The sequence below is a fragment of the Arctopsyche grandis genome, chromosome 3, assembly GCF_051622035.1.
Source record: "Arctopsyche grandis isolate Sample6627 chromosome 3, ASM5162203v2, whole genome shotgun sequence".
Classification (NCBI taxonomy): Eukaryota; Metazoa; Arthropoda; class Insecta; order Trichoptera; family Hydropsychidae; genus Arctopsyche; species Arctopsyche grandis.
In genome coordinates, this window is record NC_135357.1 from 7086200 (window position 1) to 7230378 (window position 144179).

The window sequence follows — 144179 nt, forward strand, 5'->3', positions numbered from 1 at the left end:
ATTGATATTAAATTTATTTAATTAATTAATTTTTCCATTGGTGTTTTATATTGTTTGTATGTAGATAGGTAGGTAATTTTTCCCATTTTTTTCATATTAAACAATTAAATATAAATATTAAATTAAATATATTTAAAAGGTATTTGAAAAAAATTCGTCCACGTGCGGATCGAACACAGGACTGACACATTTATTTTCATTTTTTTTATTTAATAACTTGATATACCATACGATGATATTTCATCGGGCACAACATTAGTCTTTTATAATGTGAGAAGAATGTAAAATAAAACAAAGTTTTAAGTTTATTCATGGTTTAATAGTATACTATGATACAATTATCACAGATTCAAATCAAAGAATATATATATTGTATAAATAAAAAAATAAATCTAAGTAAAATTACATTAAAAAACTTACAGCTGATCGAGGTAATAAATTTATAAAAAAAAACGCTTGTCTCTTCATATTATAAGTAATAGTAAATATGTAGTATTATTATAAAATAAGTAAATGTAATATTATGCTAATTTCCTTGTATGGACAAGCAAATTAATATTGCTTATTCTAATAAACAAATTTTAAATCTTAAAATATATTTTATAAATACACTTCCATCGTATTAAAAAATAATTAAATATCAAAAATATCGAAAAATTTTCTACAGATAAAACCAAGATATGTACATATATTGCACAAACCTAATTTTTTAAAATGAGTTCACACTTTTTATTACATTCACACTTTTAATTTATACAATATTTAATTTGGTTTAAGATTGAATAATTTTTGGCATCTTTAATATAATGACTCAACCGTTTTAAAATTTCAATAATTTTTATCGTTTGAATGTCAATAATGAGCAAAATAAATATATACATTAAAATTATAAATCAACTTTTTAGCTCAATCGGTACAATATTTGCATTGCAGTATTGATTAAGCTAAAACTTCATACGTTTATAAAGTCATAATAAGTCTATAAAACTGATTTGAGCAATACTTTCATGAACGATATAAATTTTACATAAAAGTTTCAATTATAAGTACAATTATAATCTTCGATTGTATCAACCAATTAATCACGTCTCACTCTCTGTAATCATAACAGAGAGGAAAATTAAAACTACTCTGCAACCAAATATACACATTCCTTTATAGTCCATATTTTTAAATATTATAACATTATGATATATCAGACGTTAGAGTTTGATTCCAATTTGTTCATCCTAATTATATTATTGGAGGGTTCTAGTGACATTCGTCTAATAATTTCTTCCGGTGGCGGATCAAATTCACTTCCGTCGTCTACAATCTCCACATTACACGTATCATCATCATCAGAAGACTCGATCATGTGATAATTGACACTGCCGAGTATGTCGACAGGTACAGAGCACCTTCGAGGCCCGCAGTAGCTATCCTCCTCGCTCGACTGGTACGACTCGGTGTTCACCTCGCTGAGAGAGCTTCGGGATCTTTCACCGCTGAGCTTGTTCGTGAAATGTTTGATGTTCTCCTGAAATCTATTGCTAAGATTCATGCCCATGTCTTTAATCTTATCAGCGTGAGACTTCAACAACGACGACCTCCTCTCCGACGATGCGTCTATTTGCGTCTCCGGCTCGCTCTCCGAAGTGTTTTTGTCTGAAGAGTTCAAAAATGGAGAATCGCTATCGTTGTGCTCGTTTATTGGTTGTTCGCATGGCGTGTAAACGCTTTGCATTTTAGACTTTTCAATGTCTAGAGACATTTTTCTCAATGATTTCGCATATGCTGAGTTGTCGTCCCACATAATGATGTTTCGTTTAGATTTGTGATGATTGTCTGAACGTTTGCATTTCAGTACTATGGCAACCGCTAATAAAGGCCCTGTTATTATAAATCCAATCCACATCAAAGCCGTTTCTCCTTCAGGTAAAATTTTAAGGTATAATTTGAACAGATTGGCCATTGAATCCGGCAAACTGTACATACGCTAAAAAATCAAATAAAAAACGTAATGTAATAACTTTTTTCATATATTAATGAAGAACTAATGCTTCAAATGTATATTTGATAATTAAATCCCATTACATTTGGAATATAATTATTAAATTGTACTTACAAATTCGAACCATAGTAATGGAAGTACCATATCGGAGAATTCTGCTGCACCGTGTATGTTATTTAAGTTTCCCAAAGCCAAATTTATCTGAAATCTGACCGCCACTTCTAAAGGTAAGCCAGACTTGGGTTGGATCCATATATGAGAACTGTGCAAGTCCTTGTCAGCTTTCATACCCTCAACTCTCTTCCCTACTTTTTCATCAGCGTCGAGAAAATGTGGATAGCTTAAAGCTATCGGAAACCCGTAGTAACAATCAGTCACGTCAATCAAACCATCTGGCAAACAATTACCTTAAAAAACATTATAAAAACAAATAAATACCAAGTTGTATCGATAAAACTTAACAAAATCCATTATTACATTCACATACCTTCTCTACAGAAGCATTTATTTTCCGGATTTCTAAGACCGTTGTCGAGAGCATCTTTATCATATGCATACTTGTAAGCGTATAATCCATCTTTCCACCCTTCATCTATTTTCGACTAAAACAAAGCATTATTTATAAACGGGAATTAAATCAAAACAAATATAAATTACTATTAAATTCACTTACCATTGCTGCCGCTCGGCAGAGTGATTTTCTATAAAACTTTATGGTATCATTAGGTTTTAGATTTCCAGGGAATTTTGATCCATCCGAAGCTTTGTGGATTTGAGCACAGGGAGTATCACCCCATTGAGGAATTGTGCGACTGCCACGCCACGTATCAACGAGACCGGACAATGATTCATTTCCTCCAGAGCCCGTGTAAATTGTCTCAAAATCTCCGTCAAAATCATACATCTATAAAAATGATTAAAATAGTATTAATATATGCTTATATTTTTTGATGGCTATCATTATATTATTATTTTAATTCTTAATATAATTCATATATTTATTCAAAATTATTTACTTTTTAATATATTATTCTAATAAATGTACATATGTATGTCATTAAATATGTTGACTTCATACTAAGCAGGTTATTGAGAAACGACAATATATTATTTCTTTATTTAAAATTGACATCCTATTACAAATTGCTATATTATTATAAAATATTAAATCTATTACTATATTTCCATATGTGCATATATATAAATATTATACGTACATATATCTTCTCTTACTTACATACTTCATTGTTCCAACAATTGTATGAAATCGTAAAAATAAAAACAATCCATAATTAATATATGATGTTATAATTGAAAGTGGAATATTTATATAATCTGGTATAAAACAGCAGAATAGACTAGTGATTAGCATAGGTTCAAATCCCACTGGTTTCTGCTGGCCAGAACCTTGGATTTTTGACTCCAGGTCGATCGTTTCCTATCAGAGTTTGCCAATTTATCTGATTTTCATTGAAGCGGTTCCAAAAAAATGGAAACCTTACCAATTTTTTCGCACAATCTCGAGTTTTCAGCAATCTCGAATTGTATAAAATGCTGCAAATTTACAAATTTCATTGATATGTATTTACTATGTATAATACTAATAATACTTGTATCAAATGTACAATATTTCTGACCAGGAAGATGCATTGGGTTTACCCATTAGGCCTTCCTGGTATAAATTAAAAATGTGCTGGATAATATAAATGGACAGTGCTGGATAATATTGTTACGTACGCCGTGGATTGAGCGAATTGTACTTAGACCAACGGATATCTGTTATCGGTTAACTAAATGCATGCACTTACTTCCAAAGATTATATCTGGACTCTAAGTGCATTTAGGCTAAACAATGACCGTTATTAGTTATTTCTCAGAATCGGTACGGGAAGATCCAATGTCTTGGAAATACATATCCGAATACGTGACTATACAACAGGTAAACAGATTAGGCGTCCTGAGAGATCTACCCTTTATAAGGCGGTACGTAGGCGATATAATTCATTCTGGACTTAGCCGTGACACTGCGTGTAACTCCTGAATCATCAATAAATGCTGTGAAACGACTGTTGGCCTTTTACTTGGATCCTCCACCCACCCCTACGCAACAATATTATATAAACGAACTTTTATATGTAGATATTTTAAAAACCTTTCTAAATTTTCGATTGTATTACACATTATATTAATCACAAACAATTTTCTTCGAATGACACATAACTAATGAGAGAACAGCTTTTTATCAACACTTTTACCTTAATTGCATTTGGAAAATCTATTGATAAGAACAACATAAATGAGTAACCATCGATAACTTGTATTAATAGGGTTGTATTAGAACGATAATAAAATTGAACACAACTGTCATAATTATTAACTACAATCTATACAATTTTCCATTTTGTTTTTCAAACAGCGATGACTATTCAATTTAAACGTGAACAATACATTTATAGATTTATAACAGTGTTTTGTCGACTTTTTTGTTAACATAAATGATTATTATCCCATAATTTCAACGAATGACTGATAAATCGAATTAATTATAGATTTAATAACACCACTAATGCAATCAAATATCTCAAGACTCAAAAAACAACAATACACCGGATAATACGCAATTACCTGATGATTTTCCGTCGCGTTCAGAGTGTCATTTAATATTCGTATTATGATTAACCCACTGAATAGACACATATGTATATGTATATTATTTTTTAATTTATTTTCATATAAATATTATATTATACCAGGAAGGCCTGACAGGAAAAATCCCAATGCGCTTTCCTAGCCAATTACAAACATCGATATACAATTTTTAGAATAATTTTAACAAAGCACTATAGAGACATCTATGTATAAATTCTGATAAACTTACATTTTCAGAGCATTTTTTTTATACCTGTATAAATCGTCAAATATCGAGATGCTGATAAACCTGAAATTTGCGAAAGATATGGACAAATTTGCAGAATTTTTATACGAATCGGCGAAATTTGAGATGATGAAAACTCGAAAATTGCGAGAAATGGGTAAAGGTTACCAATTTGTCGGAACCGTTCCAATGAAAATCAGATAAATTGGCAAACTCTGATGGGAAACGATCGACCTGGAGTCACAAACCAAGGTCTGGCCAGCAGCAACCAGTGGGACTCGAACACGTGACCACTATGTTCGAAAGCATATATGCTAACCACTAGTCCACGCTGTTGATTATAATCTAATATATAATTTAGAAAGAGACTTTGTATGTAAGGTTTGTTGGGAATCGAAAACAAATCAAAAATTTCTATCACGACGATATCGATATCGTTGAATATTATTTTTTTTCGATTCAAATAAATTTAATAAAAAAACAAATGAATGTTTACTATAAGATTGTTTTGCCATGTTTAAAGCTGTTTAAGTTACAAATACCGAGCGAAGCCGGGTAAAAACACTAGTATATTATAATACAAAAGATTTTTTGAAAATTTTAAATCCTTAAATATGATGTGAATGATTCGATGCGGTGCAAACGATCGAAAAGCGCCAGACAGACTGAACCACAGATTAACGACACGTGTACCTTATGCGTGCGCACTGCTCGCACTTACACTAAGCGAAATCTACCCGAAGTCCCGACATACCTACCCTGTATACGTTCTGTGCTTCTGATACTTTAGTTCCAAATTTTTCTTATTAAATTATTAAAAACTCGCCAGAAAGATCCAACTCAATTTTAATAATTACCATTTTAATAATTGCATCTGTGCACATCGAAAATTACTCGTCATCTGATGTGCAATCTACCATTCGTGAAGTCGAGAATTGCGTTTAAAGCAGCCATTCAGTTAATCTGCGGTTCAATCTGTCTGGCGCTTTTCGATCGTTTGCACCAAACCCGAATGATTGTACAAAAAACATGATTTATTGGTTGGAAAATTCGCAACACACTTCGAACTATGGCAATTGAACCCATCCTAGTTTCGGTGTGTATCAATAGTTTGCAATGCCTGCAAAAGGTGAAGGATAACTTCTGCCGTCTATGAAACGAATACGACCGAATATGGAAGGAGAGAAAGGATCCCATTCGAATTTTATCTATCGCATCTAATGCATGGCAATTAAGTGAATACTGACCCTGTCGATCAGGCCGAGTTTTTCGAAATTGATCCAACCGGGCAAGAAACTGTTGCCCAGAGTGACTAGAGATGTGGCATAGCCGAACATGAACTCGCGCGCTGTCATCTTCACTATGGGTTTGTCTCCAGTGGTACCCAGAAGTGTGTTCACGCCGATCCTGAAGAATATGTTCTTGGTGCTGCCGACGTGGGCTATGCTCTGAAAAATGCACAAACGGACATCATTAATTCAATTGTATAGAAAAAGCGTGTGATTTAGATCCGGGTAAATAATCCTGTAGCAAAACACCATATGTCACCAATTGCGTTGAAGATGCACCGTAATTAGAATTTTCCGGCTTCCAAGTTGTTTTGAATGACTTGTTTAACAATTCAACGTATCTTGGCGAATTTTAAATTTGTTGTTAAGGGGCTGGAACCCCAGTGCCTTGTCCATACAAACGTATTAGACTTCTCCCTTCCTCAATTATGGCACTAGATAAATTATTTTTTAATATGCTATGGATATCCACCATAGGCATGGTTCTTTTTTTTTATTAATTGATTTTAAACCGGGACATGTCCCGGTTTATAGATATGTGTCCAATTTTTTTATAGCCCGGGAGCAACGGTCCCGGGCTTCAAAATCTGGAGGCACTAAAATTGTCATCACAGATTTCAATTTTGGATGCAAATTTTAAATTAATACGACAAATTCCCAAATTTTTAAGTGAAATTATAAATGCAATGATATCGTTCTCGCTTTTAATTGAAAATATTAAAAAAAATAGCATTCAGAAGTTATTTTATTTATTGATAGATTTAAAATTTGACAGCAAATTATAAAAAAAATTAAGATGATACTTAGGATTTTTCAGTAGCAACCAAATCAGTTGAAATATCTTTCAGTAAACTTTAAAAAATCAAAAGTTATTTAGGATCTTCACGACTCAAGATTTAAATTCCCAAAATGGCATCTCGACAATTATGGCAGCTCGAACTATTCTATCATATGTTTCTCACTAGTTTGTAATAATAACAAAACCAGCTAAATCTGACTAATTCCAAGAAATGATAAATTTAATCCTCAAAATATTCGTATTTAGTGGGAATTTTTTATTTTATTAGTTTATAAACTTCTATTTTATTATAATTTGGTTTTAAAGATTGAACATACATATATGTATAACGGGTCTACCCCACGGGATCGAATTAGAAATGCATGAAAAACCAAATATTGGAAGGCAAAGATCGAAAATCGAAAGATCTTAAGTCGAAAGATCAAAAAAAAAAAAAGAGTGCATGGTAAACGGTACATACTCACGTACATCCTAACTTAATTTGCACGAGCAGGATACAACAGGAACAAGAGGAACAGGTAATTCCTCCCGTATTAATGTGCGGGCGCAGAATACGGAAGGAAAAGCCTGTTCCTCTTGTTCCTGTTGTATCCTGCTCGCGCAAATTAAGTGAGTATGTACCGTTTACCATGCACCCTTTTTTTTTGATCTTTCGACTTAAGATCTTTCAATTTTCGATCTTTGCCTTCCGGTATTTGGTTTTTCGTGCATTTCTAATTCGATCCCGTTAGGTGCACCCATGTATAACACATATGAATTATGTACATGCAATGGAAAAATCTGGGTTTCCGTCAATTAACAAATCCCAATTATAGGAATTAGACGCTTTATTGGAATTATTGGAATTAGACGGTTTATTATGTTATTATAAAGAAAATCTAAATATCACGATAAAACTATAAAAACCGATGTTTTATTCGAGATATGAAAAAATAATTGCATGCAACACGAAAAAATTAAAACTTTATATGTTGTAACGGAAAACAAAATGGCGACCTGCTTTGTGCCCTGAATTTTATACTTTCAATTCGAGCCCGTTATTTAATTAGGTAATAAGTGCATTGCAGTTTTGTATCTATTTTTTAAAATACGTTTAGTAAACTCACTTTTGCAAAATTGAGTCCATATTTCACTATTTATAAAACTTAATATGCGAAATTTAACAATACGATAGGTATGCGAGTAATGACGATAAAACGACGAGTAAATGTCGATTTAATTTATAATCACATTACGCTCGATTAATGACGAAACAATTTTGCAAAGCATTCACTGATGATTGTGATCGCGGATAATTAAGGAATAATTTACTTTTTGCCGAAAATCTTGATCAATTACATTTGGTTTTGCGGCTTAACGTCTGTTTATACTAGCCATTACAGACCGGCAACAAATACAATTATACAAAGTGCCAAAAAATATAATTACATATATTATATTACATTAATTTTATGACAACAATTTAATTTATTCATTTAAGCTTGACTTATTTGCAAACACAAATTATATTAGCATTGATATTTAACTATTTCAGTTGGATGATCTCATATACATATGTTTTTGTATTTATATATTGGAAAACTTTAAATATTTTTCACAACAACAAATACGTCATATTTTCTTTCAACTTGTCCTTCTATTTATTGCTAATAAAATCAGATAAATTGGCAAACTCTGATAGGAAAAGATCGACTTGCAACCAGTGGCGTAACTACTATGTGGCGGGTGTAAGCAATCCTTACGGACTCACGGAGGATTACCTGACAACTCGTTCACAGATTTTCCGTAAACCGAGAATGCGCTCCAGGCATTTCGTATACGGCCATCTCTTTCTCACCCCGTCTGTTCACCAAGATCTCGTTTACTATGCCATTACGTATGCAGCCATCTCTTTCACAGACCGTCTGTTCGCCGATAACAGACGGTCTGTGAAAGAGATGGCTGCATACGTAATGGCATAGTAAATGAGATCTTGGTGAACAGACGGGGTGAGAAAGAGATGGCCGTATACGTAATGCCTGGAGCGCATCCTCGGTTTACGGAAAATCTGTGAACGAGATGTCGTGTCACCCTCACGGAGATAGGGGGCCATAAATCGACAAAATAACTGTTCAAATTAAGACACGTTTTGCGGGGATGCAGGTAGTGAAAAACTATTTCGGTTTTATTGAACCTAGGAAAATTATTAATATGTCGGAAAAAGATATTCCAGACCATTGTTTGACTCTCAGAAAAAATATCCAGAAATTTTCTCAGATCAATTCGAATCTCAATTTACACATGTACTTCTATTAATAAAGAAAGATCTTTCTGAAACAATAACCATAAGGCAATTTTTAGAATTACTCATTACCAAGTACAGTTGTTTGGACAGTGATTTTTCAGAAGTATGTATATGTATACCACATTCATGTTATTTTTTACTCTTCCGGTAACTGTGGCTAATTTAGAAAGAACATTCAATAAATTAAAAATAATTAAAGATTACAAAATAAATTCGATCGGTCAAACCAGACTCGATGAACTATCTTTGCTTACAATTGAGCACAAAGAAGCAGCCAAAATGGACCTCAAATAAATTAATTCACGATTTTGCATTTCGAACAGTAAGGTTCGAAAGAAGAAATTTTAAAATAGGTGAGTTCAATTAAGAAAATTATATTATGTATCTACATATTAACAATAATTATATTTACGTTAATAATGCGTTGCGAAACCAAAAATTTGGTATTTCGATTTAAAAATTCGAGGGGGGGGGGGGGCTTTTATGATTTTTTGCTTACGGGCCCAAAATTCTTAGTTACGCCACTGCTTGCAACCACAAACATCCAAGTCTGACCAATAGAAACACTTCGAATCATACAGCGTATGATTCTTTTAACTCTTTGAATTTGAACGCTGAAAATTTCACCACCATTTCCAACTAGAATTATAAGCCGGAATAAAATTATAGCTAATCCAAACAAACCCTAGATAACTATCCCTGAGGATTTTAAAGGTGTGTTTGGACTCTCTAATATGTACATACATATATCTAGCAACCATATAAAATAAACAAAACAGGTCTATTAATGAATGTATTTTTCCAAAACTACTTCTATCTTCTTCATTGTTGTTAAAATGTAATGCTCATAATCTAAACGCCAACCCAGAATCTAAAATACTTAAAATTTAGGGATTTCCATCGGGAAATGATGCTATGGTTATAAATTCAAAAATTCCGTTGTAAACCAGTCTTTATAAACATTGACAAACGGATTACACCACCCATGTTCAATGCATTTTTTTTCAATGCTAACTGGAAAGGCTTAGCGGGTAGTATTCTTGTTTACATTGTACATGCTTACAATACAACGCCGATCAGCGTTTTTTAGGCCCATGGACTTGTTGGCAAAACGCCGATCGGCGTTGGTCAGCATTCAAAGGGTTAAATCAAGGTCAAACCTGGGCTCGAACCCGATACCTCTCAGTCGTCAGCATCGGGTTTGGTGCATCCGCTCTAAAATCGCCAGAAAAACGAACGGCAGCTTTAAACGTAATTCTCGTTTTCTCGAATGATAAATTGCACATCAGATGATGAGTAACCTTTCGATGTGCACAGATGCAATTATTAAAATTGAGTTGGATCTTTCCGGTGAGTTTAATAAGGCAAGATTCGGAACTTATCGAATCTTGCCTTATTAAACTCGCCTGAAAGATCCAACTCATTTTTAATAATTACCATTTTAATAATTGCATCTCTGCACATCGAAAGGTTACCCGTCATCTGATGTGCAATCTATCATTCGAGAAGACGAGAATTGCATTTAAAGCAGCCATTGGTTAAGAGGGCTGGACAGCAGCGCCTTGTCCATACAAACGTACTATACTTCTCCCTTCCTTAATTATGGCACTAGAGAAATTATTTTTTAATATGCTATGGATATCCACCATTGGGGTGCATCTATCGTTTTATTTTTTTGATTAATTATTTTTTATAGGAGCTAGGAGCCACCAAACATCTATAAAATCGCCTCTTTTTTACACCCACGAAACGAGCCCAGCGTGCTTATTTAACGGTCGATTTAAAAAAAAATACGCCGATAGATGCACAGAAAGTATCTTTCTCATACCGATGATGAAATTTTTTTAAAAATTGGTCCAGTTTTGGAGGAGAAAATAGTAGAATACGAAACCTCGATTTTGTCAATTTAAAATACGTTTTATCTGGTCGAAGTGCAACTGTCGCATTCACTCAATATTATATTGATATATATTGTCGCATTCGCTCAATATATACATACACTCAATATACATATATATCGAAGAATGGAACGGTAACAAAATTAAGGTTTCGGGTGTACAGCCCTCTTAATCTGTCGTTCAATTTGGCGATTTTAGAGCGGATGCACCGCATCCGTTAGCATCATATACTAACCACTGGGTTATACTATACATCCGATTCTCAATAAAATCTACTATTGATAAATAATACGATCGACAAATTGCGTAACGAATAATGTTGCAAAAAAATAAACGTGCCATTTTAAATATTGTATGCATCAACATTATTAATAAAATCACGTATGCGATATAATCAATTATAATAACGCACACGTCAACATTTCAACACATTTTGACTTTTTTTACCAGCACGAATCGATACTTCTAACCACGGCAACTTAAACCATACACGATATAGCTAAAATCATACCCACAAATCCAACCAATACCAATTTGAAAGATACCAACGAAAACCAAGATGGTATGAAGGATACCACACCTCGTCGAATACATTGCGAAAGTATCCGCGCTTTGACCACAACATACGTACGACACACGAACCTGCACACACCTGAGTTTATGCATACATATTTTGCCGTGCACTTTGATTGCCGGGTTTTTCGCAACCGAAACACCGGTCGACCGGTCTCGCACTTAGAAAAAGACATCTAAATGTTGAATGACCGCATCAGATGTAAATTACCCATATCTTTCGAGATGAGATGGTCCGTGACCCTTTTCGAAATATTCGTCGCGACTCTTAACAGACGGAGTACCATTGTCTCTAGGACGAATAGTGTGTTATTAAACATGAGTACAAGCTCGTGTTATGCAATATGTGACACATACAATGTATGTGAGGCGCATTATGTGTAGAGCTTTAAGTGTTTTTAATGTATGTTTATATACTATTAATTATAATAAATGATCACTGCGTGCTATTTTGCTAATTGATTATATGTGATTCGTATATTGTTGTGGTGATGATGATGATGATGGTGGTGAGGCGCGTTCTCAAAGTTCAATAGTAAAATGATCATGCACTGCATTATCGTGGAAATTTTATTCGTATTCTATGCTTAGATATGCAAATTAAATTATAATAAACAATATATATAGATCAATTCGATTAATTTGTATGAAGCTTTTCCACATAAATACATATAATATTAGCACCCAGCTGTTCTTAGTATTGTACAACATGTACGTATATAATTTCGAAAGAGACTTTGTATGTAAGTATGTAAGTATATAAATATGTAATGTTGGTTGGTAACATCGAAAACAAATCGAAGTTTATATGACGATTCGATATAATTTTTTTTCGATTCAAATTTTAATAGAAAAAAATGAATTTTCGCCGCGTTTAAGCTGTTTATATTGCAAATACTGAGCGAAGCCGGGTAAAGCAGTGAAGCGATGATTAATCAATTTTTATTAAATTTGACCCACTGAATTTGAATATGACAATGATTTTAGTTGTTTTTTTTTCGTTTGTGAGATATGAGCGTTTAAAAAATGCGCAGTTTTTACAGATTTTTGGCCTTTGCAATATTATTTACTGAAATTATATTATTGTGGTGCCAATAGTGAGTATTGGAATCAATAGTCAATTTTTTTTTCTATCGATTTTGATTTTTTTTTAAATACTGTTGCGTAGGGGTGGGTGGAGGATCCAAGTAAAAGGCCAACAGTCGTTTCACAGCATTTATTGATGATTAAGGAGATACACGCACTGTCACTGCTCAGTCCAGAATGACCTGATATCACCTACGTACCGCCTTATAAGGGGTAGATCTCTCAGGACGTCTAATCTGTTTACCTACTGTATAGTCACGTATTCGGATATGTATTCCCACGGTATGAGAAGTGCAATCATTGTTTAGCTTTCATGCACTTAGCTTGTCGTTAATCCTTAAAACCACTTACACCGGTCTCACGGTCTCTCAGGACGCTACCCGGCCTAATCCGATCGCAATTACTCGGCGGCTCTTTTTAGTATACGTAACAATACTTACAATGAATTATTTAGCGATTTTTATAAATGAAACGTCAAGTTTGAAATAAATGAAGTTACAGATGGCTAATCGCTTCGGTATACATTAAAACCCCGATTTGATTTCGATTCCACTTTGTTTTGTAATCTACAATCTTATGTAAGTCTACGAATTTGAAGCAAAGCATATCTGAAATATTTCGCTAGTATATCATGTATGTAATGTTGAATAGTAAAATGTTGTATGTAAATATGTATGTATATATAATATAATGATGTCACAATCGAAATTTGTTTTAATATAATTCAAGGCTTTTATATTACAATATATTGAAAAAAAAAACACTAAAGATAATTGAGGCTAGCACTAAGATTATCAATTTTAATATATTAGAGACGAAAAATATTTTAATTAAGAGCTTAATAATAATTTATTCAAGCCTAAATAATGCATAAAAAACACAAAACCACCTGCATCGACATTGCAAGGTTGAACCCAGGGCTCTGCAGAATGCATAAAATTTACACCACAGCCCTATTTGCTAAAACGTTGCGAAATCTTATATATATATTTTTTTAAATATAATTTGATACATATCGACCACCTACTTTGAGATATCAATTAACGTCATAATTTAAATAGCATTCTATATATCATTTATTTTTTTACCAGGCTTTTTATCAAACTGTACAGCAGCGATCAATAAGTGCACACACTAAGTGTATTACTAATATTAAAAAATTTTTCACAGATAATACAGCCAGTTTATGCTTGTCGTAATTAATGACCTTCGTATATAAAAAGTCTAATGTTCAGCATACATAATAAACAAACAAATGAATATTATATTATATAAATGTAGAAAATGCCAATAAAACATTGCGATGATCTATCGATTACATATTTACATATAAACTTGAAACGCGTAATACGACCTCGTTATAAGCAGCGATGAAAGTGATTCCACCGCAGAATCATAAAGAAAACAAACCCGCGCGAAAGCAAGAGTCTATGAGAATTGTAGAAGATGACGCTTTCGTCATTGGAAAAGTTTGAGGATTTCAACGTAAGTGCAATATGGGAAAGTGGATGCATTTCAATTGGTCAAATTGACCTTCGCAAACTGACCAGAGTGTCGGTGAAAATAAGTGCAAGCTGTGCATCAAGGTGCACAGCCTGGCCTCGTAAATCCTTGATCTTTTTCTACCAATTAAAATTGAATAAAACAAAATTGAAAACCTGTCCATTCAAGATCGAAAGTGTATGTGTGTAGGTCTACGATAGATGCTTGTCGTGCAAATTTTAAATAAACGTGTGAAATTTGAAATTGATGCTCGAGGCTGTCTGTGTACTTGACATCCTAATCCCGTTATCGATTTAAAAATCGGTGAATAATTTTTGGCATTTTAAAGGCTAAATTTCGCATTCCAAGCAAATCATGCGAATTCGCATCCCCAATGGTAAGAATACACTGAAAAGTGCGGTATGGTACATGCTCGTGGTTTCCAGGTGTGATGGGTGTATCTTCATGCCATTGCTTATTTGTACGATCTTATTATTTCGAAAAATTTCTCCTTCATCACCGTTATCGATCATTGTCAAACCTACATATGTCAATAAAATAATGAAATATCACCGAAAACACTCCAGGAGTTGAGGTTTGTGAAGAGACGTGGTGGTACAGATTTGACCTAGATAGTTTTGCATGTGCAAAACTATCTAAAAAAAAAAAACACGTGCCGCCTACTACTCTGTTTCTGCACCTTAACACTCACGCGACGTCACGTTTTGCTTTTGAAAGTATTTTTTAACAATTTACAAAGGTGTATAATGAGTTCAAATATTTTTCTGCAAAAAGATCGGCAAACAAGTCCGTACTAATTTGTCTATCGTAGATGTTGTTAAGCAACGGGTAGTTTGTCTGACGACATAATTTTGTTTACAAAACAATGTGTGTGTACAATCGATCGGGTGATTATATTATTAGTCACTAGTATAAATGCAATATGTAACATGTAAATGCAAAATTCTATTGATAACCGGCTTACCTCGATAAAATAAACGAATTTTTGTTATTAATCCACAAGAATAGTCGAAATATGATTTTTTTAAGTAGAATTTAATTTAATTCTCATATAAAGACAATTTAATATATAATCCATATTAATTCAATTGAGATTCGTGTAAATACGAGTAAATAATGATACGAGTTTTTAGCTCGCAATTTTACCGATTTAAAATTCAGCACACTTCCAATTAACCCTTTTAAACGAAAACAAAAAATAGTATGGCCAGATCACTATCCCAATAAACATGTTTTAATAGAAAATATTCAAGACAAAATAGTATTAACAGTGGGAAAAAATCCCAAGTGAAAATACATACTTTTGATTTGAACTGGACGACTACTTAGAGAGATTTGAAAGCTGAAAAGTACTACAAATGAAACATAAAATCCCCGACTATAGATTCCAATATTCATTTTGAATAGGAAATTGAAGGATTTTGAGACATCGACCGAACAACACCAAGATCTAGAAAAATCGCGGGATTTAAAAAACACATATATCTCCGAATCTCGAGCCAATCAACATTTTTTATTACCAGATTCGAGTTTAATGGGCATAGATCTATAAGAAAAGTCATATCTCGTCTCTGAACCATTTTTGGTGTCGAACAATGCTATCATACTAACGAGAACTAGAGTGCCAAATATTCCATATTCGTGATTTCCATGTCAAAAATTGTCTTTTGGGGATCCGAATGTGACTAATAATCCAATTACCATATCTTATGTATGTACCTATAGGTCCAAATTCCAGCCGGAATTGAAAAATTTATTCGATTTTCACTGCTGGCAAGACCTGGATAATTAAATGTTGATCGAACGTCTCATGCTAGAGACAATTTGCCAATTTATCCAAATTAATTGTTATGACGGTTCCAAAAAAATCGGCATTCCCCTTCCACTCTCATAAATTTGTTAATTGTTTTAAGCATACAAATTCTTAGGTTTTTTAATTAATATCTGTATACCTACATTGAGTATAAATATATATACGTACTAAATTTGAACTGTCAAACTGCATATTGAAAAATATTAATATATTATGCAAGGAAATGCATTGCATTTATGTACATATGCAATTTTTATAATATGTACTACAAAATTATCTATTTCAGAAGCTCCAGTATACACAATGAATAATGTTCACCTTGTGTAAAACGAGCAGTTAAGGATTTTAACGTAGAGCGAAGGCGAACCAGGTGCATATACACACATAATGTTTCCGCGTTGCATATCCACTGCACCAAAGTGCAACAGGCATTATGCAACCCGTACATGTATGACATTACGGTTGCAATTTTTATTGAACTGTCCCACTTTTTTTCTCTTGATTTTTTTCCTGATTTCCCATATGGGTAAAAATCTGTTGATCCATATATTATATCAATGTTGCATAAACCTAATTACGCTCGAGATTCATAACAACGCAACTTTTAATTTTAGTGTCTTTCAAAACGTCTAAATCAAGCATTCTCAAACTGTATCAATATGTTACGGTATGCACAAATGTAATACAAAATACAAAAATTGCATCTTTCGCAAAAAGTTACAATTTGAATATCAAATGTAGATATACAATTTGTGGTTAACAGGGCTGGACACCAGCGCCTTGTCCATACAAACGTATTAGACTTCTCCCTTCCTCAATTATGGCACTAGAGAAATTATTTTTTAATATGCTATGGATATCCACCATTGGGATGCATCTATTGTTTTATTTTTTTGATTAGTTATTTTTTTATAGGAGCTAGGAGCCGCCAAACATCTATAAAATCGCCTCTTAGTCCACGAGTCCAGCGTGCTTATTTAACGGTCGATTTAAAAAAAAATACGCGCATAGTTGCACAAAAAATATCTTTCTCATACCGATGATGAATTTTTTTTTTAAATTGGTCCAGTTTCGCAGGAGAAGATAGGAGAATACAAAACCTCGATTTCGTCGATTTAAAATACGTTTTATTTGGTCGAAGCGCAACTTTCGCATTCATATATTGAGTTATATTGTCGCATTCACTCAATATATACATTGACTCAATATATATATATCGAAGAAAGGAACTGCAACAAAATTAAGGTTTCGGGTGTACAGCCCTCTTAAGGATATTCAAGAAAAAATTTCGAATATCCTTATTGTTTTCGGCGCTTGTTTTCGTTACCCACTTAATCGCCACGTGTTTGTAGACACAGATTCGATTATTTTATTATATGTTTTTAGTGCCAACCCTTGACTACATCTTGAATATATCACAAACTAATGAAAAATATTGACTTTTTTTAATTGCATTAGTATCACAGAATATTTTTAGATGTCTCTGTGAAGAGACTAAAAATAATTTCGAGTCATAGTCTTAGAATGAAGGAGCGCGCACCGGTGCGCTTATGACGATGACGTGGTTAAATTAACATATTGAATACGGATAATATTGTAGCGTATGCGAAAAGGAACCGCCATTTGAATTAGTTTCCAGGCTTAAGTGCAGTCGGCTAACAATGGAGACACCCGAATTGACTTAGTGGTCGGTAACGGCACTCCCACTAGAGTTCTCAAAACTGACAGTGCAAAAGCGTGGGACTGCATGCCGAGACTGTGGGACTGAGTATCTGGTACGTGACTATAACAATAGGTAAACAAACGCGTCGAGGAAGATGCAGTGAGTGACCTGATCTTTATAAGCAGGTACTTAGGCCATATCAAGGCATTCTGGACGGAGCACTGCCTGTGCGTGGATCTCCTCAATCACCCAATAAATGCTGTGAAGCGACTTTGGCATTTTATTTGGATCCTCCACCCATCACTACGCAACAGTATGTAGAACATACTGAAAATTTATATTGCCCGGAAGAAAATCCATTGAATTTTGGAAAAAAAATAATTAATGTATTTGAAATTAGAAACAGATGATTCTTTTTAATAAAAAAAATGGCTATAAAACAATATTTTATTTTTGATAATATTATCTTAATATGTCTACTATTATATTTTTTTAATCAGTCATCGTATCTGGTTAAATTGATATAAGCCCCTTAAACTTAATATTCCGTAACCCATGCGATGATATTTCATCGGGCACAACACTACATAGTTAGTACATATATAATTTAGTGTGTTTCTTGATCTGTAAGGTGTACTCGTCGTATTGGAGCGATCTTTAATGACGAGTGAACATAGATTGATTGAATAAAATAAAAAAAAACAATAGAAAATTTGGCCCACAGAAATCATGTCAACAGCCATCGAAGTATATAATTGATATGATAAGTGTCGATTCTATGGGTCAAGGCTATCGGAAAGAGTCAAAAGCTAGTCTTGTTTTATAACCTTTGATCTCATTCCTTTTTGCTAAAATCGATCCTGTCTTGATCCCTTAAATCTAAATACACTTGTACAAATTGACGGCCATAAGTGAGGTCGACAAGCATGGACATACATACATATTTATACGATCATACGATCAATTTTCGCGAAAGAAGGCTGACGAGAATCTGCTTATACATACATATGTGCTGCACCAACCAGTTTAATTTCACAATTTGACCAATTCCACGCCGGCCCGTTTGACCCATATCGAGATTCCTTTTACGATCGACCGGTCTGTCGTCCTGCGAAACTCGCCATCATTAAGCCTATCGTCGAGGATCACGTTTTGTCGCATTCTCCGTGAATATTATATGATAATGTTGAAACACTATACATACCACCAGCCAAGTGTTAACATAAGACCTCAATGATTATTTATGTCCTTTTGTCACATATTCTTAAAACGGAGACGACGCAATCGATCGTGAAAAATGTTTACTGGACATTAATGCGACATTGCTATTAATTTCACAATTTTTTTGTACACATATGTACACTCATTCAGTTTATTTGATGTTATGCCGAGTCTATTTTGTTGCCATTTATTGGATTTAACTAGTGTTGTGCCCGTTGATATTTTAACGGGTGGTTTTGGAAAGGAATTGATACATGAACCACACCCGAAGCTATTGTCGCTAGCAGTTTTAGCATGCACAACCCTTGCGGCCAATTTACATAGACCGCTTACTCCACTCCCCCCCCCCCATGCTGAACCAACATTCCATCCCCGCACTCTCATCCGGCCGTCCACATTGAGATCGTAACATGTAATATCATTGTATTTGTTTTATCTACTATGTCACCACTATTTGAGATTAATGTACAATAAAATTTATGTACAATTCATAGAAGTCTCGTTAATTTGCGAGTTTTTCAGTGTCTCGTAATTCATCGACTTGTATGTATAATAAAAAAATGCTGCAATGTTTGTAATTGGCCAGGAAGGCGCATTGGGGTTACCTGTAAGGCCTTCCTGGTATAAATATAAAAAAAAAATATACCAGCAGCGTGGACTAGTGGTTAGCATATATGCTTTCGAACGTAGTGGTCACAGGTTCGAGTCCCACTAGTTGCTACTGGCCAGACTTTGGTTTTTGACTCCAGGTCAATCGTTTCCTGTCAGAGTTTGTCAATTTTTTTGATTTTCTTTGAAACGGTTCCAACAATTTGGCAGTCTTTCATTTCTCGCAAAATTTGAGTTTATAGCATCTTGAATTTGCTGATATTCGTATTATCGAATTTGTCGGGCCTTCCTGATATATTTATATTATATAGGTATGTGTATAAAATACCTATGGCCAAAGTTCTGCATATGTACTATAGAGGGTAGCTAGCAAATTTGTCGACGAACCGTTTCAACAATGGAATCAGATAAATTTGCAAGCTTTGATAGCAGACAATCGACCTGGAGCTATATATCCAAGGTCTGACCAGCAGCATTGGGCCCGAGAGTGAACCCATGACCATTCAATTGAACGTATTACACGCTGATCACTGAGATATGTTGCTGGTTAATAATATTGATAATTTAATACTGGGTAAAGCAGTAAATATAATACACAATACAGATATTTCCAGACGACAGATTACATTGCAATTATTAATCTATAAAAAAGTTGATTTTATTGTGTGCGCACAACGCCATAGCTATGTAAATTTATAATATTAAATAAATACATATATATTTATATGCAAAAAAATACAATACGATTCATATATACATGACGCTGTATGAAAAATGTCTAAATTAACTTTACACTTTTATTATAATTTAGCACAAAATTTTTCATTCTCATTACGATTTGTATTGTCATTTTGACCCGATTATAAAAAAAAAAAAACACTTTTCAATGGAAAATTTCAATAAATTGAACGATTTAATTGCAGAAAAATAGATTAACAATAAAAGTCAACTTTGATCGACTTTTAAACGCTTCCAATTAATAATATAAATACAAGAAAACGACTAGGTATGTAAAACTTCTTTAAGATTGACCTCGAATTTGCTCGAAGTCGTTCACGACGAGCTCATCGAGACCTTCGAAGATCATCAAGCCTCCTAGACCGAGTCTATTTTCCATATCGTACAACTAACTATAACACAATCAAATTTTGCTACGGTTAACAAAATCACGTGGTCATCTTCCGTGTCCGCGTCTTTCTTAACTGATTTAATATATGTATGTATATACAAAATTTTCTATAACGGCTAGTCGAGCACCATTGCGGAACCGAATTTTCGGATAACATGTTAAATTACTTAGGTCAGTGTTCCAGTTTGTGTACCATGACACACATGTTATGTTACGGCTTTTATGTAACGTGAATTTTAAGCTGAAAGTGTACATACGTAAAAGCTTGCAAGGGACGATCTTGTTCAGTCAAGTGCTCCGCTTTATCGTTTGTATTTAAGCAATGGTTTAATTTATTGGGATTTCGTTGAAATGTTGCTTCATATTATGAACCATTTCTTTTTTATTTCAACACCAATTACTATTATTTTTTTAGTTTTTATGGTATATATCACATTTTATTTTAAAGAAAATATATTGCAGAAGTTTTCTTGAAATATTTTTTACTGATGAAAGTCTACCAACATAATATTATACAGGAAGTATTTTTCAATCCATTTTTACAAAAGGGAAAGTGATGATGAAAATTCGTCAAATAAACGGTATAGACGAAGTTCAAAAGGTACGCATATGATGGCTGTTTATAATACAATCAATTCATAGTATTTTAACTTTCTTCTTTTGTCTAGTCGAACTTTTTCTTATAACTTTTCGACGATTCGATGATTCCGTGAAATATTTTTCTATGCCTGGAGTAGGTAAACCATCGCTAATCACGCTTTACAGTTGACCTTGAAAGTGTAGCGAATTTTTATTTGTCAAATAACATGTTTTTCTGCATTTCATTACTTCAAATCAATATTAAAATTCTTGCATAGTGTGACTAATATCACGTCTCACCACACCTGTGGATGCATTGAAAAATATGCTATCCAATAATGCTCTCAGTTATTTGTTTGATTTCATCGGAGAATATCAAATACTACTCTTGATTAGAGTTTCATATGTATGTATGTACATATGTACATATATGAAAGTATGATTTATTTTTTTAAATAATATAATAAGTGAAATACTTATTTTGATATTTTTGTCAAAAAGCTTAGGGCTCAGACACACAGATCGGTACACGGCACGTGTTTTTATTTTCTGGATAAAAAATGTGTTTTTTTTTTCACGTGTGAAAAAAACACGCCTGAACTATGGTCTTCAGGCGTGAGAGGGCTTTCGGAGATATTTTATTCATCCGTTTCCGTGTTTTGAAATCAAAAATTCATGTCATTTTTATTAAAATAATACAAATGTTCAAACAACTTCGAAAATATTGTTTTATTCGTAGTCCAATACATAGCAAGTATAAGAAGGCCCATCTTTTCCGCTATGCACTAGCAAAATTAGTTGTTAGCCATTCAATGTGAAATGCATACATAGTTGCACTCGATGTCCTTCTGAGTAAAAATTCATAAACTTTATTGCCTACAACTGTACAAATACCCAAAAAAGCCGAAAACTCGACATTTTTTTCAATCTCTCAGTCGGGCATATTTTTCGATTCAAAACGGACATATTTTTATTCCGGTTTTACTCGATTGAATTTTTAAACTTTATTTTCAATTAAATATATTAAAATAGATTTAGACGGAATTTAAATTTTTTATAACTTTATAACTTGTATGGACTGATTTCGCGTGTCTTTGATGATAACTGTCAAATAAGGTATAAGATTATTAATCCCAAGATACTGAAATACTAGAGTGAATACTAGACCATTATCAGAAATCTTTTTTCAAATATTTTTTTAGTAAATTTGATTCCACTTCATATCAATTGCAATGTACATAGTTACATAGTCATCCCTAAAAATAATTTATAACACACCCATATATACTAACTTGAAAAAACTACATGCCATAAATAATATTCCGTTAGTTACAGATATTACTAACAAACTAACAAGTAGATTCTATGACAGAATCACTAATAACCATACTAACACACTTGTGAAGAGTCTCGGTGATTACAACAAAATATCTATACCCTTCAGGTATAAACACAGATTACCTAAACACAATCTGATTTAGATCATCGTCTTAAGAGAGTCTTTAATTAATATTATGTATTAGATGTCTTATGATCATTTATAAGAATTGTAAACAGATTTTTGAGCTCTTTTTCCTATTATGCTGTACATTAACATTAGAATAATATAATATTATGATTACTAACAAAATTAAATGAAAATTGTAAAATAGAAAATGATCAGTAGATCAGTAGCTAATATAATCGATATAAGATTTATTGCGAACATAATTTAATAATAATAAAAAGCTTTTAAAAATCAAAATCAAATAGTCACACAGTTTAGAAATTAAACCTAGTCGTCGAAGCTTTTATACTTGAAATAATACTAATTAAAAATTGAAAACAAATTTGAATTTGAAAGCAAATATATATTTATCGAATATCCTGTTCTAAAGCTGTAAAATACTTCGAGCTTTGGCAGTGCGTATGCTTTTCGGTGGATAACGGATCCTACTCGAAGTGTCACGTACCCGTGAACAATTAATGGCGGCTCGTATCAATATTGCATCACCATTTTGAAAAATTGCATTAAAGACGTGGCAATTAGTGATAGCAATCAGCCGAAGTGTGTATATGTATGTACATATAATATATGTACGTGGTGCACGATTATATTACGGGTTCACAAGTTGCACAATGCCAAGGCTGATGGTCAGAGCCAAGGTGCTTGCGAAAACATCCGCTTCTATTCTGCACAAAAGGACCGAGTTCAGAAGAAGAAGGTTTTTGCAACGGTGGATACTCTCACGAGTGATCGGAATATTTAGTCGTCCGTTGAACATGCTGTCTGATTGAATAGCTATTGAAAGTGTGCTGTATGAATATACTGTAATGTGTACAGCTCCTAGCTTTGACTATAATTTGTTTAGCTACGGTACAGCTCGGTGTGTTTGACTATTGATCGAGAGGTCCAAAGACCAAATCCTGTTTAATAGCTTTAATAATCTTGACAGTTATTGAGGTGGCTCCATTGAAAAATTGGTACCGAAAAAATCCGTCTTACATACCAATCATAGCATCTTCTTATTTTAGATTTTTTTCTTCTTCAGAATTGTACAAGGAGAAATCAACTTAAATCCAACTATTCATTGTGACATGCTTGAGAGCTTCTTAGTGAAGTCTACGCATTTTTAATATTTTTTAACTTTAAATTTTACAAGCATATGCTTGCGAAGAATTTCTCTCTATACTCGATCAATATTTTAATTCGATACTAGCACAGCACAGACTCATAACTGTACGTATACAGCAGTACGAAAGTATTTGGTACATTCTATATAGACACATAAATATGTTCCGTAATATGTACATACGTGGCGTAGACGTAGCAGCAGTAGCCGACAAAATCCAATAATATTATACATACAGCAGTACATGTCACCCCAACGTATCAAGAAAAACAGTTTTATTTGGCTACAGTGGAAATATTCACGATAATGGTAATGGGCGAGTGCACCCGTACTAATTAAAATGTTGCCGTCTGCATATGGATATTTTCGGAAAAGTCATATTGTGACAATGATGACTCAACGACATGACGCAAGCAATCTTAAGCCGTTTTGTCGCGCTCTGTAATGTATATGTAAGCCGATTTTGCCTTGCACTCGTCCAAAACAAGCATAAATGTGCCGAAAACGAGCAGTGCTGTTTAGTATGAATAGAATAAATATTTTTCGTTCATTGCTGTGCTGGGCTGTAGCCTTGCTGTACTGGATAGTATGAATGGACCTTAATTCGACTCGATTTAATTAGTAGAATCTGTAAATTTTATCTAATTTTTCATATTGTAAATGTTCTACAGCCCATTTTAATAACTAAGAATTTTTTGTATATACATACATACATATGTAATGTACTTAGATTTTCGATGAAAATCGAATCATTTTAATAAACAATGCAATCACGATTTTATTTGTATTTTAAAATTTAATGTAAGAATCATTAAACCATGAAAGGTGATCCTTTAATAGAGAAGAGTATAAGAAAAGTTCATTCGATTGGAAAATCGCTACCAACATATCATGAAAAGTATTAAACATTTTAATACATACATACATACGTAGTATACATATGTACATACATACATACATAGTATGTATGTATATATATTTAAATATTTTAAGACAATGAATTAAATTATAGCAAAATAAAATCTGATGATTTAGCCTCACGTTATTGATGTTGGTAAACATTACATATAAAATATATCTACATATATATTCAATTTTCAATTAATTCAAAACGTCGATATTAATTGAACAAAAAAAATTCACACTTCAACAAATCAGTACATCTATTTTAATGAATGAATGCATTTTAGAAGGCTTTGTAAGTGAACTTTCAAAACACCTTGGATTCGGTCATCAACACCAACAGTCATTGTCCCCTTGAAACATACATATGTACATACATACATATATTAATATTACATTTTTCTGAACTTAAAGCTTCAGGACAATCCGAACTTTATGTGTACTGAATACGTTGTAGATAGGGCTACCAAATATTCGATTATCGAATATCGAATGGAAGCTTTAGATTGATTATAGGATGTTTTAGAAAATTCAAGAAATGAGTCGTTACATTTGAAAGAGGCGGAAGTCCAATTTTCAGTTCCAAAGACACTATTTCTGTTTGACTTAATTCACAAATTTTTATCACTTATTTTAATTCGATTACTGTTTAGAATTTCGGAAAAGAAGAATAAACGTATTACAGGTGACAATTATTATCAAATATTGTTAAACGCAAAAATTCTGATTAATCTTTGCCAGAGATTTCTCGAAATGAAGAAAAGTGGACTTTGCCGCTTTCAATTATAACGACTCATATTATAAAAATATTAAGAGAATCCTAATATGTTACATCAAATACAATTAAATGTGTTGTAGATTGAAAAAGTAATCGAGGACTCAAATTCAGAACCGCTAGTTACAGTACATATGTATTATGTACTACAAACATATATTTAACATCAAGCAAGAACTAACAAAGATGCTGCGAACATCAACAACAAGCTTTTACAAGTAATTGACTATGAAACTATATATTTACATATGTATCTATTGTACTTTATATCCATTTATTAACATGAAAACTATGCGACGCATTATATTATTGATGATAATGTAACCATTTACGTCACAAATTGTCGTCGTGAAAACGATCAAATTAGGACGTTTCAAGGAATAATACATAATTGAATTTATTGCGCATCCTTGGAGTTTTACTGAACGTTGACAGATTTGCAACCGCAACCGCATAATTTCAATATTGTATCATGAATCACTTGATTTACTATTGCAACTTGTGACAAATATGTACATTGTATTTGTTTTCGCATCCTGTATAAAATATTCCACGCGGGAAAAATTGCAAGGATTCACAAGAAGTGTGAATATGGCAATAAAAATGCAAGAAATCAAAGTACAATACATTATTATGTACATACATATGTATAAGATATATTGGAAGCTGGGGTTTTCCGATTGACCTTAATTATTTTATATGTAAGTAATTAGAATGGGCAAAACTCGAGGATTTTCGATGACTCATTGGAAAACTTTATGAAAAAGTTCACCTACAAAGTGTTTTAGTCTAATTAGTTTATTGTTTTAATATAAACATACTTAAATCGATTAATATTTGCACGCAATAGGTAAATAGGGCCCGAAGAAAAAGATCTTCGATCAATGTGTTTTGCCAGTGAGGATGTGAAACTTAGACATTGACCGCCAAGATGCTACACAAAGTCCAATGCACTCAAAGAAGTATGGAACGCTGCATCTTTGGCACAACGAGGAAAGACAAGAAACGGAATACATGGGTGACAAGTGTAGTAGATACAGTTTACAGAGTGAAGAGATTGAAATGGCAGTGGGTGGGTCACGTGGCTTGAAGAATGGATGAAAGGTGAACAGAAGAAGTGCTAGAATGGTACCCAAGAGAATACAAAAAGGTAAAAGGAAGATGGCACGGAAGATGGGTAGACCAAATTAGGAAAATGTGTTTACCGGTTTCGATCCCGCGCTAATCTTCAATACTGCTGGTGAAACTTGAATATGTGTGACTTCATGTCGATTTATATGATTTCATTGTTGAAACGGTTCCTCCATCAAATTGGCAAAAATCATCAAATATCTGAATTTGATTTATGTACAATATGTAAAAAATTTATGTGCAAGTCTAATTACATAGATGTCTCTATGGATTAAATCATTAATTATTTAGTTTTTAATTTCGGGCTCCCGAAATGCAGCGATTTATGTAATAAAAAAATGCTGCAATGTTTGTAATTAATTGTCTAGGAAGGCGCATTGGGGTTTACCTAGGGTTGTCAGATTTCTTGCAAGTCAAACCGGGAAACCACCCAAAAAAAAAATCAGATCTTTGACTTTTCTATAGATATATTTTCAATCGAAGTCATAATATTTAGAATATCTATAATTGATTTTTTTTCCCTTCTATTTTTAATATATGTAAATGAAAAGTGCTACAATTACAATGAAGAAACCAAAAAGAGACTTGACTGAGAAGATTAGTGAAAAAATTTAATAAAATTTTTGGTGCTTTTTTTTCCGCTAAAAAAAGCTTCAAATAGCTTTTAGTGCGTTATATTGTAGGTAATAGTGATAATTTTTGAATGTGAGAATAGATTTTTATATTCAATATTAGCAAAATCTTTTAGTCTTTCTGTTCTGACAGTGACTATTCCGCGTCTGCGTGTGATGAACCATTCCGAGTGTGAGAAAATTATCGATTCAAGATAAATTGATTGATTTCTGATACACATTTTTTGTCTCCCTTCTACACATACATACATAGTTCTCCAGAAAGTATAAGACAGAGACAAATAGTTCATTGTTTAATATTGCTGCAGTGTTTACCAGATATTAATTCTGAGTTAAAAACTTCTATAGGAATTTAAAAAGTAGTGAACCGGGACATTTGGGCGTCCCGAGAGGTTTGTTCGGGACACCGGGACACGGGACAAAATCGGTGACAATCCCGATTAATCGGGACGCCTGACAACCCTAGGTTTACCTCTTAGACCTTCCTGGTATATATCTATGTAAAAATAAAATAAAATAAATTCCGGTACTCACCAGAGTCAGAACCTCAAACATACATTTGTACATATATGTATGTATGTACGTGTATTTAATACTTTGAATTATTCTTTCCCTAGCATAGAACTTGTAATGTTTTATCTTATTTTATTTTTATTTTATTTATTGAAAAATCAACAGACAACAAGATGTAGAAATGCATAAAAACAAAGAGTAAATATGTATATATGTATAATATATATAGCATCTGAGTCCAATTACAGATTTTTACAAAGATAAACAAATGAAAAAGATAAATACAAGATAAACAAATAAAAAGGAAAATAATTAAAGCTATAAAATGACTAAATAGCACATTGCATAACTAAACTAAAGTGTTAAAATATTGGAAAAAGGTTATAAAATAGAATAGAAGAAGAAATGGATCAATCGGTCAAGATTCTCTTGATGTTAGTCCTGAATTGATGTAGGGAAATACCGAACAGATCAACCTCATTCAGCTCCCCGTTAAACATACGATAAACACACTGCAGATAAGAATATTTTTGGGAATTAGTATCGAAAGGATTAAGTGAAAAGAGTGCAACGTGTCTAGAATATCTAACTGGGATCCTGAAATCAACCTTACTCAGTAAATCAGAACAATCAAGGAAACCATTTATGAGCTTAAAGTAGAATGTAGCATCAGTAAGTCGTCGCCTGACAGAAAGATTGTTAAAATATCGGGAACAGTAGAATGGGTATAGGTAGGAAAAAGGTAGCGTAAGGATTTAATAAATTTAAGTTGGACTTTTTCAATACAATTAATATGGGATAAATAAAAATTATATACATATGTACATATCTATCAAATTGAAATATGCTTATTAGCTTTCAAATCACTATCAACTCTGTCTTTCTCCAAGAGTCAACTGATATTCACCCTCCTTAAAAGACTTCTGTCTAACAAAAAAAATATGAATTTCATATATAACTTACCAAATATGCAATGTTGGGCAGCATAACGATATCGTCTTCAGTGTGAGGTGCTGAAATATCTGGCTGCCATTCTAAAGGATGCAGAGGAACTGTACTTAATGTACCGTTCTCGTTGAAAGTCACATTTCCGTGCTCCAGCAGTTCCCTGAAACGTTCGAACCAATTAAAACTTTCCGCTTCGGAAGCTGAAACGGTGAAAAATCAAAACTTACTTGTACACGTAAGGGCCGACTTGTTCCACTTTGATCTTCTCGTCTTTGCCGCTCATGAATTCCTCAGCGTTCGTCACGTTGAAGAGGTAAACCTTCAAGAACAGTTCCACTTCGGGCTTTCGCCACAGTTCGAAAATTTCGCCACCTTCTCCGAATTGTATTTTCTGCAAAACGAAATCGAACATTCGTGTAAACCGATCGATCCAGAATAGCACGGTTCTTTTTGAACTTTTTTTTTTGCTTCATCATATTGTGTACATTACATCGCCATTGACACACTTTCACTAATTCGTTTTTTTTTTAAATTAGCATTTATTATTATTTTTCGGTCGTCGAGATGACATTTAACCTATGTCGCACTATAATAATCGTAAAGTATGAAAAAATTAAATACAAACAGTATTTTCGTCCGCGATATGAGATGTCAAATTAAAATTACGCACGATTGCGCAATATTTGGCGCAATAGAACATTTATTGGTTAATTTGCATGAATATCTTGAAGGGTTCTCGTCAGGTTTTTCCGGTTATCCCACACTGCAATATTCCTTAGCTATATTTATCAAACATAAATAATATATACGTTTTTAATATATTTAAACATATGACTTACGTACATATATGCATAATGGTTTTATTTTTGATGCACACAATCGAAACGATTAGAAGTAATAAAAACGGTTTAGTGATAAAATGAATCATTATTGACTTGAACGATGGTGTTTTGTAGTCGCAAGATTTTGATATATTGTTTTTAAATTCAGAAAATTTCCTTATTTTTATTATTAAACCTAATTTAATATGTAGAAGTAACACAATCTATATTGCATTTTCATATGTATATACATAAAGTTGCATGTAATACTAATTAAACTCATATATAATATGTAATTGTGAAATGTAATGATGTAAATTTTTATGTACATACATATGTAATGCTTATACTATACTCATCAGTTTGCCAAATAGCCCGGCGTTGCTCAGGAAAAATAACCTTCTAAAGGATTGAAGAACTCTTTCCAAAAACAACTACTGTGTAAATGGGAATACCTTGAAATAGTATACCAAATTCGATAGTCGCAAATCATCACTCTTCGCTTCGTATACCAAATTCATCCGCTATAGGAAGAGACTTAAGGCGAAAACACACTGAGTGGGACGTGGTACGTGTTCTTTTTTTACTAACCTCTTATACGTTTCACATGGTTTTCATGTAAGCGGTTATTTTTTATATCCCTTATCTCTTATCCGATCGTTTTCATACTTTGCCATATTGCTCATTTTGGTCATCAATATAAGTTAAGGTATCATCCGCAATTACGATGGTGAAAAAATATCGTATTAGACACGTTTGAAAATACTGCATCGTATTACACGGTGACGTTTATCTGTCACATTCATCATTCACATTGGTAGTTTCATTACTTTTCGCCCTGCCATCTCGCTGTCAAATTTAAATTATTTAAACGCCTATAACTTTTTCTTTTTTCACTATATTTTATAAAATTTGCTTTATAGGTTCTCGTTATCTCTAATATATAAATATGTATAGTTTTATGGAGGCTTGCTGAGCCAACGGTCTTGGGTGTTGCCACACCGGCCTTTATGCAGGGTGGCAGCACCGTTCGGTGAATCTGACAGAATGACGTTTAACCCATAACCTCAAATCAAAACAAACTTCCTAACCAATACATGCTTAATATATGTACACAGATCAAACAGTGATAGTTTTTTTTTTAGTTATTAGTTATCAGCTGATTTATTTTACTAGACTTTTCTATGTTTCACTTCGCTAACGATTCAGTAACATATATTACTACAGTCTTCCGATCGTTTTGAAACGATGCCATTTTGTGCGGTCTGGTCAACGATGGAAATTTAAATCGGTTCTGATAGTTTGATGGAGAAAAATAATCGTGATAGACACGTTTAAAAATGCAAACATTTGGGACATCTTGACGTTAAGCGGTAAGTAACCTTATATGTTTGACTTTCCACCACTCTCTCGTTTTGTCAGATTTTAATTGTTTAAGCGCCTATAACTTTATCTTTTTCACACTACATACATATATATTATAACATTTTAATTATAAGATCTCATATATATTTTTACTTCAATAATAGGTTATATAATGAATGTTAAAATGTTTATATTATAAATCAATATTCGTACAAGGAGCTTACCACGAATATAATTATTTCTATTGATATTAATCAATGTTTTTATTTCGTAATAACATAATTCGATTCATAGAGGTTTTGATGAAGAATACATAAAATATGAAGATCTTGCATTCAGTATATTTTGCGATATAAAATAAAACATAAGTCCTGGTTACGCACTACCCATCACAGTACGGCAAGTGTTGAGATTTATTACGATACAGAATACAATTTTTTTATATTATACATATTTTATATTACACTAGCTGAACCCGGCATGCGTTGCAATGCCATATTAACGCATGCAATTCCCGTTCCCGTTCCCGTTCCCATTTGTCGGAAAAACGCAGGCAGCGAACACATTTGAAATTATTGCGTTGCAATGACACTCGTTCCCGTTTTTCCCGTTTTTTTTTTCACAGTAATCTTACCGGATATGCACACAATAAATCCTGAAAGTTACATCGTAATCGGTTCAGTGGCTTAGGAGCCTATTCGAGACACACACAGACATTAATTTTTATATATGTATATAGATTTTTGACGATATGAATCATCGGCATAAGCTTCATATTATTACAAATTGTTATAAGATCACATTGAGTCAAGAATGCTTCTTCTTTCATTTGAATTACGCAAATCGCAACAATTGTGTAAGAATATAAATAATAATTTAATAAAAAAAAAACGCTAAAATTTACATTTTGTATAATATAACGGACGATTAACTGTTCGCCTTTTAACCTTCGTCAAAGATTGCGCACGATTCGTTTTTTTAAATTTTTTTCTCCAACATTATCAATGAGAATGATTACAAACGGGTTAACGCGCATCGGCAAAGGGACCCAAACAAAATAAATCAACACTCATTCGTCGATAGCGAAAGTGTTAATTGTTTGCACACGAAAATACCCATTGAGAGTTTCGGCAAGAGTAATTAGCAACAATGCGCTGACACATTTACGTCCGGCGAAATGTAAGAAATGCACAATCCATTGCAAGTATGACACATTCACCGCAGTGCGAAAACGATACTAAATATGCAATTCGGAAAATTACGCAAAATTCCGCCGATGACGGATCGCTGTAATGAGACTGATCAATATACTGATAGAACTATTGACCATGATTCAGCAGTATATGTTTATAGTTTCGTGTTATTCGGCCATAATGAGACACTCGGAAGCAGAGATCAAGAAGAAAAAAATGGATTAACTCAAGTCAAATGAAAAAATTTCAAGGTGAGAAAAATTTTTTAACGACAAACATCAAAACGAAAACAACTCTAATGTATGTTTATTTTGAACTGACTTAACATCATTAATAATTAGTTTTATTTTTATGTTGTGAGTCATGTCACCAATTGTGGTGAAATTCGTTCGAGGAAAACATTACGCAGGTATGTATATTAATTTATGTACCATTGAGCTTAAAACGATTGTTAAATAAAATTCAAATACCCATTCTTTTCTCATTTCCATTAAAACTTCTTTTACTTCAGAAAATTGGTCATAAATGTGATAATTTACAATTTTATACAGAGAAAGATTTGAATTTACGATCGGAATTCTTATTATTGAAGTTTTACGAATCATTTTGTATCAATTTACATTTATTTCATCATAAATACTGTTATCAATTATTCCTCGGAAGCGAAGATTAGGTTTTAAGTGAAAATTAGTGTTGCGCCCGTCGATATTTAAACGGGTGGTTTTGGAAAGGAGTTTTATTTTATTTTTATTTTGAAGTGTATTTTCAACTGTAATATATTATATATTCCAACTGGCGTTTTAGGTCATTCATATTCGAATACGATTTAAATAGTAAATTATATATCTACACGCGCGAATACACTTTCAACAATGTGAGCCTGTAATATTACAGTTGCTTTTTTACAACTTTGATGTTTTTACGAATGCTTTAGAATTCAATAATGTGTTAATATCTGTTAGATATTACGAATAAAGGTTTTAAATACCACATTAAGATAATTCTAAGAATGTGTTCAAAACGAAAATGTGACTTTCCAACTCAATTTGCTAGTCGAGTGACGTTTTCACAAAAACCTAACCTCTCCATCCTACCTGGTACCAACTTATAGTTGAACTGTATTTTCAGTTATGACATATTTTGACCAGTTGTCTTTTTATTTACATTAACTTTATGAATATCAGCTGAATAAGATTTCATACATTTTTATTACAAGCTTTTTAATAGTTTCACTTTGTTAGTTAAGTGACATTCTTAACCGGTCGAAATTTAAAAGCTGATTTTAAACCACTTCCACTCTTCCGATCGCGTTGATACTTCACCAACAAACGGAGATCAGCTGTCAATCATTATGCTAGCGGAATCATCAGCGAAATTATTTAAAATGTCATCTAAATCATCCGTAAGATCGATGCGATGACAGCTGGCGTTTCAGCTGAAGTTTTCGCCACCCCCTGACAACTTCAAATATTTCGTAGTTGATCGGTTAGCTATTTTTAATTAACTAATAGATTATCATAGAACTTTCAACGCTATTCTACAGCCTGACTATAAATCACCAAGCCAACTAATTATTGTCGTTACTATTTTGCTCTATTCAACGACACGAACATTATTTTTATATGATAATCAATCTTAGATTAATTATTAAAAGTGACATGTCAAGGCTACTACTAAAATTTACATACATATATACGTACGTCAAAATAAAAAAGAATACGATATTCAATACATCACGCATTATATTTAGATCCTGCTTGTAGAGCTGCAAACATCCATATCCATATGATAATTTAATGAGTTTTTAATTACATTTCCGCATAAAATCAACCATACATTGTACATACATAGGTACATACTCTCAAATCGAATAAGGATTGACTAAATTCACACTCATGTTACATCACATTGACGCAATGTCAATACAGTCACAATGACGGGTGATTATCAACACGCAACATTACTATTTAAATATAAAGGCAAACTATAATGGATAAATGGTATTTAGCGTCGCGTGCTACACGTGTCGTTTACCTCAAAAAGAGTAAAACGAATCGAACAAATAAAAAATACATACATACATACATACATATGTATGTTCTAATACACATGTTATATCATTGACGTGCATCATTTACACTGTACTTTTCCATTTACATGTGTATTTTATAGTGACGAACATAGTTTCCGATGAGCAATTCACTTCCAATTATATGATGATTATAGCGTAACTTAATCATAGTGGAATACTTATGTCTACTATGTTAAAGTACATCTACTATGTATGTATGTATGTAAATAAAGATAAATGCATGTTTGTTTGTCCGCTGATCATATTAGTCCTTTTAACGAGATCGTAGACTGCAATACTTTCTGCAACGCCTTTATATCATATCATACTTCCGCGACCCAAGGTTTTAAGTTATATATTTAATTACATTAATCTTCTAGTATACATATTATATATCTATATGAATTAAAATCATGATCCCGTCGTAAATTCGTTCAATTAATCATCACCTTTTCGTGATTTTAAGTAATATATTTTACATTAATCTTCTAGTATAGTTATATTTGATTCATATAAATATATTCCTCTTAGATTGTCATTTAAGCCGGGACTATAATTTTTATATTATTGAACTTTTTATATATACAAATATATATATATACATATATATATATATATTTTTTAAAGGTTTTTATTTGTTTCACTTGGTTAATTGGATGGAATTCCGAACCGAATTTTGAACCACTTCCACTCTTCCGATCACTTTGTTATTTTACCGACAAAAGGAGCTTAGCTCTCATATAAGTAAGCTCTGATATGAAGCGAGAGAAATTTAATCATTAAAAAATATACCAGAATCATCTGTTAGATCGACGCGATGACAGCTAGCTAACCAAACGCACCTTCCTACCACCCCTGTGCAATTCACGGGCTAAAAAGTTGAACAGTTATAACTAGAGGTAGGACCGGAAGCGTGCTTTTTCCAGGAATCAGGGCGTTTTTGGTCTATTTTCCAGGAAATAGAGCAAACTACAAAGCTAGAGTGCAAATAAAAAAAAGGTTCATCATAAAAATGAACAATGCACGACGAACAATGAACTGGGCAAAGTTGGTCCACTCTTTAGTTATAACCAGGGCAGGCTCAAAGGGGCAGCAGGCTAGACATTTGCCTAGGGGCGCCATTGCCGAGAGGCGGTGCGAAGCGTCCTCGTTTTTTCTCTTTTTTGATTATAAAATTGGTTTTATTTGCACTTATAAAACAGTTAATATTCAACTTAATTTTTCTACACGAAGTAACATTACTGACTATAAAATTTTACAATTTATGAAGAACGCAGGAAGTAAATTGTCAAATATCAACGAGTGACGAATAAAACTTCTCAAACAATAAACTTTCGTCGGTAAAAATGGTCATTTGGAATTGTATTTTAATAAAATACTGCTGAAATGTGACGTTAAACGAAATATTGGAGGTATTGAACATTTAAAATTTGTAATCAATTATATTATCCATTGAAAGATCATTTCTAAATTTAGCTTTATATATTTTTAAATGTTCCTTCTGCAAATTTTAATTTATTCATATTTATTGATATTATACATATATTGAAAATCAAACGTGCCTATTTTGAATACAATTTTGTAATTTTAATTTTATGTTTTTTCTTAACATATTTTTCTTCAACACGTACCTTAAAAATGGTTTTATTAATCAAATAGACTTTGTCTAACAGTCTTTTACACCTTCTAAACATTTTTAATTCAACTTTAGTCCCAGCAACGCCTTGCTATTTATATAAAAAAACTGTAGTAAAAAATAAATGTATTTAATAAAACTGTAGTAATAAAATAATGTACTAAAATATAAATAAAATAAAAAGGCAATTTAAACAATATTTCAACAACAAATGTACAAATATGTGGGATTTCATGATTAATATTTCAATCAAAGAGTTTTCAATGATTGGGGTTTCAATCAAAATTATGATCCCGGCTTAAACTAATGTAATTAAATATATAACTAAGAGGTTTGGGCCGCATGTGATGATATATGTAGGTATGTGATGATTTTAAATCGGCCCAAACCTCTTAGTAATATATTTAATTACATTAGTTTAAGCCGGGATCATAATTTTGATTGAAACCCCAATCATTGAAAACTCTTTGATTGAAATATTAATCATGAAATCCCACATATTTGTACATTTGTTGTTGAAATATTGTTTAAATTGCCTTTTTATTTTATTTATATTTTAGTACATTATTTTATTACTACATTTTTATTAAATACATTTATTTTTTACTACAGTTTTTTTTTACCCGAGTTTTTTTTTATTTTATAATTTTATATATCTTAATATTACATACAAAACTAAAAGGTTAGTATTTAAAAAAGTTTTTTTTACCAGGGTTTTTATTTTAAAATTTTTAGTTTACTAGTTATATAACCGGAATAGAACTTTTAAATCAGCTGATAATTAATAACTAAAAATAAAACTATGATACCTTAACTTATATTGATGACCAAAATGAGCGATATGGCAAAGTATGAAAACGATCGGATAAGAGATAAAGGATATAAAAAATGACCGCTTACACGAAAACCATGTGAAACGTATAGGAGGTTAGTAAAAAAATGTACTTACATAATTAAAAATGTGGTCATAGGGATGTACGAAAAATATGAACAGTCCTGTGAATAAGCTCACTGCTGAGAGGAACACTAAGACGATGAATTCTGCAATTAACAATAAATATAATTAATTAAATTCACAAATTTTAAAAATATTGATAATGATTGTGACCCTTTGATCTGTGTGTTATGTGGAACAAAACCAAATTTCTGAATAATCGACATATTATCGTAGTTTTATACGCACACTCTAATTTAATAATATTCAGTAAAATTATACTGAATTGTATGTAATTATTGATGTTAATTCTGTTGACTTCGTATTTATATATACGTATGTATATTATAGTATTTAATCATTAATTTGTACTTACAGTCGTTTATTTCTATGGAAATTTCCAATTGTAATCCTATGGTGATTTCACAGAATCCATAGAATTGGTCATTTTCTCATACAATGCTTAATGATAACACTTTAATTACACAAATTACTAGCTCTATGTTGTCTCACTAACTACACGTTTGCGTGTCGTACACGTGTTATAGTTTTGTATAGTTAAGATAACATGTAAAAACAACCCTATCACGCCCAGTCTAAACCATCGCGATCCTTCCCAAACCTGCCCCCTGGAGTGTTTTCGGTAATATTTTATACTTGAATTGACATAGGTTTGACGGTGATCGAGAACGGTGATTCCCATATTTGAAGAAATATACGAGAAACTTGTCAAAATAATAAGATCGTACGAAATAACAATGGCATGAAGACACACCTATCACAGCTGAAGGCCAACTTACATAGGCGTGTAGTATGGCACTTTCGAAAGTGTAATTACTAGTATAATTTTAATTAATCAGAATTTTTCTTGACTGTATTGTGTACAACCTTTCTCTCTATGATTGAAACCGTTATTTTAAACCTCTTTGACATATCTTAAATGTCATTGACAACATGTTTAGAGTGGTCATTCATCTACGTTATATACGTCGATGGCTTCACCCTGCGTTTCTACATACATTTTTATTTCAACAGTTTCTTTACATGACATTTTACAACCACATTGACAGAGAAACAACAATGATAGAAACGGGTGAAATATTAACCCTACATTTGCATGCACAAGTGCACTCTGACCGATTCGGCCCGATCGATCCTAAATGGCGACTTCACAGCGGGAATTTTTCAATGCCATCGACGCATTTAGCTTTATATATTTGTGCCTTTACAATCGTATACGTACATAGTAACATCACAGTGCACTGGTAGAGCTATTGGATACCAGTAGATAGGTCATGGGTTTAAGTCCCGGCCAAATATACTGCTGGCGAGGTCTGGTGATTATTAAAAAACACATATTGACCGTCTCCTGTTTGGATTTTCCGATTTTTCTTGCTGAATTGTGGTGGATCCAATAAATCGGTGTATACGAATATGTTATAAATAACACCTTCATAATGAAGTCTTATAAATGGTACCGTCATAATGTATTTTTCGCAAATTTGCTGTTTATTAAAATTTTGTTGATTGTCCATAGATGTCTTCATTTGTATTCCATGTACTGTTGTTATGTTTGAAAAATTGTTAGTACTTATGTATAAAAATCGGCGCACCGACATCTCAGCGCAAACCAACTTAGCGCCGACCTTTCGGCGCAGACAACTCAGCGCAACGACAACTCAGCGAATGACAATTCAGCGCATGGACTATTCAGCGCAAAATCAATTTTTTCAATAAGTTTAAAATGCGTTTTCAAAAATAATTACTGTATTGAAATTGTCGGTCATATCTACATGATAATTTCATAAATGCGAATAAATGTATTTGATACTCTTTGTGCCTTGAAATATTACGCAAGCAGAGTTTCTCAACTAAGGCCGCAAAAATTTATTTTTAAGCAGGGTTTCTAAACCGGGCACAAAGGCATCTTATTGAAAAAATTTGAATCTTATTGAAAAAATTGATTTTGCGCTGAATAGTCGATGCGCTGAATTTTCATCCGCTGAGTTGTCTGCGCCGAAAGATCAGCGCTAAGTTGGTTTGCGCTGATTTGTCGTGCCACCATAAAAATCAATCTAACCATATGTGTCGCCTTGGGGTAGTTCTTATCATGGCACATATGATGTATGATGTATTTATGTAAAAATAAAGTTAATAAAATAAAACACAAAGCCAATTACCTATTCACGGTACCTTTAAGCGCGGACAAAATAACGCTGACACTTCGGCGCGTGACATTTCGGCGCACCGACATTTCAGCGCGGCGTCATTTGAGGCCTCAAAAATTTAAACCGAATAAGAAAAACAAAATTTGTATGCAAAATAAATAAATAAATATTAGAGTATACTACCACTATCCAGGCTAATGATGGAGAGGTTTCGAACGAATAATTCAAACTAAATATTCGGTTTTAGTTCGTTTTAAAATATTTCTAAATCAAACTATTATTTTAATACTTACATCATTTCAGTTTGTAGAGATCTTTCAGCGATTTTTTTTTGTGTCAATTTCATATCGTATGAAAGTAGTTTAAGTAATCAAATATTCTCCAAATGTTGGTGCGCCGAAATATCACGCGCCAAAATGTTGCCGCGCTCAGTTGTACCGCGCCGAGAAGCCGGCGCGATTTTTTCAGCGCCGAAATGACGGGAAACTCTATTCATAAATTAATTCTAAGTATACAACCCTTAAATACAGACATTTGGCTCAAATATTGCATACATAATTATATATTTTCATTCAACATCTTCGCAGCAATCCAAATAGGCCATGATTTGAAACGTTTTTGATCAATGTATGTTATAAAATAGCTAGGTATATACAATTAAATTTAACTGTGCACAATTGAGTTTGAGACTTACGCCCTTTCAGAACGAAATAAGACAAATAGTTATCTTATAACACGCGTGTGAAAACTGCAAGTTGTACTTGAGCGAGGTCGCTTATTGAAAAGTGAAAATTATAATGGTTCACACACACACACACGTACGTAGATTTGAATTGCGTTGACAATAATTATTAACGGTTGGATTACGGCTATTATGTTGCACATATGTACATAAATATACGGTTGTGATACGAAACTCAGTAAGTAGAACCAATGTCGCTTTTTTTTTTTTGCAACAGTGGTCGTCAATCGGTTGCCATTGCAAGACTCTCACAAAAAAATTTTACACAATGAAAAAAAATCGTTTGACAGGTGCGTGTATCAGTTTTTGTTTGTCGGTCATTGTTAACATTGGCCCAAACGCGACGGGTCAAGGTCAAGAGCTCGCGATAAATCTTATCAGGTCGAAAGAAAGCGAAAGGCGCTTGCTTATGCACGGGCCTGTCCGAGGCGATTTGACCAAATTGCATCACATAAACAGCCTCTATGTAGAAATGACGAAAGATTTTCATTGCGGTTGACATTATCTGTTGACTCATGCTCTTGAATTATTATATATAAATATGTACATTGTGTATCTGAATGAGTGAAACGCCCTGCTTAGTGCAATATATCCTTTGTCCTGGCTGGAATGCATAGTTGTACAACCATTTGAAAACGTGCTTTTTTTTTACAATTATTGAAAAGATATTTCAATCAAAACCGTGGCCATCCACATCTATGTAAGTTGGCAACTTGGGAACAGTCACAGTACTTCAAAACAAGTTATTGAGCAATTCGTTATTTTGTTTAAGTATGTAGAAATAACAGTATATATTGAAATCGTATCCTTAAGGCACAGAAACACAGAATCGTACGACACGGCATGCCTAGATAGACTCCAGCTGTGAATGGGCGTGTCTTATGTCATTGTTAATTCGTACGATCTTATTATTTAGACAAGTTTCTCCTACATTTCTTCAAATATGGGAATCAATGTTATCCACCACTGTCAATACAAATAAAATATATCACCGAAAACACACCAGGGGGTGAATTTTGGCCTGGTATAAAACTTTTTTTTAAAATAAAACACGTCCCGCGTAGCACTCTGTGTCTGCGCCCTTAGGGCCGGGCCGCACCGTGCGATTTGCGGACGACTTGGTTGAGTGCGACTTGCGGACGACTTGGTTGAGTGCGACCAAACCAATACATGCAGGTAGATGAGACATGCCACACTCGTCAACTTGTGACGGGTGTGGCATGTCTCATGTCTCAACCCATGACGTTATCTATGTATTTGAGGAATATAAGAAGGTCACAAAACAAAATTCGACATTGAACCGTATAGACAAATTCACACATACCGGCAGCATTATGAAATACTAATATCTATGACCGCATTTTCGATATAAATTAATTTTATTGAATATTTACGATTGTGATTATGAATTTTTATTTTGATGTATTTTTTTTGTCTTTTTGTTTATTGTTATATACTATATTATTTTTATTATTTCATAATTTTTATCATATTATTATCGTTTTGTTATTCTTATTATTTTGATATTTTTATTATACTGTTATTTCTATTTTTTCTTTTTGTTTTCTCTAATTATCTTACTCTATTATCATTTTTGTTTATTTTAAATGTTTAAGCTTTTCTTTTTTTACCTATATGCGAAAATTATTAATGGTTTACTTAAAATAATTATATTTTTTTTACTATCAATCTATGTAACATAATAAACTGTAAATTTTCCAAATAAATAATAAATAAATAAATGTATAGAAGGGGTCGAAAAAAATGGTGGAAGAAAAATCGAAAAAGATTGCGAAAAAAACTGCCACTTGTGGTTGACGGACGCTTACCAAATTTTATAAATAATTTGGTATTAAATTTAAATATCTATATGAAATTTCAGTTGAATAAATAAAAAGGTTTCTTAGAAAAACATAAAAAACCTCAATCCTCTAGAGTAAAAGTACTACTTCCGGCTTAGGAAAAAATACACACACACACACACATTTTTTCTAGATCATGAAAACGTGATTGAATCGAGTTCGAATCAGTCAAAATCTCGAGTTCGAATTTTCGCATGATCACAAAACTTCATCTTTTGTTACTACGTACACAGATAAAGTAAAAATATCTTGTAGCTACTTAAGAAACTAAAAGAACAGTGATCTCTTAGCTAATCTACATGTTGCCACAATTTTTCTGCCGTAGACTTCGTATAATATTTGTAAAGTAAACATTACACAAGTATTATATTCGTTTATTTTACTGCACCAAATATCTCAATTTGGAATACAAAACTTGCTAGCTACGACACAAACATCGTATGCAGCCACCCTACGATAGAGAGATTGACCGACAGATCGCTACATTCAATTACGCAATTAAGCGGTGGTATATTAACTCCTGATACCCTAAATTACACAATTAAAACTACAATTAAGAAGCTTTCGTCTAGGATTGAGTCTAGGATTGTATCAACATGTCTACGGCCTCGATTCATATGTACATATAAGCTTAGAGAGCGATTGATGAAACAAATCAAGGAAGTATTTTAAAACAGTGGACAGTGACATTTGAAATGTACCGTTAGATTTTTTTTTAAATCTGAATTTTTAAAATTACTTATTTATTTATTTGATTCATGGTTGCATAACATAATCGCTAAGGTCAATCAACTTGGAAGTGCGCTCACTGTCATTGGCGTTTTAAATTTGCATAAATTTTGTCAGAAGGTATTTCCACATTCATAGTATGCAAATTTGCTAAAATCTGATCATTTCCTTTTCGAATAAACATCATCCCAATCGTTTATAAATCACGAGCGCGTGCGATCAACCTTGTTATTTCAATATAGAATGAGGAAACACCAAGTAAGGTATACAAGAGTATTCTTATTATTTTTCTATTTATCACCAATTTAAAATACAATATTGGAATTTTGATCTTCCGTAATTTCGATGTATCTATTTATCATAATAAATACAAATTCTCAGTTCAAACAAACAAATTGTAGGCTTAAGTTCAAAACGCAAGTAGTTTTGCAGCTCACATTTTAGACATCATGTATGTCAAATTTACTTTCCATAATCCGATTTTCTATTTTTATTGTGTTATAATGTCAAATGCTAGTTAGTGTTGAATAGATTTTTGCTGTTTTTCAATTGATGCTTGTCAAATTAAATTTTGACACTGTGCACCAAAAACTAAGTGGTAAATATACCTACGCAAAACATGTACAATAAAATAAGTGTCAATTGAACAATTTTATCACATGAAAAAATTTACAGCAACAACTTTCCTCAATACAGAATACAGTAAAAGAATTTCTCTGAACTGAATATTTTTCACTGACCCCTTTTAAAATATGAACAATAATATTTTTATTTTTTTTTTGAAACTTCAGATGTACTTTTACATACATTCATACATATATACACACGTACATATATTACGTATATTATACTGGTGAAAGCCTATAGAAAAAAAATCTTAGATCAACGTGTTTTGTCAGTGATGACGTATGGATGTAAAACTTGGAAATTGAACACCAAAATATAACACGAAGTCCAATGTACTCAAGGAAGTATGGAACGCTATATGTTCGGCACAGCGAGGAGAGAACGGAATACGTAGGTGAGAAGTATGACAAGGATAGTTGATATAGGTGCAAAAGTAAAGGGATTTACCGATAGATGGACGAAAGACTTGCTAAAATCAGTGACGTGCCGTGACTTATAAAACAGGGGACTAGGGATGGATAAAAAAATATTTATAATTCTTTAAGTATAATGATCTGTCTTAAAAGTAGCCTAACTTTCTTAATAACATATTGTTTGTATTCAAAACTTAATCTTCTAAATGATTTACCAAACAATCAATCGAGAAAGCAATATTCCAAGGCCTCTTTATTTGTTTCTGATTTGTTCTGAGGGGACTGTTTCGTGAGCCCGAGTTTCTTGCCAAATTTGTTTTCATGAATTTCTGAAATTTAGTTCAGAATGATGTTTTATAGACACAAATCAGAGTATTCTTATTGAAAGTTAAATTGAAAAAAGTTTTGTCTTCGACGGAACGCCTATACATAAAAATTCGACAGTACCGCGAAGGTAACAGAATTGAGACGGCGAGACCGTGCAAGTGAACGACGAGGCGAACCATACCATCGAAATCCACTACCACAACAATCTGATTTCTGAACTTCGCCAATCCGAGTGAACAATATCAATATGGACAACGATTGATGTATTGTTATTATTTTAAAATTTTGAGTAAAAGATTTTAGTGGAATAGCTTGATAGTTCCTCTAGTCCAATGAGGGCACGCCACTGTATCATATTAAATTTAAAAGGGTCAAAGAAAAGCTGTATGGGAGATGGGTGGAAAAAATTAGAAAGATGAGTGAAATGAGATAGAGAAGAGTTGACCAAAACAGAGACGAATGGACGCGTATTGGAAAGACCATCATCATGATGATACTAATGAAAGTACCCATCTTTGTATGGGCTAAAATTGAAATAAAATGTATACCTAGAATATTAAATATTATATATTTAATATCAATATTATTGTTAAATTTCTATTATATTATTGTTTTGTAGTATTTTATTGTTTTGACCACACTGAGACGACTTATTCACTGTCGGCAATTTGCTCTGACATTTACATATCATGCGATTACGTGACTATATTTCTACACAAATAAGATACTTCCAAATATAATACACTGGTTTTCTGGATAGGCCTTTACAACCACCATTCCATTCATCCGATTCATGATTTTGAAACAGCCAATCATACCATATGGTTTACAATCTCTACCTAATGTTTACATACACACATCAGACACATTGTCCCCGTTGTAAATGTCTTATTTAAGTATGAGAAACATATATACGAAGCAATATATTGACACGAATGAACATTATGAAATTATACAATTATTATTATGCGAATGGTATCATCACGCTATGTTACGTTTTCGCAAAATCCCCAACGTCTTCTAGGTCGGAGCAAGAACGACACATCACCAACGAACCGTATCTCAAGATTAATATTCAATTTAATATTTCAACACTTTTCCTTTGTCGAAACACAAACGAAGAGGAAAAAGTCAGTGAAAATTTTCTTCAAAAAAATGCCCACTCATGAAGATAATATCGTCATTGTGAATTCGAGAAACACTCGCAACGCACTTTGAATACACAAAACCTGATTATTATCATCGGTAGATACGAATCCAAAAGAATGATGATTTAGCTGTACACGTGCCCCATTTCTAGGGTCCAGGCAGCACTTTCAAAGCCTGCTTTGGGTCGTTAATAATTATTAAACTTGGGTTTAATATAATAATAAATATGCTTATGCTTTATGCTATAATAATAAATATGTTAATACATGTCGCATTAGTGCAATTTTGATAATGTTACGCCTGAATGCAAAACAATAAACCAGATTCTATTTTCCATTTATGCAATGACTTACCGAGAAAATTGCTAATTTGGAAATACACATTGCGTGTCATTAGCGATACCATTTTGACAGTAGTAATAATTCCGCATTTCAATCAAAAATCGTATACAAAAAAAGCAGTTTCAAACTTGATAACTGTACAGTTCGTATGTGCTCTATTTCATTAATACGCATATTTAAAGCTAATTGCTACGCCTATTATATATGGTGAAAATATTCCGTTTAGGAATTTCGCAATGCGCTTAAATTATAATGTGTTTGGCCGTATGTTAAATTTTGACATTTTCAGTAAAATTCATTATTTGCAACTTTTTTCTTCAAATCATATTTTGCATAATTGCCAAATTACGTATGTATGAATGTGTGATGAAATCGTATGAAGCTTCCGATTGACACTGATTTTTATGCATTTTTAGCATTGATTGAGAAATCAACCCGTGTTACATCAGACGTTACGACAATGATTTCATTTTAGATGCAATAAGCCTCAGTTTAACATATCTATTCAGTTTGCATAAAAAAAACTATGTTTAAAAATTTTAATATTATAAGCGTACTAAGCGTAGTTTGTATTACAAACTGAGAAAATTATAAGCATAAGATAAATAAATCGTTAGAAAAGTCGGACTTTTAACTCCATATTGTGTCCAAAGGGGTGTCTTTTGGTTTATTGAATTGAAATTTCATATATTATATATAAGTTTAAGCTTAATACCAAGTTATGTATATGTATATATATATATATATATATATATATATATATATATATATATATATATATATATATATATATATATATATATATATATATATATATATATATATATATATATATATATATAAAATTTGGTGAGCATCCGTCAACCTAAAGTAGCAGTTTACTCTTGTTCGATTTTTCTTCCACAATTTTTTTTCGATCCCTTAAATATGTGTACTATTCACTAGAAAATTCAAGTATAGTCCTTTTATCAATGCAGTGAAAATAAAAAAAAATCACTACATTTAATAAACCGGAAGTGGGATTTTTTTCTCTTAGAAAACCCAAAAATGTTGTGACCATACGATTTTTTCCACACACCCGAACGTATCAAACTGAAAATTTATATTTGTATTTTTTATGTACTAACTAAGAGTTGATAAGGTTTTGGTCAGAATTAGTAAACCGGAAGTTGTAATTTTTTTTTAAACGATATTTCATTATTTTATTTTGACCTTTTAACTTATTTTGATCTTCTTGATATTTAATGAGTATAATATTTATAGTGATTTTAAGTAATAAAAAAATTTGAATAAAGTCCGACAACCGGAAGTAGAACTTTTGTCTTGTGTAAGTTTCTCAATTTGTATCGAAAATGCTGACAGCCGGTATGTGTGAACGTGTTATATTCCTCAAATACATACCTATGTAGATAAAGTCGTGGGTTGGTCATATCCCATTTTTTTATAATTATTTCTCAATATGAAAGAAAATTTGATCGATTATGATATTTTTATAATTATTATTTTAATAATTAAATAAAAAATGCAACGTATTCATTAAATAACAAACATATGTACATATGTATGTATACTTATCGTTAATCCCACCTAAGCTTTACAACTGACGTCATCATTGAACGCGGAACGACAAATCTTTCATATTTAACGACAATGTAAAATTGATTTATTTGACTTCCTTGTTATGGATAAAATTTTTCGCATTTCGACATCTTCAACGTAACCGCGCGCGCATACACATAATAATCGGAAAACGCGAAAATTATTCAACACCATTTTGCGGCAACGAGCCTTCGAATTATTAAATAACATTATAAAATCGCAACAAAAATCCAAAACAAATTTACATACTAGTATTACACAATCTGCCGATCGTGATAATAAACAAAAAAATATCAAAAATAATACTCATTACGTGTTTTGTTATACTTACATATATTTTAATATTAATCGCGTTCGTGCCACGAACAACAACGCGTACAACAATAAATTTACAAATTAATTTTATTGGAAATTATACATTAGACACGCTCGTAATAATGACATTAATCGCGGGGACAATTAAAATCCAATTACAGACAGCGGGTCAAACACAACAATTCCGTGTCAGATTATTTCATTCCGCGAACGGTTCGATTGTCACATTCAATTGGCAAAATGCGGTATGATTTGATTAATCTGATTTCGCATTGCACGTGGGAATTTCCGGGTGTAATTAAATGCCGTTGTCATCGAATTACATATACATAAAATTTTTAATGCTTGACTGATTATGGGGCATATATATACGGTGTTTAAGTACATGGTGTTGACTCGTAAAGGACAACTTAAGGTTTCTCAGAATCGTAAGTTGGTCTCTAACTCTTTACACAAAGTTCCATTTAATGTGTTGTTTTGAGATTTTATTTTTATTGGCGTGATTAATTAAAGTTAAAAATGATATCTTGATTTTTTATTCGAATCAAAGTGGTGATTTAAGAGCTACTGAAAGTATTGTAGTATATGCTAAAAGGAGCCGGCGTTATAATTGGTTTTCTAAGAGTTTATCTCCAGGCTGTCGGCTAACATTGGAGTCCCCGAATGGACTTAGTGGTCGGTAACGGTACCAAGCCACTTCCCGCGAGAGTTCTCAGAACTGATTGTATACCGAGACCGTGGGACTGCATATCTAGTACGTGACTATAATAATAGGTAAGCAATCGCGTCGAAGAAGATGCAGTGAGCGAACTGTCCTTTATAAGCAGGTACTAAGACCAAACCAAGGCATTCTGGACGGAGCACTGGCTGTGCGTGGATCTTTGACTTTGAACAGTATGTAAATTCCATTGAATTTTGGAAAAAAATAATTAATGTATTTGAAATGGGAAACAGATGATTCTTTTTAATAAAAAATGGCTATAAAATGAGCAACATACAAACATTTTATGAATATCTTTTTGTATCCAATATACTATATGTATGTATGTACATATACATATATGCACATACACAGATATTGAGAACCTGTAATGTAAAGTCTGGTTGTTAAAGTTTTGGTATTTAAAGTTCCAACGATTGTATAAAATTGTAAAATTAAAAAATAATCAATATAAGCCGTTATATTTGAAAGTGGCATAAGTACACTTTTCTTCATTTTGAGAAATATCTCGCAAAACATTGAATATACATATGTACATACATATATAATATTTTGCGTTTAACAATGTTTAAAATACTGATGGCCTGTAATACGCTTATTCTGCCTTTCCAAGATTCTGGACATATGGAATTAAAAGAATTGATAGCAATTTGTCAAACAGAAATGGTGGTTTTGGAGCTGAAAGTTGGACTTTCACTTATTACTTCCAATATTAGAAGCAACAAATAATGGTTCATAAATTATATGAAACAATATTTTTTTAGATATATTTTTATTAGACGGATTCTGAAATTTTTAAAATACTGTCGACATAGTATTTTCAAATGTAGACGGTAGAAAGCCGCGATTGGATAGCGGGCTGTCATCGCTGCGATCTGACAGTAGATTCCGAAGTAATTTTCAATGATTATGATAATGATAAATTCTTCATTTCAGAGGAATTGGCTTACTTCAATGCTAACCTCCGTATGTCGGTAAAATATCAAAACGATTTAAATAGTGGAAGTGGCCCAATCGTCATATCACAAATTTTTGACGGGCAGGAATGTCACTGAACTAACATTAATAAAAAGCTGAAAAGAGTGAAATTAATAAAAAGCTGTTATGTAAAGAAAGATATTTTAAAAATCATTGGGAAATGAGATTCTCGGCTGAAAAAGCACTACTCTCAACATTTATTCTCAACGTCCATAATTATAACAAAGCAACAAAGTTACACTATACATACATACATATATATTATATTAATGACGCATGGAAGCAAAAATTAAACGCCATAATGCTACAGTTCAGTGCACTGAAAGAAGCATGGAACACTGTATGCTTGGCATAACGGGGAGAGATTGAAAACGGAATATGTGGATGAGAAGTATGACGAGGGTAGCTTAGTGGAGAGAGTACAGATTGAAGACGCAGCTAGAAGAACGGACAATATGGATGATGGATAATGGAAAGATGGGTGAAATAAGTGTTTGAAGGGTACCCGGGAGAATGTGGTTTAAAAAAACATCAACTTCACCCCACAATTACGCATAGGAAACATTGGGTGGAGCTTTACCCATAACTTTTTCAAACAAACATTATTATTATACATTTACATCTTGTTAAAAAATTAAATGCCCATCAAATCTACATAACGAGCTTTGACACATATAAGACAAATGTACAGATAATAAAACGACACAATATACATATGTAAATATGCAAAAAACATACTTATACATATTATATAGGTAATTTATTTACCAACAGTACAATAAACCATTTATAAACAATGCACGTCATTCACGTGCAGCACATCATTCACATGCAGTTGCATTTTAAATACATACATACATACATAAATGCAACAGTTTACTTAAAAACTAATTTATAAAAAAGTATTCGCTTACTTAAAGATAAGCATAAATAAATACCCCAAAATAATCATATATTATATAATAAAAATACCGAGCACATCTCGAGGCACCTGCACATGCACTTTATTTTATTATATCATCACGAAAAACTGGTTTCAATCCGACCGGGATATTACATATACAAGTTTGAAAAAAAAATAAGCACACGCGGGATTTTCCCGAAACTTTTCATGAATATCACTGCGGACATTTAATTAGCATATCAAAACAAAAAAAAAACCAAAAGGAAAAAATGCATGTTCAAGATACTATCTGCATACATCATAACCATATTAAATTCATATGTGCTTTTTATGATATACATAATTTATATATGTAGAGTTTGATGACATGCTCCGTGGGTAGGTTCGATTGACCGTGAAGTTGATGTTGATATATCGGTCTCGTTCGTGAAATACCGTTTGTTTTTGTTTTTATTTTTTTCGTCTCGACATATCGAGGAAATGTGAAAACTCTACCGGTCACATCTCACGTCGAAGTTTGACCAGTTCGTTGTGGATTTTTAAATTTGACCGTGATCGGAAATACGCCGATGACCGACCGGTTCGTTTGAGGTCAACGCCACTTTCGTCTTACAAATTCGACGCCATTCATAACGTAATTATAGCGTAATAAGTCAGTCATAAAAAAAGTTAAACAGTGAAGAGTATCAATTATCGCGTATCAACGTCAAAATACCCAGAGTACTCTACTGTGAATGAATGATTGTCAATGATAATCATATGCGTGCGTAAGCTCGACGCAATACGATGACAATCCATTGACCGACAGATTTTGTGAAATTGAGCTATGAATGCACTTATTGACACCCAGAGCATTTATTGAAATTATATAAAAATTTGTATTTTTTTCATTACGATTTAACGGTGCGTTTAAAAAAAATCTTTGCTCCTTAGAACGAATCACTTGCGCATTAGAATAAAAGAAAAATGCGCGTTTAATAAATATATTTCTGTTAAATAAAAAATATTATACTGAGCAAATATTTTAAACGTAGTATGAAATAAAACAAAATCGATCATTTAACAATTGAAAAGTGCGTAGTTAAAGATATAATATAATATAACTACAACAAATTTGCAGTTTAATTCCCAAATTCTTAACTCGCGAGTTATTAAGATAAAACATCTATGTACATATTAAACAGAGTGGGCCAACTGTGACAGTTGCCGATTCTATATGCGAGATGTTTAGCGCTCAGCGTTAATGCGCATTTCGTTCATTTTAGGTTGCTTTATATTTTTGCTGTTATGAAAATAGCTGCTCAAATGCCTGTATTTGATATTAAAAAGCTGACAATGGTTTTGCAATGGACAAAAAATTACAAAACAATGGATTTGTAATTTTTCAAATGATCAAGTATTTTTTTTGTTTATTTGCTAGAGATTTTTGGGCTTATTGCTTATTTAGTATTTTAAGTGTATTAAATATTATATTTAAGTTTTTTTTATCATCTAATTTTAATTTATTTCTATTGCTGCTTTTTTAATATATACGAAATTAATTTTAAATTGTTCATTTATATTTTCAAATAATATAATATTTTTTTCAATCCACACAAATTTTACGAAATGTTTACGATAAATGCGCATTTAAATTGTCTCCTTTTTATTTTATAAAGAAACGCATTTTACTAAGTGAAATACTATCATTGGATTATAAGAAAAATTGACTTTGTATATACATACATACATACATACATATCCAAAGCTTAAATTTTCAATTCTGAAGCATAAAATTCGTTATACTACATTCATACATATTTATGTACATATATCGTGATATTCAAATTTAGACCGCATACGGTTTTTGAAAGAAGATTCTATAAGACATACATATGTACATATATACGTAATAAAATACATAGTATCCAAATAGGAAAAAACAAAATGCAAACAAATATAATAACGAATACAATGGATTCCGTTTAATTGGGATGCTGGTTAATCTGGCCAGCCGGGAATTTGGGATAAAATGTTTTGGTGTGATTTTGAATGTTCCAATCAAGAGGAATCAATCAATCTGTAAATGAAATTGCATTCATTCTTTTCATACAATCCTACACTAAAAACTTGCTCTTCCTTCATTATATTATATAATTTCATTCTCAGTATAAATTTGTCCATGAACATATAATAATTATGATCAAACTCTATAACTTGTACATTACGTAGGACTATTGCTAGACAAGCTAAACAGTCATAGCAAGAGTCATAGCAATCTAAAAACAATAGACACAGAGGAGAAAGAAACGTAATTTAAACACGTTATTAGGCAGCCAAGAACTAAAATGCATTGGGCTAATTATCCGTTCATCTTAAAAACAGCAAGATTCGAAAAAAAAGCTCAACACGATCTGGCAAAGGAATACAAGAATGATCAAGGTACCCAGCTAGAGGTCAACACCCCAACAAAGAGGATAATTGAGGACAATGTTGAAGAAGACTAAGACCCGCCCTGGGTTATCGAGAAATTTATTATACTACATATAATAATAGTACCACATAATTGACGACCTAGTGGCAATTAATTTAAATTAATAGTATATTTGCATCACATTTATATTATGATATATTTAAAATATAGGTGGCAGCGGTGGGATCACTTTCATTTAAGTATTAATCAATTTTAACAACGCCAACAATTCTTAATACTAGGATATATTTAATTTATTATAATATACATTTGTGTATTTCATTATTTTCAAATAATTTGCTAGCGATATTTAAGCTGGCGATTTTTTTTTGGGTTATTTCTTTCTAAAATTTCTAAAGTTCATGGATTTAGAGAATTGAATTAGCACATACATCTATATATACATATAATATGTACCTATACATATCAAGTAGCAGCAGTATTATGACAAAACAACTATGATTGTTTTGCCATGTTTAAGCTGTTTATATTAAAAATACCGAGCGAAGCCGGGTAAAACCACGAGTAATCTATAAATTTATTTACATATGCACAAGTTTAATACTATAATAGGTGTCACTCAGGATCAATCCGAAAATGTAAATAAAAATAAAAATATCCGAGTACTTACACATGTGAAAAATACCGGTCTCCGTGACGGGCCTGAAATGCCCGAAAACGCAAATATCGGAAGGCAAAGATCGAAAATCGAAAGATTTTAAGTCGAAAGATAAAAAAGGGTGCATGGTAAACGGCACATACTCACGTACATACTCACTTAATTTGCGCGAGCAGGATACAACAGGAACAAGAGGAACAGGCTTTTCCTCCCGTATTAATGTGCGCGCGCAGAATACGGGAGGAAAAGCCTGTTCCCCTTGTTCCTGTTGTATCCTGCTCGCGCAAATTAAGTGAGTATGTACCCTTTTTTATCTTTCGACTTAAGATCTTTCAATTTTCGATCTTTGCCTTCCGATATTTGCGTTTTCGGGCGTTTCACATTCGGGCCCGTGAGGTAGACCCGAAAAATACAATTAAATAAATATTCATTATAAAATAAATCTTTTAACACCTGTTTTCAAGCTTTAAAAATTAATGGCGAAATTTATTTGAAACGCTTCTTATACCTACGATTAAATTTATTTCATAATTTGCAATAATTATTATATTCGTCATTTTTTTCAAAATGATAAAAAAATCACAACATTTGGATAACGTTTTTTAAAAAAATATACAAGTCATCTCTATATAAAAAAATGATCTTAATATAAACAAATTAATTAAAAGCAAAGAGTTTAGTAAATTAATAACAATTTTTGCATATTTTCAACGCATTTTTTTTAATCAATCAAAAAAATACTCACTTCTACTTCTTTTCGCCTGCTTTGAGCCGGAAAATTTGCATTGTTTTTCTAAATTTATGTCATCGGAGTTTTCTTGGTGTGTTCCTGTGTTGACCGCGCTGTAAGTCCTACCGGCCACTCGGTTCCAAACTTGAATCAAATCCTTCATCTTCAATCTCGTGCTTTACTCTCGAACACACAGTCAAATGTCACTCAGAATACAGATTTATGTACACACTAGGAACTACACTGATCACTATCTGAAGGTAATCATCGTTGGTGACACCTGGAAAAAAACAAATCAATCAGTATATACATATAATATGTAGTACAATGTTTCCGAACTGCGCCACCATTTAAGTACTTACTACTTACATAACAATAAAAACTACAAAGTGTAAACATCATTAAAACGATCAATTCGCTAATTCGTATGCTAAGATCAAAGTTCCATTTTGAAAAGTATTGGCAGACACGCAATTGTTTATTATAATTAAAAACATATATACATACAACACTGTATACATATATTGTTTATATTAAAAACAAATTTTATGTAATCATTTATGTTTACGATATGTGTTAATGTATGATGACGATATTTTTATCGGTTGTTAAAAAATATGCGTATTTTAATTAACTATTTGACGTATTCAACGTATACCCTGTCATCATTCTATCGTACATATGTATGTATATAATACGTAAAGTATAATTCAGCCTAGCAACGAAGTTTGCCAATGTTTTTAGGCCAAATTTCGTAATGTATTCCTGAATGAATAAATAAATGCTTGCAACGAAAACGAAAGGAAAATGTAGAAATTTTTCTAAAGCGAATGCATTTGTACATAATGATAAAAAAAAACGTGTGAATACCTAGTCAAAGTGTCACACGTATGATTGATGAATGGATGATGCAACGTATGTATAAGTGGTAAGAATGATTTAAGTACACGTGTCATTTAAATTATCAATCATCTTGAAAATTAATAGCTAAATATATCTATGTATTTAAAATATGAAAAGTGCGAAATTTTATTTACAATACAAATGCGCATTTATATTTTTTCCATTAATACCAAAATAGAAAATTATTCAAATAAAATTCAGCTTAAACATACATACGTATGTACATACATGCACATTGTTTGCACCAAAAATTCATCTACAATACATATTTATAGCGACAGAGTTTTGCACTGGTTTTAATTAAATTAGTTAGAATTATTTATAATGTATATTGAAAACAAACAGCAAAAATTGATAATTTAGTCATTTCATGTTATGCTGTAAAACGATTAATTTCAATTTATTTTAAATGAAATAAAACCATTCAAATAAATTTAATTAAATGTTTACTATTAGATTAGCCATGTTAAAGCGGTTTATATTACAAATACCGAGCGAAGCCGGGTAAAACCATTAGTATCTCATAAAAAAGTAGAGGCCACGAAAAATCATTGTCATATTCGAATTAAGTAAGTCATTAGTAGACACCGGATAGTCACAGTGCTATCCATTGTTCCATTGTTGTAACAAAGGTTCGGCAAACCTTTAACAATGCATTTACAACCTTTGAACAATACGCGGCACTTTCTGGGTCCGGTGACTAGTCATTAGTCTCCGCTCCGGTAATTTTTTTTGTTGCTCAGTGTTATCAACGACATTCCATAACGATGACTAAAGATACATACAATACGGTTCGGTGATTATTCCGCACAAAATGATTTCGCAAAAGTCACAAAAATCTCCATCACGGAACATCTAACACCCGAAAAGTCCATCCATCGAGAGTCACCCACGCGAACTATCATACTAACGAGAACTCGAGTACCAAATATTCCTTATTCGCGATTTTCGTGGCAACGATTGTCGTGTGGGCTGGGAAATAATCCGTTTTCATATAATACATACATATATGTAATATGTAAACTAAAGCTAAACTAAGATCACTTCGAAACATCATAACAAAACATCGCATACAAAAATTTACCCGCTCAAAAATTCCTCTTAAAATAAACACATCATGGGTTTTTTTTTTTTGGTAACAATGTCATCTGGACAATTGAATGTGTCAAAATTCATGCAAACAAAAAGTTTGTCCTGCATTGCTGCACGTAGAGCCCAAACTTTAGCCTTAAGGAAAAATGGCTTGTAATATAATATTTAATCATAATGAAACATAACTGTATCTTAAACAATACATAAATAAAAATGAATTCATGCATTTTTAATCGTCGAATACATGAATGATCCCGACACACAAAAAGAACAACATTCCCCAACCTTGACACGGATCATCCACAATTCATTATATGTACGTACGTATTTTCGAAATCGTCCTGTCAACAATTGCACTACACACTTAACATTCATATACTTCATTTAAATATCGATAATCGATCGAAAAACCGGACATGCGCGTGATAAATCACCTCGAGAAAGCAATTAAAATCAGCAATTTCATCCTGGAATATGTACCACATACGATTATTATAAACCGACCTTGAAAACAGTCGACCGCCTTAAAGTTTCAATAAAGCCCATATTAAAGGATGACCGTGAATATACTATAAATAATAAGAAGCAAAATAGGATCACATCGTAAGGGCCATCCCGTATGCCAAATTAATCACCGCCATTTTGATTGAAATAAGCGTTGACACGTCAAGAGTCTCGATTTTTTTCCAAACCGCAAACATACATATACGTATAATAATTAAGCCATAATTTGTTCTAACTAAGATATTCTCAGAAGGTCAAAGCTTACTATGTATATATATATATGTATTTGGAACCTTCAGCTAATTTACAGTTTTTATGTGCATACAAGTCTTCTTCGAAATATATTCAAATGAACGCTTTTTAAATTTAAGACGAACCTTATATCTACATAGCATGTCTTGAAGGTCTTCAATGGTGCAAACCTTTACTGCATGTTTGCATATTGATTCTCATTTTGGGCTATTCTTTTTTGTCACCAGTTGCATTTTCCACGGTCAGATTTGAAAATGGAAATTTTCGAGGCCGAACCTTTAAACGAGGTATATAATACATACATACATATGTATATTGCTATTGACTTTCAACTTTAAATTTTAAATGGAAATGGACCGATAATAAATTAAACAGGGTGCGTCTGTGCATCGTAGGCGTCTTACTCCAAAAAGGAAAAACAGGATCTACAAAGGCAATAATAATTATTTGCATAAGGAATTTTAAAGGACTTACGAAAAAAAAAGTTTTTTTAAAAGCTTTCCGATTTTTATTTCGAACCAATTATATCGGAGATATATAGAAAAGCGCAACAACATACATACATACATATTACATTGAGCGTGAATAAGCACGCGTGTAATGTAGCATGTAATGCCACACATTGTATCTAATTACAGCGCGTAATTGTATAGCTTGTATCATACACGTCCACCCAAACATATTAAAGGCACAGTCACAGTTATTTTTTTTAAGATAGTTTTGCACATGTAAAAACAACGCTAGCACGCCTATTCTGTGCTATGGCACGCAGGCTAAAAATCCTTGTATTGACATGCATAGATTTGTTAGAGAACGGTGATTGTCATATTTTTAGAAATTTAAGAGAAACTTTTCGTAAAAAAAAACCGTAATGAGATATGATTTTTCAGCACAAGAGGCCAAGAACGCGCCCGTAACATACGATTCAATGTGTTTACGCCTTAAGTTGACGAAAGTAGTTCGCTTATCTTCGTATTTAATAAATTAATTTGATGATTTTTCATTTCGATGCTATATGTACATATGATTATTTTGCAAAACGCGTCAAAGGGGTATTAATGTGCACCAAAAAATCATCGACATTAAATAGTCTTCAATTAAAAATTAATATATAATTATGAATATTGTAAATCGGTCATATTATACACAATAGTCGAACCGATCATTCACGCCCACTCGACCCACGATGACCTATTACATTTCGTTTCAGTTTCGCATTACATTTTGGCCAAGAAATATAACATTGTTCGTGTGTATAGATAGCAGTCGGTAGAAATTGACTTTTATTTTTTGTTAGTTTTGAGTTCGTGTTTCGTATTTCGAAATATTTACATTAATAATATTTTAATATAAAATACGTAAGTTGTAGATATTATTTATTTATTTATGGAATACGGACATATTTTATATAATTTTGAAAGAGACTTTGTAAGTATGTAAATATAAAGTTTTCGTTCGAAACATCGAAAACAAATCGGTTTCTATGACAATTCGATATATTCAAATAAATTCGCCTCCGGCCCCAGGGGCGCCGGGGGCGAAGGCCCTGGGGGCCGCCGGATTCTGGTATAATATATAATACATCTAATATATACGTAATTTTGAAAGAGACTTTGTATCATTGATTGGGAACTTCGTAAACAAAATAGTTTCTATGACTATTCGATATATATATTTTTTTTCGATTCAAATAAATTTAATAAAAAAACAATTGAATATTTACTATTAGATTCGCCATGTTTAAGCTGTTTATATTACAAATACTGAGCGAAGCCGGGTAAAACAACCAGTGATCTATAAAAAAAAACAATGATCAGTGTATCAGTAGCTTCTATTATCATAGACCAAAGTATTTAAAAATAAAAATAAATACGCAAAACTTAGCACAAAAATAGTATTTCTCACCTATTCGTGTATATTATCTAAAGAAGTAAACAAACAAACGTAAACTTTTAAGTATAAACCGACACGTATAATATTTAAATCAAGTCGTGTTCGATATTAAAATTCTATTTTTTTCAAAAATGCCAACTAATTTCAAAACCAGGAAAGGATCTCAAGAACCTATCAAAACATAATATCGATGTGTAACTAACACACCTACATCAGTATTTATGTAGAATGCGAAGGCTGCGTAACGTTTAGTATCACTTAAATTAAGATAGGAAACGCATGATTAATGTCGGCGTGATCACTTGCACCGTGGCACACGTGTAATTATGTATTAAGACGAAGAAGAAGAAAAAAAACCCACATTAACATACCGGCATTAATAATCAATTGAATTTCTTTTTGTACGAGATGTAAAGGCGATTTATTGAACCCGCGACATTGAAGCGATCGCGAGACAGAACGACCTAGAACTTGAGCGGATCGAAAAGGTTGAGCTTCAATACAACCTTAAGGGGACCTTAAGAGTGGAAATGTTGATGAACTTGGAAACGAGGGAAGAAAAATGCCACCGATTCTTGTAAACCTTGTCGACTGTAACTGTAGCGAAAGTTAATATTCAATTACACGTACGTACGTATGTGTATAATTGGCCTATCGCAATGAAACATTATGCCAATTATGCCAGTCATACGCCAATGTCAAGGTCTGTGAAATGATCTGATTTTGAATGGACGGGGCAAGGTATGTATGTACATACTTTCAAATTGTAGGTTTTCAGGTCGTCTCGCTTTCGTGGAAAGTAAGAGCCGTCTTATCCCCCACAAACTGGTTTTAAGATGAAAGGGAAATAAACATATTGATTATCGTCTGCTTTCAAGGTATGGTTTCGATCAATCCCAAATACGTATTTACTGCAATTGGTTTTTGAGCTTTCTTCTCCTACTATGCTGTGCAGTGTACAATAATATTAAAATGGTATTTAAATGGAAAATGACCGGTGGATCAGTAACCATAAGAATAGACCTAAGATGTATTGCAAACGTGTGTAATCATTTTTATGTATTACTAGCTCAACCCGGCATGCGTTGCAGTGCCAGAATAAGGCATGCAATTCCCGTTCCCGTTTCAAGTGATGGTTCAAATGAAATAACGTCTGATCACCGCCGTGTCATCATAAACCAACTGGTAACGTGGTTACCAACGAACACATTTCTTTGACTACACAATGGCGCTTCAAAATTTCGCGTCGGTAAAATCGTAATTATGAATATTATTATTAAGAGGTTTTATCCCGTTTTTTTTTCACAGTAAGCTTCCCGGACATGCATACTGGAAATTCTGAAAGTTCCATCGTAATCGGTTGAGTGGTTTAGGAGCCTATACGAGAAAGACAGACAGAAATTCAATTTTATATATATATATATATATAGATATATGTATGTAGATAATAAAGACATTTAAAAATCAAAATATTAACTCGATACATATGAGCCGTTATATTTGAAGTCCAATTTTCAGTTCCAAAAACTCTACTTCTGTTTAATTTAATTCACAAATTGCTATCACCTTTTTTAATTCGATATAGAATCCAGAATGTTGGAAAAGCAGAATAAACGTATTACAGACATCCAGTATTTTTTAAATATTGCTAAATGCAAAACATTATAATCAATGTTTTGCACAATATTTCTCAAAATGAAGAAAAGTGGACTTTTGCCACTTTAAAATATAACGGCTCATATAATTGCCGCATTTTTTATTTTTTTTCAATGTAAAATTGTTACACATATGTAATAAACATACATATATATCATTACACCTACTTATAAACCTCGTAAATTCAAAATCACACATTTTTTCCAGTGACAAATGATGAATGAAAACTATTTTATCGACCTTCATATTTTACTATTACTTAAATCACAATTTTTCGAGTTATAATTAAAAAAAATCATGCAAAAGTTGATTTGATATATTATAAAAAAAGCACATAGTATTTTAACTTGATCAAAAGTAGGTAACGATATACATACATACATATATACGAGTATTGTTAACAAGTGCATTCAATTTGTATGCAAAATTAACTGATTAAATCATTTATACATAAACATACATATACGAAACCGGCTTAAATTCACATTATAATATAGAAATTCGTATCATTGTCACGTAAAGCCGTCATTTCAGAGAATCGAGGAAAGTACATAAACGAGTGAAAACATCAAATTACCGGATATTTCAAAATGATTTTCAGATCGCTTACTGTTTACCGGAAAATTATTCCAATTAACTTTTGACAGTACATAGTTATAATAAATATAATATTAGGTAATATAAAAATCGAACCTGCCATGAACACATCCAACACTTGGTAGTTGCAACTCGGAACACATTAAACACTTGCATAAATAATCGAAACCAAAAAAACAAACGCGAATACGACAAGTAAGGGTTAATAAAAAATATAGCCTTACAAAACAAAATACGCATTACATATCTTTCCGATGGTTGACAGTTTTCTAGACGATTGTCCGATTTTAATGGATTTTAAATCAATATAAATGTAATAAACTATTAATATTATTCGCGTTTATTACATGTCATATTAATAATACAAATATATGTATGTATGTGTATATATAATTTTTCCAATGCCCATAAAAACTCACCTGTCATACGCAAATGGCGACGTTTGACTGAGAAATATTTATAAACATAACAAAGCATATCTTTGGATATATATTATATACGAAAAATGGGTCATAATTTAACTTTTCAATAAGATTTGCATTCTTTTTTTGTAACAAAATATACCTGCTTATTATTTTAAATGCTTTAATTTGAACAGAGTTTTTGAATCAATATTACGGTCAAGGATCGCTTAGAAATGTTATCTAAAAAAAAAGAAATATTAAATTTAGAATTTGGCATTGCAACGGTTTATAAAATAACTTTCAAGAAAATCTTCACCTTTAAAAGAATATAATCTTGCATATTAGAAGAGATGTATTACAATTCTCTTATCTTTCAACAACAAAAAGTGCATCAAGGTTTCGCTAATGTGCTTTTATTCAACCTTGTGCACTTTAAATCTAAAAAAAAATATTTTTAAGGATCTTAGATCTTACTATTCCAATGTCAGAATATGTAAATATTATATTATATCAACGAATAATAAATATTACAGAAGAAACTCAAATAGGCGATGATCAAATCTTTAGCGGTATTTTATTTAATAAAAAAAAAAACGAAGATTTTCAAGTGTCATTCAAAATTAAGTCGCTTATGATTACATTTATAATATTTGAAGAGCGGAATATTTTTATTTCAATTAATATAAAATGAAATATTCGTTAAATATATTCAGATGATTGTATGAATAATTATATATTTATAAAAACGGACGCGATGTTTGTATATGGATATGTATGTGGCGGACGCGCGAACAAGTGTGGAGATCTATCTAATATATAATTTGGAAAGAGACTTTGTATGTATGTAGTTCGTAGACAAATTCGATTTTTTTTCGATTCATAAAAGCCGATTCGTTTTATTTCGATTGAAAGGATTCAAAGTCCCCGGGGGTAAAGCCCTAGGGGGCAAAGCCCTAAGGGCAAAGGCTCTGGGCGCTGGGGCCGATTTTGGTATACATATAATTTCGAAAGAGTCAGTATATATATTTGTTTGTTCATGACAGTCAATTTAATAAAAAAAAAAAACAAATGGGTATTCAAAAAAATTTACATAAAATAAAACTATTCAAATAAATTTAATAAAATGTTTACTATTAGATTAGTCATGTTTTAGCGGTTTATATTACAAATACCGAGCGAAGCCGGGTAAAACCTCTAGTACATAATAAAATACAATAGAAACATCTAGAAATTTTTTGATACATTATGCATTTTATAAGATGCAACAAATTCGAGATGCTATTATTATATATTTACTTTTCATTTTTATGCATTTCTACGTCGGAACGAGGCACACAACCACGGTCGAGCATGTGACACTAGTTTAAAATAATAATTAATTATTTTGAATTATTATTTAAAAAAAATAAAACATAAATACTAAAAAAAAACATTCATCGCTTTTCAATACATATATACACGTCTCGTAATTTATAATGTGCTTTAAATTAACGAATACATAAATAAATAAGTGCAATAATACATTCCTTGAACTTTCGCAGTTATGATGCAACTTTTTGAATATATTCTACATATCTATATAAGTTAAAGTCGACCTCCTGCAGGTTTGAATTTTTCAAAATCGCGCTCCGTGAATCGATCGGTATTTGTTGTACTATCTTCGAATCGAATTGAAATTGCGAAAGATAGTCCGTTGTGTTGCGCAAATTCAAATGGCAATACGTGCATTTTAATGCGCTTTTATACATAAGCGCGCGCACATAAAATTATTATAATAAAATATTAAAATGAAAATAAAACAGAAATTCAAAAAAAAAAAACTACACCGAATCGTTGCGAAACTGCGACAATGATCGTCTTTGATTGAGAAACGCTTAATTGACAGAACCGAGGTAAACATTAAACTAAACATACACATACGCTATTTGCGATACTTTGGAGATTCTCAATATTTGCAAATATGTACATAAATATAAAACATACATACATATGTATAAATATGTATATACATAATAAATACACACACAAAATAAACTCTCCAAACAAAGTAAAGGTACAAACATACATACATACATAGTTTGAAATGCAACCTTTGTCAAATACTGTTGAAAAAAAAATGCGCGGCATATGAAGCTTTTTTCAAAAATAAAATCGTTTTAACTGTAATTATACATATGTATTTCAGTAAAAATCAACAATGATATTTTCCTCCTCTAAAGGTCCAAACACTCAATTGTACGTCATGGACGTGCTCGTAGTTTCCAACTGGGAAGGGCGTTTCTTCATGTCATTGTTAATTCGCACGATTCTATTATTTCGACAAGTTTTTTTTTACATTTCTTCAAATATAGGAATCACTGTTATCGATCTCTGTTAATACAAGTATAAAAAATCATCGAAAACACTCTAGGGGGTAATTTTGCAATGGTGCAGACTAAGCATGCTAGCATTTTTTTTCCATGTGCAAAACTATCTAAAAGAAACCAATTCCGCTTATGATTATGTGTGTCTATCGTAATATCTTACTACCGCAATAAGCAACTAATAAAATTGACAGTTTTTTTTTTTAAATAAATGGTCGGTAACTTATATATATATGTATGTATATAGAAAAAAATGAAAAGTCTTATTGTTTTAGGTTTTATTTTAACATACAGACAATAGTTTAGAAGACTGTGATCGATAAAATAACTTACTGATCATCTACAATTTATTTGCCCCAATAATATGCCGCCCTTAAGCATTGCCTTTTTTTGACACACATCTACATATTTTCATACGTATTGTAAATGTCGACTCAAAATAAAATTTACTATGAAAGTCTCAAAAGCTTTTAAAATACAAGTGCAATATTAATAATAAGGTGCATAAAAGTTGAAAGTTGTATTTATTTATTACTAGTGTTTTTACCCGGCTTCGCTCGGTATTTGTAATATAAACCGCTTAATCATGGTCAATCTATAGTAAACATTTTGTTAAATTTATTTGAATAGTTTTATTTTATTTAAATTTATTTGAATATTCATTTGCTTTTCTACGAACCAACAACAGTTACAAAGTCTCTTTCGAAATTACATTTATATTAGATATTTAATACAAGATTTATCATAAATGTTCTATATATGTACATTCAAATCGTATTTTCTTTGAATGCACACGATTTTCGTTATTTCTACCAGAAGGATGAGTCATAAATCGTTTCTTAAAACTATTTTCATTTTGTGTACTAATTGTATAGTATTGATTTAACTTACTCCGAACATCTGTGTGTGAAAACTTATCGCGAAATGAGTAATTATACGAATCGACTAATGCAGATAGTAATGTTTGAACATATACACTATCCATTTAGACCAATCAAAAAATTATATTACATATAAACATCAATATTTTGAAGCAACGAAAACTTCCCATTAGCCTTTAGGTTGTTGACAAGTCGCTATCGACTTTCATAATTTAATTGTATAGCTGTTGCGGAATTTCTTGATTATACGATATTTACTTTAACACTAATTTTTGATATTATTATTATTGAATTTGTAGCAGTTTTTTCTCGAATGTTCTACTTTGTTTGATATTGCGCTTTTGCTGTACTTATCTTTTAATAATTTGAATTGCATTCATAATAACAAAATTGTTTTTGTATTAACGCATATATATGTATATATATGCATGAGTTGAAAATATTATTATTACAATGAACTTTCTAATCTTACCAAAATGTGCTCATCTTAAAGTTGTGAAATGCTCCAATTAAAATTTCACTTTGCGCAATATTGTTTACTCGTGTTTTTTACGACAAAAATTACTAAATTTTAGTTCACTGTTATTCTATTATATCGATTATAAAAAAAAAAAAACAAACGAACGAACGCATTTTTTTAGTTAATAATTTTTGAAATGACACGAAACTGAATGTTCGTAATTTTCAAATATAATATTCAATGGAATCAATTAAATGAAAATAGCACCAGACTAGGCAATGATGCAAATTAAATGTCAAATGCTATTATACATATACTAGTTGCCTGTGTGCACATAATTATGCACTCGGTAAGATATCGAAATTCGGATAAACAGAATTAATAATTTAAAATTTAATAAATTTTTTTGAAAACGAAATCTTTTGTTTTTGTCGGCCAATAACGTGAACGAAGTGATGTGCCGCGTATATTTCCATGATATACGATTCCAAGGGGAGAAAGAGAGACGGAGCATGGTGTTAACAGCGAGTACTTCATACATACGCACGCACGCACGCACGCACATATTAGACAATTACATATTATATACGATTATTATTATAACCGTCATTATAAACGACAATTCCAATACACATTATGAAATATGATTATTGTAAAGCAGCATGATATGTACATTTTTTGTATGTGATCATACATTGTACATACATATTTTCAAATTAAATTAATCTTTTTTAATGCTAATTAATCCGGAAGTGAAAAAAATATTTTCTGGGCATTTTTTGTAAGGGGGCCTTATTTAAACGGATGCGGTGCATCCGCTCTAAAATCGCCAGACAAATTGAATGACAGATTAACGGACGGCTGCTTTAAATGCAATTCTCATCTTCTCGAATGATAGATTGCACATCAGATGACGGGTAACCTTTCGATGTGCACAGATGCATTTATTAAAATGGTAATTATTAAAATTGAGTTGGATCTTTCAGGCGAGTTTAATAAGGCAAGATTCGATTCGATTAGATAATTGCATCTGTGCACATCGAAAGGTTACACGTCATCTGATGTGCAATCTATCATTCGAGAAAACGAGAATTACTTTTAAAGCTGCCGTTCTGTTAATCTGGCGATTTTAGAGCGGATGCACCAAACCCTATTTAAACATTTCAAAAAGGAAATTCAACTTTTTTTTATATATATATTTACGACTATGAAGGTAAAAGCATGCACCGCAGGCAAATTATTATTTTCGTAATATCCTAAATATACATATGTACATTTATATTAATCTGATATTATTTAAATATCAGAATCAATACTATGTAAATACTTAAGTTGTGCCGCAGACAATTTTTTAAAGTAAATTTTTTGAATTAAAAAGCTTTTCTTAAATTATATTTTATAAATTTCAATGTGAGATACACAACGAGTGTGGACTATTTTTTTAGAATCGAGTCTCATCAAATGGCACGTGCTCTAGGGATCCCCCCCCCCCCTATCGTCAGCCCTAGGTACGTAAATTTATTTAAAAATAAACATAGAATAAGATAATAATTAAATATTAGTCAAAATTTCTCACAAAAACTATACTTTATCTTTAATAATAACACTTCATATATACATACATACATACATAATGATTATGAATGGACTTAAAGATAAATACTTCCCTCTTCTCAGACTACTAACTTTAAATGCAAATATAATAATCAAGAGAAACAACGTTAAACTATGAATAAATTAAATAGTATTTAATAATTATTTACAACAGTGAAAATTTTATATTAAATTGATTAATTAATTGTTATTTTTTTTTTCAAAATCAACCCTTCAGAAGCTTTATAAAAGTGGATTTTTTAAATAAGATTATTTTTATTAAAATATTCATTTACGTTTATCCGTATATTCAATATATGTATGTATATAGGGACAGCTATCATTAAAAAAAACAATTGAATTAAGTGATAAAAAAAACAAATATTACTTACCATTAAAAATAAATCTGCAAGTGTTTCCCAATTTAATAAATTGTATCACTTGAACTAACGAGGTGTGTAAGGGATGAAAGGGGGTGGGACACCTACACAAATAATCGACCAATCACAACTAGCGCAAGACGGACGTTACTGTACACACGTAGTGTGAATGTATGTGTCGCGTGCGACGGTCAGAGAACGACTGTCCGATATTGGGTGGCTGCAGCTCTTCGGGGCTGCTCTGACGCTCTTCCACCTCTTCATCATCAGCCCGAAGGCAAGGTCGTCAACTACGTACCAGTACGTTGAACGAGCGAACTGATTCACTGTGGGGAACCACCCACCGCTGTGCATAAATCGCGCCCTCAAATCGAGACTAGTATACGACGTATCAAAATACACGTACGCGACACTCGCCCCTATCGACTTGGGGATCGGTCGGGTGTAGGTGGATTTTCGCGCGCGCGCGCGGGCACCCTGCGGTACTACATACTACATTATGCACGTTGAAATAAATGAATGGTTTTAATTCAAAAATTTGACTTTACATTGGCAGAGTGCTTATTTTGACTTTTTTCTTTAAATATTATTATGCTTCGTGTATTGTTAGGTCTGTATTCATACTTGAATAGTAAATATGTATTTGAGCTATATTTCAACATTAACATTAAATATGGTGAAACTATTTATGAATGGTTTTAATTCAAATTTTGATGTTACATTGGCAGAGTGCTTATTTCGACTTTTTTCTTTAAATAATATTATGCTTCATGTATTGTTAGGTCTGTATTCATACTTGCATAGTAAATATGTTTTTGAGCTGTTTTTTAACATTAACATTAAATATGGTGATTATATTTATGCTAACAACATAATAAATATCTATTTTACAAAATAATTTGTTAAATTTTATTTTACATAGATATTAACCAGGAAGACCTGACAGGTAGAACCTAATGCGTCTTCCTAAACATTGCAGCATTTTCATTACTGTACATCCGACTGAACGTTTCATTATAGATAAAAATAATCTCTCTGTTCTTATAATTTAAATTTGTCGTCGGGCTATTAACAAGAGTTGCGTTTTATATAAATCGGTTTGACATGGGAAAGGTTTCCATAAAATAATTTTTGACGAATTTAATCATCATATAAGTAAGCGAACGCCTTAGAGACAATTTCAAGGATAGAAGTATTTACCTCTAAACTTTATTAGACATTTTATTTTTATTTGAGAAGAAAAAATCTTATATTCAAATCTACAGATAAGAATGTTTACTTTGATCAGATGTGTGAACTCATAATAAGAGTATATCTGAACAAGATCAAATTTGCTTAAATCGTCAACTATAAAAAGTCTTTGGTTATATTTATCCAATTATATTACATCACTTTATGTTTAAGTATGTATGCATTGTCCTATTTATTTTATTTTATTTTATTTATTTGGAAAATTTACAGTTTACAGTTTATTAGATTGATAGTAAAAAAAATATAATTATGTTAAGTAAACCATTAATAATTTTCACATATAGGTAAAAAAAGAAAAGCTCAAACATTTAAAATAAGAAACAAAAATGATAATAGAGTAAGATAGTTAAAGAAAACAAAAAAAGAAAAAAAATAGAAATAACAGTATAATAAAAATATCAGAATAATAAGAATAATAATATGATAAAAATTATGAAATAATATAAAAAATATAATATATAACAAAAAACAAAAAGACAAAATAAATACATCAAAATAAAAATTCATAATCATAATCATAAACTTTCATTAAAATTAATCATCGAAAAACAAATTTGCAATAATTACTCTAGCTTGTATAGCATTAATATTAAATAAGTCAAACATAGAAATTGTTAAGATTAGTGTGTTGACGGTGGAGCTTGCACGCCAGATGAATGAGCTTCTTCCATAATTAGAAAAAGTATTAGGTATGTAAAGGAGCTCATTACATCTAGTCATTCTATTTGGTACACGCAATGATAGTCTGCTCAATAATTGAGGACAGTCAATCGAGCCGTTAAGGATGTTCAAAATTGTTGAGATGTCAGCTATCTCCCTTCTTTTGACAAGAGGAAGTAGATGCTGACACCTACAAGCATCTTCATAGGAAGTATAGGTTAATCCAAAACGGCTACTGACGTACCTCAGGAATCTCTTCTGAATGCGCTCCAATCTGTCTCTTGCACCAGAGTAATCTGGGTTCCAAACTTGGGATGCAAACTCAACAATACTTCTTACGTATGCACAATATAGTATTTTGTATGATTTTATAGAAGTAAAGCATTTGGAGGACCGGATGACGAACCCGAGGGCCTTCGACGCTCGAGCTACAACATTGTCAATATGTTTACTAAAGGATAGATCAGAGTTTAAAAAGACTCCCAAATCCCTAATTTCCGATACCCTTGTGAGTCTATGTCCGTTAATTGAATGAGGAAAGTCAACTGGACATAGTTTTCTGGTGAAGGTTATGCAGGAGCATTTTGCTACATTAATTTCCAACTTATTTATGCTGCAATAAGCCTCTAGTCTGAACAAATCATCTTGTAGGGCCAAAGCATCATTTCGGTTGTCTATTCTCTTGAAAATCTTCATATCATCAGCAAATAATAGTACATTTGAATTCTGAAAACATTTTTCAATATCGAAGATGAAAATATTGAATAATAGAGGTCCCAAGAGGGAGCCTTGTGGAACACCAGAAGGAATATTCATCCATTTCGATATAAATCCATTTAATGAGACAGCCTGTGATCGACGCGTAATGTATGAGGTGAACCATCTATAGAGATCACCATGAATACCGATCTGTAAAAGTTTTTCAAGGAGAATATCGTGATCAATCTTGTCAAATGCTTTACTATAATCTGTATATATAGTATCAACCTGAGACCGATCGTTCATGGCATTAGTAACGAAATCATTAAATAGTAGTAAATTTGTTGTAACTGAGCGTCCTTTCTGAAAACCATGTTGTTGCATACTAAGAGATTGCGAGATAGCTGGAAAAAGTTGGTCGTACACTAATTTTTCTAATATCTTAGCAAATATACATAGCTTTGATATAGGCCTGTAATTGGAAATTTCGTTTTTTTTTCCTTTCTTATGTACAGGAGATATGAATGCTGATTTCCAGATACAAGGTACAAGGCCCTCACTAATAGATCTTTTATAGATAATGGTTAGTGGTAAAGTTAGGCTTTCAGCACATTTTGAGATAAAAATTGGAGAAATTAAATCTGGGCCTGCTGTTTTATGAATATCAGTTGATTTCAAAATATTTAATACTTTTTCACTTCGAATTTCAATTGATCCAATTTCAGAGGAAGATGTGACAGAACAGACGTTGGTTGGTAAGGGATAAGAGGAAGTCGATTGATTAGAGACCGGTTTAAGGAACGTCGAGTAAAAGAAGGAAGAAAACAAATTACAAATGTCCACCCCCGTATCAGCAGTAATGTCACCATGATACAGAATATGAGGTAGGACGTTGTTTTTGTTCCTTGATTTAATGTAGGACCAGAATGCTTTGGGATTCAAGGAAATGTCGTTTTCTACTAAAGTCATATAATTTTTGAAACATTCTTTCTCTAAAGTTTTTGCCCGATTGCGTAATAGTACAAAGGTATGATGGTCAGCCAGGTTGTTATAATTTTTGAATTTCTTAAAAAATTTGTACTTTTCCTTCAGGACTTTTTTTAGGGGTGCAGTATACCAAGCGGGAAATTTTCTACTTTGAACATGTTTCTGTGGGATATATTTATCCCTTAAATTATATATAAGATTATAAAATGAATTTACAGCATCATCAAGAGAAACAGTATGTAAATAAGACCAAGAAACAGAGTTTAATTCATTTTGAATCTCGTTATAGTTACCAAGATCAAAAAGGAATCTAGTATAAGGTTTAGATTTAAGTGATCGATAAAAAGTTAGATCAGCAGTAATTAACAGAGATTTATGATAAGGATCCTCAGGAACGAGAGGATCTAAACAGGCATCTACTACCAAATGTTCATTTGATAAAACTAGATCAAGAATACGGCCGAATAAGTTAAGTACTCCATTATATTGTTTAAAATTACAAAAATGTAATGCATCAATAAGAGTCATTTCGGTGCTTCTTAACGAATTGATAGGTATAAGTCCTCCTCTGGAGATATCCTGGGACCATTGGATGTTACTTAGATTGAAATCTCCAACAATTAAAAATCTATCATCCGGGTAGTTAGTTGAAATAGTAGACATGTTTTCAAGAAAATTAGTAAGTTGAGTATTAAAAGAATTACCTATGTTCTCAGAACATAAATACAATACACATATATGAAATTTGAGAAGGTTGCGATGATTAGTGGTGCTGCGTAAAGTGAGAGATATCCAGATATCCTCCGCAGAAGAGTGCCACTCTGGACGTGAAACAACTCCAAGTTCACGCTTAGTTGCCACAAGGCAACCACCACCACGTATTTGGTTTAAGCTAACATAATTACGATCTCTTCGCCACACTATATATCTTTCATCAAAGAGTTCCTGATCACTTATAGTGTCCATCAACCAAGTTTCAGTAAGCAAAATAATATCATAATTGGACATGTTTATATTTCGTAAATAATTTAGTCATATTCTTTTCTTTTTCATTCGTTTGTCTACATGTACTAGCTAATGTACAGTACTGCATTTTCATTACATGTATAGCTGTATTTTTGAGAGGCTGAAGAACCCGATATAAACAATCAATTAATCTATAAAGAAATTTATGGATTTTAAGACTTGTGCATAAATTTTTACATGTTGTACATAAATCAAATTCAGATATTTGTGACAGTGGGTGGGAAGATTTTCGCCAATTTGACGGAGGGACCGTTTCAACAACGAAATCAGATAAATTGGCAACCTCTGATAAGAAACGATCGACTTAGAGCAACAAATATCCAAGTCTGACCAGCAGTATTAAAGATTATCACGGGATCAAACCCCGTAACCTGCTAAACATAAACGCAACCACGAAGCAATACATTGTGATCTCTGTATCAGTGGCTACTATGTAGTAGAGACCTTTCATGTATTTTGAACATAATCTATAAACAATGTGAAAACACTTATGAATAAATATTTTATTGTGTAATTTTTGTTTTTCTTCTTGTTTTAAAGCAACAATTCTTAAGATCTGATCTACACAAATATGATTTAATACTTAATTGCGGTATCGGACAATTTACCACTTGATTTACATATGTTTATGTCTTGGAGATATTTGTATCATAGTTAGAGATTTTGCTTTACCAAAACGATTAAGTAATTTGTTTCTGAAGAAATTTATTAACCTTGACTGCAACTGATAAAACATTTGCAATTGACTTGTTATCTACTGCCGACATATTAATTTGTTGTTGAGATAAAATTGCCCAACCGAATGTACATAAAAACAAACCGTTGCGTTTTTGAATTCCGTTAAGTTTTAATAATTTTCCACCAACCGAAAATAGTTTTCATGTACATTTTTTGACGGCTTTCCATATGAATGGGCAATTACGTTTGGCAATTTGCCTGTTTTTAAAAGGTTGACCTTCAAAGAAAATATATTTAATCACAATTAGGTTGAGAAATAAATGTGAAAAGGTTATATCGCACAAGAAGATTGCCCACGTGAGTGTTATCGTAGTTCTTTTTTGATTTTATTTATATACTAGTGTTATGCCCGTAGATTTCAACGGGTGGATTCGGAAAGGATACACGAATTTAAATAGTTGTAGATGTTATATACATACGTATATATGTATATGTAAATATTGTGTAAGGTAATTTATAAGCGCGCGTGCGTATTAAAGCGCTCCCCGTCCGCCCGCCTCGAAATGATTATTATTTTTATTATTATTAATAATAGTTTTGGACCATTGTGGCATTACAGGAAGAACCTAATGCGCCACAATGGCCTACATTTAACAAAGATATAAATACAAGTAAAATTAGTAAAAAACAGAAAAATTAAAAAGCATAAAACATGGTAAAATAAAATAATAATAAAAAAGTAACAATAAATAATAATGATGAATAATGATGAATGAACGTGTGTATATATATCTGTTTTCTTGGATGTGTATGCTCCCACGCCGTGCATCTGACGCTGACGTCACTCGTTCCAACGATTGCTCGGCGCTAAACATCAAGAGCACATGTCAGACGCTCTACACCTCCCCACTACCTCGCTTCCTTACGTCTCCTCGACACGATCGGCCGTCACGCCACAGCCCTATGCATAACGTATAATATAACGTACGGGAAAATTCCTTGTCTCAAATAGTCCAAACCTATAATCTGCTCATTTTTATTCACACACACACACACACACAGTGTGTGTGTGTGTGTGTGTGTGTGTGTGTGTGCGTGCGTGCTTATGCACGCATAAACATGCATACATGCATGTTTACTTGAGGTGTGCGTGCATTCGCACGACACATTTCAGGTATTGTTTCCTAACGCATGCGCGCTTTATGTGTTCATGCGTTGTTGTTAAATTTGTACTTGGTTATGTACAGTGTGTTTTTTTTATTAGAACAGTGATGCGCGGTTGTTCTTGTGCGATATTCATGAACAACCGTCTTGTTCTCCGACGAAATCTCTTGGACTGTATTCGTTGGGGGGGTGGTGGCCTCATGTTGAGGTCTTTAAGGTTCAAATTCCTTGACCTTTAAAGCGGGCTTAGAATTTTTATTCAAGACTAGCTGAACCCGGCAACTTACAATGTCACAATAATACGTTCAATTCCCGTTCCCGTTCCCGTTCTCGTTCCCATTCCGCAGAAATAGATATATTTGTTGACGTGGGCCATCCGCTGTGTGTTTGTGATACAGCCCAGAATAGTCGGTACATTCGAGTGCAAGGTAGGCGTGGCGCGATTATTGTCACACTCGCGGCGTGATGCGTTGAAGGCGGGATAGTTTTACTTTCGCGTCAGTAAAATCGTAATTACGAATATTATTATTAAGAGGTTTTTTCACAGTAATCTTCCCGGACATGCATACAACAAATCCTGAAAGTTCCATCGTAATCGGTTCAGTGGCTTAGGAGCCTATTCGAGACACACACACAGGCATTCATTTTTATATATATATATATATATAGAAGAAGTCTAGCATCCAGTCATATTTTATCACCTATATTAATATTATAGTTAGGCTGGGAATTATGTATTGTTATATATTTAACATTGAACAATATTGACAAAATTTAAACGAAATTACATAATTGCATTTATTTTTACGACGGATAAAAATCAAAGTGTTCGGAACGTGAGATTTACTTTATTAAAACTAAACAAATATGTGCATATGTAGATATTTGTGTACGCAACGCAAATGTACTCTTTAAAGTACCTATCTACTTTTTATTCTCACCGTACAGTGTTTGGCTTGAAATCGAGGTGTTTTTTTTATTATTATTTTAATTTCAAAAAGCTATTAATTTATTTATGTACGTACTAACTAACAACTAAATATTAAGCCTTTACGTTTACAATATGACGCGATTACACAACTTGCATCTCTTATTAACGTCACCCATAAATGTTTATTGAAACAATTGTACAATTAGAAAACCTATGCATCGTAATTACAGTCATCGTTGCAATAATTATAAAGAACGAGTAAAAATAGTTCCTAGATTTTATCCATTAGTTCAATGATTAATAATCTGCTCTTTGTGTAACCACTATTTATAGTTAAAAAAAAAACAAACGCACTCTAAGATCTATTTATACTATCGTATCGTATCGTAGAGTCAAAATTATCACAATATGACATTTCCAAAAATATTAATATCCACACTTTTGTTAGTACGCGTGCCATCGGTCACGTCATGCGTGAATATTTCAACAGTGGTCAAAGAAAACCGGTTTTGCTTGATACGTTACTGTGATATGTACTGCTGTATAATATTAATGGATCGTGTCGGCTACTGCTGTTGCGTCTACGCTACGGTACATAAGAATGTGTCCATATATAATGTACTAAATAATAGCTTTCATACTGTTGTTTACGTGCAGTTGCCGGTCTATACTGTGCCAGTTTAAGCAGACCTTTATTCGTATCTCAAATTGATTTAATTAGTTCACATGTTTTATTTTATTTTTATTTATTCAATTAATCATGTACAATCGATTGCAGATTGCAACCAAAGTGACAAGTGTACTTTTACAGATCAAATCTATATATATAAAATTGAATTTCTGTCTGTCTGTGTGTCTCGAATAGGCTCCTAAACCACTGAACTGATTACGATGGAACTTTCAGGATTTGTTGTATGCATGTCCGGGAAGATTTCTGTGAAAAAACGGGAAAAATGGGAATGAGTGTCATTGCAACGCTATAATTTCAAATGTTTTCGCGTCACGACCAACGTGTTCGCTGCCTGCGTTTTTCCGACAAATGGGAACGGGGTTGGTTAGGGTTGGCCCTATTAATTTAAGATTAGGGTTTTGGGGCCAGTATTTATTAATTTAACAGACACGCGAGAACTGAGCCAGTGAGACTAAAATGAACCTGGAGCGAGGGGCGAGGATCGAGAGGGTTGAAAACGGAGAGGGGGTCAATATTTGTTTATGAACGATGTTCAAGTTGTTAAACCGAGTCAAACACATATCCGAGAAAAAGTCAGTTCATGGGAAAAAACAAAAATCAGGAAGCCAGTAGCGTCAGCAAGTGAAAGAATGCCAGTTGAGAAATGAATTCGAAGTCCAGGAGAAAAGCGAGAAATCAAAACACCAGTGAAGGTCAGATTTTATCAACGCGTAGTCCGGCGTATACAAAGAAACGCACGTGGCTGGAAAATACACTACCGAAAACGATCCGATATGGCAACATTGGCTCCACTTCATCTATCAGAATGCGTAAAACTGACCGTTTCATTTAATAAGTGATCATTTATTTTAAAATCTTATCATTTCGTTTTATATACTGATCATTTTGGTTACTGCTCATATTATTTAAATACTTATCATTCTATTTAATAACTGATCAATACAAACTGATCATTTATTATATTCACTGATCAATCCATTATTTTTACCTACCAAATGTTTTTTTTTACTGATCAAAATGTGAATGTTTTACTACTCGGTTAAATAGAGGCCTTAATTAATTACCCTTTTCATACTTCTATAAAAAAAAAAACAAACAAAAAATACAGGAAGAAATATAAAGAAAAAATACAGAACTTAAAGCAGGAAGATTAAAATCGTGTTGTGGCCAAAAAAATGCATACGTACACATGTACGTAATTACTATTGCTAAAAAATATTTTCAATCTTGGTAAGATTCAATTATAAATTTATATTCAAATACATAATTGAATTACATATATTTTAATGCAAGAAACTAAAATCCTTTGTATGTATGTATGTATCATAGTTCCGATGCAAAAAATATACTATATTATATAATAATTATGCTCAATTACGATAAATCAGTCCTTCATATTTTTTTAATATAAAAATACAACAACACTTATATCGATCATACTATAAATTTAAAAATTCACTAATTGAGACAAGGTCTTTTCAACACATTCGATGTTTATAGACACGTGCAACAATCTCAACAACCTACGAGTATCATCCATATTTATTAAGAATGTTTACCTGTCAACGCCGCGTTTAGGTGCGTATTTTTGCTGAAATCAAATATAATAAAAAATTAAAAGCCAAATGCCTTTATAAATGGATTTGCGGCCTTCACTTCGTCGCGAAATAATGAACGAGCCATCGTTGAATAATTAAGATCAATATTTGACCAACATTTGTACGATAGACAGGCATTTGAGATCTGCAAATTATTGGCGAACTTCCTATACGTACCGACCTTTTGCAAAAATCGTCAAGGATGCTGTGCGTGTAACGTTAATGTAATATTTTGTGTATGTAACGTTGCGTGTTACTTTTCAATGGTATTTATTTTTAGGCCTCAGGCACTGAGTTTTGTATAGCGACCGTCAACTTTATATACATATTGTAACAAGGGAACACGAGAGTATCCGCTATCTAAGTGCATTTGGGGGTGAACAATGTTGACCCCCGAATTGGCCTAACGGGACTTAGTAAGTACCCGCTAGAATTCTGAGAACCGGGACGAGAGCGTGAGACTCACTTAAAACTGTACGTGCTTAGACAATAGATACATAAATGGATCGGGGAAGCTGTGGTGAGCAACTTGCCATTTATAAGGAGGTACACACGCCATATCAGATTATTCTGGAGCAAGCTACATGTGGACCTCCTGTATAATTCAATATATGCTGTGAAGCGACTTTGGCCTTTCACTTGTATCCTTAACCCACCCTTACGCAACAATATTATTAAAAAAATAAAAAATTTCTCGAAACTTTCATGTCATCGCATATTTTATTGGGTTACCTGACAACTCGTTCACAGATTTTCCGTAAACTGAGGATGCGCTCCAGGCATTACGTATACGGCCATCTCTTTCTCACCGCGTCTGTTCACCAAGATCTCGTTTACTATGCCATTACGTATGCAGCCATCTCTTTCACAGACCTTCTGTTATCGGTGAACAGATGACTGCATGACTCGATAGCACCGCGCCAAAAACGACGAAAACAATAGCTTACGAAAATATAGATGTCTCTTTCTCTCGCATTGATTCATCGATCAACAAGAATATGCAAGCGAACAGTCAAAAACATGACTTATCGCTATCGCCTTTAAATCATACTTTGGAACGTAGAAATGTATAAATGTATTTTTTTACGATGTACCCTTTTTATAAATCATACAAAATCTATTAAAATAAATTTCTTGTAGTACATTCTAGGAATACAAGAAATATAGAGTGTATAGCTTTGAAAACCACATAGTTATTACGAAAAACGTAAAAATTGGGGCACTTGCATACGGTGACACGACAACTCGTTCACAGATTTTCCGTAAACTGAGGATGCGCTCCAGGCATTACGTATACGGCCATCTCTTTCTCACCTCGTCTGTTCACCAAGATCTCGTTTACTATGCCATTACGTATGCAGCCATCTCTTTCACAAACCGTCTGTTCACCGATAACAGACGGTCTGTGAAAGAGATGGCTGCATACGTAATGGCATAGTAAACGAGATCTTGGTGAACAGACGGGGTGAGAAATAGATGGCCGTATACGTAATGTCTGGAGCGCATCCTCGGTTTACGGAAAATCTGTGAACGAGTTGTCGTGTCACCATTTTATTGTAGGATTGGTTGTTAGAAAACATGGACGGTAGTTTGAAGTGAGACATGCTGGGCGGTTTATTATGACGGAGAGCCACAGCAAACGGGTTGCTCGTTAAGCGTCACCTGATGGCCAACTCATGCATGCCAACCTTATCATGAATACATATATTCTTCTAATCTGTAAAACTAAAATCCCACATTATTTACATAATCCTAAGAAGTAAAACTTCCACCGGCAGATATTAAACTGACATAATTGCGAATCCCGATATTTATTGATAAAAAACTTACCATTTTGATACATTTTACCGGTTTTGATTCAGTTCAATAGTTGGCATGTATTTTCTTTCATTTTTTTTCCAGAGAAATGCATTATTTGTCATTTGCATTGTAGCCAGTTTCACTTGAAAGCGCAAACAAGCCATTATAATAATATTTTGAAACAAAAACTGGTTGATGTTTTGCTCTGTAAACCACGACACTAAAAAACGGTACAGGTATAAAATGTAAATTATTGTTCATACTTACTTATGAATTAAATGTGACGGGTAATTTTATCGGATATTTTCTTCGATTACACTGTTCGACACGAAAAATGGTTCAGAGACGAAATGTGACTTTTCTTATAGATCTATGCCCAGTTAACTCGAATATGGTAATAAAAAATGTTGATTAGCTCGAGATTCGGAGATACAATATGTGTTTTTTAAATCGCGCGATTTTTCTATATCTTGGTGTTGTTCGGTCGATGTAAATTCAGACTTAAACCGATTTAAAATTCAGCACACTTCCAATTAACCCTTTTAAACAAAAACAAAAAATAATGTGGCCAGAACATTATCCCAATAAACATGTTTCAATAGAAAATACTCAATATAAAATAATATTAATAGTGGGAAAAAATCCCAAGTGAAAATACGTACTTTTGACATTTGATTTGAACTGGACGACTACTTGTTGAGAATTGAAAGCTGAAAAGTACTATAAATAAAAGATAAAATACCCGACTATAGATTTCAATATTCATTTTGAACAGAAAATTGACAGATTTTGAGATGTCGACTGAACAACACCAAGATATAGAAAAATCGCGCGATTTAAAAAACACATATATTTCCGAATGCCGAGCCAATCAACATTTTTTATTATCAGATTCGACTTTACTGGGTATAGATTTATAAGAAAAGTCATATTTCGTCTCTGAAACAAAAAAAAGGCGTCATTTGTCGAACATTGTTATTTTTTAAGTCCATGTGGGCATGCAATATGTTAGTGTTCCTTAAACCTTTGGGTTTTCCCCTTTCGTTTCGTGCGCACTTTGAACATTGCAATTATATACGAGATTAAATTTGATTTATAATGCACATCCGTGCAGTCGTAAAATGTGCAAAACATCCAAGTACGATTTATCGTCAAATTCAAATTTTAATGCTGCCATCAAGCAATGGTCAACACAATGTTTCATCTTACATCATTGTATATTTATGCATATTATGTGGACTTCAAGATCGTGAATTTTTGCGATAGTTAAATATTATGATTTCAAAAAATACATATAGCACCTTGCAAGTCGTATAATTAATTTGTGAGTCACTCGTAATAAATTTTGAAAATTTGACGAATCATTATTAGATTTTTGCATGATGATTTTAATAATTATACGCTATTAGCATGTATGATTGTCACGCCGTATTTATATCAATATTACCGTTGATATTTCAACGGGTGGTTCAGGAATTGATAATTGAAGAATTGATACGTGCATTCAAATATTTTTAGTTATATATTTATTATAGTTATATGTACATATAATAATGTTACGTACGCCGTGGATTGAGCGAATTGTACTTAGACCAACGGATATCTGTTATCGGTTAACTAAATGCATGCACTTACTTCCAAAGATTATATCTGGACTCTAAGTGCATTTAGGCTAAACAATGACCGTTATTAGTTATTTCTCAGAATCGGTATGGGAAGACCCAATCTCTTGGAAATACATATCCGAATACGTGACTATACAACAGGTAAACAGATTAGGCGTCCTGAGAGATCTACCCTTTATAAGACGGTACGTAGGCGATATAATTCATTCTGGACGGAGCAGTGACAGTGTGTGTAACTCCTGAATCATCAATAAATGCTGTGAAACGACTGTTGGCCTTTTACTTGGATCCTCCACCCACCCTTACGCAACAATAATAATAAGAAACAACAATTGCTGTCGTAATCGTAATCCTAACTGGAATCATAATCGAAGTCGGAATTCAAGTCGCGACCCAAGTCGGAACTGAAATTGGAACCGGAATAGGAATCAGAATCGGAACCGGAACTGAAATAGGAATTGGGAATCAAAATCGTTATCACAACTGGAAATGAACCGGAATCGAAATTGGGACCGGAATCACAATCGGAAATGAAACTGGAATAGGAATCGAAACGAAATCGAAATTTTAGATTAACTAATTCTAAAAATCTTCATACTTGTCGATGCACTTGCCACATACAAACATACCCAAAAACATCCCGTCCGTTTGTAAATACTTTATTAAATAGGTATTATTATTTTAATTAATTAAGCTCGAAGTCCAAACTACATCAAATTTGAATTAGTTCATTTCAGCATTAAAATCATCATGTGTTGAGTGTTTTAGAATATTTTTAAGAAAATTGTCATAAGTCTTATGGTTAAGTGGTCAATGTTTTGAACAAACATGATTGCAGTCATTAAAGTCTATTTGTGAATAAAATATCGAAAACACGATTTCGATACTACAAAAACTAGAAATTTATATTTACATATATGTACTTTCAGGTGCTACTTTAGTATGCGGTCTACCTTAGAATGCGACTATTTTTACTTTATCTATGTACGTAGTAACAATAGATGAAGTTTTGTGATCATGCGAAAATTCGAACTCGAGATTTTGACTGATTCGAACTCAGAATGGATTACTGATCACGTTTTCATGATCTAGAAAAAATGTGTGTGTGTGTGTGTGTCTGTGTATTTTGGGGATTTTTTGAACACCGTTAGTCGTATCGAACCAAAACTTGGTATCGAGCACTGAAATTCTTATAGACATGACGATAATTTTTTTATTTGTATCGTAGCAATGAAATGTTTGTTACAATTTTTGTTTAGCCCCTTAAATAAATAGATGTTGACTGCTAAGAAATGTTTTTTTTTTTGTGAAAATATTGATGAAATAATACTTTAAAAACATATATCTTAGCAGCCAAAACCTATTTATAATTAAAATTTAAAGCCCTATTCATTTAAGATTGGGTTGTTAGGGTCGGTATATTATTTAGTCTCAGTGTCACACGCGAAAACTGACACAGTGAGACCACATATTAAAGTAAAAACGTAGATATGTGAAGGTAGACCGCATACTAAAGTAGCACCTACTTTCATATGTATGAATATGAAAAATAAATCAGAGTACAAAAATTCAGCTCTTCCTAAGGAGTGAGTTTTCGCACATATTGAATTTTTCCGTAATGTTTACAAATGAACGATAAATCATAAATTGGATTTATTTAAATCAAGGCATACCATATATTACATATGTACATACATATGTATGTTTGCATGTAAATATACTATATTCTCAATTACATTGTTAAATTCACTTTAGAATTCATTATAAAATTCACCATTGGTAAATGTTTCATTTAAAATTCATAATCTTCATTTTTTTTTGGTCGACTTAACATTGGGCGCTTTCAAGAATACCAGTTACATTTTAAATCTATGATATACGCATAGATACGTTACACGAAAAATAGCGTCTTACTTTCGATCTCGGATTTATAGCCCACCATTTCCTGTTATTTCATCGCGAATTCGTCATCAACTGACTTCTTTTCATCACACGGATTACATGAGAAGATATTCGAAATGCATTTATAGAAATTATACATTTTTAACAGCTAAATTGGATGAAAACCGCGCTAAAAAGAGTCCGCGTAAATTGAAGGACGTTTTCAGCGAATTTATTACATTATTACAAGTATGCAATTATAATTTAAATAAGTTAAAATATCTATTTATAATATAAAGTGAAACTAAATTATTTAAATACTCATAATACAATAAAAACAAAAGAAGTCAAGTTTTTTTTTATTTGATTTTTAAATGCTTTTTATTATTACTAAATTATGTTCACAATACATCTTATATTTATTTTAATGGCTGATCATTTTCTATTTTACAATTTGAATTTAATTTTGTTAGTAATCATAGTATTATATTATTCTAATGTTAATGTACAGCATAATAGTAAAAAGAGCTCAAAAACGTATTTACAATTCTTGTTGTTTTGTTTTGCAGAGCTTTTTAATGTATTGAATTTATTTAAAAGAACGCTAGTCATTTGTTTCTTGTTTGAACATACTGAAAAATTGTCGCTTCTACATAATTAACGACAAAACTAAATCGAATATATTATACATGGTAAGTAATATTAAAATTTCGACAGTCCGGAAAAAATTAAGAATCGAATTATGCGCGGTCCTAATTACCAAAGTTCCACTGGTATTGTAGAGAATAAATTTGAAAGAAAGGCAACAAGGCCGATATATTCACCTATGAACGAATTGAAAATTGGTAATTATACAACCGAAGGTCTTCTACACCGAAGTCATGGACGGTCAGCCAAGTTTGACCGAAAAAATGATTACGATAATCCTGACCTGAACGTCAGTTAAAAAAAATGTTCACAATCCTACTAACAACCACATTAAGATATACCGATGATGCTAACATTCTTGAGAAATTGATGTTTGATTTGAAGTGCAGAAAAAATCACAACAACGAATGAATGATTCAAACGTGGGTGGATAAGTAAAAGTTTCACGGTCTTTTACGACAGATATTTTATTGTGTTATCATTCATTTTCAAGCAAAGCGACCTTCCCAATATGCTTCATATTATATGTATATCCGACTTATTTAAATATTTGCATATCCGGTGTTGGTTTGCGTCTAATTGACACAAAGGCATTTTTATACACAGGTGTATTATAAATATATTATAGGCCAGTCAAATCGCCTCGTAAAGTTGTTTATTTATCACTTTCGCTCGTTAAATTTAACCTATAGTATCAATGACAGTCAAGTCTACTCGATTATAAATCACAATCACCACCATAGCCAAAAATCGGCGGCCAGGATGATTTTATGCACAAAAAAATGGTTCACTAGTGTCCTACAAAGCAAGAGAGCAAAAAAAAGGTTGACAATAATGAACCCTTTTTGTGCATAAAAGCATCCTGTTCGCCAATCTCTGACCATAACATGACGTCATATGCAACCAATAATACTTGATCCGCTATATTAAGAGACTAGCTATATTGCTATAGAGACATATCTAGAGAATGCTATCTCTTTCTCCGCCTCTCGACCAATAGCATTTCGTGCAGAGAGTAAGACATTGTACTATTGGTCGAAATGGGGTGATAAGGACAGCATATGATTTTACCTAATTGTCATCTTATACCGGATGGACAATGTAAATTTGTCACAGGAATTTGTACTTTTTATTTGTGACACATTTTTTCAAAATTACTGAACTTATATGACAGCTCGAATGTGTGTAGAGATTCAACTTATACAATATATAACCATCAGCATGACCTAGTGGTAAGAATCGTATACTTTGTGTCATGGGTTCGATTTCCACTAGAGTCTCGTTGTTGGCCAGACCTTGGTTTGTCGAGGTCGATCGTTTCAATTTTTTATGATGTTTAACCAAACGGTTCCTGTAAATATTGCGACCAATTCACATAAACATATTTATAGGTATACATATGTAGGGTCAGGATGCAAGGGATTCCAAATGGTGAACGGTGAATTGTCTCATATATGGTTACTAGCTAAGTAGCATACAAACATTCCACCCATACACGCTCCGTACTATGCACTCTACACGTTCAAAACCAAATTATACATATACTATATATATTTCCCTAAGGACACCTTTGGCCAAATTTGTAGAAATGTACTATAGAGGTAACAAATAGAGGATAGATGACCAATTTGGTGAGGGACTGCTCAACAATGAAATTAAATAAATTGGCAAACTCCGCAGTCATATACAGGTATAATCAAGGTCTGGTCAGCAGCACCGGGCCAGGGAACAACCCATGGTCCCTTAGTTGAAAGCATTATATGTATATTATTAGTTGCTGGTTTGGTGGCCCATTTTTGAATGAAAAATCATTTATAGTTAAATGTACATTATCCAAGGTCCAGCCAGCAACACTGAGCCAGGGCTCGAACCCGTGACCATCTTATAACTTGCCACCCTTGCCACTTAAAGGCCGTCAATAAATTCAACTTATATGCGTTTAGATATTATTTTTCAATTCAATGTCCTTAATTACAAATGCTCATCACGAGTAAGCAATAAATAATAAATAAATTCGTAATTGACACTTGTTTACGACAAAAAATTCTCCAAAATTAAAGCCATTCCAAATTATGTACTATCTATGTCAAAAATTATTACATATATATGTATATGTCTACTTATTCATATTAAATGTATTTAATTATTTCTTTGTATATTATATATGTACATATGTGCAATGGGGCCTATTTGCATCGTACATATACTGGTTACTAGTGTTTTTATCCGGCTTCGCTCGGTATTTGTAATATAAACCGCTTAAACATGGCTAATCTAATAGTAAACATTAATTTGTTTTTTTATTACATTTATTTGAATCTGGAAATGAAACAGGAATCGTGATAAAGAACTGAAAAAATAATCGGGATCCGAAACTGAAACAGGAATCCGGATTCGGAACTGAAACAGAATCCGGATTCGGAACTGAAACGGGAATCTGGAACCGGAACTGAAAAAGGAATCTTGAACCGAAAGTGAAAAAGGAATTCTAAACCGGAACTGAAAAAGGAATTCTAAACCGGAACTGAAAAAGTAATCTGGTAACGTCGTCATAGAACATTAAATTTTTTCGATAACATCTCTTTCGAAATTATATATATTAGATAATTTGATAATACCATTCTGGTCACGTTCAACAAAAGTTTGGTTCGATTATTGCTCTATTATCTTTGACATTGTAAATATTTAAATATGGATTAAAACTATGAAAAAAAATTATATTTTTTTAGATTCGCTTTACCTGCGATCATCACCACACAACAACATCAATAAACATAGTAATTTTACTAGCGCAATAATCACGCTAATTCCAGATCGTTTCATCGCATTGCAAAGCAATGCGACTTGTGCTAAACAGAGGCAAGATTGTAGACCTCAGAGGTTGTATTTAATGAGCGCATTTTCCGATTTCCGTCGCAGTTTTTCCGAGAATACCATTCCGTTCAAACAGGAAGTAGCAAGAGTGGCGCGCTTCTTAGGTCAACCGGTGCGAGTGCAAAGTCAAACGCACATAACAAAACCTACGCATTGTTGCAATATTCGATATTTTGGGATATCCCTATGGTATATCATTCTCAATTCATTATCCACTTGTCATTTCAGGGATTTTCCTGCATCGGCCAGGTGCTCTCGAGACTCGGAACATGAGACCAAATCTCCGTTTTTTGATTAACGACCAATGTCATTGACCGGAACAATATTCACCAATGCTAATAACCCCATTAGATTATATATATATATATATATATATATATATATATATATATATATATATATATATATATATATATATATATATATATATATATATATATATATATATATATATATATATGAATATAATAATATTATGCGTGTCGAAACGTTTATCTGTCGCATGTCACGTTTGTGACACTTTTACCGTTTGATATTAATCGATGCATATTGAAATGTGCACTGGTTTAGTGTCGATGTCTTTTCCTGTACTAATTTTATTAGAGTGATTAGCATTTTTCAATGTGAAATTTATCTACGTAAATTTGACTAATATACATGTATAGATTTATATTCTTTTCATATATTAACTAGTGTTGTGCCCGTTGATTTCAACGAGTGGTTTCAGAAAGGAATTTAGCCAGCAGCATGGCTCGGTAGTTGGGCTTTTGCCTAGCACCGAGAAACGCCGGGTTCGATCCCGTGAGTTAGCCTTGATTGAAAAGAATTTATTCTGAGTATATTTTCTGTAATGCTGCTCGTCAGACAGGATATTTGTGACTCCAGGCCAATTTTTCTGATTTCATTGTTGAAACGGTTCCTCGATTAAATTGGCTAAAAATTTCCTACCTACTATGTCACCACTATTTTAATATGATTAATGTACAATAAAATTGATGTACAAAAAAATTTAAATGTACAAGTTAAAATTCATAGATATCTCATTAATTTAGAGTTTTCATTGTCTCATAATTCAGCGACTTGTGTAATAAAAATGCTGCATTGTTTGTAATTGGCCAGGAAGGCGCAATGGGGTTTACCTGCTAGGCCTTCCTGGTGTATATGTATATATATATATATATATATATATATATATATATATATATATATATATATATATATATATATATATATATATATATATATGTATATATATTTATATATATATATATATATATATATATATATATATATATGTATATATATATATATATATATATATATATATATATATATATATATATATATATATATATATATATATATATATAAAATATCCGAATTAAAATAAAGTTGTATGTTATAAATATAATGTAAGGCAATTTATAGGCACGCGCACGTATTAATAGTATATTGTTGAGCGCGCGCATTACACGCTCGCCGATGTAACCGTTCACTCGTTCGAAATGATGAATGAATGTGTGTGTCTTCGTGGATGTGTGCATGTGCGTACGCTCCGTATATTGATATGTATCTGACGCTGACGTCACCCGTTCCAAGTCAGGAGCATGTTTACATTTTATTTTAACTCCATGCAAGTCGACGCATCCACCTGCCAACAAACAAACATATTTCGCGTCCGTTTTTATATATAACTAGTGGTGTGCCCGTTGAAATCTCAACGGGTGGTTTCGGAAACAAATTGATACATGATTTAAATTAACGTTACAATAGGAATATTAATAATTCGGAACTGAAATAAAAATTGTAAATCGGGAATCGGAACTGAAACAGGGATCGGGAATTGGAATTGAAGCAGGAATCGGGAATCGGAATTTAAAATAGAATTCAGAATCGGAACTGAAACAGGAATCTGGAACTGGAAATAAAAAAGGAATCTAAATCAAAATCAAAATCGATATATGTACTTATACATATGTATATATAATAATTAGTCACCGGAGCCTGAGGGGGCCGTGTATTGTTCAAAGGTTGTAAATGCATTGTTAAAGGTTTGCCGAACAATGGATAGCACTGTGACTATCCTACCTCTAATAATAATGATTAATAAAACATCCTGGCATACAATTTTTTTTTAAATATCCATACTGGTCGACGTTCCGGCACAATCATACATCGCGACTGTTTTTATATATATTATTATCATTATATTATATATACTATACTCGATTTTAAGAGTTGCATCACAATGACAAACATTTTCACCGTTTACGATATGTATATAATTTACATCATATTGTTTGTTTAAGATGCGTTCTGCAACTCATTTTACACACTACTTACATGAAAATCATAATATAATTTAAGCATATGGGTAATAGAGAAGAATTTTACAGAGTGTTGATTATTAAAGTATGCCATCTAATCATTTTAAAGAGGTAGTGATCCTCTCAGATCAGAAGAACAACTATGACTACTTAGGTATTTATAAAAATATATAATGATTGTGTAAAAATATTTAAAAAAAAAATAGTAAAATCTAAATAATTTTAATAGGATCTTCATCTTATGTAAATATATCACGTGAGAATAAATAAAAATCGAACCGAAATCAAAGGTGGTTACACATATTCGGGATCGTCGTCATCGGAATTTGCGATATAAATACTGAACAGCATCCTGTATGTACATGAAATGAAGTGAAAACGTGCGTGCGTTCAAATAAAAATACCACGATTTAAGTAAATAAATTAAGCTCGAGCTAGTGCGCAAACATTAGAGCGAACAACGATGAAGAAATTATATTTCGTAATAGACGTGTAAATATATTGCCGTTAAAACGAGCTAACAATAAATTTGATTAATCAAACAAAAATTTAAATTGTTTACAAATGGCGTACGAGAATGCATATTATTTTTTTAATTTACACATCGCGTATAAGCGAAGTGAAAAGCGGTTGGAATATTGAATGAATTTTCGTTTATCAAAGTTTCACTCCAAATAGTTAAGAAAAAACGCCTGAAGATGTCTCAGAGTTCGTTTAGTTTAAAATAATGACAAAGTAAATCGTGTGCTTATTGTAATGTACGCTTTATCAGGTTACTTATTAAAGAAAGTGTAACAAACTGATCTTAAATAATTAATTTATACCTTATTTATATATGTATTTTAATTTAATTTATACTTATCAACAATTCGAAATACACTTATTAATTAAAAATGATATTAGAGACATCTATACAAAACAAAATATCATTTTAGTTTTTATTTTTGTTGATAGATGCTGCTATTAAAATTATCTTATTATTAAACTTACCTAATTTCACAATTAATTTACTGTTATACAGAATTAAATTAACACACTTCTAATTTATGTTTATGGCCAATAAACGATATTTATTTTAGAAGGACAAATAAAAGAAAATATCAAATTTTGTTTAAAAAAACAAAATTATATAAAAAAGTTTTATTTATTTACAATGAACACATGTAAAAAAAAGATTAACACGTAGTAAAATAATGAATAATTTTAAATTCATTTCCAGTAGAAACAGTTCTCACATTCATGTTTTTATGTGCATTATTTACACACAAATAATTTGAAAAGATTTTTTTATCGATAAAGAAAGAAGAATAATGACCGATTTATTCATCATCCAAACTAACATCAGATAACTCTTCTGTGATCTTCTTCTTTTGTGCTTCTACGTTTTCATCTTCGTCCACATTGAATCCAGCTAATCTATCTGCGTTGTGGCCGTTAGCAACGTTCTTTTTCAGCACAAATTTAGGACTAATCGAAGAAGCCAAGCCCAATGTAGGTTGTACTTCGATCTTCTCCCCATACAATTGCTTAAGTTGAGACATGGCATCGGCAGATATCTGAGGCAATACAGGTTGACTCAAAACGATTTCTCCCTCGGACTCGTCTTTCATATCGGCCAAAACTTTAGTTAGATCTATTGTACCGAGTCCACTTTCAGAATCGTCGTCTGGAATCGCCAGAGGAGCGTACGGCTTGTTTGTCTTCTTCTGCTTCATATTTTGAGACCACCCGGCCAAGAATTTGCCACCGTCGGAATCGTTCAACTGAAATAGGGAAAATATTCAGATTAATGTTGTTTTGAAGACATCGTTGACCCAGAACAAGTCGAGTCATTTCTATGTAAACGGCACACATCAAATGTGCATATTACAGTCCGAAAACTGCATCTTTTCGAAAATCACTGTACCTTGTCTCTTTGAGTCGTCGACGATTTCTTCGGCTTCGTCTGTCGTTTGCTGCTCGCTGCATAACTCGAACCTGTATGTATAATGTTTAAATTGTATAAATACTATACCAAGTCTTAATTGAATAAAGAATTTTGTTTATGGACCTTACCGACGGGATTTGTGTATATTTGAGGTCCGAATTCGAACATTACTTGAAAATCAGCATGATTTCCTAAGCTGAAGCCAAAACCGACTCTGGAATCAGTTCCTGAAATTTTAAATCATTGGTTTGTTACGAACGCAAAAAAGACATCAACGATCGGTAAAGACTGAAAAGTGTTTTTAATTCTAAATGTTGAATCTCAATGTTCTATTTGCAAATATTTCAAAAAATATACATAAATGAGGCTGTTTACCAGTCAAAAAGGACACATCTACTTTGTGACCCAGATGTATCTCATTATTATTTAGACGACAACATATCTTTTTAATATTTAATAGATTTTTAATAAACCTTATAATTGAGCTATGTATGTATGTATATATTATAGACATATAATAAAAAAAAGTAATAAAAAAAATGCGTCATATTTTTTAAGATTATATAACTCGTTTCCGACTACATATTTCAGTTTTTTTCTCAATGAAAGGCAGCATATTCAAGAATTAAAAATAAAACGATTATATATGTGTGTGTATAATATCTAAACAGGAGGTATGTATATATGCAATATGTAACCCATGGTGAATGGATTATTTCCCACAAGAAGATTGCCCCCACGAGTGCTGCCTGTAGTTTTATATTAGATTCATATTTGATACTGATTTTCTGTGTGCGTAATCTGCGTGTGAGCAATACTTGTTTGAATAATAATCGAGTGGGTAATCCTCATGTAAGGGATAATCATACAAACGTTACCCATACATCCAACAGATCAGCTTTGATATTTTATATTTTTCATATATATGTACATATATTATATTTAATACTTTTCATAATCAGTTTTAAAACGAGGAATTAAAAAGGGCTTTATGTATATGTATTTATTTATACTTTGGGAAGGCGACAGAGATGATGGACCCAATTTTATATTTTCCAATGATGCCATTATCAGGTTGTCCCTGAGTGACATCTATGGTATTAAAACTTGTACATATAAAAAAATTATCTATACATATACACAAATATATAAATGAATGTCTGTCTGTCTGTGTGTTTCGAATAGGCTCATAAACCACTGAACCGATTACGATGAAACTTTCACGATTTGTTGTATGCATGTCCGGGATAATTACTGTGTAAAAAACGGGAACGGAAACGGGAAAAACGGGAATGAGTGTCATTGCAACGCTATAATTTCAAATGCCTGCGTTTTTCCAACAAATGAGAACGGGAACGGGAATTGCATGCGTTATTGTGGCATTGCAACGCTTGCCGGGTTCAGCTAGTAGATTATAAATTTTGAAATCATATTCCAATAGTGGTGACATACTATATCATACAACTGTCAGTAGAGTTGTAAAAAAACATCGAGGAGAACGAGAAAAAATAGAAAATAGGGATGAAACTTGGAAAAAATCATCTACTAAAACGTTTTTCCCGGAAGTAAATTGGAAATTTTCCCATCCTTGCAGAAAATGAATGTATGATGAGTAGTGGCCGGACCCACGGCGCGTCTTTTATTGTTCAACTGTTGTAAATGCTTTGTTAAAGGTTCGCCGAACCTTTTTTTTGTACTCTAGCTTCGTAAATAGAGCCAAACCGCCCCGATTCATGGAAAAAGCACGGTTTGTATCCGTAGTCTAGTGATGAGTGATGACTAGAGGTAGGACCAGAAGCTTGCTTTTTCCAGGAAAGTGCAAAAAAAAGGTTCAACATAAAAATTAACAATACACTGTGATCAATAAACAAAGAACGGCACGCTAACGGTCCTACCTCTAGTGATGACTTAACATGTTTTAAACATATAAAACAAGTGTTTCATCATTTTTTCGCATTGGTCGTTTGTTTAGAGCTCCTTAAAAACGACGAATAAAATTTACCAAAAAATATATATGTATATACATATGTATAACCTGCATGATCTAAAACGAAAGAACTCCATGGGGAAGTTTTAAGAGGGGGGGAGATACACCACCCCTAGCGACGTCACTGATGAAGTATATGTATATGTATTTATTTTTTGTAATTTTTAACATAATAATAGTAGTTTTATATTTTAACTTTTTTTATGCCTACAAAAATTTTATTCTCCCATATATTTTGTTTGTTTTTGTAATTTCAACAAAATATATTCGACGCACTACAATGAGTGGTTGATTTTTATTTTATTATTTGAAAATTAATTTAATATTCATTAGCAATTTGAATTTTTATGAAGCGTGTATATGTATTTAACACCAAGAAGATTAAATTATACCATCCTACAATTAATTAATATTCATGTATTTTCATGATTAAATTACCTTTTTTAATCGGCGGTATATTGGAATATGCTACGGACAAAAGTGACGGTAATTCTTCTGGCACAATTGCAGCACTCGCACCTATAATTTTAAATAAAGAAAAAAAAACATAATTAGTTCAAAAGGAAAAATAAACAACAAAAGCCGAAACAATATTTAAATGGCATAAAACACAACGACCCTGAATATTACATTTGTATACCAACAAACGGCTACTACACAACCAATGAAACGAGCTTTTATGTCACACTTGGTAATTACATACATATTACGAATGTCAAATCTACTTCTGACCTTCGTCTTAATGATAATTCGAGCAAAAAGTGATCTAGATTCGAGTCGTTCGACTCACAGCTCAACCAAATCCAAGCACACAGCCTCCTAGATGTTTGCCTGTGGTATTCTCGTCATTTGCATCGCATGCAACAGATTCATTAGCTGCACCAAAACCAAATTACATTAACGTGGAAAATAGGTGGTTGGCAGACCTCGAACGTTGCATCAGCCACGCTATATTGAGTTTAGATGCAATGCATTAGTAATAAAGTAAATATGTCGATTCAAAGGAAACACGCTCACACAAAGTCTATCCGTTTGAACCTGAAGGCCTTGAATTCGAGCACTGTGTAACTTTCACGGTGTTCTTTCTTTTTCATATACGATTTTTTAATGTTAAAATTAAACTTTTTTTATAGGGGCAACGTTCCACTTTTGTTTTGTAATGCGAAATGTTAAGCTTCCGGGTGGTTGACGGTGTAAAAAATAATTCCAATATGTCAATTTGTGTTTTTATTATACTAACTAAATTATATTTGTTTTTTTCAGGAGTGATTGCAAAAGCTTGATATGTCTGACATACATATACAATACATAAAAGTTTATTGATGATCAATAAAATGCGACAACCAATTCATATTAAGTGATGTAGAAATATCTACCTATACATAAGTACATTTGCATGTAGATCCGGAAAAAGTTTAGATCTACTTTTATAATACTTCTATGGTTTTTATGGAAAATAAAATATATGAATCTTAAACAAATCAAGTATTCTTTACTAAAAGTTGAGGCCAAAATAAATTGTAACAATTTAAATGTACATATGTCGATCGGAAGCTTCTTAAAAATAATAAGGTTCTATGAAAAAACAACCACAAACTGATTGAATCCCCCTGACTCTGAAAACAGCTGAAATTACTTAAATTTAGCATTTAATCAAATTTGGAACTAGTAATATTGTTTAAACAAGTTTCCGGCTATAGTGATGCTTTGGGGGCAAACTGTAAAATCACTATGGTCTAATTTTAATATTTTTAAATAAATAAATCAGTTATTTTTGTGAGAAGTATGACAAAGATGGTTAATCTGTGTAATGACAGTAAAGAGATTGCAATGGCAATGGGTGGGTCACATAGTTGGAAGAACGGACGGAAGAAGTGCTCGAATGGTACCCAAGAGAATGAAAGGAATGCCGAAGGGTAGATCAGTGTAGAAATCAGAGGCGAATAAAAACGTGGTGGAGATGATGATGATGATATTGTCTAATAAAAAAGAGATCCATTGCGTTACAGTTGCCGATTTGAAAATAATACTCATATAGGCTAAATCCTTTTTGCAGAACAATGAATATGTATCAGTGAAGATTTTTTTTTTAATATATTGACGAATCTTTATTTAAACTTAGTATTTTTAAAAATGAGCATTAATTTAATTCGGAAAAATGTTGTTTTTATTTTCACCACATATGATATATGAGCCGTTATATTCGTAAGTGGCGTATTTATGTAAGTTCACTTTTCTTGATTTCGAGAAATATCTCGCAAAACATGAAATATAATGTTTTGCATTCTACAATATTTAAAAATACTGGTGACTTGTAATAAGTTTATTCTGCTTTAGAAATTTGTGAATTGACTCAAACTGAAATAATGTTTTTAGAACTGAAAATTGGACTTCAGCTAGATTCAAATATAGCAGCTCAAATGTATGTATGTATGTACTAAGAATTCAACAATTGAACATGAATATGATTTAAAAATTCATCCAGTAGTATTTAAAATACAATTAATATTCAAATGTATTTCTTTGTTTGATGATCAATTCAACTTAAGTTGTTTCAATCATTTTACACCACCTCTCATTCTCATATACACACTTCCCAAGCATCAGCATTAAACCCAAGTAAACCTCAAATTACACTGTTCGACACGAAAAATGGTTCAGAGACGAGATATGACTTTTCAAAAAAATGTTGATTGGCTCGAGATTCAGAGACATGTGTTTTTTAATTCGTTTATTTTATCGAGGTAAGCCAGTTATTAATAGAATTTTTGTTAGTAATACACAAGAATAGTCGAAATATGATTTTTCTAAGTGGAATTTTATTAAATTCTCATATAAAGATAATTTAATTCAATTCAATTCAGATTCGTGTAAATACGAGTAAATACTAGTACAAGCTTTTTGCTCGCAATTTTACCGATTTAAAGTTCAGCACACTTCCAATTAACCCTTTTAAACAAAAACAAAAAATAATGTGGCCAGAACACTATCCCAATAAACATGTTTCAATAGAAAATACTCAATATAAAATAATATTAAAAGTGGGAAAAAATCCCAAGAGAAAATACGTACTTTTGACTTTTGATTTGAACTGGACGACTACTTAGAGAGATTTGAAAGCTAAAAAGTACTACAAATGATTGATAAAATACCCGACTATAGATTCCAATATTTATTTTGAACAGAAAATTGACATCTTTTGAGACATCGACCGAACAACACCAAGATATAGAAAAATCGCGCGATTTAAAAAACACATACATATGTATATCTCCGAATCTCGAGCTAATCAACATTTTTTATTACCAGATTCGTATTCACTATAAGAAAATATATCTATAAGAAAAGTCATATCTCGTCTCTGAACCAAAAAAAAAGTCGTCATTTGTCGAACAGTGTTATTGATCAATGATGTTATCGCAATCAAAATGCTCTCTCCCATTTATTTAAATTTAATTTCGTGGTGGTTCGTTTTTCATAAATAATATTTCATATATAAATTTAACATAATGTTTTTTGTTTTATTAAAAGTTGCAAAAAAAAAACAATTGAAATTATATTTAGTCAAACTTAAAATATGGTCATGTTTTCTTCACTTTTCTCTCTTATAAAAACAAAAATATTTCTAAACGTACAATATTGCGCGTACAAAGTTCGAAACTCAAGTGTCACACACGTAACACAAAATTTCACTTTTATTATTTACGATGACATTATACGAGTTGCAAACTAAAGAATTACAAAATCTAAAAAAAAAACAACAATATTAATAAAAGAGTGAACCATCAGATGACTAACATTGAGAAACCCATCATAAAAGTGCTAATTTCCCACAATTACAGAAAACGTTCATGCAACAAAAATAACACAAAATCAAAATGTTCACACTACTATATACATACATACATACGTTGACCGAATTTGAATATTGTATGCTTAGAAAGCATACCGTTAAAGAGTCGTAGATTTTTCGTCTCAAATTAGTACGCGGACTTTAAAGGTTAAATCAGGCACGCAATATCCGATACGTGTGCGTGATTTATTATAAAACCATTGTGGTTTTTACCAATTTTCATTGACCGACTTAGTGTGTATTAAATCATATAAATGTATCCTTAAATTATACTTACAAGTTATTACAAATAGTACATATTTGAACGAAGTTTTCACTAGTGTTTTCATTTTCGATCACTTCAGATTTAGTACGACGATAAAATCAGCGAATTAAATACCTGTAAAATGTATATGATTATTACGAATGTTCTCACTTTCATTCACTGTTATTTACTTTGTTTGAATTGACGTTAATGTGGATGCAAAACAAATGGGGTTTTTGTCAAACGAAAGCGTTTACAAAGTGGACTTTTATTGAAATGCAAAAACGACACGAACTTTCTCTCATGTAATTTGAATTATATTTATTTTGGCGCTGGGGATCCAGTTTATTGTGTTATTTTTTAATGTGATCGATCGATTGTTATCACGGACAGTCGCACTCAACACGAAATTCCCGCCATAACTGACCAACGAACTGAAAATGAATGAGCACTGCGGTGCCCACCTCTGGACAAATTAACCGTGCTGCGACCACGATGATCAAATTTACCTTTCATTTGGTTGATCGTGACTAGAAGCAATGAAAATCATTACAGATGCATCAAGAAAAATAGCTATTTTTGTCCGCCATATGCAATTTAAAATGTCACTTGTTTGTTCTGCAATTTACATAGGCTGTATTTTTAATGAAAAGACTTATATAATATAAAATATAAGTTATATTTTACTGGAAAGTATTTTAGTCCATTTTTTGTCTATTTATTCAATGGCTGTGTGTTTATATTAAATGGCCAGTATCCATCGTTCAGTATAAATAATAAAAGGTCAGTATTTATATTAAACTAGTGTTGTGCCTGTTGATTTCGGAAAGGAATTGATACACGAATTCAAATAAAGTTAAATATTATATATATAAATATAATGTGAGGTAATTTATTTATTTTTATTTTTACATACATATTTTCACATACATATATACAAATATCCCAGGAAGGCTTAACAGGGCTGTACACCTGAAACCTTAATTTTGTTACCGTTCCTTTCTTCGATATATAAATTGAGTGTATGTATATATTGAGTGAATGCGACAATATATATCAATATATATATTGAGTGAATGCGACAGTTGCGCTTCGACCAGATAAAACGTATTTTAAATTGACAAAATCGAGGTTTCGTATTCAACTATTTTCTCCTCCAAAACTGGACCAATTTTTAAAAAAATTTCATCATCGGTATGAGAAAGATACTTTCTGTGCATCTATCGGCGTATTTTTTTTTAAATCGACCGTTAAATAAGCACGCTGGACTCGTTTCGTGGGTGTAAAAAAGAGGCGATTTTATAGATGTTTGGCGGGTCCTAGCTCCTATAAAAAATAATTAATCAAAAAAATAAAACGATAGATGCACCCCAATGGTGGATATCCATAGCATATTAAAAAATACTTTATCTAGTGCCATAATTGAGGAAGGGGAAAGTATAGTACGTTTGTATGGACAAGGCGCTGCTGTCCAGCCCTCTTAACAGGTAAACCCCAAATGCGCCTTCCTGGTCCACATAATTATTACATAGATACATGTATGCAAATCTAAATATCTGACATATATGGTCAGTATACATATATTACAAACATCGTATTAATACGATAAATAACGATGAATAACTTTGATGTAACAATACGAATTTTATATTCGTTAAACAACCACAGAGACATCTATGGTGAGTAATATGGCGAAACCTAAGATATAACAATAACTAAAGGTTCGCAACAGAAAATTGGGGAGGAAACGCCAATTTTACAGGAATCGTTTCAATGAAAATCAGAAAAATTGGCAAATTCTGATAAGAAACGATCGACCTAGACAAATCAAGGTCTGGCCAACAACGAGACTTAGCGGGGAATCGAACTCGCAACATCAAGTACGAAATAATTCAACATTCACCACTAGACTACGCTGCTGGTTTATAGGCGGGCACACTGTCTGTTTGGTTCGGTGATTACTAGTCAAATGTGAACCGGTCACAAGACAACCGGTCGCTCTAGATCGGTCACACGTGATCACCCGTCACACTAAAACTGGTCACACCCTAAAATTGGTCACGAGAAAACTGGCCACACCCAGTGCCGGCCTTACACCCAATGCCGCCCTCGGGCAATTTTTTTTAAACACCCTTAAAAAAAACTAGATTACCATCATCCTTTTTCTCGGCCTTGGGACCTCTCTACAGTTTCAGGCAATGTCAAAAAAAGCATAGAAACTCAAATGTTTGGATTAATTTTACCTTGAATTTTATTTGGAAGAAAGGAAGAAATTGATAAGTTCATTATGGGGGATGAACGAATGAGACGACTGGCATGTTAATGCACGTGTTTATTATATGACAGCTAAAGGCAGAGTGAGTAGTGGCTCTCCGAACCCAGCCGAGTTGGTTCCCACTCGCAGGAAGGCAACCAAACTCGACCATGTCGTATAAGCGAGCCGCCACATCATTATTAATAATATCAGATTTTGAATTCGGCTTTTTCCAGTAGATTGTTTGACTAGAATTTGCCGAGTACAAATGTAGGACCTTTGGCGCTCTAATTTTAATTTTAAAGCGCTTTTGGTGCATCGAGCGGCGCCCTAACTTAATTGGCGCCCTCGGGCACCACCCGACCCAGCCCCCCCCTAAAACTGGCACTGGTCACACCCTAAAATCGGTCAATCAGTTTTCTCGATGGATACTGGCCGTTTAAGAAGTACAAAAAACAATATTAAAAAAAATCATTGAAATAGTAAAGTTACATCATTGTTAAATTTATACGAAGATCCAAATATGAATATGCCATTGAATTCCGTTGATACTTTTTGTAAAGGAGTATTTTGTGTTGATTGATAACAAATATACTAGAAATTACTTAGATATGTATAATAAAATAAATCTTTGTATTTCTTTACTAACCTCTTCTTACTTTCTTCGATTTGTATTCCTAAATCGCAAATATTGAAACAATAATGGTGTCTTGAATCTATCCTGACACACCCACATAGATGTCGTTCAAAAAGTTTTAACAATTTGAATCCAAATCTAAACTAACCCACCTGGTAACAGTCGATATCGTTAAATCGGGCATTCCTTGCAACTAAATGTGGGTTGAGTTTCTATAGGTAATTCAGTTCTTACTAGCAAGTATGTACATATATAGCATGTTACACTTGAAATAGTTAAATGCAAAAAAAATAATTTCGTATCATCATCATCATCATTTACAGCCATTCGCCATCCACTGCTGGATGAAGGCCTCTCCAACACACTTCCACTCGTCTCTGTTTTGCGCAACACTCATCCATCTCACCCCGAAAATTTTCCTAATTTCGTCCACCCATCTTCCTTTTACCCTTTTGCATTCTCTCGGTTACCATTCAAGCACTTCTTTTGTCCACCTTTCGTCCATCCTCCTAGCTACGTGACCCGCCCATTACCATTTCAATCTCTTCACTCTATCCACTACCCTTGTCATACTTCTCACCCACGTGTTCCGCTTTCTGTCTTTCTTCGTTATGTCAAGCATACAGCATTTCATACTTCTTTGAATGCATTGGATTTTATGTAGCATCTTGGCGTTCAGTGTCCAAGTTTCACATCCATACGTCATTACTGGCAAAACGCACTGATCGAAGATCTTTTTCTTCAGGCAGTGGCATTTTTGATTTAAAAACAGCGTTCATTCGTCCAAATGCACACCATCCTAATTTCATACGTCTCTTTATCTCTTCGTCTTTACTACCGGACATGTCAATTGTTTGACCTAAATATAAATAATTATTTACTACTTGCATATACGAAATTCCTGTACTAGGAATTTCGTATATGCATATGCTATTTACTTAATAAAAAAAATATATATATTCAATGGTCGTTCAATATACATACAAAAAAGGATATGAATTCCAAGTTCCCTGTGAAAACATTTTGTTTATTTAAATAAAAAGCTCTTAAAAATGCAACGTGGACAGTAAAGTGAGAATCTTGTGTTCGTATGGTAGTTTTAGTGTTAAGATCACTTTCTCTCTTGTACTTGAGTGCGATTTCAAAAGCGACACAGCCGTGAAGCATTCTCGAGTGGAAGAGTGTTGACAATGAAGCAGTCTGGACAAGTCGGTAGCGGATACAGCTCGCGACGGCCTCATTATCGAACGCCGACAAGGAAACTTTTTCCTTTTGTTTTCACCAACTATCTCAAAATCTTATCCCATTTGCATAATAATAACAAACCAACGCCAATGAAAATGGACGAGGTGCCTGTGAATGAGGTGACCCAACAATGCCTCTCCCGAACCCAAGCCTCGACTTATTCAATTTTGAATGCAACTACTGGGAAATGTATGTGTGAAACAGACTAGATGTAAATCATGTACTTTCCAAATTGAGCCATCGTCTAGTCTTTCAAAGAATTGTAATAAATTACAGGTTATTTATATCAAAATTGAAACTATAAATATTTAAAAAACGTGAGATTTGGTGTAGTTTTTATTTTTTTAATTAATTATAAATCATCTTCACTTCTTGGGTGCTGGCTTAGCGGCTGCAGCTGCTGGTTTGGCAGCGGCTGGCTTGGCGGCAGCAGGTTTAGGCGCAGCGGGCTTTGCTGTTTTGGCCTCTTTCTTGGCCGATTTGTTGACGGGCTTCTTGTTACGTGCTGGCTTTTTGGTGGCCTTTTTCGGCTTGATGCTCTTTTTGCCGAATAATGAGCCAGTCCTGACAGCTAAAACGATAAAACATGAATAATTTAACATACTGTAACAATTATTATTACAAAATCAGTAATGGTAATCAAGTGATTACCTTTAGCCTTCAAATTCTTGTATGCAACAGTTCTTAGTCTGTTGCGTTCACGTCTGGCGAGCTGTAACTTGAATCGATCCAGGTCACCCATATTGGCACGCTGTAAACAAAACAAATATTATACATTAATATGAATTAAATTACTATATCTAACTGATTGATTAAACTTCATTGAAGCAAGATTCATATCTCATACAAATTAAAGGATTGTAAACATAAACTATAAAAAAATTAACCTTTTCCTTATTATCCAATTTCTTAGCCCATTGGGTTTCCGCCCATTTTTTACTTAAATCGGCAGCCTCCCATGCTTTCCTTACTACTCGGGTGGAAGCAGTATGGGGAAACTTAATACGCAACTTAGTCAGCTGCAATTGGTTGATACGGAGACCCTGAAATCAAAAAACAATACAATTCAAGTAAACAATTCTACTTATTCGGTCAAAATAACTTAAGATTGATATATGATTTTATTAACCTTGCGCATAACATTGCTGCATGGTCCGTCAACGAGGACTCTAGTTTGATCGATGACATCGACAATAGTAACCAAACGGCCCTTGTCAGTACCGTCGGCCACGAGGGCCACTCGTCCCGTCTGCACAAATCTGTCAAAAGGCTGGAAAAATAAATACACAATTATAAAAATAAAATTCAATACAAAAACTTTTCAGTTACAAGCCGGGTCAAAATGTGACATTTGACGCATGCAACGTGGTCACATTGTAAGCACGCGTGGACTCGCAAATATCACAAATTAACGAAGTGAATTATTAATCACTGATGATGTCCATCGAAATAATAGTGATTTTTGCTGAATTTAGCATTCCCGTTGAGGGGTTTGCAAGGAATTGGGGATCGCACGACAGCCCAACTGTACATAACCTAGAAATGCATTGTCAAGCTGCCGCGCGTTGTGGACCGTTGAAGACACGCCACTTTCTTTCTGGACTGATTAAAAGACGTGTGATGTCGAATCGAATGGATAAATGTGGTGAATTTAATTCTAAATTCACTGAAATTAGAGAAGGAATCCTACCATGGTGGTCTCGTGCGCCGCTCCACAGGAAGGAAATGGCCGACACGTTTTTTCCCGAGCTTGGTCGTAACAGCGCGCGTTCCGTCATACCACGACAAAAACCGACCATTCGTCAAAATAAAAGTTTATTTATTGTTAAATCCTATTTTAAGTATGAAAATTACGTTAAATTGCTTCAAAAGAAAGAAAAAACTATAATGTCTTTTTAAATTCTATATTTATATGAATTATCCTTCATTAGAGTTTTATAGTGTGAACACTCTCCTACAATTACTTACTGATTATTTTTTCGTATATTTCGCTTTGCTTTTTAAAATGAATAAATATCGAACATTTAATTTAGTATTGATAATTCAGAAAAAAACAAACCACTACAAGATGGCATTTGTCTAGTTGGCTAATTTATATATTTAAGTCAACAACATGTGACCCAGTCAAAGCATAAGAGTTTGAAATAAAACAAATTACAAAACCGAGATCATCCCAATAAATCACTCAGGGTCTATGATAAAAAATAGCCTTGTATTGATATTCATATTATTATATTTTTTGCGTGCGCGAATCTCCTGGCGCACGAAAATTCGGCGTGCACAAAAGTTGGCGAACAGAAAACTGCGCAAATAATATTGCACGAATGTTTTTTTTACGAGATTTATATTATTACTGTGGCGGCTCGCTATACGAAATGGTCGAGTTTGGTCACCTTCTTGCGAGTGGGGACCAACTCGGCTGTGTTCAGAGTAGCTACCTCACTCTGCCTTCAGCTATCATAAATAAAGCACGTGCATCAACATGCCAGTCATCTCATTCGATCATCCCCCATATTATCATTAAAAAAACATTCACGCAATAATATTTGCGCAGTTTTCTGTACGCTGAATTTTCGTAGAGGCGATTATCCTGATAGCGATTCACTTTTGCGATGTAATCATCGAACCATGCCATGTGATGACTAGAGGTAGGATAGTCACAGTGCTATCCATTGTTCGGCAAACCCTTAACAATGCATTTACAACCTTTGAACAATACACGGCCCCCTCAGACTCCGGTGACTAGTGATGACGCTCGAAGCCGACTTAATTATACATACACATTGGAGTATGGGGGTGAAAGGAATTAAATGACGATGTGATTTAATGCATGCTATTTAATATGACGGTCGGAAAGGAAGTAAAGTGGTAGCCACCGACATGGTCGAATCGGTTCCAGCCCACAGGATGGCGACCCAAGCTCGACCATGTCATGTACAGGAATATGAATAAGTAATAGATTGAACTGCGATAAAATGTAAAATCAACGCAAAACTGTATTTTGCTTTTGTAATGTGTATCGTATATTTGGATAAGATATATAACTTTTATATTTTGCTTTTGTAGTTTTTCAAAAAAGCATTTATTTACGACAAATTTGTAACATTGATTTGTGCTTTCAGCATGCATTTAAAAATTTAGGTACCTACCTAGTACTTATAAATGTGGCTTCCAATTTTTATAGATGTCATGAAAAAATGAAGAGTTTTCACCATTAAATGATGAAAGTTATTTTGATCTGTCAATAATTTGGAAGAAGCATCAGGAAAGTAGTTTGTAGGTATGGTAAAATTTCAGTATTGGTATAAATTTTTTAATAAAAACAACTATTTTAGGTGGATTTCATTTTATTGTGTAAATCACCACATAGACAATAATCCTTTTAAAACATTTTTTTTATTTAATTTTAATTATACACTCTTACATTCTGAATTCATCATCGTTTATATATAATTATTTACATTTTATTAATTTCAATTTACAATTTTATATATTGCATCGAATGAGAATATAAACATTGAAAATTTACAGTAATGTACGGTTATAATATTATTTTAGCTCCCCCTAATCGTCAAATTGACTGTAATCAATCGATTAAAATTAATACATTTCATTCATGCGTTGCATTATTTGTGGGATGGATAATAATATTTTTTTATAATCACCGTTTAATAATATTGCATTTTTTTTTTCATTTTACATAATATATGGGCATTTGAAGTATATTCATAATAATTCAACTCAATCTATAAAATATAATACATATCATATTATATAATATATAATAATAATAATTTATTTTTATATACAAGAGGTATTTTATAACTATAATACAATCACAAGTTTTTGCTTACATATGAATAATTGTAATAAATCAATATAATTCATTTTATACTTTTTTTTTATTACAAATGAATATCTACAAAAAATAAATATCCTTTAACTATATTATTTTCGTTGCATGACTTCGTTAGTGAAATTGTGAATTGATCAATGACAACCAATGTAAAACAGTCTTTACGCGGAATCAACTCGAAGACTCAGTTGAATGATTATCTTTTTGAATTTTGAATTTGAGCGCCATATATCATAGCAGGGTAAGCAGGGCAATATAAATATTTTTGCGTGTACAACATAGATGTCACTAGTTGATTTTTTGTTATGAAAAATTGAAAAAATAATTGAAAAACACATTATTTAACTATTTTAATAAAAAATTGAACGTTTGAATATAAAAACGTATTTAAAAATTATGCATTTAATAAAACGCACCTTTTTGAATGAATATTTCTCTAATAAGAGCCGCCCAATAGTAGCCAAAATTCATATTAATTTACAATTTCCCGAATTATTTTATACATACATTCGAATACGTTTTCTTTGGAGCTAAACGCGTCATGTGACATTAATCTCTTCGTCGCTATTACTACCATTTTCACTGTCGTAATCTTCTATCATTGCATCGTCAGCTGCTATCAGAGAATAACTCTTACCACCGTTGTTCCTCACACCGTTGCTACCCATCATGTAGCCAGGATTGTTAGCTATACCTCCTTCAGAATTCATATAACTTCTGTAATTGGCTACATCTCCATCATGGTGGGTCACCGAATCGAATTGAGTCTTGCTAGTCGCGTCCACTTCATTGCCATTAGCTGTATCATTATCGCAGGTGGACTGCGGAGATAATGGCGACAATTTGGGCCTATCCGTTTCCGCATCGGACAAATCAGGATGCGGATTGTTCTTGTTGGGCAAAGTCTGCTCTCTAGAACCCCCACTGGCCAACAGCTCCCTCTCCTTAGAGTTGCGCCATTTCATCCGCCTATTTTGGAACCAAATCTTCACCTGGAACAAAGAGAAGCATTTTAAAAAACGTGAAGCATATCTAATGCGAAATCATTAAACGCTTTGCCGTTAGATGCGCAAGCAGTCGATTAATCATCGCACGTTTTTAAACGCCGATTTCAATCGGTTCAATCGATTCGTTCGGCATTCGATTTCGCAATCCCCATTGTGAGAAAACGTCTTAATCTATTTTCGTTATTCACGTATGAGAGTGCAACAAAAAATGCACGAACATTGCAGATGCCGTTTTCGACTGTACCTTCTAAATGATATAAATTTCTTCAATCTTATGTATGAGTACTTATTAGGGATTGCAAAAATACCAGAATTTCCGATACCAGTATTATCGAAATAAAAAAGAACGATACCGGTATTACCAGTACTTTCAGTATTTTTTTTAGTTAATTAATTTTTATCCCGAACACCGCTTGCTTGTTTCAACATGATTATTGAAAAAATACGCCAAACCCAAACATTCAAATACAGGATATTCGGGTACAAAACTGTTAAGTAGGTGCGTCCCAGATATAAAGGATTATAATGTTCGTAGTTTTTTTTTTGCAATTCCAATTTAAGCTTATCAGATACTCAAACAGCGCTCACTGGAGATGCAAACGAAAATTCAACCATCATCTGGTGAATTAGTTATTGTTGAAACACAAATTATAATTTTTTTTATATAATAACATAATTTCACTAATTAGAAAAATAGTCACTGTCGTGTTATCATTGTATATGTATATGTACATATATTGTACTGAAAAATGTACCAAATAATACATTTTAAATGAAAGTATGTATGTACGTAATTAAAAAAATCAACACTTTATAGTAAACATTTTCTTATATAAATTAAAATTTATAAGGTTTGCAAACTTGAGACACATTTTAAGGGGGCCGCGATACCGAAAATGTTGCCGAACGTTTGTATTTAACGATATGTATCAAAAAACAGAAAAAATTAAAAAAAATTTAGAGATGTGCAGCATGATAAAATAAAGAGAGATCGAAAATTTATAAAATAATAACTCGCTCAATATCGCGTATGCAAAATATAAAAACAGCAGTCGCTTTGTAGGGTTCCGCGACAAATCACTCACGGACTTTACACTCAACGGTTTATAGTTTTTGATCGATGCAATGACACATGTATCAAACCATATAGAGTTCAAATTAACGTGTCAATTATGATCACTGCAATCGTTTGTAAAAGTCAGAAAAAATATTTTGATAAATCTGCGGATTTTCAAAAGCTTTTATTTAGTTAATAGTACCGGTAGTATCAAAAACTTATTTTCGGTCAAATACCGATACCACCGGTATCGATACTTTCGGTATTGTAATCCCTAGTGACGAGAACAGAGTGTATTACCCATAGATATTCGTTTTTTTGACAATGCTATATATTGAGTGTAAAGTCCGTGAGTGATTTGTCGTGACACCGCTTTTGTAGTTTTTAGGCATGTACATATCGTTTTCGACAAATAAAATGTAGAAATTTGTAAAAATGTATACTATCGGTATTTATTTTGTTAATACCGATATTACCAAAGGCTTATTTTCAGTAAAATACCGGTATCGTTACTTTCGGTATTGCAATCCCTAGTACTTATGTATGAGTCAATTCAACGAAACCCATCATCATTGGGTACGAATTGTGAAGAATTTTACAACACATCGGCAAAACAAGAACAGTGGCGTGTTTGGACAACTCTCCCGCTCCTCTGGTCCACATTTTTATTCATTCAAATTGCAAAACGGCAGGAAGTTATTCAAATTAAAAACCGTTCGGGCGAACCGTGCCGAGTCGCGGCAGCCTTAATCACGGCCACAATATAAACATGGCGGCTCGAATTCGAAATGAAAATTTTTCGTTTAAAATTCAAATTTATTTCATATTTGTTTTCGGGAGGGCGCTTCATGAATATTCGTCGGCCGCAAATTAATTCAATTGCGATCGTCGGTGGGTCGGTTCGAATTTTCGCGCGGAAACATTAATTTTTTAAACCTCCATGTATGTATGTATGTAAGCAGGAATATACATACGTACAAATGTACGTTATTCTGAAATCGAACGCTACCGCTCGATTCGTGTATAATATAATAATAATATAGACGTGTAAATGGATTTAATAAGCGGGCGCAAGGTGAAATGTTAAATTGGTAAGGGCCCGCGGCTAACATCTGCGCGAAAGGGTTAGAAACAGACGAATGTTTCAGACACAATTTACACCCCTTTGTAAAAGTTATTTGCGGATCGCGTTGATACGTAGAGTTTTGATTAAATTTCCATTTATTTATTTGTGATTTATTTTGCGCACGATCGTCAATTTTCAATTTTCATCTTGAAAAATTATATGTTGAAACCATACTTGAGATCGAGAAAACGAATCAAACATACCATAGAAATGTTATAATAATAGAAGGGCCCTAACGAATAAATAAATTGTGTCAATATTACGCGGTACGTCTCCACTACGCACGGAATACAATCAGATCAATTCACTTATAAAAATGTATCCCATGTTGTTTATTGTGTGTTTTTGAATGCATTGTGCAATTTTTAACGATGCACTTCCCCATCATGCGAGTAATATAAACAAACAGAGAAGTTTTTATCGGACATACGTCGACCACCAAACATCAAATACGACTGATGCTAAAATTATTTAGGAATGTCTGTGGACAATCGTCACTTGACAACAATATAACGCCTAAAGCCACTTCTATTATTATTATAACATTTATCTGAAACATACATATCTTACCTTACATAAACATACCTTAAAACAACTAAATATAACTTAAAATGATTAAAAGTGTAAACCATTTTTAAATAAATAATATCACGTGCTGAAAAATAAAAGACATTTCACAATTTATTAAATTTTTATCTTTTGTTTTTATTTCAATGACTTTTATTCAACTATGTATTTTCTGTATTTGTTTTTAATATGAAAATACTGTGGAGAATATTGAAAGTAAAATGATAACGTAATAAATTCTGAATTATTTAGAAATTCTAATAAGAGCGCCATCACTATTTTTACTAACCTCTTATTTAACGTTATACCCATACATACATAGTTATCTTATAAAGGGATACTATTCAGTATTTTACGGTTACTTTCTGGGGATTATTCTGGATTATTATGAGTAAATATGAATAATATTTTCAATAAAATCGGTGGTCGCGCTAATGCTAACCACCGAGAGGTTCCCAGTTTCAAGCTCTGTTGTTGATTTCGATTGATGAGAATTTATTCGGAGTATTTCTGCAGTGCTGCTGGTCAGAATTGGTTATTTGCGACTCCAGATCGACCAGATCGCTCCAATACGACTTGTATACTATACAGGCAAAGAAATATCAAAATTACATATTACATACATATATATATATATATATATATATATATATATATATATATATATATATATATATATATATATATATATATATATATATATATATATATATATATATATATATATATATTTTACATTTAAACACATCTATGGTCAAACATTGTACGGAAGCATTGTTATCAGTAGTCACCGGAGCCTGAGGGGGCCGTGTATTTTTCAAAGGTTGTAAATGCATTGTTAAAGGTTTGCCGAACAATGGATAGCACTGTAACTATCCTACCTCTAGTTATCAGTATACAAGGCAAATACGATCTACATCCACAGAGACATCTAAGGAGAAATTCGCAGCATTTAAACAAAACAGCAAAAAATCGAGATGCTGAATAACTCAAATTTTGCAAGAAATATAGGACAGGGATGCCAATTTGTAGGAACCGTTACGATCAAAATCAGATATATTGGCAAACTCTGATAAGAAATGATCGACCTTGTAGTCACATATCCAGTAGCACACCAGGGATAGAACCCGTGACTACACAATTGAAAGCATTACATGCTAACCATTGTGAATATGATTTAAAATTTTTAATATATAAATGTATATATGTAGAAGTGTAATATAATTGATGTTGCTCGGGGGTAAAACCCTTCATGGTAGAATATAAATTCATTAAAATTAAATCGAATCTCTGATAGTCAGGTAGACAGACCTCAATACATCTTAGAAATATTTATATATTTTTAGTAGGTGTTGGGACATCTCTATAAGATGATATTTTCATTGCCACACACTCGATATGTCCCATTGTCTCCCAAAACCAAATGATCTTTAGCTCTAAAAACAAATATGTATAGATACTTAAACACCATACGGTTTTAAAATACGATTTTTCAAATCAATACCATCCAATATATTACATATGTAGTGTCAGCGATATGCTATAATGCGATTTTCATTGTCACATACATACATGCATAGGAGGTGATGACGATGGTGGGGCTCTTTTCTGCCCACCACCGTACGAACAATGCAAAAATGATTTTTTTGTTGTCGCCCCATTTGGGGCTTTCGTTTTTGGGCACAAAGCGACCTATTTTGCGATTTTGGCGTAAAAACTGAATTCCCATTGTAATGTTTGACAAATCACTAAGTCATGCGACCGGGTTATTGTGATTGATGACCGCCCTCTCGCCCCCGACGTCATCGATTATTATGGCAAATCATCGCCCTGCGGCACAGGACGATGAATGGGCGCCGCTTAATGTGATCACCGATCGTATTCGAATCATATATTGCAATGGTTTCTATAAATATAAAATAATACCACATGCTTATGATACAACGGCATACTATACATATAGAATCTTCATTTCTACATTAGTACATACATTATTCACTGAATACGACCATATTGTCATCTATTTCCGGCGGGAAATGTTGCGGGAAAGCCTCCAATGGTATCCGAGACGTATCCATGTTGGATGACCCAAATGTCTTTGATAGATTTTGATCAAAATTTACAAGTTGATCATGTAAGATAAATAGACGTCTAAAGACATTATATCTATCTACATATATTTATATATCTTGAGTTTTTATATAAACTGCTTTAAGTATTCTGTGTGTAAAAAATTTTCCTTGTTTGAACAAAAAAGTCTGGAGCTCAAAATTAATTAACGTATCTATTATCAATTATCTAAAAAAATGTGTATTACATAAACATTGAACACACCTACGCTTAAGTATAATATAAATATCAAATTTTACTTAATTAATATAAAGCAAAATTTCATAAGTAATATTTTCAATTAAAATCAACAATTTATGTACATATATTTACAATAACCATGGAACTTACAAAGGTTTTATTTTTTCTAAGATCTTTATAAAGAACAAAATATGATTTAAATTATTTATAAAACTCTATTATAAATGTGTTGTCATCACAATAACTTTTTAAGCGATGAAGATTAAATTTGAAGAATAAAGAAAAGATTTTTAAAATTTGACCGAATTAGCCATCATAGTAAAGGTGAAATTATATTAAAAATTAAAATTTAATAAGGGAAAGGTGGCTTAGTTGATGGATCCCAATTTTATATTTTCCCATGATTCCACTATCGGGCTACCCCTGAGCGACACCTAGGTATGATTTTAAACTTGTACATATATAATTTTTTTAGATTGTAATTTTGAAATCATATTCAAACAGTGGTGACATAGTTAGTAGGATAGTTTTGTTAATTTGATGAGGAACCACTACAACAATGAAATCAGATAAATTGGCTAGCTGTGATAAGAAACGATTGACTTGGAGTCACAAATATCAAAGTCTGACCAGCAGTACTGCAGAAATACTTGGAATAAATTCTTTTCAATGTTAATCCATCTAACCTAACCTAACCTCTCGATGGTTAGCATTAAAAGTCCAGGACCGTGCCTATCATATGTACATGTTGTAACACAGTTGTAACTTGCAACAGCAAGTTGTAACTTGCTACAGCAATCCACAAGTATACAAAAAGACAACAGATATACATTTTAAAAAATACGACGTTTTATTTTGTATTTTTTAAGGAATGTAACTTTTTCGACTCGCATTTCTTTCAGCCGCCTTTTTATTTCGGCCGCCTGTGTGCGTTGCACACATTTGTACATATGATAGGCGCGGCCAGTTCCCGGAAAGATGCACTAAATTGCACTGAATAGTAGCGCAGTTTTGAGAAGTCCTAATTTTCAAAGGCGCTCAAAAAGAACTTAAGCAATAGAATTTCACAAAAAAAGTTTAGCACCCTCGGATAACATACAACTACCCCTTGACGCTTTCTTGTAGAATTCTATTGCGTTAGTTCACCTTGAGCATCTTGAGCATCTTCTATTCTATTTTACAACCTCTTACCAATATTTTAACACTTTAGTTTGGTTATGCAATGTGCTATTTAGTCATGTTATAGCTTTTATTCTTTTCCTTTTCCTTTTTTTTATCTTGTATTTATCTTTTTCATTTGTTTATCTTTGTGAAAATCTGTAATTGGACTCGAATGTTATACATATGTATATATTATATAATTACTCTTAATTTGTATGCATCTCTACGTCTCGTTGTCTGTTGATTTTTCAATAAATAAAATAAAATAAAATTTCTCGAGAGTGCAACTACATATGTATCTAGTGCATTTTTCCGGTCACCAGCGCGGCGCAGCCTACCCAACAGATTTTATAAAAAAAAATTGCGCTAAGTTAGCTAAATGTATGGTTGAATTAAACACAGATTAAGAGTAGATTTACATGATAATTTACAAAAAATAAAAAAAAAACTTAAAGTAGGTATTTTCTTTGTGGACATTACAGACATATGTATGTACCTATATGATGCAATACATGTTTTTGTAGCGTGCACTTAATTGTCGTGGCACAAAGGCGTATCGGCAGTGAGGCAATGGGGCCGCGATCGCTATTGACCTTTTATCCGTGCACATAAATATCCGTTTGATGTTGTCGGATGTCAGCAGCACCCCGGATAACCGGAGGTCTCGGCACGCATCCCATTCATCTGCATATAAAATCCTCGCGTCTGCCGCGGACAGAGGCGCGTGTCGCCACCACCAAACGCCCACCCACCCCTTACACCCTCCGAATTCACTTCAACCTACCCCTGATTGCGTGACCTTGAGAGTGTTACCCCCTCCTCATGCAACCACCCACCCACCCACCGATTGCTTGCCCTGCTTCGGTGCGCGCGAATAGCGCACGCTCGATCTGCAATCAGTGCGCTGAGGCGTTAAATATGTGCGGGCGCAACTACACGGTGATGGCGTAAATATCCATTCATACGTACAAGAAGTGGTGTCTATCTGTCAAACCTCTTAAGCAGATCTCTTGAAGAACAATCGAACTGGTATATTAGAAATTTTTCTGCAAAGGAACGACTAATATAAATTCTCGGTGACCGTCACCGCATCGAAAAGTCGAAAAATCGAAAATGTTCGTTTAACATGAATACATATGAAAAGCGGGTAGTATATACATATGTACATATATCAGTGGCGTGCGGTAAAACTCTCTTTCCCCCCGTCGTACAGCCTCACTTGATTTGCGCGAGCAGGATACAACAGGTACAAGAGGAACAAGCTTTTCCTCCCGTACCCTGCCCGCGCACATTAAGCAAGGCTGTACGACAAAAAGAGAGATAATTTCACCGCATGCCACTGATATATATGTATGTATATGATATATACATAGTACCGTTTACTTTCGATTTTCGATTTTTACTTTCACAAATTTTGCAAATACTGAAAATTAATACCGAAAACGATACAGCGTAATTAAATTTGGCTAAATCTAGAATTTCACCCGTATACAGTGTACATATATTTTTAGAATTTTAGACTACATACTATATAAATTATTTATTATTATTTAGTACAAACATCGTTTTAACATTATCATCATCATTATTACAGCGCACACAACACAAAACCGTGCTCCACTAGTAAGAGTTTTTAGCTCGCAATTTTACCGATTTAAAGTTCAGCACACTTCCAATTAATCCTTTTAAACGAAAACAAAAAATAGTGTGGTCAGACCACTTTCCCAATAAACATGTTTCAATATAAAAAACTCAATATGAAATAGTATTAACAATGGGAAAAAATCCCAAGTGAAAATACGTACTTTTGACTTTTGGTTTGAACTGGACGACTACTTAGAGAGATTTGAAAGCTGAAAAGTACTACAAATGAAAGATAAAATACCCGATTATAGATTTCAATATTCATTTTGACCAGAAAATTGACAAATTTTGAGACATCAACCGAACAACACCAAGATATAGAAAAATCGTGCGATTTAAAAAACACATATTGTATCTCCGAATCTCGAGCCAATCAACATTTTTTATTATCAGATTCGTATTCACTGGGCATAGATAGATCTATGTATAAGAAAAGTCATATCTCGTCTCTGAATCAAAAATAAGTCGTCATTTGTTGAACAGTATTCGACTATTTTTCAATCTAAAAAAATTCCGAAATTGACTCATATTACAAACATTATATTGAATGTCACAAACAAATTAGCGTCTAAGTACATAAATGTACATAAACACGAACAGGGCTTAGAGTTAGTATGCTCGAGTCCGTCATAAAAACATTATCGAAATCAAAATCGAGCACTACATCCGCGAAACAGATTGTTTTGGGGAACGACGGCAATTGATCCCCCTTTTATGGGGGGCGACGATAGCATCCAGAAGTTTCGAATTACAGGACAAACAATTTAACAGTGTTTGCCGTCGTGTTCGAAGGACCCCGGGGAGGAGAGGGGGAGAACGAGAAAGAGGGTGAAAGGGGGAGCCATCAAGTGTGCAAACATCGGGAATTATGACAATATCAATTATTGTGGGACCCCGCGACTGGCCCCCCCCGCGTTACACTTTTGTAACGAGGTCTAATGGACGCGCTCTGGGGTTTAAGTGACCCCAACTCGGCCAACTTATTTTATTTAACTTTGCCGACGGTAATGAACACGACACGGATTTGTTACAAGTCAGACTCGATACCTACGTAAATACACTCTAAAATATACGGCTATATAGGCTTTTAATCATATTGTACATATTATACCATTCGTCGACATATACAGCCACACACATTTAATCTTTTTACTTTATCTATGTACGTAGTAATAATAGATGAAGATTTCTACTGTTAATAGGATCAAGATTTTTACTGATTTTAGCCCAGGTTCGATCACTGATCACGTTTTCGTGATCTAAAAAAATGTGTGTCTGTGTATTTTGGGAATTTTTTGAACGCCGTTAATCCTATCGAACTGAAACTTAGTATCGGTTTCTGAAATGCTAATCAATACGATGTAAATTTTTTTCAACCTTTAAGTTGACTGGAAATCGTACCTCCCCTTATATGTATCCTCTTTTACGGAAAATTCGTTATTTTTAACTTTATGCAAACCCTAATAATATTTACTTTATCTATGTTTTTACCTCAACCGGAAGTAGAACTTTTACTCTAGAGTCAAGGTTTAATCAAGGTTTTCAAGGTTTTTTAAACCTTTTCGAAATTTTAGAAATTTCATTTCTCAGAAACCTTTTGGTTTATTGAAATGAAATTTCATATCTAGAAGTATGAAATTTCAGAAGTATCTAAAGCTTAATACCAAGCTTTATATAAAATAAAAAAATTGGTGAGCATCCGTCAACTGGAAGTGGCAGTTTTCTCTTGTTTGTTTTTTCTTCCACTATTTATTTCAACCTTTTTAATGTGTGTGCTCTTCGTGACAAAGGTTTTGGCTAGAATTTGAAAACCAAAAGTTTTTTTTTTAAACAATATTTCACTATTTTTATTTGACCTTTAAAATTATTTCTATATTCTGGATAGTTTATGTTTATAATATGTATTTATATTATAAACATTTATTAGTAATAAAAAATATATATACAAAATCCGACAGCCGGAACTTTTGTCTTGTTTTCCTTACATTTCCCTACATCGAAAATGCTCTCATGACCGGTATGTGTGAACGTGAATGTATGTATGTTTATTATCGAATTTTGTTTTTTAAACTTCTTATATTCCTCAAATACATAGATAAAGTCGTGGGTTGGTCACATCCGAATTGTTTTCATATATGCCATAGTGTCATGACTAAAGCCCGGACCCTGAGGGGGCTGTATATTGTTCAAATGTTGTAAATGAATTGTATAGGTTTGCCGAACCTTTTTTACAAAGGAATATAAGAAGTAAATAATTAATTAATAATTGAACAATAAACAGCACGCTTCCGGTCCTACCTCTAGTCATGACTAGAGGGAGGCAGTCAAGTTTCCATCACCCACAAAAACCGGAAACCGGTGGACAAGCTTCCTTTGCCAACAAAAAAATGTTTCACTATTGTCAATTTCTATCAACCTTTCTTTTTGTTCTCTTGCTTTGTAGGAGACGGAGTAGGGAAATTTTGAACCATTTCCACAGCCCTGGTAGATAAATATCATAATATACAATGGCGACTGGTCATATACTGTATCTTTATCATACAGTCATATCACACACATAAGAAAGCTTGTGTGACGAAGATAGATAGCACCTGACGAGCCACCGGAGGTATACATATACATACATACGTATACCTCCACAGTATGGAGGTATACATATGTATATATTAATTTAAAACTGCAAGTATATGAATGCTTGTAACAATCAACGAACTCGGATCTAAGAAACCCTCCACAAGTCCATGCTACAATATATGTAATGAAAAAGTTATAATTGATGCGATACGATCAATGTCGTGTAACGACGATCGATTATCTCGCTGACAATGTAATGAAATGCTTTATATTACAAGTTTATTGTAATCGGTAGTATGTAATAATAAATTGTATGTACACGTTAATATATAATTTATTTCGGTTTCATAAGAATTATTGGACATTTTATTTAGTATAATGGAGAGCGGGTCGCTTTTGGGGTGGGTCGACAGATGCCACTGACGTCTACATTGCGTTTTATCAACACACCCCCGCCAGGGGCGTGTGTCTTATTAGTCGCACGAGGGTTAACAATTATTACTTTTTCGTCAGATTACTACATATATAATCCAACACTCTTGTATTATATTATTATTATATTGGTAGATCATAGAAATACATATACATATATCATGTATGTATGTTTAAAATTATGTTTGGATGATATTCGATTATAAAAATTCGATATAAAAATACAATACTTCCTTTATATTTTTTTTATTTAAATTTGATCTGTTCAGAATCGATGTAAATAAAATGTGACTTTTAAATAGAAATATAAAAAAATTATAAAAATAAAAAAGGTTTTTAAATACTATTTATGTAGAATTGAAATCTAGATTTTGTCTAATATAAAGTTAGCTAAAATAAAACATACTAATATCTAGGTGTCACGACGAAATGTCTAACGATACAAGGTCTAGGACAAAATATTTACATGACATAATATTCACGGACAAATTGTTTACGGGACAAAATGGTCACACAAAATATTCATTCATACGTACAAAATTATTATTATATTAGTTATTTATGATGTAATTTCGATTAGACTAGCTTATCCAATACTTATTTCTTAATCTGTCAAGCCACGTATATTAGATCTTCATCACCACATGCTGTACTGAATTCTTTATTACGTTTTTATCATTAAAAATAATTGTTTTTGAACTTATCTATGAAAGTTATGTGTATGAAAATTATGTCTGTGGGAATTATGTCGCGTAATCATTTTGTCTGTGGGCATTATGTCGCGTCAACATTTTGTCACGTAATCATTTTGTCTTGAGACATTTTGTCCATAATTTAGATGTGTCGTCGTGGAACCAGTAGTGTACATTTTGTTCGTTAATGAATATTCAAGTTTGTTCATTGATCAGTTAAGTGTATACAAAATAACAAATTATCAGACGAACTAGTTTGTCCATGCACAAATTATTAGGTATACGTTTAAATTTTTTCAATCGCTTTATCTACTATGTATGTACGATTACTCTGAATTGCAATATTTTTAAAATTACCAAAAACGGAAATTGTAACAACGTTGTAATGTAGTTTCCATAGGATCTCCCATTTCAAATACTTAGGCGATTTAACATCTGAAAAGTTTTGACAGCTGTGCGACACTAAAACCGATAGTTCGTGCATGAACAAACTAGTATGCTTATGAGTGAACACTTGGTCTGTTATACATGTACATATTATATGAATTTTCATTGATTTTTAAAACAAAACAAATAACGCTGAAAGAATAACAATTGTATTGTGTTGAAAATGTTGATGAAAGGGAGAGAGAACGCTTTGATATTTAATTTTAGCACGAGCGAATCATATTATAACGTCAATACAAAGTGTGTACGCGAGCGCGTGCCTATGTATACACGTTGCTCGAACTTAATTGATGTTTCGAATTAATTAAATCGAGTGTGCGCGATGCAAGTGACGACTCGATTAATTATTTAAAAGCGAGAGGCGCGCGCCGCCACTGGAACAGTACGCACGCATACTTTCGTCTCTTTTTCGCACGCGGACGGCAAACTGGCGAGTGCGAAAGAGACGCCAACATCTCATCTAACGAGGAGAATCAACCCCGCATTGTGTACGTACTAATGCGATTCTGTAATCGCTTTGGCGAAATCTCAAAGACGTTCCCGTTGATAATAATGCGACGATGACAGCACGAATTTGTGCAGTTTATCTACATATAATATGTTTATGCGAAATTTTCGACATTTATATATTATTAATATTAAATGTAGAAAAAAACATAGTTGTTATCATCGTTATCTATAGAAATATATATAGTTGACCGTTTTGAGTTTATGAATGTTTTTTTATTTTTATTAAATACATACATCATAATATGCATAGAGGCTATAAAGTCATCTATACGTCAAAAATGAAATATTTTTGGATCAAAATAAAGCTTATGATTAATTTACATATATGGCATATTCAGTTCAAATTTGACCAAAATGAGGGTTGACACTATCTTGCCCAAGCTTTCATATATGCCATGACAGGGATTACCCTAAGGTGACACATATGATTATTTTTGTACATAAGTAGGTACTAACAAATGTTTTAAACATTTACAATCTAATATATAATTAGAGACTTTGTATGTAAGTATAATATTATATGTAAGGTTTGGGTGGTAGAATCCGTGACATTACATTTAGTAAAACAACCAATAAATATTCAAATAAATTTCAATAAAATAAAACAATTCAAATAAATTTAAATAAAATAAAACTATTCAAATAAATTTCATAAAATATTTAGTATTAGATTAGTCATGTTTAAGCGGTTTATATTACAAACACCGATCAAAGCCGGGTAAAACCTCTAGTACATAATAAAATACAATAGAAACATCTAGAAATTTTTTGATACATTATGCATTTTATAAGATGCAACAAATTCGAGATGCTATTAATCAAATTTGCGAAAAACTGAGGGGTACTGAGGGAAAAACACGGGTGAAAATCAGTAGAGGATACCGATTTATGGGATTCGTCACAACAATTAAGCTAAAAAAATCAGAAAAGTCTAACAGTAGACAGTCGATCTGTGTTTTAATAAGCACAAGCCAGCAGCGTTTTTGGCCGGGACATGAACCCATGACCGATCTAGTGGTATGTAATAGCTCTACCAGAGTACTGTCAATTTCTCCTTGACTATATTTCTACGTACTTTTGGAAACGGAGAGTGGATCAAACACCTTATCATTCATATATTATATGATACATATATTGTAATGATTTTAATAACATCGAATCCTACGCCTACGTATTTAAGTGAAGATGGCTGCTGGCTCGTAAACGCGACAATAGTACATTATACAAGTTTATGTACGACATTTTGTCCAAGAAATCGATATATAACAGATGACGTCGAAGCCGTGAAGAAGGGACGTGTCCGGTTTAGGGGAAGCTTCCAACACTACATATATTCGAATGTGCGACAATGCTACGTGAGATATCAAATATATGTACATATGTACATATATAAATATGTATACATTCCTTTTACAATAGATAGGATGGAATTGAAGTGAAGAATGAACGTGTTATATGGTAGATGTACGAACGTGTGCTGAAAACTAATGAATAAGTATTCATCTAGACCAGAACTTTCCGTTTTGTATTATATATATTCGAGAGTTAATATTTCGTATTAAATGAAAGAACTTCTCTTGTTTTTGTCAGTCTGAAATAATTATGTGAATAATATTTACATAGAATTTTCCGGTGTATTATCATATGGAAATGATTTTAACAACATTTTTCTCGGTACATTCAAAATCACTTGTGAATATCGCCTACATATTCTCGCGCAAATTCATTGTTCGCGTGCCAGTTTCACAATATTTACCGTGCGCAAGAATGAATTTTTCATTTCATAATGTGTATTCGCGATTTAATGGCTCGCCTTGTGAATTATGGGAATATTTTCCAGATATTACGACGGGGTGGGAAAAAAATAATGTACGAGTCGCCGGAAAAGCGGCGGAAAAACGGCCTCGCGGCGACGGATATCCTGATTACGCTTTCCCTCACTTTTCCTCCCGCCCACGGCCTTTCTCTCTCTTTCCCTTTCTCCGCTTTTCTCTCCCCTCCACCGTCTCGCACCCCCGCGACGGCCAACCCTCGAATATAATGAGATTGCTCGACCATTTACTTATATACTCGAATAAATATTTCATATTATATTGTACACTGAGAACTTGTATCTTGTACCTTAGAAATACATACATATAATCCCTACATAGAATTTATTTCTTGACAGTTTGTTCCTCATACATTCATATATACGTACATATATATATATATATATATATATATATATATATATATATATATATATATATATATATATATATAAAACGGTGTCACGACAAAACGTCCCTGAACGAAACGGTGAACGTCCCTGAAAAAATGATAAAGCGTCGACGGACAGTATGATAACGCGACATAATATGACATTCATATGTTCAAAACCGAATTTTATCGGGGTTATTATTACCGTTATTATTTTTTCGGGGACGTTGTGTCGTTCGCTGTTTTGTCGTTGAACCATATAAAACATTCCCGTATCATTATATCGATATCGGAAAAACTTTGGATGGGATTTTAATGTTATGAAACTATACAATATGCTATTACATTAAACTTTATGTGGTACATACGTACAGTGGCGGACTGGGACTGAAATCAGTGCATGCCAGGAGTCAAAGGGGGCCCACCCAGGGTTAAAAAAAATTGTCCCCCCCCCCCATATAACAAAATTTTCTTCTTTCCACCACGCTAAAAATCAAGGGAAAAAAATAAATGAAATTTTCAAAAATGGGAATAAACAAATTTAGGTACAAGAAAAATGGCAAAAGCAAAATAGATCCATAAATTTCATTGTATATTTCGTTTTAACCCTTGTCCTGGGTAAATAGAATGCATCATAAAAGAATGCGGCATAAAAGCGGCTTTTTCAGCTTTTTCTTGGGGAGGGGGCAGGCAAAGATTGGTCAAATTGAATTTTTTTTCAAAAAATCTTTTTTATTTCTGAATAAAAATGGAAAATATCCTTTACTTTATTGCATTATAAAATATGAAAAAAATAAGCTTATTTTTGAAAAAGTAATTATAAAAAAATATGTAAGAAGAGAAAAAAGCACCGCAGGCGAAAATTTTTTTCCACAAATCTTCACATGGTCAACATTAATCGACCATCAAACAGAGTCATCAAAAAACTATCAATAAACTTAATTTCTACCAACTGTCTTTTCACTTTATCTATGTACATACATATGTACGTAATAACAATAGAAGTTTTGTTTTGTTTTTCTTCAAAGCACATAGCAGCGATTATTTTATTAGTTACCCAAAAGTAACATACATAAGAAATAAACGTAGCATTCATAGATCCTTAGCATCTCATTAATCATTAAATTCAAAATAATGTATAATACTTTCAATTAATGTCAATCGAAAATCGGGATTTTTGGGAGGGGGCCCTTATCCTATATTTCTATTTACATGGATGTGTCTAGATTAGGAATAGATTTTATATTCGGAAACTGTTTAAAATTGTGTATTTAAATCTTACTATATCATCGAAGTATAATCAAATGTTATTTTGAAAATATTAAGTAAATTTAAATCGCTGGTTGATGATGAATCGTCGTATCAAAATTGTTTTAAGCAATTCTGTTTATATTATTCACGAAAATTTGTTTATTCCCATTTTTATTTCAGTAGTTAGTTGTTACATAGGTATTGGTATATACATAATATTGACGTTGGAAATGGGCCCGGCAAAAGGGCACACGCAAATGTTGAAAATTACATTTCGAGCCTAATAAAAACATAGATAAAGTAAAAAGTTAACCGATCCTTGGGCTGTTAAACCAGGTATTAGTTGTTTGTGTATATCGTAAGAAATTTATTTTGTTGAAATACCCAAACTTTAGGTCCCAAAGTTGCAATATCCTATAAATAGTTAAAAAGTTATTTAATTTTACTGAGGGCCCATATTTTCTAACAGATAGTGGGGCCCACATGCCATCGGGCATGTTCGCTTGTATGGCCAGTCCGCCACTGCATACGTACATAATTTACATTCATATAGGCCTACCCCCACTTCTCGTAAAATATGCGCAAAGCCCACATTCGCTACAAACAAGACCAGCTTGCGCATCTTTTCCATGGAGTGGGGGTGAGCATTTTTGCATTGGAAAACCTTTATACTGATCAACATAAGAATTTCAGATCTTAATCTTATCTGCAGAAGAATTTAATTTGTATATCCTACTAAAATAAAAAGTTCTAATTCATTCCATCCACGATTACTACCATCCTAAATGATTTGGTAAGTACAATTAAATGCATACTGTGATATTCTTGTATACGTTACAATAAAATTTTTAATTCTTTAACTCTTTTTTTTAGTGAGTATGGATCTAACTATATCATTTAAAATTTACTTGTCAATGTTAGAGAAGTTAATGATTTTTAATTAAATATTTTTGTGACACATTGAAATACAAAATATATATGAATTTAAAGTTGACAAATGTCAAATTAAATCCTTTATTTTAAACATATTCAGAGAAAAATATCATCAGAAATTGTATAAATTTCGGTTATTACTAAAGAGCGGACCCAGAGCGCGCTGTCCATTGTTCACATGTTGTAAATGCATTGTTAAAGATTTGCCGAGACTTTTTTACAAAGCATTTACAATAATGGAACAATAGACGGCGCATTTCCGGTCCTACCTCTAGTTATTACATATTTACCAGCTTTTTATCAGTATCTTTACAAATTTTTGAATCAATTCCAATCTTCTGATCGTTTTGATATTTTACTGTTTCAATAAAGTAAGCAAATGGCGTCGACATGAGGCTAGAGGATTTTAATCATTAGCAAAATCATTAAAATTTCGTCGGAATCGACAGTTAGATCGATTTGATGACAACTGGCTATCAGAAGCGCCTGCTCGCCACCCCTACTTAACTTCTCATATTACATAATTGAACAATTACGCAGTTATTTTTTTTCACACTATCTCATATACACATTATATAATATTACAATCATTCATACTTTCTCATGTACATTTTTATTTCACTAACATATTTTTGCATGGATTATTCAATAAAGATATTTAACAAGACACCAATTTTTGTAAGACAGATAACTTCCAATCTTCCATAATAAAACAATTCAAACAAATAAAATATCATCCTAAATGAATATATCACCCATCTGGATTTTTTCTGTGATCTAATAGGTGAACACAATTTTATAAACCTGTCTTGAACTTTCTGTAAAAAAAAACCATCGTACCTACAAATCGAAACCTCAAACAATTAAACAAAAGCTCTCAAAAATTAATTCAAGAAAGAAAAATTTTATGCCTCGGAATATAAACATACATATATTCAAATGTACATACATACATACATACCGTTGATAATTGAATACGTTCGTACTGTTTTGAAGGACCACTTGCTCGGAAAAATAATAAGATCGCATTAGGGGTGGTTTTAAAACGTTATCCGGCGATATTTGTGCATGTAAAATTCCTTTTATATCGAAGAGTCGAGAGGTGGGATTCGCAAGGGGTGGAATAAGGGGTGGTCGCGACGGAGAAGGGGGTGGGAGAGAGCAGCCTCCCGGTCCACCAGCAGGGCACGTCAAAAGCACACCCGGTGGTGATTTTTAACAGCGCTCCCCGTCGGCGCTTTTTTTTCAGCACCACCATTACCTGCCATTATTGTAATTTTATAACGGGACGCTTAAATCTTGCGCTCTCGTATATCTATATATAATATGAATTAGTGTATGCTTTAATAATATACGAAAATGTTCGTTTATTATAATTTTATTGCAAGTAATAAAAACATTACTTGTATTTTGTCCAGTTTGTTCTAGATGCTTTTAAAAATTATTATAATACCCATGTAAAATCAGCAGATATATGCATGTATGTATAGAATGAGGAATTTTTATCTGTTAACAATGTCTGTTCGTAAAGGTGATATATATAAAATTGAATGTCTTTTTGTCTGTCTGTCTCGTATAGGCTCCTAAACCACTCAACCGATTACGATAGAACTTTCAGGATTTGTTGTATGCATGGCCGGGAAGCTTACTGTGTAAAAAAACCTGACAAACGATTGAGAATACTTATTAAGTTTATACCTAATAATTTGTGCATAAAAAAGCTAGTTCATATGTCAATTTATTACATTGCATACAATATAACTAGCGAGATTGGTTCGTGTTTGAACAAACTAGAATATTCATGAACAAATGAAATGTACACAGGCTGTAACATATATTGATTTATTTATTTATACAGGTATACGCCCATTTATTTTATTTCACACGACATCCATGGACAAACAGTGTACAGCTACAAACATCAATTAACAACCATATAGACATACATAAATTTGTAGCATTTTATAAATCAACAAATTCGAGATGTTATACATTCGAATTTTGCGAGAAATACGACAGGGTTGCCAATCTATTGGAACCGCTTCAATGAAATCATTAGCAAACTCTAATAGGAAACGATCGACCTTGGAGTCACATATCCAAGGTCTGACCAGCAACACAAAGCCTTAAACCCAAAATTGAAAGTATTACACGCTGGCCACAGATTTATGCTGCTGGTTACATGTACATTTACATCGGTGCGCTCCGTTCTACTAACTTGCAATATCTCGAGACTCGTTTTCTCGACTTTTCATCTGCTTAAACAGGAGTTTGTATTATATATTGTATATAAACATGTTTTTTTGTATACATGTATATAATATCTTTAATATAAGATACATATTGTGATCATTCATAGATTTTTAAGCTATTGACACACCTTTAAAACATCAATCATTAAGTCAAATAGTTAATGTTTATCTTGTAAAATAAGTATTTCACTATGTAAAACATTCTCGTATTTGTGTTTTGTATATACCTAATACAAACACGACGACGAAATACACCGAAAAAGTTGGGGAAACGAGTCGTGCGATATTGCATGTTGGTGGAACGATATTTATTTAGAATAGGACAATTTTAATTTATTTTACTATTAGACCATCTCTATTGTACAACATGACATTTTGACCCGGGCGAAATTAGTTTCCCTTATCGCTGTTATGCAGTATTATTAATAAAAATATGCAAAAAAAGGCAATGGCAACTGCGAGAGTGACGTCACTGCGTTCGACACATCGAACGCTTATGAAATGCTAGCTTATTTAAACTTCAACAAAATCAATAATGAGTCACGATCATACTGAACGCTGCGTAATCAAAACAAAAGAAAATAAATTGAATAATTCATTACGGTAATTTTTTGCACCCCTAATTGAAAAGTCTACGTATATATTTATATATAATATGTCTGCCGAAAGCCCCGTTCGTTAGTCGGTGCAACTGTACGGGAAAAGCAATTAAACTTGGTCAATTGTTGTCGGGGCAACTGACGGCGCGGTGAGTTTAATTTCATTAAAATTCGCTCGTCGAAATCCGAAACAGCCACACGGCCAATTGCGATATGATTCGAATTTCGCTTCAAATTATGGAGACTAAAGTCCTTATGATAATAATTGCAACTCTGAATTGTTACCGTAAAATTTTTATCGCAATTTTAGAAGCGCTTTTCTCAAGATAGAAGTCTCATAACGCTGTCCAAGAACACTTTCTTCAATATCGATAATGGCGAATGACTTGCAATTATGTATAATAGAATATGTCTGTATGCTCGAAGTGGCTTAAGAAATTATTACAATGTATATGCTAATCTAAATACTAACTGAGCATAACTAAATATGTAATAACTATCGACCAAAGCCGTAATCCAAATGGAAATTTGCATAAATGGGAGCGCTCGATAATTTTCAAAACATGATTTTGATTATTGTACCTTTTATAATACATTATATGCATTATATGCATAGCCAGCAGCATAGCTCGGACTTAAGCTTCTGCTTACCGTCAAGAAGGTGCCGGGTTCTATCCCTGAATGAAAATGAATTTGTCAGAGTATGCTGTTGGTCAGACCTGGATTTGTGACTCCAGGTTGATCGTTTTCTATCAGAGTTTGCCAATTTTCTCTGATTTCATTGTTGAAACGGTTCCCGGAAAAAAAAATTGGCTAAAAATCCTTCCTACCTACTATGTCACCACTATTTGAAATTTGATTGATGTACAATAAAAATGTATGTACAATTCATAGATGTCTCGTTAATTTGCGAGTTTTTTCAGTGTCTCGCAATTCAACGACTTATAATAAAAATGCTGCATTTGTATTTGTAATTGGCCAGGAAGGCGCATTGAGATTTACCTCTAAGGCCTTCCTGGTATATATGTAAAATATCAGAGCCAGTACTATAGTCGATCCGATTAGCGTGAGACTTACGAGAACCGAGCATGCTGTCGCATTCGTGCAATGTGTTTTAACATTGTAAGGACGTAAGATAATTTCTTTATTTTTTTTAATTATTTATTATTTAACTATATAATATTATTACAATATGATTCAATGCAAGGCATTTAATAACATCACTGTATGTTTTGCTGTCCATAACATGACGTTAACAATTACTTTTATCGTATAAAATATATAGATTTCCATTGACATGAAATATGTATACGTATTCCATAAATAAATTAATAATATCAATAACTTACGTATTTTATATTAAAATTTTATTACTGTAAATATTTCAAAACACGACACACGAACAAAAAATAATAGTCAGATTATACGCACGAACAATGTTGTATTTCTTGAGCAAAATGCAAAGCCACACTGAAACGAAATGTAACTAGCCATCGCAAGTCGAGTGGGGGTGAATGCAATAGCATGTACATTTTACCTAAGAGGTAAAAGGAAAAATTTGCGCCCCTATTTAATTTAATATTTTATTTTCCATAAGTATTTCTTAATCAGAAATTAAATAACATCCTTATTAAATTAAAAAAAATCATGCACCACAGAGAAACCACACACTTTTCAGAAAGCTTGCTGTAGAATATGAGCTTAATGGACTCTGTTCGAAGAAGAGTATCTTCAAAAGTTTTTAAATGTACACATGTATATATATTATATGTATTCATAATAGATTGATATATTTGTGTGTGATGAGTCAAGGTTTCTAAATTAATCATTATTTGATACATTCACTTAATTAAAGGTATCACTCATCAGAGGGACATGTAAGACTGAACGACATTTAAATTTACGGAAATATTGGATTTTTCACGAAAGGGAACACTACGTTTCTGAATTTCACGAAAAGTATCGGCATTAGCTTCATGTCGGAGATATTTGCTTAACTTAATTAGAGCTAACCCTCCCCGTATGTCGGTTAAAATATCAAAGCGATCGGAAGAGTGGAAGTGGTTCAATTTTGGGAAATAACAAACACCTAGTAAAACTAATTAAATATACATACATATAATACATATACCAGAATAGACTAGTGGTAAGCATATAATGGTTTGAAAAAAGTGGTCACGGGTTCAAATCCCACTGGTTTTTGCAGGCTTTGTGACTCCAGGTCGATCGTTTCCTATTAGAATTTACCAATTTATCTGATTTTCCAATTTTAACCAACCTTACCCATTTTCTCTCATAAATCTCGAATTTCGCTAAATAGTATAGAATGCTGCAAATTTACAAATTTGACCGTAAATGTCTCCGTTGATGTTAATTGATCAGTCCCTCCTGGTATGAATTAAAAAAATAAAATAAACTATCATAGTTTGAATACACGTAAAACATTATATAAGAATTAGTTAGCACGTACGTAGGAGTTACCGTAAAACCGCGCATATACTAAGCCCGCTTTAAAGGTCACGGAATTTGACCCTTAAAGCCCTCAACATGAGGCCACCACCCCCCCCGACGAATACAGTCCAAGAGACCCTTTCGTCGGAGAACGAGACGGTTGTTCATGAATATCGCACAAGAACAACCGCACATCACTGTTCTAATAAAAAAACCACACTGTACATAACCAAGCACAAAATTAACAACAACGCATGAACACATAAAGCGCGCATGCGGTAGGAAACAAAACCTGAGATGTGCCGAACGCATATACGAACACGAAGCGTACACCCCAAGCCGTTCATTCAAATATACATACATACAAAACACTAATCACACCTGCTAGAAATGATTACGACTGTACCGAATCCACCAAACACCCGTGCAACGAAATCAATTTAAAACGCGTTTACCCGACTTCAATTCATTTTCCACGGCATCCTCCGACTTTTCCGACCCCCCGCTGCCACGGCACCATTATCGAAAACCCCCACGGCATTATTGCAATCCGAGGTCGTTTTTGGTATTCCTTAAAACTCGCCCCGTTATCGTTGCGGCTGCGCCGATATTCGAGCATTTTAATTTAGAGGTGGAATACTACGGGACTACGGGGGTCCCCAGCCCACAGAGACCCCCCCCCCCCCGCCAACCACCCCTCACCGTCACTAGCACACCGAAATTGAGAAGAAGGGGGGGGGGGGTTGAGGGTGTTGAACCCCTAGCCGCCACCACCGCCGTCGGATTGAATTATATTATTTTTTGTGCGGCACAAAGCCGCGGGCGCCTTTCCACGGAAATGGCTGTCGGCGCCATTATTAAGCCGTTATCGGCTGCCCCCGGGAGAGGGGTCTGAAGCTGTGGGTGGGTAGTGATGATGGGGATGTGAACCGTGGTGGGTCTACGGGTGTGCTACGCCAGGCAGCCTTTCGAATTATTTATTTCATTAAGTGGCCGACCCTCCCCCGCCCGCTCTCGTGAACACACTCTCAAATCGAAATTGCGGTTTGACAACATCCGATACGATGTTTTCAAATAAACGAGGGTTTATTTGCTGCACTGAAACTTGTTTTTTTTTTTAAATTGACGCAATGCACACGGCTGAATGAATGCCGGACGTAACTTTGTTTCGTTTTCAGAAATCTTCTCCGTAATATAGGAAGGCAAAAGATCAGTAAGACAAACCCAAAGGAGCAAAGAAAATGAAACGAGCTCAATCTGTAATTTTTTTACTGGAAGTAGGTTCCAGTCGAAGCCGAAACAAGATTTGAAAAAAGCTGAATGAAATGTTAAGCTTTGACATTCTATCCAATATATTTATTTATTTAACTTTTATTTACCAAGTGATTATGTATTTTTCAATAAAATAGGCAAATAATCGTTTAATGTTTTTCACCCACGTTGTATTATATCTATATATTTATATTAGGGCGGAATGAAAAAAGTGAATTTTAGATTTTCATCAATGGACTTTTGTCGTGTCAAGAGAATAATAATAATACATGTATAAAAATGTACGCGGTGTTTGTATTTGTCTAAGCCCGCTTTAAAGGTCACGGAATTTGACCCTTAAAGCCCTCAACATGAGGCCACCCCCCCCCCCCAACGAATACAGTCCAAGAGACCTTTTCGTCGGAGAACGAGACGGTTGTTCATGAATAGTCACCGGAGCCTCAGGGGGCCGTGTATTGTTCAAAGGTTGTAAATGTATTGTTAAAGGTTTGCCGAATCTTTTTTACAAAGGATTTACAACAATGGAACAATGGATAGCACTGTGACTATCCTACCTCTATTCATGAATATCGCACAAGAACAACCGCACATCACTGTTCTAATAAAAAAAACCACACTGTACATAACCAAGTACAAAATTAACAACAACTTTGTTTGTATTTATGTATGTATGTGCGAGTGCAACAACAAGTATGGAGATTAAAAAAAACTAATTTTAGAATTATACGTTATGCATAGGGATGTGGCGTGACGACCGATCGTGTCGAGGAAGCGGGGAAGTGGGGATCTGAGCATCTGACATGTGCTCCTAACATTGAGCACCTGACTTGAAACGGGTGACATCAGCGTCATGTTTAATAAAAAAAACTTCATTGATTTTAAGCAATGTCAATCGATTTATCTGGACTAAAATTTCGAAAAAGTAGGTTATTTTCATCTATTTTTTAAGCAGAGTTTTGATTTTTTTTATTTACTTTATATAAAAATTAAAGCTTTGACATTTGAAGTCAATTTAAAAATGTTGAAAATGAAGACTTTTATTTGCAAATTATTCAACAACAAAAATAATAAAGACGAATGGGACGTGACGGTAAAAAGTACCGATACTTTATCAATAAATCGTACATACATATGTATGTACATATGTTACATTGTGTATATTTAGTTCGTTCATGAACATATTAGTTTGTTCATACACGAACCAATCTGGCCAGAGTGTACACAAAATAACAAATTGACAAACTAACTAGATTGTTCATGCGCAAACTATTAGACATAAGTATTCTCAATCGTTTGTCCCATCCTCTATGTACATACATACATATATAAGCTTGTCCTGGGTTGCAATATTTTAAAAACTATCATAAATGGGAATTATAGCAACGTTATAACGTGTTTCCGATGGATTTATCTTTGAAATACTTGGCATTTCGACATCGGAAAGGTTTTGACAGCTATAAATTTTATGCCACATCTGTGAGTCTATTTGAAAATACCTTTTGACTGTTAGCGCTTAAACCAAAAACCAATAGTTCATGTATGAACAAACTGGAATATTCATGAACGAACCAAAACTTGAACTGTAAAATACAGTCTATCTATTCTATCAAATTTTACGTAGATTAAAAATGGTGATGATTTTGAAACTAATATTGTTGAAAATGCTAGGTTTATATTTATTTATTTATTTATTTATTTATTTTATTAATTGAAAAATCAACAGACAGGATGTACAGAGATAGGTATAAAAAACACAAAAAGTAAATAAATAATATATGTAACACCCGAGTCCAATAATAGATTTTTACAAAAATGAAAAAGATAAATATAAGGAAAACAAATTAAAAAGTAAAGAATAAAGGCATGACAAAATATGTAGTACATTGCATAATTAAACTATAGTATTAAAATAATTGGAAAATTATTTATTTATTTATTTATTAAAATTAATTATTAATTTATGTGGGTTTGGTGCAAACGATCGAAAAACGCCAGACACATTGAACCACAGATTAACTGGATGGCTGCTTTAAACGCAATTCTCGACTTCACGAATGATAGATTGCACATCAGATGACGAGTAACCTTTCGATGTGCACAGATGCAATTATTAAAATTGATTTGGATCTTTCTGGCGGGTTTTTAATAATTTAATAAGGAAAAATTCGGAACCAAAGTATCAGAAGCACAGAACGTATACAGGGTAGGTATGTCGGGACTTCGAGTAGATTTCGCTTAGTGTAAGTGCGAGCAGTGCGCACGCATAAGGTACACGTGTCGTTAATCTGTGGTTCAGTCTGTCTGGCGCTTTTCGATCGTTTGCACCGCATCGATGTATGTATGTATATCTACAACCAGGCTATCAATTAAAGGAAACGAAAAGCCGTTTATTAAATTGAACATTTCTTCAAGGTATTATCATAGGAACATTTCTTTAGATATTAAAGTATATATTGAAAATTAATTTATCCAATTAAAAAAAGTCATATTGTATGTACCTGTGAATCCTTAAGGCCAAGTTTTTCAGCAAGCTTCTTCCTGTCCGGTTTGCTGATATACTTCTGGAGCTGAAAGCGACGTTCGAGACCCCTTCTTTGGGTATCGCTGAAGACTGCACGTCTCATCATACCACGTCGGGGCTTCCCACGCGCCCCCGCCCACGGGAATCCGCCCCCGCCTACCGCTGCGCCCCATCCACCCCCGCCTCCACCGACACCTCCAACTGCAAAATAAAAACCATGAAAAAACCACATCTTTCAAACTGAACAAAAGAGCGAGTCGAAGGAATGTGTTTAAATGGATCTTCAAGGATACTTAGTACGAGTACATATATACGTGGGTACGCTTATATAATAGAAGGGATAATGATACCTGACGATAGATATATAATATGTACAGAACGGTTTCAATATCCATTGAGGTCTTCAGTACAAAGCTCTAATGTGCTGTATAAACATCCATTGTCAGTGTTTTATTGCTATTTTATTAATTCCATTTTATTGTAGGTTGAAGAAAAAAAATCGCTATTGCTCGTATGTATGTACATAAAAATACGAATAAAATTTAACTTTGTATCTTTTGCGTTCGAAAAAAAGAGGGATAATCCTTATAAAAGGGGATAAGACTGATCCACCACCAATGTGGTTCAAAGACCACCCACAATATACAACGTTTTCTTTGATTGAAAGCTCTCACGATTGTCCAAACAGAACATAGTACATACATATATGATGATTCACATAAAATTGAAGCAAAGTTTTTATTTAAAATTCAATTATAAAGAAAAATAAGAATTTTTCATTCAAGTCATACATGTAATACGTGCAACATTTGTTACTGTTTTTTTAATGCAAACATAATGCATAATATATATGCAACTGTATTAAAAGGGAATGTTCTTTTTTCACCAGAGAAGAAGGGGATAGTTTTGATTCATTTTTTTTATCGTTCCCTTCGGTAAAGATATATACTTTATTTTATAATGTGTGAAATCCCAAATCCAAACATGCCCAACAAAGCCCAGATATTTGTGGATTATTTAGTGCGCATCCATTGAATACAGGGTGCTTTTATTTTATCGTCAACATTGTTTGCTTATTTTTTGCGTAAAAAGGTGAAATTATTAAACATATGAAAAAACACTTTTATATGTACAATAATTTTGAGCATCAAATATTTCGATGTTTATATTTGTTGTTATATATGTAGGTATAATATGTAAATATATTAAAGAAACCCCAACTCTTTTTCAGTAACATTTCTCACACTCTCACGTGAATTTATTATTAATTAATTATACACTAAAATAAAATCAATGAAAATAATGATCAATCACTAGAGAGTATTTTTTTTCGTGCGGATTCTACACAATAGAATTATACTCATTAGATATAACATTTATCGATTTTTGTATATTATACTCACCGTGTATACTTTTTTTATCTATTATACATAGAATGACTAAAATTTGATCACGATTATATGTAACTTTAATTGAAAATATTAATAAATTTTATTTTGATCAAATAATTAGTTAAATAGCATTCAACGATGAGCAGTGAACCGAATTTTCTACGCGTCTGCTCTAAATAGCGATATAAAAATATCGTTAATATTAACGAGGACACCCTGTAACGTTGAGCGATCGCGGGCAATAAAAAACACACCCCAATACAAAACGAGCCAACCAAAATCCCTTGTTATTATCATTGTGGATTATGTTTGTGAAAAAAATAATAATAACCCACAGTCAAATTGTTCAAAAGTGTTTTGGTTAAACGTCTCGTTATAATAGGTGCATTCAACCAATACATAATACACCATAGCTAGAACTTCAACTGACATTCCAAAATTTATCGCGCCATTTTTTATGTGATAAGCCAGCAGTATGGCTCTGTGATTGCGTTTATTCTAAGCACCGAGAAGTCACCGGTTTCGATCCCGTGAGATAACCTCGATTGAAAAGAATATATTATGTGTATAATTTTTAATACTGCTGATCAGATGGATATTTTTGAGTCCAAGTCGATCGTTTCCTATCAAAGTTTATCAATGTATCTGATTGCATTGTTAAAATGGTTTCTCAATCAAATTGGCAAAAACCATCCTACTCACTATGTCACCACCATATGAATATGATTTCAAAAAAATATTATCTATAACATAGATGTCTCGCTAATTCTTATATAAAGTATTTGTATTATGCTTATTTGTCTGGTAACAGTGACGCGTTATAGTATTCTGTAATGTCACTGTGGCGTCACTATTCTGTACCCAATATGTCACCACTATTTGAATTTGATTTATGTACAGTAATATTTATGTATAAGTTGAAATCCATAAATTCAGTGATTTATGTAATATAAAATGCTGCAATGTTTGTAAATGGCTATGAAAGCGCATTGGAGTTTACCTGTTAGGCTTTCCTAAATTTTTATAAATCAAATTTAGATATTTGTGACAGCAGATACGATGATTTTTGCCAATTTGAGGAACCGTTTCAACAATGAAAATCAGATAAATTGACAGACTCTGATAAGAAACGATCGACTTAGAGTCACAAAGTCTAACCAACAGTATTAAAGATTAGCACAGGATCGAACCCAGTAATCTCTCGGTGCTAAACATAAACGCAACCAGCGAGCCATACTGCTGGCTAAATATATGTATGTATTAAAAAAATATAAATAAATAACAGCATACATTCTAAAAAGCATATAGCGAAGATTACAATGATACAATTCTTATATAATCAACAACTGCAAATATCAAAACGTGCTGCGCACATTTAAAACCATATGCCCTATTCATTGTGTGCCACAAAAAGGTGAAAAAACAACGTTAGCCATTTTGTTTATGGTCGTTTGTTTACAGTATCCCTCTTCAAATCAATCCGTCGCGAGCACAAAAGCTCCTAATAAGCCAATGGTATTAAATGGAGTGTAAATCTTTTCTATACAGCTTCCCTTTGTCTGACCCACGTCTATTATTATTATATAATATAACAAATGAAAAAAAAATCGTGCGAATATATTTTATTATATTAAATTAAAATCGCATCTCCAAAATTCAATCGATCGTGCGTAATTTACAAGAAGGCCTGCTGAGAGTTTAAACATATTATACTTATGTATGTTCGGTTGGCATTTTTTTTCGAGGGGTTTTTTGATATGTACAGTTGATGATTTTGTTTTATGTCAGGGTCACCTGCTAAATAGGGATGATGCCTACAGTGCGCCAGTAGAGAATGCAGCGAGTGGTGTGGGTGGGGTGGTGCAACAGCACCCGGTGGATATGGTGGTGGTCTGCTGGCTATGGGTTTCGCTATGGGGGCCAAGGAAAATCCACCCAAAGGCAGGGCGAACACACCGCCTGGACCGGACACTTGAGTTGAAAAACCATCTGAAAACAGACAAATTAAAAAATTAATTTCCTTCATACAGATTTCGGTTATAAAATAAAATAATTAAGGTACGTTGGTTCTTTTGTTTTCATTTTAATTTGCTTTCACTTCGTTTTAACCAATAACACCTATTTTATTTTATGCAATCTATATATGTACATATCTACAATATTCACATACATATACAGCGTAATCAGTGGCGGATCAAGTACATATAGCCAGCAGTTTGGCTATATGTACTTGATTAGTGGTAGCGTATATATTTAGCACCGCTGAGGTCAAAGGTTCGAGTCCTCCGCCATCTGCTGGCTAGATTTGGGGGATTTGCGACTCCAAATCGATCGTTTCTCTATCAGAGTTTGCCAATTTTATCTGATCATTGCTGAAACGGTTCCTGAAAATTGGTATTAGATCTAATCCTGTTGTCACAAAAATCTGCCTGTCTATAATTTGTAATAATTATACACAGTAATCTGAAATCTATAGATATCGATATAGAAATCTCTATAATTTCGTACTTATTATAGTAAAAAATTGTATTGTTTATGAATTCTGTATTTCGTTAACGTACACCCGTCGCATTGGAGCAAATCTGTAATGACGAGTGTACATTGATTTGTAACAATAAAATAAAAATATACGGGGGACCCCAAGGGCATTTGAAATTTGAGGCCCCCACGTCAGTAAAAAATGATATCATCGTATTTTACCATGCTTCTCAGTATGTGGTTTTTCATTGGGATTTTACAAAACCCTATACTTTATATTTATTTACTATATGTACTTGAAACACCAACAGATACTATTTTAAAATACTACGTAAAATATGTATATATTAATTTCACTTATTCTTGGCTTCCGAACGTATTGTGAACAATGATAATAATTTGTAAGTTGTAAATCTTGGTAGCCAAGGCCCATTTCACACTTATTTTCAATATATGTAAACTGCTGCTGAGCGTAATACACTGGTAGAGCTATTGCATACCATTAGAGATCTTGGGTTCAAGTCCGGGCCAAATACGCTGCTGGCGAGATCTTGTGATTATTAAAGCACAGATCGACCGTCTTCTGTTAGAATTTTCCGATTTTTCTAGCTTAGTCGTTGTGACGGATTCAATAAATCGGTATCCTCCCCCTTAGTTTCTCAAAAATTCGGGTTATTAACATCTCGTTGTTATTTTTGTTGAATCTTATAAATGCTACCTTAATAATGTATTTCACGCAAATTTGCTGTGTATCAAAAATTTGTTGATTTTTTAAGATGGACATATTTATATTATACATGTGTTTAAAAATTGTTAGCACAATGTGTCTCAAAATAAAGTTTATATTTAGTGGATCGATTAAAAAAAAAGTAAGCCGTGTATCGAAAAAATGTTTATTAATTATTAAAGTACACAATTTGGGAATTTATTTCTTAAATATAATACCGTCCAAATGTAGACCCTCGCGTTCGCGGCACTCATTTAATCGAACAGTAAAATTACGGCTCGGCAGGTGGACTAAGTGATGGCTGCCATTTCGTGACGGATATTTTCTTTCAAATGCGCCAGGGAAGTCGATTTATTGACGTAAACTTTAGATTTAAGATAACCCCATAGGAAAAAGTTCATAGGGGTTAAATCAGGACTGCGTGGAGGCCAATTTATGTCACCTCTCCTGGAGATCAATTTGCCTGAGAAAATTTCACGAACTCGTGGCAGAGACGTATTGGACGTGTGTGACGTTGCTCCGTCCTGCTGTAACCATGTTCTTTGGTTATAGCCAGGAAAGTTTTGAGGTTCAGGCACCAAGAAGTCGTCTAATATCTCCACATAACTCTCTGAATACAACGTGTGTCACCTTAGGGTAATTCCTGTCATGGCACATATGATGTACATAGTATGTGTGTAATAAATATATAGATGATGACGAAGCTTTTAGCCCCGATTAAAATCATACACAATTTTCTACTCTCCCCCAAACAATCGTGAAGATAATATCGTAATCTTCAGTCATAATTAATTTGTTAACAGCTTGTACTCCTTATACGTTCTTTAAAGTTCTTTTAATTACTTTATCTGAAAACCTACCCGTCATCCTAGGTCGCCTCATAAAACCAAGTTTCTCAACCTCATAAAATCAAGTTTTATGAGGTTGAGTTTGCCTACTGTTACACTGAAAAAAAAAGTCATCATTTGTCAAACAGTGTAACAGTAGGCAAACTCAACCTCAAACTCAACTCGTCTCTGAACCAAAAAAAAGTCATCATTTGTCAAACAGAGACGAGATATGACTTTTCTTATAGATCTATGATCAGTGAACATGAAAATGTTGATTGGCTCGAGATTCGGAGATATACATACATACATATGTGTTTTTTAAATCGCGCGATTTTTCTATATCTTGGTGTTGTTCGGTCGATGTCTCAAAATCCATCAATTTCCTGTCCAAAATGAATATTGGAATCTATAGTGAAGTATTTTATCTTTCATTTGTAGTACTTTTCATCTTTCAAATTTCTCTAAGTAGTCGTCCAGTTCAAATCAAAAGTCAAAAGTACGTATTTTCACTTGGGATTTTTTCCCACTGTTAATAATATTTTATATTGAGTTTTTTTCTATTGAAGCATGTTTATTGGGATAGTTTTCTGGCTACACTATTTTTTGTTTTCGTTTAAAAGAGTTAATTGGAAGTGTGCTGAATTTGAAATCGGTAAAATTGAGCGCTAAAAGCTCGTACTAGTATTTACACGAATCCGAATTGAATTAATTGTCTTTATATGAGAATAAAATAAAATTCCACTTAGAAAAATCATATTTTGTGGATTAATAACAAAAATTCGTTTATTTTATCGAGGTAAGCCAGTTATCAATAGAATATAATAAAAACACATATATCTCCAAATCTCGATCCAATCAGCATTTTTTATTATCAGATTCGTGTTCACTGGGCATAGATCTATAAGAAAAGTCATATTTCGTCTCTGAACCATTTTTCGTGTCGAACAGTGTAATTTATTTAATAAGATGTATCAAACAGCATTTAAGCCTGGAAGCTGGACTCCAACTTAAATTACATATATTACTTGACGTTAAAAGATTCATAAAATTTGAACAATTTTTAAAACCAACAATTCCACATAACTTCATATTTAACACCTATTGCTAAAATCACGCTGCAATACAGCCGGGCCCATTCACCGAATCGCAAAAACACATACGTATTCCGGTCAAACGTGCACCCGAATCGGCATCAGTTAATTTAACACACACTAAATCACGAAACTCTGCACACGATCGAATGCATCCGCGATAGTGGTGCATCGGGAAACAACACATCCGGAAAAAGTGGACGCGCCAAACCGGAAACAGTTGTCGGCCGACGGGGCATTTGTCATCAATGGCGCCAAACGAACAACTTGTTGTCGCCCAATTATCGAACACGTGTCGTTCTCTGCACAACCCCGTTATGTCGTGTACCTAACACACCTATGTAGATATATACATGTATATTTATATATAGCCCGGCGCCCCCGCACCGCACTGCACTCGCTTGATTAATATCATAGAACGCCGACGATTATTTACGACCGAAACGCGCTGCCCGACGACAAATATACACATTTTTGTGACGCGCGAACACTAATTAAAAAAAAAATAGGTGTGTGTGCAAAAAAATGTATGTGGGATGTGTGCATCACGTGTCGCCGAATCGTGTTTGTACGTTTCATGTGCAATTTTTCATGTTGCAACAAAACGATCTACATATGTACGTAGTGCCCAGTGTTATATGTACTCGATTGACTCGTTATGTTATAATATTACGTATGATATACATATGTATATGTACGTATATCACATGTTTAATTGGTCTTCTAGAGATGAAATACAGCAAATAAAACAACATGAATAAATCAGTAGTAATAAATGTAAGGCAATATAATAATTCTATGTTTCGTTAATTAAAAAAAAAATTATACAAGGATTATACTAGAATTTTCTCGTTTAAAGGGTCGAAAAACATAGTGGAAGAAAAATCGAACAAGAGTAAACTGCCACTTCCGGTTGACGGATACTCACCAAATTTTATATATAACTTGGTATTAAGAGGGCTGGACACACGCGCCTTGTCCATACAAACGTATTACACATCTCCCTTCCTCAATTATGGCACTAGAGAAATTATTTTTCTATATGCTATGGATATCTATCATAGGCATGTTCCTATTTTTTATTTTTTTGATTAGGAGCTAGGAGCCACCAAACATCTATAAAATCGCCTCGTTTTTACAGCCACGAAAGAGTCTAGCGTGCTAATTTAACGGTTGATTTTTAAAAAAATACGAAGATACAAACATAGAAAATATCTTTCTCATATCGATGATGAAATTTTTTTTTTAAATTGGTCCAGTTTCGAAATACGAAACCTCGATTTTGCCGATTTAAAATATGAAGGTATTACCTGGTCGAGGCGCAACTGTCGCATTCACTCAATATATACATATATCGAAGAAAAGAACGGCAACAAAATTAAGGTTTCGGGTATCCAGCCAGTTGACATTACAGTTCAACATACAGTTCAACACAAGATATGACATTACAGTTCAACACACTGAAAGGTTTCTGAGAAAAACAAAAAAAACTTCAATTCTCTTGAGTAAAAGTACTACTTCCGGTTGAGGTAAAAATATTTAAAAAATATCAGTGTATAAAATTTATAATTTTTATTACATATAAAAAAGATTCGTTTGTTTTGGGAAATAATTGAATCCGAAAAAGAGCACACCTACATATAAGGGGAGGCATCATTTCCGATCAACTTAAAAATTTTATTTCCTTCGTATCACTAAGCATTTCAGTAATTGATACCAAATTTCAGTTTGATATGAATAAAGGTGTTCAAAAAATCCCCAAAATAAACATACTAACACACAGATACACCCACACACAACAAATATTTTTTCTAGATGATGAAAACGTGTTCAGTGATCGATTCTGAGTTCGAACCAGTCAAAATCTCTAATTTTCGCATGACCACAAAATTTCATCTATCGTTACTACGTACATATAATTCATACGTAAAGTAATAAAATTACATAAGGACGCAAATTTTCCCATTTTACATACATACATATGTAAAATGGTATTACGTAAATTACATTACATACATATGTAATGTATTATAATACAGTAAAAAATCTAAATCATGTTTTGAAAATTATCGAGCGCTCCCATTCATAAAAATTTCCATTTCGAGCTGTCTTATAAATATATTTGTATGTATACATATATCTACATACATTGTTAGTATTCATAATTTAAAAAAATGGGTTTACCTGTATGTATTAAAATAAAAATAAAACTGATCTAAATAAATGCATTTTAATAATTTTCAATAAAACACATGATATGATATGTAATTTAATATATGGTTTCATAATGCTACATACAACTATGATTTATTTCATTTGTATAGTATTTATTGAAAGGGCGATAATCCAATAAAAGTTCCTAATTTATATAAAACCATATCCTAAACTTTGATCCTATGTACTAACAGTCAAAAAATTACTAATTACATTAAAAAAAATAATAGAATAAACGTACAGCCATACCGTCAACCACACAAGATACTTCATTTCACGAATACACCCCATATTATAACGCAGTGAATTAAAATCTTAGCAAAATACTCTCGAACGCTTTTCTCTCAAATTTAGTATTATTATTATTCAGTTGAAGCTATATGTATGTATGTATGTATGTACGTAAGGATACGGGGGATAATACAGATGTGCTCTTAAAGTGCTTTGAAAGCTTTGGCCCGTTCACTCTGAGGGATGCTGCAGGCGAGAGGGAAAACCGTGAGCGCCACACCGTGAAATTTACATCCATCATCCACCCACCACCTCCCACTCCTTCCGACCCCCCAGATTCACACCTACAAGACGTCATCCTTTAAATACATCACACGCACTTACAGTCACAACGATGAATACTTATTATTTTCAATTAATTACTATAAAACAAGACAAACTGTCAAAAATCCCGAAACACAAACACAATTCCTGATTCATTTTTACAAGCTAAACTTCACTGTCCATGAAATTCCTGTCCGTCTAAAATTTTTGATCTGATTTTGAACCACTTCCACTATTTAGATCGCTTTGATATTTTACCAACATACGGGGTAGCTAGCTTACATTAAAGTAAGCTAATGTATCCGACATGAAGCTAGATTAGTTTATTCATTAAAAATTACATCGGAATCTTGTGTATGATCGAAGCAATGACAGCTAGATATCCAAACGTAGCTTTCTACCGGTGACCGGAAAAATGCACTCTCGAAACATCCAAACTTTCAAAGATGCTCAAAGAGAACTAACGCAATAGAATTCCAAAAAATAGCGTCAAGGGGTATTTGTATGTTATCCGAGGGTGTAAACCTTTTTTTGTGGAATTTTATTGCGTAAGTTATTATGAAAATTATGACTTCTCGAAAATGTGCTACCATTCAGTGCAATTTAGTGCATCTTTCCGGGATCCCTTTCTACCACACCTTAACAATTCAATTCAACAATGGTAAGAGTTATTTTTTTCACTCTCAAGTATTCATAAGTCTTGTGCCTAGTTCTATCAAAATTGATTACAATTGGATATTGGAATATATTCGTCTTTGACGTGGAACTACATCTATTCATTAAGCTATACCTACTAATAGCAGTAATGAAATCCTTACCTAAAAAGTAAGTAATTCTACGTTTAAACACAACTGTTCAATCAATCATGTACACTCGTCTCGACTCGACTAGAGTACTAGAGCAGATCAAGAAATATCAATTATAAATTCATAATTATTATATGTTGTACATTAAACATGACATATACTATGTACATATGGTCAAAAATTGTACAGAAGCATTGTAAACATTATACAAGGCAAATACGATCAACATTCACAGTGACATTTATGGAGAAATTCGCAACATTTATACAAATCAGCGAAAAATCGAGATGCTGAATAACTTGAAGATATATAGGACAGGGATGCCAATTTCTAGGAACCGTTCCAATGAAAATTAGATAAGTTTGCAATCTCTGATAGGAAACGATCGACCTGGAGTCACAAATCCAAGGTCTGGCCAGCAGCAACAAGTGGGGATCGAACCCGTGACCACTTTGTTCGAGAGTATTGTATGCTAACATCTAGTCCATGCTGCATATGTACATACATACATACTTATTGTAGTATACTTCGGGTGTTATCGCTGACCGTACGATTATCTGCTTTAATGAATTTACTGGTAGTGAATGTACGTACGCACATATACATATAATATCTATGGATGATTGTGTTTGAATTTTTGCATGTCGAGTGCATGTTTAACCCTAAAGTTGCGTATTAATTGAACGAAACGAGTCGTTAAGCCCGCGCTCACCTACGCTCACCAACCGCAACAACCCCAAACCAAACCTCCCACCACCCACGCCATCATCCCACCCACTCCACCCGCATTTACATCAATGCCGGAGAATCTACCCTTCGTTAAATACATTGTGGTACACCGCATACAATAAACTACACACTTGTAAATGAGACTTTGAACACTACACAATACACACACGCACATATGTACATACATACATACATCATAAATAATCAATTATGTACATATGAAATAATATTCATAATGAATGTATAAATACATTTACGGAATTCATATTCCAAATACTTCACATTTAGTTCTGATACTTCTATTAATGTTGTGTCTTCTCCTTCTATTAAACTTCAACAAAAAAATTTGACATCTTCGTATATACATACATATATATACATATTCAATTAAAACAGAAGACAAATTTGATGATGTTAGACCAATTTATGCAGTTTTTAAAAATACGACTTCATATGGGGAACGTTTGATTACTAAATGGAATGCCCCATTTTTCAGAAGTTGATACTGTTATTTTCTAGCATCCAAGTAGACGCATGTTTCACTACTCTGTTTTGTGTGATATGCTTACAGCGACTGGCTTGGCGAAAGTGTACTTTCGCCAAGTGATTGAGAATACAGATTCACTGTAACATATAAATATATAATATATACCAATATATATCCCATGGTCTATTAATCGCTCAAGGACAAAATTATGTATGTACATACATATATGGATAGATCAGCGGTTAGCGTGTAATGCTTTCGACTAATTGCTCATCGGTTCATTCCCTTGCCTGGTGCTGCTGGCCAGATCTTGGATATGACACTCCAGGTCGATCGTTTCCTATCAAAGATTGACAATATATCTGATTTCATTGAAAGGTTTCTAGCAGATATGGCAACCATGTCCCATTTCTCACAAAATTAAGTTTTCAGTGTCTTGAATTTTCTAGTGAGTGAGAATACAGCCTGCGTGAGAATACAGATTCACTGTAACATATAATATATACCAAAATATACCAATTTATATCCCATGGTCTATTAATCGCTCAAGGACACAATTATGTATATATGTACATACATATATGGATAGATCAGCGGTTAGCGTGTAATGCTTTCAACTAATTGCTCATGGGTTAAATCCCTTGCCTGGTGCTGCTGGCCAGATCTTGGATATGAGACTCCAGGTCGATCGTTTCCTATCAGAGATTGACAATACATCTGATTTCATTGAAACGTTTCTAACAAATATGGCAACCATGTCCCATTTCTCACAAAATTCAAGTTTTCAGTGTCTTGAATTATCTGATTTATTAAATGCTGCACAAATATTGTCAAATTTATCCATAGATGTCTACATGATGCTCTGTAAAATTTCTCTATAAATTGTTATCAATATTTATATTGCTAGAAGGGTACATTGGTGCTTACTTCCTAGGCCTCTCTGGTTTATGTACATACATATATTATACATACACATGTATAAAAATAGAATAAAATATGTAAATAGCAAATGTACATACATACATACATAAAAATATGTATATGATTATAGCACATACGATGCATAAATAGCTGCAATTTCAAGTATCATCTAAATGTCACTCAATGTTATTGATCAATCACTCACAGCGTACATACATATATAAATTTGATGCAAATTTTAAATTATTTTATTTAAAAATTTCAACCGAACGATTTTTTACAAATAAACAATAATTTTAACATAAAATGAATACAGTCGTGTAAGATTGTATTTAAAAAAAAATAAAACACACTTTTAGAGTTGGGTAATTCGCGAGATCGAGGGGGGGCAGTGGGCGGAGTCGCGTAGGCGGGGCGGATTCGCGGCTACACCCCTGGCGCTCACCTTACTCTTCAACAAGTCGCTAAGAATGCTCTACAAACAAACACACAATCGATTTCCATGCCTAGCTTTGTTTTTCCAAATAACTCAATGACAATCAAGACAATTATCAAAACATACCATAGTGGCATAAAGTTTCGAGCATTTCTATTCCGGCCTGGAAAATATTCATGTATGATATAAAATTGTCGTGAAGACGTGGCTCGAAATTCCCCAGCAAAGTTTGAATGGCTTAGTTTTAAGCTATTCAAGTCCGCGTCGAGCTCGGCGACGGTGATTAAACTTTTCCGAGTAGACAAACTATGTACGTATGTATGTACGTCGGGTCGAAAGTTTCCCTTCGGAAACTTGCTGTCTTTATTTGCGACTTTTGCCAATTTTTAAACTAACTAATTTAATTCAGTATTATCCTTAAATGTGATACACATGTACAGTATTAAAATTTTTATATAAAAAGCAAGCGAACTATTTACATACATAGTAGTTTTTTGTTTGTATAGAAACAACTTCGACTGCATGAGCTTCGTTGCTGTTGTTGCTGAGAACTCATGAGTTTCCGTCAAATCGTCGACAACTCATAGAAAATCATTTAAGACAATGGAGTTTTCTTATATGGGATATAAGAAAATATATAATAATATATTATGACATATGTATAATACATTATTTGCTATGCATACAAGAAACTTGAACAATTATTGACTGATTATAATATTTCAATTTGTTGTTTTTTTTTATTATATTCCAATTTAGCTGCAATATAAAATAAGTAAGTAATAAAAATAGCTTCCACATACGAATAGACAAGAACACATTTTTGAACGCGTTGAGTGTTTGCCAAAGTCATTTCGATAGCTGAATCAAATGATATTTCGAAATTTTATTTGAAGACAGTCGATTTAAATTCAACGACTTGGTAATATATTATACTTATGTATAGCAAAATTCCTTTCATGAATAAAAACATATTTTTCATTAACTTTATATATGTACATATGCAGTGCCAGCCTTACACCCAATGGCACCCTCGGGCAATTTTTTCTTAACACCCTTAGAAAAAACTTTCGCTTTTGGCGCTCTAATCTAAAATTTTGAATGGCTTTTGGCGCTGTAATTTTAAATTTTAAAGCGCCTTTGGCGCATCGTTCGGCGCCC

At 32.9% G+C, this 144179-nt stretch overlaps 4 protein-coding genes across 4 annotated transcripts; all 4 read right to left on the reverse strand.

The window, feature by feature from the left end:
• Positions 1 to 302: 302 nt before the first annotated feature.
• On the reverse strand, positions 303 to 67005 carry LOC143909813 (scavenger receptor class B member 1-like). Its single transcript, XM_077428023.1, has 10 exons — positions 66515 to 67005; positions 53540 to 53804; positions 36864 to 36955; positions 29056 to 29219; positions 28844 to 28988; positions 6116 to 6316; positions 2667 to 2897; positions 2481 to 2595; positions 2108 to 2400; positions 303 to 1978 (listed from the first exon to the last, which is right to left on the reverse strand). Exons 2-10 carry the CDS (start codon positions 53685 to 53687, stop codon positions 1196 to 1198), a joined length of 2172 nt encoding a protein of 723 aa, XP_077284149.1. The 5' UTR covers positions 53688 to 53804; positions 66515 to 67005; the 3' UTR covers positions 303 to 1195.
• Positions 67006 to 88383: 21378 nt separating this feature from the next.
• On the reverse strand, positions 88384 to 95800 carry snsl (snustorr snarlik). Its single transcript, XM_077428029.1, has 6 exons — positions 95649 to 95800; positions 95387 to 95488; positions 91695 to 91775; positions 89398 to 89496; positions 89249 to 89319; positions 88384 to 89105 (listed from the first exon to the last, which is right to left on the reverse strand). Exons 2-6 carry the CDS (start codon positions 95436 to 95438, stop codon positions 88662 to 88664), a joined length of 747 nt encoding a protein of 248 aa, XP_077284155.1. The 5' UTR covers positions 95439 to 95488; positions 95649 to 95800; the 3' UTR covers positions 88384 to 88661.
• A 3998-nt stretch (positions 95801 to 99798) lies between these two features.
• On the reverse strand, positions 99799 to 101261 carry RpL14 (ribosomal protein L14). Its single transcript, XM_077426955.1, has 5 exons — positions 101180 to 101261; positions 100619 to 100759; positions 100377 to 100532; positions 100141 to 100240; positions 99799 to 100060 (listed from the first exon to the last, which is right to left on the reverse strand). Exons 1-5 carry the CDS (start codon positions 101180 to 101182, stop codon positions 99855 to 99857), a joined length of 606 nt encoding a protein of 201 aa, XP_077283081.1. The 5' UTR covers positions 101183 to 101261; the 3' UTR covers positions 99799 to 99854.
• Positions 101262 to 103884: 2623 nt separating this feature from the next.
• Positions 103885 to 132176, reverse strand: LOC143909089 (uncharacterized). Its single transcript, XM_077426990.1, has 3 exons — positions 132080 to 132176; positions 130331 to 130554; positions 103885 to 104337 (listed from the first exon to the last, which is right to left on the reverse strand). Exons 1-3 carry the CDS (start codon positions 132174 to 132176, stop codon positions 103885 to 103887), a joined length of 774 nt encoding a protein of 257 aa, XP_077283116.1.
• Between the last annotated feature and the right edge of the window lie 12003 nt (positions 132177 to 144179).

Coding starts and splice junctions, on each gene's coding strand:
- LOC143909813 (XM_077428023.1), bottom strand. CDS start 53,687: ATGAAGGATTTGATTCAAGTTTGGAACCGAGTGGCCGGTAGGACTTAC. Junction 29,220..36,863: donor ATGACCACATTTTTAATTAT/GTAAGTACATTT, acceptor TTCGTTTTGCAG/AAAATACAATTCGGAGAAGG. Junction 28,989..29,055: donor GTCGGCCCTTACGTGTACAA/GTAAGTTTTGAT, acceptor CGAACGTTTCAG/GGAACTGCTGGAGCACGGAA.
- snsl (XM_077428029.1), bottom strand. CDS start 95,438: ATGAAAACACTAGTGAAAACTTCGTTCAAATATGTACTATTTGTAATA. Junction 89,497..91,694: donor TATACCGCCGATTAAAAAAG/GTAATTTAATCA, acceptor TTAAAATTTCAG/GAACTGATTCCAGAGTCGGT. Junction 89,320..89,397: donor AATATACACAAATCCCGTCG/GTAAGGTCCATA, acceptor TTATACATACAG/GTTCGAGTTATGCAGCGAGC.
- RpL14 (XM_077426955.1), bottom strand. Junction 100,533..100,618: donor GCAGCAATGTTATGCGCAAG/GTTAATAAAATC, acceptor TTTTGATTTCAG/GGTCTCCGTATCAACCAATT. Junction 100,061..100,140: donor CAAGAATTTGAAGGCTAAAG/GTAATCACTTGA, acceptor TTATCGTTTTAG/CTGTCAGGACTGGCTCATTA.
- LOC143909089 (XM_077426990.1), bottom strand. CDS start 132,176: ATGTCAGTTGAAGTTCTAGCTATGGTGTATTATGTATTGGTTGAATGC. Junction 130,555..132,079: donor CACTTTTGAACAATTTGACT/GTGGGTTATTAT, acceptor TTTATTTTGCAG/TTGGAGGTGTCGGTGGAGGC. Junction 104,338..130,330: donor TTGGCCTTAAGGATTCACAG/GTACATACAATA, acceptor TCTTTGTTCCAG/GTGAAGATTTGGTTCCAAAA.